At 27.6% G+C, this 110,569-nt stretch overlaps 2 protein-coding genes across 2 annotated transcripts in view; both read left to right on the top strand.

Annotated features, from left to right (window-relative positions):
- LOC100214562 (tetraspanin-5) overlaps positions 1 to 22,635 on the top strand; it is a 26,387-nt gene extending 3,752 nt beyond the window's left edge. Inside the window, exons 3-10 of the mRNA XM_065812954.1 lie at positions 325 to 516; positions 12,125 to 12,199; positions 12,310 to 12,405; positions 17,638 to 17,751; positions 17,854 to 17,895; positions 18,011 to 18,133; positions 18,526 to 18,610; positions 22,294 to 22,635. Coding sequence (XP_065669026.1) covers positions 325 to 516; positions 12,125 to 12,199; positions 12,310 to 12,405; positions 17,638 to 17,751; positions 17,854 to 17,895; positions 18,011 to 18,133; positions 18,526 to 18,610; positions 22,294 to 22,310 — 744 coding nt within the window. The 3' untranslated portion in view covers positions 22,311 to 22,635. The remainder of the gene's footprint in view (positions 1 to 324; positions 517 to 12,124; positions 12,200 to 12,309; positions 12,406 to 17,637; positions 17,752 to 17,853; positions 17,896 to 18,010; positions 18,134 to 18,525; positions 18,611 to 22,293) is intronic.
- Positions 22,636 to 43,375: 20,740 nt separating this feature from the next.
- On the top strand, positions 43,376 to 101,973 carry LOC100213803 (H(+)/Cl(-) exchange transporter 5). The gene is made up of 17 exons (XM_065812955.1): positions 43,376 to 43,671; positions 65,726 to 66,076; positions 66,148 to 66,354; positions 66,791 to 66,871; positions 71,951 to 72,133; positions 72,262 to 72,351; positions 72,760 to 72,884; positions 74,253 to 74,406; positions 74,501 to 74,586; positions 75,077 to 75,201; positions 76,972 to 77,086; positions 77,597 to 77,692; positions 82,605 to 82,663; positions 82,745 to 82,852; positions 88,354 to 88,478; positions 94,338 to 94,432; positions 101,609 to 101,973. Exons 1-17 carry the CDS (start codon positions 43,426 to 43,428, stop codon positions 101,697 to 101,699), a joined length of 2,337 nt encoding a protein of 778 aa, XP_065669027.1. The 5' UTR covers positions 43,376 to 43,425; the 3' UTR covers positions 101,700 to 101,973.
- Positions 101,974 to 110,569: the final 8,596 nt, after the last annotated feature.

Consider the following 110,569-nt stretch of genomic DNA (forward strand, 5'->3'; position numbering starts at 1 on the left):
ATATATATATATATATATATATATATATATATATATATATATATATATATATATACATATACTATCTATAAACGTTCCAGAATGTTTATAGATAGTAGTTTTTGAAATAATATGCAAGATTTTTCTAATAGTTATATCACTTACAAAAAATGTCTAACCTTCATTTCCTTGCATTTTTTAAATTCACTTTCTTTTTAACATACCTCTTGTTAAATGAGCTAACCTACAGTGTTACATATTTTTACAGACTGATTTTTTTTATAGGTTGCATATATGTATGTTTTTTTTTAAATTATTGTTATTAGTTTAAGGCATTTTTTATAGATTGTTGGTGGATTAACATTGGGTGTTGGCATATATGCAAAAACTGAAAAAAATCTTGGAAATCTAGGTAGCAAGTTACCATGGTTCATGGATCCTGCAAATCTTTTTATTATTATGGGATCTGTTGTATTTGTTCTTGCTTTTCTGGGTTGTATTGGTTCTTTGAGAGAAAATATTGCTATTTTAAAAACAGTAGGTTTTGATTTTCTTTTTTTTTTTTGATTATTGTCACTTTTATTAAATTTATATATATATATATATATATATATATATATATATATATATATATATATATATATATATATATATATATATATGTATGTATGTATGTATATACCAGGCTTTTCCAGGAGTAGCATGCGGTTTTTTGTCTCATTTGTCCACGTTTTTTTTTAAATTTAAGCAAATTGATTACAGCTGTTTGCAAGTTTTATCATTTTAGGCGTTTCAGTGCTTTGCAGAAAAAGCTAAGTTTTAAAAACAAAGAAAGCAAAACTATAAAAATAAAAAACAATAAATCTAAATAGAAAAAAAAAATTAATTATTTAAATGATTCAATTCTAATAATTTTCTAATAATTTAAATAATTATTTAAATGATTTTCAATTCTAATAATTTTCTAATAATTTAAATAGTTTGTTTTTATTTTTGTTTTTTTAGGGTGGTTGCTATTAAATTTAGTATTTTAAAAGATTTTTTTTTGCAATACATATACTTGTTACATTAACATTTATCATTTGCTACCAGACTCAAAAACCAGTTATTTTAATGGAACACATATAGCCGTAGGAGCCTCCGCAAGAAGGAGAAAATATCATATTAGAATAAGAGTTTGCCAGTACAATCTGCTTCATGTCCTGCTGCTTTGTAGGATATGCCTTTTTAGGCAAAGGCTAGGAGATGCCAACTCCGATTTAAAACACCCCCTGCCTTGGAGCTCTTGGTTGAGTAAAGGCTAGAGATGGTGTCTCGATAAAAATACTCATCTTGGGCAGATGTTAAATGCACCCAGCTACTGTCTTGTAGAAGGCCTCCTAGGCAAAGACTTAAGGGGTAAACAGATTTTATCTGTTGACCAGCCTCGCACCCTTTCTTCATCTATTAGGCTGGCGCAGATGTATTTTTAATACATTGTTTCCAGTTTAGGATGTTGAATGCTGGATCTTCTTGACTCAAGTCATGGGTTTTGCTTGTGTCTCTGTTTTTATGACTATGCAACTCATTCTATTATCTCCTAATGAAGGTACAGCTCTAAAACTCAGTTTTATGGTTCTGAGGCCGGCTGGTAGTCAGGTTTCCCGAACTCTGTAGTAGCTCTCAGAGAGGCTGATTCCATCAACAGCTGAAAAATATCAAAGTAATAACAGTGCCATTTTGCGCATGAATAGTGTCCGTGTTTTTAATTTTGGTGTGCATTGCGGAGGCCACATTTGTAGCCCTTTGTTACGGCTTAGGGTTTATTAATAGTAATGAGGCAATTGCTTGGGCTATTAAACAGTGTTCTGAGTACTATCTATGCTTTGAGTCAAGTTCTTCAATCTAATTTAAAAATGAATAAAGTACCAAAAACTATAATACACAAAAAACCATCATCATCACCAAGTTCTATAAACCTATCATTCACTAATATTCGTAGTCTTCAAAGTAACTTTTCTTCGGTTGAGTCGTATCTCTTGCAAAGTTCACCAGACCTAATTGCTCTTTGTGAGACTAATTTGAGTTCGGCTGTCTCATCTTGTGATCTTAGTATTGATGGTTATCTTCCTCTAATTCGTGAAGACTGCAATAGTCACATGCTTGGCCTGGGCATTCACATTCAAAAGAATTCACCCGTTTGTCGTGAAACTAGGTTTAAATCCACAGACTATTCTTTCATGTGCTTTTGCTTAGCACCACTTCACTCTGTTGCCTTTCTTTTTGTTCTATATTGCTCTCCTTTATCTCAAGACTGCACTCTTTTTGACATTATTTCTGATCATATTGACCAAGCCCTCTCTCTTTATCCATCAGCTAATATAGTTTTTGTCGGTGACTTTAATGCTCACCACTCTGAATAGCTTGGCTCTAGTGTCAGTGACTCTGCAGGCATTAAAGCCCACAACTTTTGTCTTTCTCAATCCCTAACTCAAATAGTCAACTTTCCATCTCCCTTTCCTGACAACCCGAATCATCTACCTTCTCTACTCAACTTATGTCTTGTTTCTGATCCTAATCAGTGCTCAGTTTCTCCACATTCACCCTTAGGTTCTTCTGATCACAGTTTGATCTCTCTAAAACTAATATCTCATTCTTCTTCATCACCTGAATCCCCCTAATATCGAACCTCTTACAACTACAGTAAGGCTGACTGGGATTCTTTCCGTGATTTTCTTCGTGATGGCCCTTGGGTAGAAATCTTTTGTCTTCCTGTCGACAAATGTGCTTCTTACATAACTTTGTGGATTCAGGCTGGCATGGAATCTTATATTCCCTCTCTACGATTCCAGATCAAGTCTCACTCTCCTCCATGGTTTCCTCACACTGTGCTGCTGCGATTGCCAATCGAAACCGTTACTTCCATATTTATCTGCAAAACAATTCTTCAGAAAACAGACGTCTGTTTATTACTGCTAGAAACAATTGTAAAAAGGTTTTGTCTAACGCTGTAACCCGCTATTCTCAGGTCATAAAATCTCGTATCTCATCTCAAAAATTAGGCTCTTGTGACTTCTGGAGAATCTTTAATAATATCAATAATAAGGGCAAATCTATAATTCCACCTCTCTTGTGTGGTTTAGACTTTGTCACCTCACCTAAAGACAAAGCCGAATTGTTTGCTAAAAACTTTTCATCAATATCATCTCTTGATTCCACTAGTTGCGTTCTACCTGATATTGCCAACAAACAGGTTGATCCATTGCTTGACATTCATATCACTCCAGCATCTGTATCTAAAGCGATTTCCTGCCTATGCTCTTCTACAGCTTGTGGCCCGGACAACATACCTGTTATTGTCTTGCAGAAGTGTTCTCCGGAGCTGTCATCTATTCTCTCAAAACTATTCAACAAGTGCTTATCAGAGTCTTGTTTTCCAGCCTGCTGGAAAGCGGCATCTGTTATCCCTATCTTCAAAAGTTCTGGAGAGCGATCTGATTCGTCTAACTACCGTCCCATAAGTCTTCTTCCTATCATAAGCAAGGTTTTTGAATCTTTAATTAACAAACACTTAATTTCTCATCTTGAATCTAATAACTTACTTTCTGACCATCAATATGGATTTCAATCTTCTTGTTCTACAGCTGATTTGCTAACAGTAATAACTGATAGATTTTATCGTGTATTAGATGAAGGTGGAGAGGTTAAGGCCATCGCTCTTGACATTTCAAAAGCTTTTGATAAAGTTTGGCATGCTGGTCTTCTCCATAAGCTTTCTTCTTATGGTGTATCCGGCAACATCTTTAAGATCATTGAATCTTTCTTTTCCAATTGTAGCATAAAAGTTGTCCTCGATGGACAACACTCTTCTTCTTATTCTGTAACTTCAGGGGTTCCTCAAGGATCTATCCTTGGCCTTATACTCTTTTTAATTTACATTAACGATCTTCCAGATATTCTCACATCTAAGGTGGCATTGTTTGCTGATGATACTACCATTTATTCTTGTCGTGATAAGAAACCAACACCCTCTGATTGCCTGGAGGGGGCATTTGAGCTTGAAAAGGATTTCACTTCTGCTACAGCATGGGGCTCACAGTGGCTGGTGGACTTTAATTCAGATAAAACGCAATTTTTTTCAGCCAATCGTTATCGCAATAATTTAGATCTTCCTATATTTATGAACGGTGATGTACTCGATGAGTCACCTACTCTTCATCTTCTAGGACTAACTCTTACTTCCAATCTTTCTTGGAAACCATATATCAAATCGGTTGCAAAATTAGCATCTGCTAAGGTTGCATCTCTTTATCAAGCTCGTCACTTTCTTACTTCGGATTCTATTCTCTATCTCTATAAATCTCAAATCCGGCCTTGTATGGAATACTGTTGCCATATCTGGGGCGGATCTTCTAATGATGTCCTTTCTCTTTTAGACAAGGTGCAAAAACGCATTGTAAACATAGTTGGACCTGTTCTTGCAACCTTCAACCATTATCACATTGTTGTAATGTTGCTTCTCTTTCTCTTTTCTACAAATACTATAATGGGCACTGCTCGAAAGAGCTAGCGTCTCTTGTGCCATCTACTAAAGTTTATTCTCGTGTTACTCGTCATTCAATTAAGTGTCATCCTTTTTCTGTGACTGTTCCTAAGTGCTCCAAAAATGCTTATTTGTCTAGTTTTTTTCTTCGAACATCAGTTCTTTGGAATTCCCTTCCTTCATCTTGCTTTCCTGATTCATATAATTTACAATCTTTTAAGTTGTTTGTCAATCGTTATCTTGCTCTACAATCTTTATCTTTTCTCTTTCAGTAACTTGCAACTTTAATTAGTGCCTGCTTGCAGCCTTGTTGAAAGCGAAGATGTTTAAAAAAAAAAAAAAAAAGAGTTTGCTAAATATTTATTAAAAAGTATTAGAAAGATGTCCAGTATAAAATCACAGAATCAAAGCAAAGATTTATTATTAATATTTGTTTATGTATATTTCACCAATAATATGGTAGACTGAAAGAAAGGGGATGGGTAGAACTAAGCATACTGAGCCGAATGTTAAATAGCAACAGGTATCCAAAATTACAAAGCGCTAAAAGATTGGGGATAAAAAAGTACAGAAATAGAAAGGTAGTATGAAACAATTAAGGCTATGTGAAAAAAGTGTAGATCACATGGCGTAATTGAAACTTAAAAACTATTTATACATGTATATGTGCCTGTATATATATGTAAATTGTACAAGAAATCTGAAGGTAAAATAAATTTGTATTATTCAATAAAAGTTTTATATACAAAAAAGAAAAGATAAATGGTTACAAAGCAAATATATGAGCAGTGGGATTTAAAAGAAAAACAATAAAAAATTGGATAGTGGTGGGATTCGAACTACAGGCAAAGGTGTGTGTATCTTGGAGGCATGTCAATTGTGTTGCCATGTTGAGTGATGAATTCAAACTGTAATTTTAGTTGCGTGTATTGGCCGTTAAAGGCTCATAATAAGTTGTTTTACCACTGCTTAACACATTTGTTGTTGCAATAAAAATAAAAGTTTTTTTCTGGTACCAAAAAGTAACTTTTTTAGGGTGTATTCTTTTTTTTCTACAACTGTAAGTATAAACTTTATTTTAAAACTGATTATCTAAATTTGTAAAGCATGTTTTAAGCTACATTTATGCATGTTTGAAAGTGATTAACTCCTAACCTATAAATATATGGTAGTAATTTTGTAAAAACTATGGTAGCGGTGTACCTTGGAGTTAGCTAATGTTGTGTACCTTGGTGGTACCACCAAGGTATACACTTGCATGATTTTGTAAATACTATTAAGAATAGTATTTGTTATGAAAGTATTTTCTTAATGTAATATGTTGTTATAGTTTATTATGATTTTTTTTTTTTAAGATTCTCTTTAGTATAATATGATGTGTGTATTTCTTTGTTAAAATGTAATTATTTTTATCAAATTGTTATCTTCTCTTTGATAATTTTCTCAATTTATTAAAGAGAAGATAAAACTGTGTATCAGTTGGACAAATCAGACATAGTCTTTCAGTTGCTACATCCCTCTATTACAGAAGGTTCAGCACTACAACTGGAAAAACTATAAATTGGCATTAACTTTTATTACTTGAACGTAGAGTACATATATGCTAAATCAAAGTGAAAGACTAAATATTACTAAACTTTAAAACATATTAGTTATTACTCTTTTCTTAATCAACTTTATTTCTTTTGTAAGTTTTTAACACTTCTAAGTTTTCAGAAAAAATTAATTTATTGTAAATTTACTAAAGCCATGTGGACTTTCAATGTTATTGTAAAGGGGCTCTATGAAAAGATTGTGATGACACCAGTCATCCGTATCTTCTTTGAACCCCTGTCTGTTTTATATATAGTTTATATAAATCTGACTAGTTAGATTAATATTATCTCAGACAAGGCTGATTTACATCAGCCTCATTTGAGATAGTAGTCCAATTATCCTATAAGTAAACATTATGGCTGATTTACATCAGCCTCATTTGAGATAGTAGTCCAATTATCCTATAAGTAAACATTATATCAAATTTCTACCATGTTAAGTACTTGAAACAAATAATACCTCCTAGGTTAAAACAATAATACCTCCAAGGTACAATATACATACCTCCAAGGTACACCACCAGTGGTGTACCTTGGCTGTAGTGTAAGCTATTTTTTACAATTAAATAAAGGGATGAAAAAAATTTGTCTGGATCTTTAATAAAAAATCTTAGAGTAACTAATATCATAAAGTTAAAGAAAATATATTGTTACAGAACATATTGAAAGTATTTTTTTTTATACTTGTAAAAGTTTGAAAATACCTCCGAGGTACACCACTCTCACCTATATAATAGTATCTCTTTAAAAGAGGCATTTCTTTGAATATATTATTTAGCAGTGGACATACTTTTATCATGCTTTTATCATAGCAAGACAAAAGTATGTCCACTGCTTTTATTTAATATTTTAAAAAAATTTTAAGTTGCAAAGGCTAGACTATTTATAAATGTTTATTGAAAAATGTTTAAAGTATTTTAAACATTAAAAAATTATATTTTAGTAATTTAAATTTTAGTAGTTATTAAATGTTTAAAACACTTTAAACAATTTTTAATTTGTAGTTGCAAATAATAATTAATCTTTTCTTCCATTCACTTTCTGCTAGGCCAATATATACTTTTTCTGGGGTGTTAGGGGGGGATACTATACATTTATAAATAACATTTTCCTATTACAGGGCAGTTTTCTTTCTTTATGCAATTGCAGGGTGGGTATTCTTTTGGTTTTTCTTAACTATTTTTCTTGTTGTGGCTTTTTATTATACTTTCGATATTTTTGGTGCAGCTATAACTCAATTTGATGGTGTTTCGGTGAATGGTATAACTCAATTTGATATAACTCAATTTGATAGTATTTAGGTGAATGGAAGAAAAGATGGACTAACCACAAACACTTATTCACAAATAAAAAGATGAAAAATTCAACCACCCTTTCAAAGTATATATGGCAGATAAAAGAAAACTTGAAAATCACACCAAAATTAACTTGGTCAACAATTAAACCCCGCCTAAAAAGTAAATAAGTCCCACCTACAGCAACGTAACAAAAAAAATGCTTGCTTTGTCTTCATAAAAAACTTTACATAATATCATACAAAGGTACGCAAAAATTATTAAATAAAAAAACAGAAATTATATCTAAGTGCCGTCACGAAAACAAGTTCTTGCTTGACTACCACGAGCCCAAAGATTAAAAAACCAAACCACACTCGCAAATAGTTTTAGTTTTATAATTGTTTTTTAACGCCACGATGTTTATTGAGTGTATTTTTTAACAAAAAAAACAATGTTTTTTTTTTTCTTGGCTGGGTTCATACTAGTCTCAAAAAAGTCACATTTGCAAGCATAACACAGAAACCAAGATCGAAATATTAAATTTAAAATGCTGCTGGAATTCGGTGACTGACTCGAAATTAATCACTTTATCCTAATCATGATGTAATTTGAAAAATGCATATGCTATAGTTCCTAAAAAATAATTTCAATTTTAAAAAAGTGTTTAAAATAGTTTTATTGTTTACAAAATATTACTTAATTATAATTTACTTTGTTGACTATAATTTACTTTGTTGGCAAATATATGATGTGAACTATATCTTTTTTTTTATTTCGCTTTACTTATTTAGATTAATTTAATTTTACTGGTGGTTAAAAACCACTTTTTCAAAAAAATTGAGTTTTTTATTGTATTATTATTTTAATAAAAATATTTAATATATTATTTTTATAATAAAATAAAAACATATAATAATTGCTGTATTTAACTAAGAACATTTTTTTCTATTATGACAAATAATTATCGGTTATCGGAGATATTTTTGTGTACCCATACATTTTTTATCCCAATAAGTATACTTTTTTAGTAAAAATTGATCCCCGTAAATAACTTTTAGAAAAAGTGAAAAGTAAACTGTAAAATGTCAACTATCTTATAACCTGCTGTCGGTAAGAGCGCTGCTACATTGACAGAGTCTACAGAGTCTAGGTCAGAATTAGGGTTAAGGCTGGTTTAAATTACTGTAATTAATTGTTTTTGTATATAGATGAATAAAAAATAAAATATAATATACAGTTAACTCTCATTATCTTGAACTTTTGTGTATCTCAAACTTTATTCCCAGTCACTTTAAGCCAAATTCCTCTCAATATCTTGAACTCTCGATATCTCAAACTTTTGATATCTTGAACTTTTTTCCTGGTCCCATAAGTGTTCCAGATACCAAAAGTCAACTGTATAAAAATTAAATAAAAATAACAAAAATAGTTATAAAAAATATATTTTTATAACAAATTATTAAATTTAAATATGTATGTATGAATAAAAATAGACATCAAACAACTGTGGTTAAAAATACTTAACAACTGTGATAATGATCTTTTTATAAATTATTCATTAGTAACTAGTAAGGTTTTATTGTATAATGCCCTCTCTTAACTTTTAAACATGATACTTGGTGAAAAAGACTATTGTACTCTTGTTCACCAAAGAAAAAATTATTGAGCACAGTACTTTTAAGGACAAAATGGGTTTAATCTCATTATGCCTCTTGCAAAGCAAGGTACAACATCACTACTGCATATTAAATAATTAAAAAATTACTATCAGTAACTAATATCTTATTGTCATTTCAAAATGCGTTAACAATTAAGTAAAACTTCAAACAGTTATAACTAACCTAATTGTTTTAATCTTATTTGAACCAATTTTAAAAAATGTTACTGAAGTAAAACTTTAGTAGCATTTTTTATAATTGGTTCAACTAATTGTTGTAACAACAATTAGTTATAGCAAAATGACTATCGGTAAAAAATATTTGTGACATTTCTTGTAGAATTCTATTACTAATCATGGATTACATCAATAAACAGTAAAAGTCAAATGGCTACCTTAGTGATCATGTGATAATACTGTTCCTGCAACTTCTTTACTAATTTGTGTTATTTTTCTTTCAACATTTTTTTCAATTTTTCTTCAGGAGTATTTATAACAGCTAAAACATCAAAGCTGTTGTACTGAAACTATTACTATTTGATATCTTGAGTTTTCATCAGGGCTGTCATCAATTGTTAGCACTAAGAATTTCTAATACCATTATGTTTTATTACGATTCCAAGATACAGTTCCGAGTTTGATCCTTACTGCGTCCCTGGTAGTACCACGCTCAACTTGTTTCTCCAAACATCAATCTTGTTTGTCAAGTTTTGTGTTTTAGAATTATAGAGTTGAGAGAGGGCTGTAACCACAACTACAGTAGCCTTCTCAACTGTAGCGGTCTTTTTGGCCTTGGGAAAGTGAATAAGTATTTTTTTTTTTAAAAACCATTAATAGAATTAATTTATGTTCTGCAGCCACCATTCAATCATGGATAGATTAGCTGACTCTATACTTGATGTGCATCAATAATTTTTCTTAAAGTTAATCTGATCAGAACACAAGCTTTTTTATCTTGACTCAAAAAATACTTCATTTCTTTCTATTATGGAAGTCAACTTTAAAAGTGTTAATTTAAAATTGGATGTATTATGTTTATTAGTGGATGCTGGTTTATAAGCAGATAATATTTAATAATGTTTAATAATATGTTGCTGTATACATCTAAAATAAAAATGTTGAAAACATCTATAATGACTGTATTAAAAACATCTATAATGATAGCATTGACAGTGTCTATAGCAGTTTATATTGTTTGTAATTTAATTGAATATTGTTATGTTATAATTATTTTATTTTATTCACTGTTACCTTATAATCTATAAAGTAGGGGTGTACCAGATTGGAAATTTTGAATTCCGGCCAGAACTGAATTTGCCAGAACTGTTATCAAAATTCCGGCTGGAACAAGCACTACACTTATGCAATTTTTTACCTTCAACAATTGAAAGTGAAAGCCTGCACCTTAGCATCGTGGCTACATAATTTATATTTATAACCTATAATATATATATATATATATATATATATATATATATATATATATATATATATATATATATATATATATATATATATATATATATATATATATATAACCCAATGATATATTATATAAACTAAATGCGGTAGTGGTGTAGTGGTAAGAGCGCTTGCTTCATAAGCGAGAGGTTTGGAGTTCGACTCCCACCACGTCCCTGGAAGTACCGCGCTCAACTTGGTTTCTCTGCACAGCGGCCTTGCTCGGAAAGGTTCGTGTTTCGGAGTTAAAGAGTTGAGAGAGGGTTGTACCACAAATAACAACTAAAAAAAATAAAAAATAAAAATAAAAAAACACACAAAAAAAAAAAAAAAAAAATGAGTAGCCTCCTCGACTGTAGTGGCCCCCTCGGGCCTTGGGGAGGTGAATAATCTAAAAAAAAAAAAAAAGATGTCTAACTTCCGGGATTTTATTGGACAAAAAATGAAGCTGCTTTTTTTTTGTTTATAAATATAGTCCGCCATTTGTAAAAAGAGCAAAAGCTGAAGCTAATATATCAAATAAAAGTTATAAATGGAAGTCAAAAGTTCCCAATAAATTAAAAATAATTCAAAAACATGTTAATAATTATAAAATAAAAGTTTTTTTATGAGCCTATTTTTATTAAGAAGTTTTTTAATTCATAAAATGCTTCGAAAGCTGTCATTTCACTTTTCTACTCAAAACTTTAATCCTTTTCTAATCGTAAATAAATTTGGAAATCATAAATTATTATTTTACAAGTATTCTAATTTGCTCTTAAGACTATTACATAAATAGTATTTATATTTAAAATATATTTACTTCATATAAAAAAAGGAAAAGTTTAATAATATTTGTCTACAAATTTAATCTGTCATTTGTAAAAAAGGCAGAAGCAGCTTCACTTTTTGGATCGAAGTTAGATATCTAGTTTATCTAATATATCATTGATATAACCTATTTCATTAACTTGATTCTTTTTTCATTTAAATCTATTATGTTGTTTTTATTTGTTTCTTATAATTTTATTTGTTGAAAGATTTAATCTGCATAATATTTATATTTAAAATTATTTCTTTGTTTTCTGTTTTTCCTTTTTAGGTTAAAATTGAAATATTTACTATATTAGGCATCCTATACTTTTGAATTGTTTAAAATTTAAGTAACATTTAAAATGAGACTACTCTCAGAGGTAGTTAGCATTTTTGATGAAAAAAGAGCTAGTTTGTTACCCAAATCTGGATAGCAACTCTTTTTGCACCACAGTATTAGTAAACTTCTACAAATCCTTACATAATTGATTACTGCAAATAAAATTTCATTGTGTTTTTTAAGAATTTAGTATTTTTTACCTAGGTTTTTTACCAGGTTTTTACCTGCATTCCTGCCTGATGTATTGTAATACTGGTGGTAATTAGAATGACCTAAAAGTTACAAATTCCGGCCGGAATTTTGCTCAGAAAGGAATTCTGGTACATCCCTACTATAAAGTAATTTTGTTTAGAAATAATAATGTGAATAGAATGTTAAAATACTTCTAGTATTTCAACGTTACTTCTAGCGCTAGAAGTATTTTAAAAAGTAAAAGTATTTTGAAAACATAATTAGCATTTGTTTTATTTTATTTTATGTTTTTTAATTTTATCTTTGCAGTTTGAGTATACAATCGATATACTGTTATTATTGGAAGTGATAGCAGTTATTTATGTTTATGCTGATCGCAACAGGGTATAAGTATAATATGTTTATAATAAAATGCTTTTTTTTTTTCGTTTAAAAAACATTTTATGTTTATTTAAAGTGAAAAAAATATTTTTAAGAAATGTTTTAACTTTAAGGTAAAAAGAAATATTGAAAGCATGCTTAAAAATACAGTTATAAATTATCGTGATGATGTTGACCTTCAATCAATAATTGACTGGACTCAAGAAAATGTGGGTATTTTACATTAACTATATATATATATATATTTATATATATATTTATATATAATATATATATATATATATATATATATATATATATATATATATATATATATATATATATATATATATATATATATATATTATATATATATATATATAAATATATATATATATATATATATTTATATATATATATATATATATATATATATATATATATATATATATATATATATATATATATATATATATCAGATGCATCTATTTAAAAAAAAAATTTTAAACAATTGTTTGTAATAATAGAAATAAAAAAAATAAAGCAATTAAATCATTTTATTGCAGCTGAAGATTTAATTTAACTTATTCATAATTTATAGTAACTTAAAAATTATCTTTCAAAAGATTTTTAGAAAGATATGGAAAAATAACGGGTGATGCAGAAGTTATCGGACAAATCCTAATTTCATTATTTGAGCATAATAGTTAGTTTTTGTGGTTTTATGCGTAAGCATAAACGTTCTATAAAATATAAACTTTATTATTTAAAACACAATTATTTGAAATGAGGTTAAATGCAGCTGAACGAGAATCTTTTCGAAAGCAACTAAAAATGTTTTTTGTAAATAAACCTAATATTAAAAAAAAAAAAAAATCGTAAATCATTTTGAAAAGGAAGGATTTGCTCGAAGTACAATATATGATAACCTAAAATAACTTGAAACTGTTCAATTGTTTTCTGATAGAAAGCACCCTGGTCGTTCGACATCCTGGACTAAAGAAAAGAAAGCCGAATTAACGAGACTTGTCAACAATCGAAAAGGGGTTAGTCAGAGAAAAATAGGTATTTAATTCGGTGTAAATCAATCGACAATTGGTCGTCAGTTAAAAAAAATGAATATTAAATATAGAAAACGTGAAACATGAAAGGCGTCAGAGCAAAATTGAGATCAATTGCAGATGGTGGTATTTTTTCATATAAAAAATAATATATTTTTATTAAAAGATAAATGCTTTATTTAAAAAAATATAATAGTAGTTTGTTTTTTTATTTATAAATAAGTTATTGACGTTTTTATTTTGTCCGATAACTTCCGCATCACCCGTTAGATATAAGCATTTAAATTTATCATAAAAAAATATATGCCACATAAAAAAAATTTAAATATAACATTTGTTAATTTACACAAATCCATTTATTTTAATCAATCATTATAATTAATTTTTTATTTTATTTAAAGCCTTTGCGTAAAATAAAAACTCAAGAAAAGATCAACAATTAAAAGTTATTTATAATGTAACAAAAGGTCAAAAATCTCCCCTTTTCTTTGCATATCAAAAGGACAAAAAATTGTCTATTTATTTGTATCATTAACAGTCTGTGATTATATTGAAATCTTGCTCAGGTGAATAGTGCGTTCTAAATTAAGTGTTCTAGTCTTGTTTCAATATTGCATCTTTTTTCATATGGTTTATATTATTAGTATTTTGCTTTCATATTTTTGTTGATGAGACATTACAGGGCGCCATACAAAAAAATTTTTATCATATTATACTAAATTTTGTATTAAAATTTTTGTAGATATCTGAAACTGGACGTTGGCTCTAAGATTCAGACTTTAAGGGTATAAACTGAATGTTAAATATGTTAGTCTATTCTATAGTTATTGTATTCTATAAAAAGGGTGATTAAATTTGTTAGTGTATTCTAGGATAAGTGATAATGTTCTTAAAGAACAGAGTAGTGATAAATTAGTAAAAAAAATTTTTGGGATAATTCTGAAAAAGCAGGTTGCTGGCTGCAACCAACTTTTTCAGATTAATAAAAATTAGTTGCATATGCATGTATTTATTACCACAACTACTTCTTACACTGGAACTAAAAAGGTTGGTATGTGTTTATACTTATATATTAGGTATAATTTAGTTTTAAATTGGGCACAGGTTTTTAAAAGACTCTTTCTATATCTTTGAATGCTTATAAAAAGAGGGGTCCAAAATTAACTTTTTTTTACATTTTTTGTAGTTTAACTACTTTTTCTTAAATAATTTTATATGATGATTTTGAATTATTTTTTTCCATTAAAAATATTTAGCCTTAGCATTATAAAATAATCAGTTGTTAAATTTAATGAAATCATTATTATTATGTGTATGTAGAATCCATTGTAAATGGTATTTTTCTTTTACAAATAAAATATGTTAAAATATGTAATCATTATTAATAACACAAAAAATAGATTATACATGAAATTAGTCCATATAAAGAACAATTTGTTCTGATTACTAGTAAAAATGAGAAATAACTTTATAGCATTCATGGCACACGTTAAATTTCTGTCTTGGAACCAAGAGATTAAATGCTAGCTTAATGCTTTTCCGCATGTGGAAGTTATTGTTTTGAGGACTTTGCAAGTAAAATTTTTAAATTATTAGAGTGTTCTTCTGTAGGTGTAAGACTTTCTTTTTTTTTTTTGAATTTTAATCAACAATTATAATTTTAAAGAGAGTTGATTTTTAAAGAAATGACCTGCTTGTATCCTTAAAATAAATAATCTCATTCTTCAATTGTTTTTTGCATTTAACAGATCTTTCAATATACTCATTGACATCTGATTTACAAGTAAATGGGCTTTTGTTTAACATCTCTTCACTCAATCACCTCTCTTTTTGTTCTTTATTATTCTCTTTCTTCTCAGGACTGCGCTCTTCTAGATGTAATTTTGGACCAAATTACAAAGCTGTCTCATTATATTTCAACCAATATTGTTGTTATTGGTGACTTTATTGCTCACAATGAATGACTTGGCTCTAACACCTCTGGCGCTGCTGGCACTAAAGCTTTTAACTTCTAACTTTTAACTTCTTCTTAACCTTTAACTTTTCATTTCTCTATTTCTTTCTCAGATACTTTGTGACTCATTTTTCAGACAACCTTAATTACTTACCTTTTCTCCTTTGTGTTCAAGTCAAGTCAAGCCTTATTCTACTCCATGGTTTTTACCTTCTTTTGAAACTGTATTTCTATTTCTAATTGTTTTTGTTTTTCTTCATCTTTTTCACAAGAATAACTTGCCTGAGAACTCTCCTGAGAAAATATCTTTTTTTATTATTGCAAGAAGTTAATGTAAAAAGATGCTGTCTGATGCTAAAATCTAATATTCTCGGTTTACTAAATCTTGTATCTTATTTCAGACTTTTGAAAAAACTTCAACAGTGTATTTCAAACAAATGTAAGCTTTTCACTCCATCTGTAATTCATGGGTTTAATCTTATTACCTCTCTAAAGGATAAGGCAGAATTACTTGCAATTAGCTTTTGTCCCTCAAATTAAATGCCTGGTTTAAAATAACATCTGTGGTTCCAATTTTTGAAAATCTGGGATACACTCTGACCTCTCCAACTATTGTTTGATCTGTATTTTTTTTATTATTGGCTAGGTCTTTGTGTCTCTAAGCAACAAATTTTTAAAATTTTATCTTAAGTTTCATAGCTGGCTTGTTAAATTTAAATAAACTTCTAGGCTGACTCAAAGAGCAACACTCTTCTTTATTTCCAATAACTACTGGGGTACTGTAAGGTTCCATCCTTAGTGCATTATTTTTTTATTATCTACTTTAATGATCTTTAACACAACAAGTATTGTTTACAGTAAATAACATCACAGTGTTGTTAATGAATGGCAACCTACTTACTAAGTCTTTTACTTTATGTTTATTTGGACTATTTCCCTGACCTCTCATGGAAACCATGTACACAGTTAATTGTAAACGTAGTACCTGCCAAAGTTGCTTGTCTTTATCATGCTCATCATTTTCTTACTTCTGATTCCTTTCTCACCCCCTACAAATATTTTCCCCCTGTTTCCTTATTTTCAGTAAATTCCTGAGACACTCCTTATTTATGCTCCTATTAATGTACTAATCTAATGTGCATTTAGTGTTGCAGCATGGTTTTAAAAAGTTTGATTCGTTTTTAAAAAAAAAAAAAATTTTTAAATGTCAACATGGTACTCAAATAAAGTGAAATTTTATAAAAGTTTTAAAAATGAAAATATTTTATGAAAACGTGTTTTAAAAATTCTTAAAAAAAAAAAAGTTGAAGAGAATTTTTTTTTTTTTTCAAATATCAAAAAACAACAATTTTTTTGCAATTGCATCTAGAAGAAATTTTCTTTATAAAATGATGATTATTTTTAAAATTTTAAAATAGAGAGATAAAACATGAAATACTTTTAAAAAACTTTTATTTTTATTTTTATGGACCAATCAAATCAAGGCCATGTGGCACCACTAAATAATGAAATATTCCAAAGATTTTTTGCAAACTACATTAGTACATCAATTTTATTTGCACCTTTCACTTTTAGACAAAATCCAAAAGTGCATTGTAAATTTAGTTAGACCTGTTCTTTCTGTGAAACTTTACTGTCCCATTATCTAGGCTGCATCTTTTACTTTTTTTCTACACGTCATAAATCATAATCGCTGCTTAAATGATCTATTATCTCTAGTGTTATCAACTAAAATTCTTTCTCACTTGATTTTTTCTTGAACATCAATTTAAAAAAAAAAATGATTATTTTTGTTTAATTTTTTTTGTTTACCTTTTTTATGTATCTATAACACAACCTAAAAAACAATGTTTAACTATTTTTTTTACTTTATATATTGTGAAGGCTTTTTTTTGCTAGCTCATTGTGAAGGTTTTTTTTTTTAACTTAAATCAAGCATGGGCAAAGGGCAATTATATATATTTGATTGTTTTAAGTACTGATGCATATAATGGGGCGGGGGTTATAAAAAAAGGGGGTAAAATAATAATGAAAACAATCCAATTGTTAATTTTTTTGCTGCTTTTAAATCAATTTTTTCAAAATATCTCAAAAATTAACACCATTAACAATCTCAAAGATCAGCCATTTTAAAATGTCTGTAATGATTCCAATAACTTTTCCTAAATTTTGTTATTGTTTTATAATGTTCAGAAAATTTTTTTTGAATGTTTAGCATGCTTTTATTGTCTAGTGTAGCAAATTATTAAAATTATTATCTAGTGTATTATTAAATTTATTATGTTAATGTATATTTCCGTATAAATTTATTGTCTAGTGTAGCAAATTATTAAAACTCATGGGAAACTGGGTATTTCTTTGGCTATATGACACCCTGGTATTTGTTTGCTGTGCAAATAGAAAATTATGTAAAAGTATCTTGAAGTAAAATTTATATTTTTTAAAAGGTTAAATGTTGTGGTATTCAAGGTCCAGAAGATTGGGAACTAAATATTTACTTTAATCATTCAACAAAAGCATCACCTGAAGCTGGAGGCGTACCATTCTCGTGTTGTAAAAATGTAACCTCGATATTTCTCTTTTTCTCCTTTGTTTTATTTACTTTATCTAAATTTTTTAAACCAATTTAAAAAAACTCCTTTTTTTTAATTGTTTACCAATAGAATATGAATACACAATGTGGATACAAAGTGAGAAGTCTCTCTGTAAGAGTTTTTTTTATGAATTTTTACTTTATTGATATGTTGTATAATTGCTTAACATTATTTTTTATTTGAATGCAATGAAAGTAATTTAAAGTTATTTTTATTTACTTTTTAGACTTCAGAGAGACAAGCTGTAATTTATACTGATGGCTGTGTTGACTCAGTAATTAATTACTTTTTGAATGAAGACAATCTTGTGCTTCTTATATGTGTTGCTGGAGCTATGGTACTGCTACAGGTAAGCATACATCCAAAATTTAAACTTAAAATCAAAATTACTTAAAGCTGTGATGAATAGTTATTCTGTTGCTTAGATATAAAAGTTTATATAGACATTGCAATAATGCAGAAGTAAATTTGAAGATGATAAATTTTTTTTTCATGTTGGAATATATATTTATCATTCTTTATGCAGTAACTGCTTTGCACTAAAAGAACATGTTTATTTCAGGCCTATTATAAATTTAATCTACAAAAGGATGATACATCCTAACATGAACATATGTGTTACAAAATTAAATGTTAGATTTTTAAAATTTAAATATGTTTTTGTATTTTATATTTTCTTTGATTAATGATCATATTCTTTGAAAATTTTAAATTAATTTATTTATAAAAAATTCGATTTAGTTGATAACAACAGGCCTTGCTCATAATTTGGTTAATGGAATACAGAGACAAAAAGCGCAATGGAATAGATATCAATCAGCTCTTGGTAAATTATTTGTATTATTCAAAATTATCAATTCATATTTTTAAATACTTCATTACATTTTTTTACAAAATCATTTTTTTAAATCAATACAACAGACCATTTATAATTACTTAATTTGGTAGGAAAGTTACAATAAAACTAGAAATAATATAATATTTATATATCACCTCAAACTTAATTATAAAGATAAATGATAGAGTAAAGGCATAGAAGGAAAATTTAGCCCTTTTCAGAAACAGCCCATGAAAACATCATATATCTTTTTCAAATCTCCATTATACTTTTTTATATTTTGAGACCCTTTACACTTGGGTGACTGTTAAATGTTTTACGGTTTATTATTTTCTAACTCACTACTGCCATGGTGGCTCGAATTTAGATAGCTTTAAAATTGAACCAGTACCAGTAATCATAGATAAAGATGCAAATACTATCAATTCAATTTCTTAATGAATTCTTCCAAGCTCAAGACTCAACTGTTGTCATTAATGACTTGAAAATCCAATAAAAAAGTTTAAAAGATAATTTGTAATTTTTTCTTGCCCGAATAAAAAATTACAAAGTCAAGCAACCAATCATATAACTTAAAATAAAGTGAAAAATAATTTTTTTCTTTTTCAGTGAAATTTTTTGATATTCACAATGATCTTGTGAATTTCAAAAGTTGTGAATATTGTGAATATTGCATAAAGGCTCCATAGAGATAATAATTTAACAAGTATGAGAAGAAATGTAAGAAAACTATTGGAACCTAAACTTTTTTTATTTGGTAGATTTTTTATAAGATTTGTTACCTTGTTTACATTTACTGGATCTATAAAAGAGTTATTATTTTAGTTAATTATATAGTCTGTAAAAATACATTTAAGAGAATTTTTGTTAAAAGTGTTAGTTGAATATTTACAAAATAATTATTAAATATGTTTGATACAGCTTTGCTGTCTGAAATCATATTTAGTTTGAGGTTAAAAGATTTACTGTAAACGAAAAAAGGTTTGATATTGATAATTTATTTTATACTTTTCTTTGTATTTTTTACATTGATTAGGTTATTGTTATATTGCTATAAACTGTATGTACTGTAATTTTTTGTAGAGTTTCATATGGTTGCTAATTTTGTTTCTATAACATTTAAATTTATTGAAAATTTGAGTTTTAATGTTTTGTTTATTTGCTTTTATATACTTTTTATATAGTCAGTTTTTAGTAGATACTGATTTAAGAATTCCACTGGTGACCCAAGGTTTTGTTGAATTTGTTGAGCAGTTAATTTTTAAATGTTGTTTATCAAGAGTTTTGTCGAAAGTTTTTAAGAAAAAGTTCAAGGATTCCTTGAGTTATTAATTTTTATTTCCTAGTCTGCATTAGAAATATCCAGAATGAATTTTTGTTTATCAAAATTTTGGAATTTTCTTTCATAGTTACTACCTTGATTATTTTTGGAGGAGTACAAGGAATGCAGATTAATTGTGTCAAATGATTAGAAATTGATGTTGTAAGATTGTCTAAAATCAGATCAAAAGTCTGGAAATTTAAAATTATGTTATTAATGAGTCTCTTGGATGTTGCATTTATACATTTAGGTTGAATTATAGAAAGAAAAAAAGAATAAGAACATGTATCAAGATAACTGAAAATAACTTTTGAATCATTATAATTTATCAAGCCCATATTGAAATAACCCATTAGGACAACTTGTTTATTTTCAGAACTAGGCCTTTCAAATAAGGGATTAAGATGATTAGTAATGAATTCATTAGGGTTTATTGATGGATGCCAATATATAGAGCCAACAATAATATTTCTTTTCAGGGAATTGACAATTTCAACAACAAGAATTTTTATATGCAGGCATCAAGAAATTGTAGCCCATGCAGAAAGTTATGTCAAGATGAGTTTTAACTTGTTATGATGAAATTAGATTTTGGATAATTAAACAATGACCTGGTTAATCAATTTAATTATTTTTTTAGTATCTTTTCAAATATACTTAAAACGTGGACTAGAAGTACGTCACAATACTTGGAGTTATTTGTTTACAGAAGAAAAAAGGGTTTACAAAAACTTGATTGTTTTAAGGATAACCACTATCTGTTAGCAATATTTGACTGCTATGAAATTTTTATTAAACATAAAAAGGTTTGGAGCTGCAAAGTACAATAATGGTCTGATTAAAAGCACCACAATATGGTGTATCCCTTGTAACAGTTGCATGTAGTTCTTTCATAAATTTTATTTTAGGGGCATACGCTGAAAGAATATCTGATATGGGATTGCGGCTACTTTAATAAATTCCCTATTTATTCATCAATTATAGCAGGTAGAGGTTATAATATTGAAAATACATGCACTGATAAAAAATTTCTCAAGCAACACAAGGAGTATTAAAGCAACACCAGAAGAAGTAATAAAATGACATCTGAAGAAATGATAAAATGACTTCTGAAGAAATGATAAAATGACTTCTGAAGAAATGATAAAATGACTTCTGAAGAAATAGTAAAATCACACTTGAAGAAGTAGTAAAATGACTCCTAAAGAAATATTAAAATGACACCTGAGGAAATAACAAAATGACACATGAAGAAGTAGTCAAACGACACCTGAAAAAGTAAAAAACAAATAACATTGCTTATTCAGAATTCGAATTGATCAGATAATTGAAAGAAAATTTTGAATGATTGTAGATTTCCTGTATCACGTCTTAAATACTAATGACATCATCGTGATATAAGCAGCTCGTTCAAACTAAATTTTTATTATGAAATAATGCTGTTTACAGAGTTAATGATTATTTTCGAATATTTAATCATGTTTATTTTGTGAGATATTATTTTTGCTTTATAAAAAATTAGTAATTGTTTTTTATGATTATATACTACAATAATCACACTGTCCTTATTATTATCACAGTATTTATTCACTTTTTAGTTAATAAAACTTTTTTTCACTGCCAGCTACTCTTTAAATCTTTAATAAATATGCGAAATAAGACAATCTATTTCCCACTCAAGACATTGTAATTCTACCTTCTCTCCCGCTTATTAGAGGTTCGAAAGTAAAAAAACTTCGCAAATTATTATGGCATCATATTTCATTTCATGTGGGGAGGGGAATAATTGTTGAAAAGTTAAAGAGTGTTTTTTTTTTAATTTTTTTTTTTTTTAATTTTTTTCATATTCTTTCATTTTTATTACGTTAATAACAAAAAAAGGTTCTCGTTGCCCTTTTTTTTATGGGGTCTTTGAGCATTCTAATTGGGTCCCTGACCATCTTAACGCAAAATAGTTTTAAACTTCTTACCAGCCAGAAGATTTTCATAATGGCTAGAAAAGTTTTAATGTGATGACTAATTTTTTTGCACCATCTTCTCCATGTCCTATCAGAACTTGTAACCTTTACCAAATACTTTTGATACATTTTTACAAGCCTCTGTATCATTTCTATTTTGTTGAAATTCATATAAAATACAGTGGCGTAAATGAACTATATCGGTAGCCATGGGTTATTATTACTTCACACTTAAGAATAATGCAAATCAACTTTATTATAGTGAATTTGCAATGTCAGTATGTATACATTAATCAAGTGTGTATGTGTGTGTGTTCGTATGTAATAAATAATAAACAGTTTGTTAAATTTTTTAATGCGAGAGTTTCTATCATCTTTAATTTTTTTTTTAGATACTGGTATGCAATAGATGGATTTAAGTTGGAAAGTTTTGCTTCGATTTGTATAATTTATTAAAGTTTATATTATTTTATATACGACCTTGCTCGGATAATTTATTCATTATATTGTTATATTTCTTTGTGAATAGTTCAAATCAGCATTAGTTTAGTTTATTGGGGTTTGTAATTTCAATGTGATGTCTTTTAAATTTTTTTATAAATTTTTTTTTATTTTTACCAATAATAATTGATAATAATCATTTTATAATGAATTTGTCGGATAAACAGTTTTTATATCTTGTAAAAGAGATTAAAAATAAAAATTATTTGCGTAAAATATTATATTTATTCGAAGTTTTTTTTTTTAACTTAATGACATTTAACTACTTGTATTCATTTTATATAAATAGTGTGGGTGGCTACAAAGGGGCGGCTTGAGGTTCTCTAAAGGTTTTTACGACTCATTCCTTATTTCTTTTACGCCTGCTACTTTATTCCCTAATTAATAACGATAATAAAATTAAATTTCTAGTTTAAATATCTTATTAAAACTTTCACTAAATCGAACTCATGTTCAAAAACCTTGATAAAATAAAAAGTATGTGGCTCGGAGTCACGTGAGTATAAGACTCGCGACATCCTTTTTTACTTTATCTTATTACTTAAAGCCGCCCATTAATGAGCATAATAACATTGGTTGGAATTTTACGTAATTGTTTTCTAATATATATTACACGACTTATTATGAACATTTTGTCTAATATATGTATCAAAAAAATATACATTTTTTTATGGGTACTCCTATGGTTGGTCCCAGCAGTCCGAAATTTCAAAAAATTTCTAGTTTTTGTACATATGGAGGGGGCAGAGTCATTTTCAAATATTTCAAAAATACTATAAAGGTTATTTTTGTAGCCTGATATATCTGATTATAGGTTATGTTTTTTTTTTTTTTTTTGCAAAAAATTATGGAAATGGTCTGTCCTATCCATTTAATACATGTTGTGTTGTGAATGTTTGGGAGGTGGAAAATTCATGTCAACAAGCAATTGTTGAAAGAAAAAAAAATCAAATCGTTAAGTTTTCCTTGTTGGAAAAAAAAGGTTTTAAATACAGGAACCGTTGAAGTGAAAATTTAGTTTTTAAAAAAGAAACTTTTTCGAGAGTTTTCGAGGTGGTATTTGATGTAAGTCAAAAAATAGACAAGAAGATGTAGATTTTTTTAACGATCAAAAAAGTAACACTTGTTCAAAAATGTTAGCCAAAGATAAAATTTCACAAAAAATTGAGAAACAAAACAAAAAGAGAATAAAAATTTTTTTTCAAAGAACGAAAATGAAAGAGTTCATGAGATAACAGAAAGTGTTGGTTACTGAGAAATTTGAAGACACAACAAAATGTTTAGATACTTTCGATAATAACAAAGATAAACAGTTTTACCAGCCTATTAGAAAACTTAAAAAATCTATTTTTGTTCCAAAAAATATTGAAAAAGAATTAGCTCCAGTAGCATCACGGTATGTAAAAAATTTAACTGCACTGAGTGCAGCTCTTGCTTCACTTATAAATAATAGTTTTGGAAGGACAGATGATAATTCTATTTTAAAAAAACGTTTAAAACAGAAATAGTTAAGTATAAATAAAACTGCATGTAATATTGAAGACAACTTTATAGTATTGGCTGTCTTACTGCGTATTTCGACTCAAAAATTATGGTAGAAATGAGTGTTATTTTGTTTGTTATTTAATTCGATACGAATTGTACTGTTTGCCTAACAATTTGTTTTTATTTAGTAATAATATAAAAATTGGTGACATTTACTGCAAAATAAACTAGTTCCTAATTATATACCATTCTTTTCATCGAAATTAACTCTTCTATTTTCTGCAGATATCAAAACTAGACGGTTCTGAGTGGAGAACTTTATAAAAGCATTATGTAAAAATTTGATAAAAACAATGATAATACTCATTTTGAGAGAAGTAATGAAAATTGGCTAGCTCAAAATTTTCAATACACCTACGGTACATTAAATGCTACATCATTAGTGAATGAAGTTGGGAAACCATGTTGCTTTTTTGAAAACACTTGTAACAGAACAAAAAGAATAAGCTTAACAACGTTAATAATATTTTATTTAGTCCCAAATTACTTCATGCAACAAAATTGAAACTAAGAAGTGAGTTTAAATACGAAACTGGCAAAAAAATTGCTGAATTTGAAATAAAAACCCCATTAAACCTACTTAAATATATTAACCTGATGAAGCTTTAGAATTAATTATTAATGGTGATATATTAAAATCAACATACCAACTTCTAAGAAATAATGCTGAAAAAAACGTATATCTTTTATATAATGATATAAGATCTTTAAAAGCTAAATGCTATCCTAAGAACATTCATATAGATAGCTATTCAGTTTAAATACCGCTGAAAGATCTTCTAAAATACACTCTTTAAAAGTTGTGTGATATACAAACGACTGTGCTAATCACAATGCTTAGATATTAACTAAACTGACGTTTAGATGCAAAGCTAGATTTGATGATGCTACAGGATATAGTGTTACAAACAGGAAAGTTAAAATGAAAACAGTGATGAATAAAGAGTGCCTGTTGATCATTTGCATAATACCTTGAGAACTTAGTAGACTTTATAATAATAAAAACGTTGTAATATTGTTCATACAGAATGTGCAGCCAATAGGTTGAAATAAAAAAAGTATATTATTATATATAGAGATAATAAGTAATCTATAAACTTATTCAAAACGTCGTGGACATATGATAATTCAATAATAGAGTTTCAAATCTAGCGATAAATTTTCATTTTTTCTGAAGTGCGCATTTTTATTTTTAAAGTTTGTTGCATCAAATTTTTTTTAAGTTTATTCCACCAGAAGAGTTTGTTATTTAGTTCCACAATTTTAAGAAGTTAAAGAATTTGAAATTAAACAATTATAAATCCGCGTTTTTAAAGTTTTATAAAGTTTGTTAAATAATTTTTAGTATTAGCAACTACTTAACAAAAATTTATAATAAAAGTAAATATATCTTAATACAAAGTGGTTCTTTGGACATTTAAAGGGATTTAGTAAAAAAAAAGATCTAAAAGTTTTGTCCGCCATATATCTAATATCCGGCCCACTGTGCAGTGGAGAGCAAAAGCTTTGATTTGGATGGCTTGTTCTCGTCATGTCTATAAAAAAGCTAAATATGAACAAAGTATCATAAGATATTTCTACATCTATTTTCATATTTAGTTAAGAATATTTCTCAATGAGTTAAATGATTGCCCTTGTTAAAATTAAATAAGTGGCTTAAAATAAATATCTTTTAGCACTTTTCAAGTGCTCTTACTGATGATAATACAAGTGGATCATAGACTGAGTTATTTGAAAGGCTGAAGGATAATAAGAAATCAGTTTGAAAAGAAGATTAACTATGGTAAGACGGGGCAAAATGAGACAACGGGGCAAAATGAGACAGACCGCATTTATAATGATCCTAACATCGCAATTTATTGTTTTAATGGTTTTTAAAAGTTTAGTTGAGTTCTTAAATTGTTTATTGTTACTAAAAATATCTTGAGTCACTTTGAAATGAAGAAGATGAAGAGAACGACAACCATTTCATCTCTTGGCTATATGACAATTACGAATTTCGAAGCGTTGTTGTTTCAATTTTTCTCAGTGTTTTTTTATCTTACGGAGCGGAAAAAAATTTTATATTCAAAGTTAGTGTTTTATTATCACCTTTAGGCAGTGCTTTTTCATTTCCATATATTGATATTTCATTTCTTTGACAAAATTGTCAGGAAATTACACAAATTCGATACCAACATGTTGCGGGGCAAAACGAGACATTTTGTTTTTTTTGTTTTGCCGATATCAACTGTTTTTTTTTTGTTTTGTTTTGCCGATATCAACTTTTTGTTTTGCCGATATCAACTTATTTAGAAAATTAAATATGGTAAGAAACTTTATGGGAAAAACTAAATATGGTAATTTTTCTGAGCAGAGCATGTTATGTTAAAATTAAAAGAAATCTCATTGAAAATAGTAGCTTTGACATTTATCGTAAACAAAGATGCTTTACACTGAAGGATTTAAAAAAAATTAAAGAGTTTAGACTATTATTATGCATAAAAAATCACTTGGTTCAATTAAGTATTGCCAGATGATACTGAAAGTCAATTAGTTAACTACAAAAAAGAAATGGATTGTCTATAAGTGACATTCAACGAGTTGCCAGTATGTTGCAAAGTACAAAATAGTTTATCCATTAAATAGGTATAATGGTGTTGCAGGAAGAGATTTTTAAAGATAGTAAGTGGGTTTTTAAAAAGACATCCAGACCTTTCAATTAGAAAGCCTTAAGGTTTGTCTTTAAGTTGTGTTTATGGTTTAAACAGAAGGTTTTGTGAATATTTATTTCAATGAATAGAAGTTGTTATGAAAAATTAAAAGTTGTTAAAGTTATAACAATAAAAGGAAAACATTGTGTTTTTTCTGTAACTAGTAATGAACGAGGTTTAATGACAACTGCTGTTTTAAACCGCTTAAAACTTTTTAAAATATATATTGTGGATCATGGTTACATGAGCATCCTGGACAAATATAACAAATTATCAATTTAGAGGTTATTCTCTAAAGCATATCATAAAGCTGCCTCAGTAGAAGTTGCCTACTCTGGCTTTTGTACATCTGGAATTATTCTTTTGTGTCGGGATATAATTCCAGACATTAAGTTTAAAAATGACAAAAGCTCTAATGCCAACTTATATAAACCTGATAAAATTAATTTACAAGTTAATTCAAACACCTTATTACCTTTGTCGTCAGGATGTTCAGAAAATATTGATTATAATTTAGTAATACCATGCTTTTCTAATACTTTAGCTATTTCACTTTATTACCAAGAAAAGGAAAAGAATTACAGATAATAACGACATCACATTATAGAAAATCACTATTTGAATCCTCTGAAAAATTAAAAAAGTTAAAAGAACAAAAAATAGAAAATAAATGGGCATTAGGAAAGGGTAGTGAAAGAGTTAAAACTTTAAGTGTTTAAAACTGTGAATGTTTTTGTAAAGGATTATGGAGTATGGCTGCAAAAGTATTGAAGCAGAGTCAATTAGAGCTTAAGTGTTTCATTTTGCCCCTCATTACCCTATGATAACCTGAGGAGATTTGTCTCAGAAAAAAAGAGGTAACTTTTTGGAAAAGCAGATTGGTTTTAATTTTCAAATTAGATTAATGTGTTTGACTATAAGTTTTAATAATAAAGCTTTTTTTTTAATTTAGGCTTCTCAATCATTAAGATTCCGTAAAAATTGTCTCAATAATGATGTTTACAAGAAAGAAATCACTGCAAGTATTTTATAGAATTAGAAATTCTTTGGTAAAGTGGCATACAGAATTTTGGTGTTTTTTGCCTTACCCTAATATATATATATATATATATATATATATATATATATATATATATATATATATATATATATATATATATATATATATATATATATATATATATATATATATATATATATATTAGGGTATACATCTTCTTAGTTAGCTAGTTCTTCCAAAAAACACTGGAACAAAAAATGTTAATGAAATCTAAATTAAACAGCATGTCTTTATATTAAAATCATATTCAAATTTATTATTACAAAAATTTTAAAAACAAACCATTAAAAGAAAAGAAAACAAAAGTTGTTAAAAAATTTTGTTATAAATTAATCGAAAACGATTATATTATAGTAAAAATTATTTCAGCTATGAATAAGATGAAGCTTATAAGATATCAAAATTGATTAAAAAGAGTTTGTAAAGTTTTTATTAAAAATAACATGCCAAACTTTATCATTTCAAAGAATCAAGGATATCCTACACATTCTTTTCAATACTTGCTCTATTTCTATGAAACATATGATTCACTATGTTTTCTCACCACAAGAACAGTAAAATGTACAATAAAACAAATTCTTGTATATTGACAATATTTGAAAAACTTTTCACCGACCGTTATTAGGTATTCTGCTTAAAAAATTCAGTTGAGCATACCATTCTTCAACTTACACCAGCATCTCTTGATCTTTTAAACTCTTATTTTACAGTAAGCAACCACTAATAAGATGGGAGTTACTAGGAAAAAAAGTAGAGTAATAGAGCAAGGAGAAAAGTTGACAGAAGACTTGAAAAGCTAAAGGCCGTATGAGTCAGGAAAACATGAAGATGAGAGGGAGTTCCAAAGCGTGCGGGGAAAAAAACTTGACAAATAAAATTTTTTAGAGTATGCAGGGGCAGATACAGTAAAAGGTTGAGACTTTGATAAAAGACGAGTCAAGCGAGGTTGAGTTTTAGTTGTTGTACTAGAGATGATAGCTCCTTTGAGCAGCGACAGTGATAGTATTTGTAGAAAAGAGAAAGAGATGCAACTTTACGACGATAGGAAAGAGGCTCAAGCTTAGCAGATTGAGCGAGTCCAACTAAGTTTACAACGCGTTTTTAGACCATGTTTAGAAGAGAAAGAGCACCATTAGAAGAACCAGTCCAAATATAACAACAGCACTCCATTCAGAGAAGAATAGGAGATTTGTAGAAGTAGAGAATGGAATCAGGAGAGATCAATGACGAGTACGATAAAGAGAAGCAACCTTAGCAGATGCTATTTTAGCAATCAGTTGTATATATGGCTTCCATGAAAGGTAAGTAGTAGACGATAATTCAAAAATACGTAAAAAAGAGGACTCAGTAAGAGGGTTGCCATTCATTATTATAGGAATGACGACTATACTGAGATACTTGTTTTTTGTTGGGCTGTACCGGATTTTGGCTCCGGCTCCTGCAATGTCTGCATGAGATATACCAAAACAAGTCCGGCTGGATAATTTTTCTTCATCATCATCATTATTCTGGCAATGTATTGATGAAATTATTACGTCTACGTCCCCTGGTGGCACAGCAATTATCAACAGCCATTGACACTCAGTTAAGCCAATATCTGGCAGAATTGACACGCTGATCCACTCCAGTGGCGGAGTGACAATATCCAGGAAAAAAAGTTCTATAGAATTTCTATAAACTTTTAAAACATATGACCGATAGAAATTCTATAGAGAGTTGATTAATTTCCATAGAAATTGCTACAAAATTTTTTTTTGTTTCTATAGAAAAAAAAGTTGTATAGGAATTTCTAAAAAAATCAGGAGAAAATCAATAGAACTTCTATAGAATTCAATAGAACTTCTATTGGCCATATTTTTCAAAAGTTTATAAAAAATTCTATGGAACTTTTTTTCCTGAGCATGAAACGATTGCCAGCTCTGGCGACAGTAGCTTGCTATCATTTATTTGGATGCGTCATCGACAAGTTTACCATTAGAACGTTTGTTCAGTTTTGCTGGGGAGGTCCTCAATGATCATCGTAGTTCACTCTTGCCATATAATGCAGCTTGCTTAATATTTCTAAAGTACAATTCAAAACTGATCAAAGACATTATAGAAAAATAACAGAAACTAAAGTTATTTTACTTCACTTTCACATTGAAAGTTTCAATCGTTTATCAATTATTTAGTTATCTTATGTTACATTATGTGAAATTGTGTCCTTTTATTTTAATAGCAACAATGAAGTTTGAAAACAGTTGTCACTTGGTATTGAAAGTGGTCAGCATTGTTGACTATTCTCATAACCAAGAAGAGATGTACAGGATTTCGGTTCCTGTAATTTTGCTTCGAGATCCGGATCCAACTCCGGTACGACCGGATTTCTCAGTAGAAATCCGGCAAATCCGAATCCGGCCGGATTTGGAAAAATTAAATCTGGTACAGCCCTAGTTTGCAGTAAATAACTGAGTTTTGTTAGTTTAAAATTCACAAGCCACTGTGAGCCCCAATCTGTTACAGAAGTGAGATCAGATTCAAGCTCGGCTGCCTGTTCTAAGTGATCGAAAAAGGAAGACTTATTGTCAAGGCAGAAGTATAAAGTTGAGTCATCAACGAAAAGAGCTACTTTAGATGTCAGGTTGAATAGAAGGTCATTAATCTAGATAAGAAACAAAACAGGACCAAGGATAGAACTTTGAAGTACCACAGAAATTACTGAAAATAAAGACGAGTGTATGGCTTCAAAGATGACTTTAATATAGCGGTTAGAAAAAAACAATTTGATAACCTCAAAAACTTTCATGGATATACCGTATGAAACAACCTTATGGAGAAGGCCAGCATGCCAATCTTTGTCAAAAGCCTTAAGTATGTCAAGAGCAATAGCCCTAGCCTCTCAGCCTCCAAAGATGAAAAAAATGATTACGATTATATATAGCAACGATACAAGAGGGTGAAAACCAAGGAGTTGAATGAGGCTTGACTAGGAACCAACAAGAAGAATTAAAAGCTTCCGTTCCTATCTAAATCCAGGAGGTTAAGTAGGAGGCGCATTTTTCAGCTGAAAAGGAAAGGACGTCAGCCCGAGGACCATTACGAAGAAAATCATGAAAAGAATCCCAGTCAGCTTTAGGGTAGCAGTTAGTAGTCCGATGATAGGGAGAGTTTGAAATGGAAGTACGAAATGAAAGATTTAAACAGATCATTGCATTGTCAGAACCACCAAAGGGAGAAAAAGGAGAAATTGAACACAAGCTAGGATCAGAGACCAGACATAAATCAAGGAGTGAAGGTAAATGATTAAGGTTGTCAGGAAAACGAGTCACAAAGTTAACTATCTGAGTAAGAGATTGAGAAATGCAGAAGTTATAGACTTTAGTGCCAACAGAGTAAGTGGCGTTAGAGCCAAGTCATTAAGTGTAATGAGCATTAAAGTCACTAAAACAATATTGGCAGAGAAGAGAAAGAACATGATCAATTTGATCAGAATTAATATCTAAAAGAGTGTAGTCTTGGGAAGAAGGAGAACAATAAATTCCAAAGAGAAAGGTGATAGAGTGAAGAGGTGCTAAGCGGAAGCACATAAAAGAATGGCCAAAGGATTCAAACCTGGTTTCACAACAAATAGGTGAATTGATGCTATGTATATCCCAAGCCAAGCATGTGACTAATGGAGTCTTTGCGAATTAAAGAATAGTGGGTAATTCCATGTAAAAGTGAGACAAAAAATTGAAATATTTCAGTCACCCTCTCAGATTTTTTTCAAATTTGAACCAGTGATACCTAACAATATAACAAAAAAAATAAAGTTTAAGCTCCCAAATCCAAGCAATTTAAAAGTTATGACGTTTTGAAATTCAGCCTAAAACGCCCTATTTTTTTCCACTTCTGCCATTATGAACTTTGTAGTAGTACTTTTAATTGAATAATATAAGATCTAGTGTGAAGAATTTGGCTAAAGATTGGTACCTGAACATTTTTAAAGGTGTTGAATACAAAGATAAAGAGAAATTAACCCAATTCCTAATATTTTAAAAAAATTTTTGAATTTTAAAATAGTATAATATTACTTAACCATAAAACAGGGTAACATTTTCACAAATTGCCTGACTCTCATGGGTTCAATTGTGGTGTGTAAAAACAGTTCATTAAGGTTAAATTTGATTAATAAATAAAGTTTTGTAAAGTGAATTATCATGAAAAATATAGTTTTGCAACGCCTGCTGTGACGTGTAAATATAGTTTTGGGACGTCAGTTATGTCGTCTAAATTTAGTTTTGAAACAACAGTTAAGAATAACAAATTTCAATAAAAAATATTATTTTAATTTTAGATTAAATAATTATTAAATCTTGTTTGGTAATTCAGTTACTTAGTCATGGCAAACAGCCAACAGTGCTCCATTGGAATCAACCTAGAAAGTGAATGTCATCTCAAAACATATACATCGTTGCTGGGAATTGAACCTTTTAAAGATATTCCTAAATATGAAAGAGAAATATTAATGTGGAGGACTGGGCTCTTAATAATAAATGTCAAACCAACAACTTGTCTCCATCGTAAACGTGTTTATTTGAAGCGTTATACAATTAAATTAACACGGTGCTGCAATCCATTCATAACAAAGTTATAAAAGGTATTTATAGTAATCATAACTTTTAATTTTGTGAAAATGTTGTGAGTTACAATAATGAATTTAGTGGCAGCCAAATTTTATTTCAGCTATATTTAACCATTTAGCTGACTTCTGAAAGTGTACTATTAAATGCCTTACAACTTTAAACTTTTTAAGGTTTTATTAAAATTTTTATACATATTAAAAGAGTTCTTCTTTTTTTTAGGTAGTCTTCGTGAAATCAACTTGGATACAGCAAAGTACCTATGCTGTAAAGGTGAAAAACTTTGTCCAAAATGCAGAAATAAATTAGCATCAAGTGAAGAATCAGAAGAGAACGAGTTGGAGATAAAATTAACTGACGATAATATGGAAAAAGAAATTATACTGGAATCAACAAGATCATTGCTCAACAGTACTTTTTTGGCGAACTTGAGGTGTCTCCTCTAAAATTTTATTTACCCAAAACCTCTAAAAAGCCTTGATTGAGACTTCCTATAGGATGCATAAAAGAAAAACTTAAGGTTTCTAACAGAAGGCAGCAACTTCAAATTTTGACATTAACCCCAAATCTTGGTCTACCAGATAAGCAGCAAAAGTTTCAGTTTCCAAACACAAAATTTATAATGCAAAGTTTTTACGCGACCAAAAAGGCATCATAGCATTCCCTAATGTGGTTAAATAGCATCGAATCAGTAAAGATGTTATAAAACTAGTAAAGCTTTTTTACTGTGACGATGAGTATTCAAGGCAAATGCCAGGTAAAAAAGACTGCGTAAGTGTTGGGGAAAAAAAATACATGTCAAAAAAATTGATTTTGTGTAACTTAAAGGAGCTCTATGTGGCATATAAGACAAAGTACCCAGGCCATAAAATTAGATTTTCTAAATTTTGCAGTCTTCGGCCTAAATGTTGCATCCTTGCTGCTCCAAAAGGTAAACATTCTGTTTGTGTGTGTACAATACACCAAAATGTTAAATTAATGTTGAGTGCTATAGGCCTTGAAACATCTTACCATTAAATCATTGAAAAGATTGTCTGCAGTTGAAAATCTAAAATTTGCATGATTCACCGATGCAATAGTTGTCCTGGCATACAAGCTGCCCAAAATTATTTCCAGTAGTATCTCACACAAAATGATGATCCAAAAGAGCAATATGACAGTGATGAAAATGAACAGTCAGTGGATTTCAAACAGTGGACAATAACAGATAGAACTGAACTATTAACAATAAAACTTACATTAAAAGAATTCATAGAGCTCCTGTGTGAAAAACTTGATAATATTACTTCTCATTCATTTATAGCAAAATCACAATCTAACTATCTAAAGCATCTCAAAGAAACAATTAGTATTGATGAGGCTATTGTACTGGCAGATTTTGCAAAAATTACACTTTTATAGTACAAGACGAGATGCAGAGTTACCATTGGAGCAAGAGTCAATGTTCCCTTTATCCGGTTGTCATCTACTACAAGAAAGTGAAATTGGAAATATCTTCTTTTTGTGTAATTTCAGATGATTTGAATCATAATGTTGAATTTATCAATGAAGTTATGCATAAAACCATTAATCGTATAAAAACTCTTTTTTGTCCCACAATTACAAAAATTTATTATTTTTCTGATGGCTGTGCAGGGCAGTATAAAAACTGCAAACATTTTTACAATTTATGTCACCATTCTCAAGATTTTTCTGTTCGTTGCATCTGGAATTTCTTTGCAACAAACCAAGTCAAACCTCCATGCAATGGAATAGGTGGCACTGTTAAAAGGCTTGTTGCAACAGTGAGCTTGCAGAGTCCAACCTCAGGTCATATACTATCTTCTAAAGCAATGCTTGAATACTGTCAAAAGTTAATCAGTAGGATTATGTTTGTGTACGTCACTGCTAAAGAAATGAAGCTAGTAATAAACAAACTTACTGATAGACTTTTAAAGGGCAACCACTATTCCTGGGACAAGAAGTTTCCATCAATTTATACCATCTTATATATAAAAATGAAAAGGGCATCCGATGGTGATTCAATTATAAAAATGAAAAGGGTATCCGATGATGATGATTTTGCTCTAACATTTGATTTCCTCTACAAAAAAAAAAAAAATTATTCAAATTGACAATGTTATGATGTCACAATACCTATTTTGCAAATACGAATTTTTACTGGCTTGGTATGGTTTCTAAAGTTGATAAAGAGAATGATGACTTTATGGTAAAGTTTATGCATCCAATTTATCCAAGTCGGTCGTACTACTGGCCAAAGTGGGATGATAATTGCTGGATGCCAAGAATCAATGTCATTTCTCTTGTTAAAACACCTTCAATATCTTCTGGGCTTTAATACCGAATCTCAAAAGAAGATGAAACTCTATTTGAAAAAGTTTTATCTTTTCAGTGAAAGTTGATTAATATTTTACTTTCATTATTTAAATGATATAAACTTCAACTTTAGTAATATTCAATAAAACAGGTTTTTAATATTTTTCAAAAAAATTTGCATTTTAGTTTCTTATTTTTTAACACAACATTTGAGGATGTAACCTAAAATTTTAGCATGCAACCAATATTTTGAAATAATACCTAATTATTAGAATAATAAAAAATGAAATTATTTTTTCAAAGTTTGTATAGTAAATTATATATCCATGTATCCTTTTGAAAATATTGATCATAAATATGCAAGTTATGCAAAGCAATATAATTTTTTTTTTTCTTTCAGAGACCTAAACTTTTTCAAAACATCTTATTTCACAATGAAAGTAAAGCAACTCCAGAAATAAGTGAAATGGAAATTATGGTTACAAAAAAAAAAAGGACTGTCGACATTTTAAAATTTAAAAATTATTCTAAAAAATTTGGAATTGTATTAATTTCTCTTCATCTTTGTATTCAACATATCTAAAAATGGTCAGGTACCAATTTTCAGTCATATTTCTCTACTAGAACTTAAATTATTCACACACAAAATATCGCTATAAAATCTATAATAGAGAATAGAGACCAAAAAAGAAATTTTTTGTCTAAAATTCAAAATGACATATCTTTATTATGCTTTAAGAAACCAAAACCATCTATTTTATAAAGATAGCCTAGGATCACCTAAGTTATTAGAAAAATCGAATCCATGAGACTTGGGCAACTTCGGGAATTAATGAAAGCGCAACTCGTGGTAACAGAGAAAAAAATTTGACTGGCCATTTTAAAATAAAAAATAAGTATCAAAAAATTTAAATTTCACTATTTTATCTACATTTTTAAATTCAGCACCCTAAAGAATGGTTAGGTACCAATTTTTAGTCAAATTCTTCCACTAGATCTTAAATTATTCAGTTAAAAATACAACTACAAAATCCATAATGGCGGACTTCGTAAAAAAAGGAACGTTTTAGGCTGAATTTCAAAACGTCATAACTTTAGAACCGTTTGAATTTTGAAGCTCAAATTTTGCATTTTTTCATATTTCATTAATAGATACCACTGGTTAAAATTTAAAGAAAATACAAGGGGTGACTGAAATGACTGTCCCACTTTTACATGTAATTATCCTAGTACCATCAGCACCTAGATTAGAAAAAGTAATAGCAGAGTTTAATTTAGTCTCACTAACAGCAAGCAAGTCTGGTGATTTTTTCAAAAAGTAAGATTCAACTGATGGAAGGTTGCTTTGCAGATCACGAATGTTAGTAAAAGATATATTAAAACAGTTAGGTGATGGGAATGGTTTTTATGTTTAATATTTTGGCTTACTTTTGACATGTTTTAAGTTTAAAGAGAACTTGAACTACTCAATTTGAATTGAACTCCTTAGTTGGCCTTAACAATGCGCACCAAAAGCATTAACAAGATCACCATTCATGCGCAACATGACACTGTTAATGCTATGATATTTTGCAGCTGCTGATGGAATCAGCCTCTCTGAGAACTACTATAGAGAACCTTACCACCATCTGGCCTCAGAACCATTAAACTGAGTTTTAGAGCTGTACGCTTATTAGGAGATAACAGAAAGAGCTGTATAGCCACTATCAAGGAGGCACAAGCAAAAACCTATGAGAAGAGTTAAGAAGATCCAGCTTTCATCATCCTAGGCAGGAAACAATGTAACACAGGTTTACATTTACGCCAATTTAACAGATGAAGAAGGGGTTTGCAGCTGGTTGGAAGAATTATTCTGATTACCCCTAAAGTCTTTGCCTAGAAGGCCTCCTACATGACAGTAATAGAATGCAGTTAACATCTGCCCAAATGAGTATTTTTATCGAGACATCATTTCTAGCCTTAACTCAAAAAAGAGCCCCAAGGCACAAGATTTTTAAGTGGAGTTCATTTCTCCTAGTCTTTGCTTAAAAAAGTACTTAAAGGCAGCAGGGTATGAGGCAGGTAATAATGAGTTACATAATACCAGTAGCAGGGTGATTGTGATGATCCTGAACCTCAATTGACCTGGATTAATTAAAAGAACTACTACCTGAAAACAGTACCTTAAAATATTGGGCATGATATTTTGAAAATAGACTAGGAAGTATTACATCTAACAAAATACTAGAGAATAGGGAGAGAATAGGTTTTATAGCTGAAGTGTCTAGTTAGTTAATGAGCTCACACTGCATCAAAACGGATTTAAACAGAACATTTAAACATTTAAACAGAACACATACTTACATAAAGTAACTTACAAGTGAGTAAACACCGCACTAGAGGTTCATACAAAACACAAACATACATATATAAAGTAACTTACGGGTGAACCAACACCGCAAGAGGTTCAGACAGAACACAAACATATAAACATAAACCGACAGAACACAAACATACAGACAGCAATTACGGGTGAGTTAACACCGCACCAAAGGTTTAGACAGAACACAAACATACGTATAAAGTAGATTACAAGTGAGCTAAAACAGTAACTAAGGCATCTCCAGCTATATAATAGACACACACACACAAAAATAAATTTTTTTAATTTATACATATGTACATATTACTATAGGCATGACCGACTTTAAATAGTTTTGATGACAGGAGGCACACTCCTTTGCTTAGAAAACGAATCCCAAAAGGCAGCAGGACATCGGACAGGTTGCACTGAATTACATGTTACCAGTAGCAAGGTGATCATGAAGACCATACACCTGACCTGACACACTTACTCAAAGCGCTTGCCACGATCATCTATGATCTCATTTAAAAAACTTGTTTCTAATGGTATAAAAGATAAAATATTAAATTTGTTCAATAGTTATTTACCTAATTGCAAACAATAATTTTTAAATGAAAACTCCGCATGGATCCATACTTGGATCACTTCTCTTAATATATTTAACATAACATTGATCTTAATAATATTTCAAACTAAGCAACCATAATCTTTTCGGATAATACAAACTTAGTTTTATTGAATGAAAATATAAATATGCTTTTCAATAACGTAATAAACTAGCTTAAAAAAGTTTTTGATTGGTTTAAAAAAAAAATGTTATCTCAAAACACTGATAAAACTAAATGAACACTCTTAAATCTATGCTAAAAATAAAACGTAGATTTGCCACCTCTGTTTCCTTATCTTTTTATCCACATGAGGTTAAATTTGATTTTTTTTATCGACATCATTAAAAGAAAAAAAATTATAAAATTCTATTTAAATATAAATCTATCTTGGAGAAACCTCAAAGCCGCCGTGGGACATTGGTTAGAGTGGTTCCTGAGCCCGTAATTATTAATGACGCATGTACAGCCATATGGAGTACCTAAATAACTATAAAAAAAAGATTGATAAAAAAACATTGATAAAATACATTGATAAAATACATTGATTGTCATTAATGTTCTCATCAAAAGTTATCAAACCCATTGGTATTATATGCAAACAACATAACACAACTATATTATTCATTTATTCATTGCCGTATCAACTTCGCAAATACCGTATGGGGTAGCACTCATAAAAAAAACCCTCAAAAAACATAAATCTCTTTATCATTATATGAAACACGCAGCTCGCTTAAAAAATTTTAAAAACCATTTTACACTCTAAGCCATTGTTTAAAGAAGTAAATCTTTAAATATTTACTAATTAAACTTCTATATAATTTTATGCTGCATGCCTTATGTTTAAATGTAAAAAAAATAAATAATCTACTTGTGTATTCCAAAATCTTTGTATTGTAAACCCTAAAAATATGATTTACGTGCTGATATTACTGTATTGTTTAAAAATAGCAAAATACATATTTATTACTACACAAAACATAGATACAGGTATCCGTATGTTCGCGTTTAGGTCATGGATCCAAAAATGATCTAGTGCAAAAATCTGGTTAAATTGTTTTAATATTTCAATAAAGAGAGCTACTTTATATTAGCCTTATATGACTATTTGTAGCTGTTTCTTTGTTAAGCTGAAACATCTATATATATATATATATATATATATATATATATATATATATATATATATATATATATATATATATATATATATATATACATATACATACATTATTAAATGTGGCGTAACAAGGGTTATTACCGCCTGGGGCCTAAATAGCAGAAAGACGCATTTTAAAAGTAAATACTTTTTTTAGAAAATCGGCTTTCTACAATAAAAATAAGCTTTTTGTATTTGTTTCTTTTTTTTCTCTGATGCCCCTTCAATGTTTGAGCTAGGGGCAAAAGCTGCGTTGACCCCCGTCTGGCTACACTACTGATTATTAAAACTAATTTTTTACATAAAATCATATTATTGAACTTAATCGAGGAATTTCAAATTTGCATTCATGATTTTGAAATGATTGCGATTTGAGAAATACGCAAATTAATACTTTTACATTTGTCAAAAAATGATCACGCAAATTTTCGAAATTATAGAATAATATTATTTTTCCCTTTAGTTTTCACAGGGCTGAGCTTCATGCGGATTCCATCATGGTTTCAATCAGATTTGGGAAGCGCTATACTTGTTAATAAAATTTCTTAAGTTACGCAATTCTGTAAGCTTTGAACCCTGTAAGCTTGACAATTGTATGATTGGATAACATGTGGAATTCACATGAAGAGTTTCAGCCATATAGTTATTATAATTTTGGTTATTATACAATGTTACAAATAATATAATTTTTTTATAATTTAATGTTAATATATGATATAAATTGTTTTGAGTTAGGTTGGAGGTGTTTTCCGTCATCCTCACAGGTGATATTGATCGCCCATCGCTATACTGATCAAAACTTTATAAGCCCTGTTAACGAACTGTATCAAGTTAGTTTAAACAACTTATAAATTATATACTTAGCGCAAATAATTTACTTTACATTGATTGAATATATCGAACAAAAAATAACTATTTTTATGCACTAACCTTTTTAAAATGATTTTTAAAAATGCATATAAATAATGGGTTTTTTTGATTCTGTTCAGCAATAATGGTAATGTATAATAGGTAATTAATTTGTTATTTACTCAAAGTACATTTATTGAACATATGCATTATAAGTTTCTAAGATAAGCAGTTCTAAGATTTTCTTAAAAAAGTTGCTAACTTTTTAAAATACATTCTGTTTCTTTAATCTTTATTGTATATTACTGAAAATGTAGTTTTCCGAAAATAACAACAAATTGATCTGCAAAATACTGTTTTTTCTTCTTGCCATTGTAATTATTATTAATTAAAAGAGTCAATACTCTCCCTGAATAAAAATTCAACTAGAAAAAGGTGAAAAAAGAAGTTTTTCGACTCATTATTGAGAAACGATTTTTTTTCTTCATATTTATAATTTCCCTGGTTTTGTTTTTATTTTTGTTTTTAATTTTGTTGTACTGGAGCTATAATAAATTAATATTAAAGTTTTGTAGTTATGGTATAAAAGTTTCTTAGTCAAGCTATAATAATAAAGTTTCTTAGCTATAATATTAAAGTTTCCTAATCAAGCTATGATAATAAAGTTTCTTATATATAATATTAAAGTTTTTTGGTCAAGCTATGATATCAAAGTTTTGTAATTATGATGTTAAAGTTTCTTAGTCAAGCTATGATAATAAAGTTTCTTAACTATGATATTAACATTTTTTAGTCAAGTTATAGTTTAAATTTTTATAGCGAAGATGTTATCTGCATTTGAAAAGGTAAGTACGGCAGACTTTTTTTCATATAAAAAAAATGTTTGTTGTACATACATTTTCAAATGCAGATTATGTCTATGCTAAATTATAAATTTGTTTAATTAAAAAGTATTGCTATGCACATTCTTTAACAATGTGGTGCTGATAAACAACAGTGTTTTATCTTTCAATTTATTCTATGATTCATTTGAAGTTGGGTTGATAAAGAAAAAACTGATGAAAAAATATCATTGAATTTATGACACTCAACTTGTTGCTAAGAAATGGATTTTGTCAAAATTTTGCTAAGAAATGGATTTTGTCAAATATTGTAGGGATAAGAATATTTATTACTATGTTGATAAATTATAAAAAAGTATCTGGAAGGAGAAAAATATGGAAAATAAGAAGGTTGCTTTTTAAGATAAATTTATTGCAGCAACAAAAATTTCATTGACTTTTTATTATCTGATCAAACTGTTGATGATATTGAAAAACATAGGATTTTATGTTGTTTACTTAAGGCTTTTGTTAAACATGGAATACATGCATTAAAATAAAACATAATATAGTTTTACTTTAAAAGTGTTACCTTTTGGAAAAAAATACATTATGAATTGTTTTCTTTTAATGTAAGTAATTCCCAAATAACAATCTATTATTAGAAGCATTTTCCTTTCTTGAACTAATAAATATATATGAATTTTAGCAAGATGGAATTATTTCATTAATGGAGACGTTGCACATATCATTTAACAAAGTCCCGCACAGGTGCTTGTTACACAAACTGCAAGCTTATGGCATTAGTGACACCCTGCTAAAATGGATTTAACAATGGTTAACTGGTCAGCTACAGAGTATTATTAGATGGATTAACTTATATGGATTAATCTTAGTGGGTCACAGTGATTAGCTGTGTGTCACAGGGCTCGGTTCTCTGTCCACTACTTTTTATCTTATTAATGATTTGCCAGACACCATTGTACACCATATAAAATACTCTGATAATATTACCAATGATGGTAAAATTATCAGAGTCATCAAATTGGTTGAAGATACCACCCTTCTTTAAGCTCACATAGATGAAATAGTTGACTGGTCGCACAAGTGGCTAATGCCTTTTAACACCAACAAATGCTGAGTTATGCATGTTGGACACATTAACAAGTCAACACACTCATACAAAATGACATAGCCAGATGGAACTCGTTGTACATTGAAAGAAACGTTAGTTGAAGGAGACCTTGAAATTATTGTTTCCAATGATTTTCAAAAAGCTCAAAACTCAAGTCGAAACAGCAGTCTCAATTGAGAAATAAATTACAATCTCTGTGCACACTACTTTAAACAATTTGTATCATAACTTTCTTGACCAGCTGCTTTGCTGGCTAACCTGGGTCAATATAAAGGGGCCTGATGTAGCTCTCCTTCATTGGTTTAGATTACATTTACACTAAAAGATGTACATAAAATTGCTTTTGCATTATTTAATATAAGCATGGTAGGACATGGATTATGTACACTTGTATTTATATAGACTTTATACTAATTTTGAAATATATATATATATATATATATATATATATATATATATATATATATATGTATATATATATAAAGAGAGAGAGGGTCTGTTCTAGGAAAAGAATTTAGGTGACAGTACCCCTCATGCAGTGCCCACATTTCTAATATATATACATATGTATATATACCTATCTATATTTATTATTATTGGAAATTTAGCCCCTGATGTGTATATATATATATATATATATATATATATATATATATATATATATATATATATATATATATATATATATATATATATACATATAATTGTATATATAATTGTATATATAATTATATGTATATTTTATATCTACATAACATATATATATATCTATATAATTATATGTTATATTTCAATTATATAACATTAATAATATATATGTTATATATATATATATATAAATATATATATATATATATATAAATAGATATATAAAATATATATATATATATAAATATATATATATATATATATATATATATAAATATATATATATATATAATATATATATATAAAAAATATATATATATAAATATATATATATATAAAAATATATATTTATATATAAAATATATATATATATATAAAATATATATATACATATATATTAGGGTGTCCCAAATAACAACATTTTTGAAAAATATATGCAGAGACCCCCTTAATGTGTTCTATCTAATACTAAAACACTAGATTTAAAATTTTTTTGAATAAAAAATACTTTAAGGGAATCCTCAAGACCCTCGAATATTTAAAGGGTCCCTAATATTTTCAAAAAAAAAGTTTTTCAAAAGTATGTCAGCCTGGTACCCAAATAAAGCGAAATTATATAAAAATTTCAAAAATAGTGTAGATTTCAAGTAAAGAATTGTTATTTTTGGTTTTATTACATGAAAAATTATGTTTTTTAACAAAAAAACAAAAAAAATGCATTTTTTATGTATTTTTATGACAATTTTGATAAATAAGTTTAGATTTTTTCAAATTAAATATTATTTTCGAAATTTTTATATAATTTCGCTTCATTTGAGTACCAGGTTGACATATTTTGAAAAAAAAAATTTTTGAAAATATTAGGGACCCATTAAATATTCGAGGGTCTTGAAGGACCCTTTAAAATATTTTTTATTCAAAAAAATTTTAAATCTAGTGTTTTTGTATTAGATAGAACACATTAAATGGGTCTCTGCATATATTTTTCAAAAATGTTGTTTTTTGGGACACCCTAATATATATTATATATATATATATATATATATATATATATATATATATATATATATATATATATATATATATATATATATATATATATATATATAATTGTATATTATGTAATTAAAAAGATTTGTATATTAATCTTTTTTTTAATAATTTATTTTTAATAAAGTTTTTTATTAAATTGCACATTTTTAATAGTTTTTACTCACTTTGAGATAGTTTAAAAAGCTTTTTACATGGAAGAAGAAATACCTATACACATTACACGTCACCATGCTGGGACAAATGATGAAGATATGATACTTCAGAGTAAAAGTAATCCATATGATGATTTGTGGCAATATAAATCAGAGGCAGATGATTTAAATAAATATGATGACTTTCACACTATTGACTGGTCCAGAGATCGCATGAGAGATAGAATGAGATATCGAAAGGTTGAAAAAATGAAACACGAAGGAACTCGAACTGAAAAAATTAAAGTTAGATTAAAATTTATTTTTACATTTATGTTGTAAAATGCATTTATATTTTGTCTTTCTCATGCAGTATACATTTTAATTTTGATACAAATAAAAAGTTTTGTTAAAAGCAAAATGACCTAGTTTATATATTTTTTTAAATTCATGAGGTAAAAGTTCTTATTGCAAAAAAGACACCCGTCTAATAGTAATGCAATAGTGGTGCATTGGTATATCTCTTACTTTGTAAATAAAAATTTCTGAGTTCCCTACCCACCACCTACCTGGTAATACCGTTATTAACTTGTTTCTCCACGCAGCAGATTTGTTTGTCAGAGTTCAAGCAATTCCAGGAGACACATGCGGTTTTCTGTTTCATTAGTGCACAAAAATTTTTTTTATAAGTCAACTTGGTCATGATCGTTTGCAAGTTTTATATATTAGGTGTTCAAAAAGTTTCAAAAATAAAGAAAGCAAAACTAACAAAATAGTAAATTAGAATAAATTTATTTAAAAACAAAAATTAAAAAAAATTTGTTAATTTAAATAATTTGTGCACTGTTTTTATTTTCGTTTCTTCAGGTTGGTTGTTATTTTCAGCAATTAAATTGGATATAACAAATCAAAAAAAAAAAACAGTTTTGTTTTTGTTGTTGACATTAAAAAGACTGATTTACCTATATTTTATTTGTTTTCTTAAAGAGGATAGCTAAAATAAAAATTGCTATCTTTTTTTTAAATCAAATGCAGGTGACTTTAAATTAAAAGAAATAGTTTTTCATTTTATTTTCTGTAATTAATTTTATTAGTAAATGTTTCAAAATATTTTCATGATTTTTAATCGAATTTCAAAACCTAACAATTTAATTTATTTTTGTATTGCATTTGCTCATTTATAATTTCTTCACACTCAAACTTGCTGAGAACTGCTCCTTCCTTTAAATTGTAGTATTTTTGTTGTTTGTATCCATCAAAACACTATTAATATATAGGAAAACTAATTTTTTTTTTTGCACTTGTTTGTCAAGCAATTTCTCAAAAGTGAATGAATAAATCAAAAAATCGATCATGTTTTCTCTGCTGTGGCTGACAAACAAAACATTTCAACAATATATTTTGCAACTTCAAAGACTGCTAGATCTTTCTGGTGACCAACAATGTTCCAATAATTCTTTGTTTTGGAATATCTGCGCATACAAAGCGAAAACGCGCAACGCATTCCTAAGTAACTCAACTCATCAAATATATTTTGCATTGTTAGAAGGTATATTGCGTCACTCGCGTCTTTTCAAGTACCGCATTATAATTAAAGTTATTTTATTAACGCATTAAAAATCATACAAACAGTTTGTTTTTTTCTCACTATAACAAAAGTTACAGTTAATAGAATCTAAGTTCTTATTTAAAAAATCATTTTTATTATTTTTTTCAAATATGAACTAAATTTTATTTTGAAAAAAATATTTTTTTCATGAAACGTAAAATAATGTTTGTTTATTTTCTTATGATTTTACAGTTGGTTTTTGGTTATTTTATTAACTGTTATTAAACTTTTTCTTATTTAATATGTGAACTCATTTTAATGTTTTTAAACAAGAAAGAGTTTTTTTTTTGTTGTTTATCAGTTACCGATAACATATTCGTGATCATAATTTATTTTCATAAATTAAACGAACGTCATTAAAACTTTACGTTATTGAATTAACAATAAACAAAATATCTTATTAATAAAATATTTACATCAAAATAAATCGTACATTTTTTAAACTATTATGACTAAAAATAAATTTTATATTTAAAAGAAACTTATATATTTTATTCCTTAAGATAAAACTTAAAACACTTAATTTTTTTTAACTAATTTTTAACAACAAAAAAAAAATTATTTAACAAACTGTTTCTTTAACAAAAAATCTATTAGTTCACAATTGCGGTTAAATGCTTTTACTTACGACTTTATTTCTTCTGAATAAACCTCAAGTTAACGACAATCAAAAGACAATTTAAATATTCTAAAAGATATAAGTTTTTGCGTAGCGCAAAACTGCTGAACGCGTAGGCAAATCGCCTTTTCGCAAGCAAAATGCGAGCTGCGTAACGCTTCTTAACAAGGCCTGATATATATATATATATATATATATATATATATATATATATATATACACATTACTTTTCATAATTACTAGCAGAAAGCAACCCGTAATATGGGTTATGGTCGGTCTGTTACATAATTCATTTATAGTGGCTTTTTTCCACAACTTAAAGTTGCGAAACCTTAACAAATACCCTTTTAGAAAAATGCCTTCAAATTGATAAAATTAATCCATCTGTAAAATTGACATAAAAAGTATGAGGAGGTAAAATAATTTACCAATTATTATTTAACATTATTTTAGTAATTTACAACTGACATAGGTCATACCAATGTAAGGCAGAACCATTTTCCTCAACATTCCTAAGTTCAACACAATACGTTTTAGTTATTAACACAAAATAATAACACTTCATCATCTTTAAATTAATGAAAATATCAACTAAATTCTTGTAATACTTTTTATAACATGAACTTTAAATAATTATTAAGATTAATATGAAGTTAACTTATTATACAGGAGTTATTAATTTTTTGGTATCCCCTTGATTTTTCTTTAAAAAAAAAATTGTTATCTTAAAAACGTTAAATGCACACAACTAAATAAATTTAATAAAAGTAACTTAGTTTGTTATAAATAACTAAGCAACTGAGTACAAATACGTTTCAAACAAAAAAAAATTTAATATACGATCAAACATGTGTATAACAAATTTAAAAAAATATGTTAACTTTGATCTTTTATATTGCATTAATGTGTCATATGACAAACCTAAAATAAAAATTGTAACAGATAAGTAGATAAAAAGAAAAGAAAAGAAAATAACTGGAAAACAATTTACCTGTTTTCGGTAACCTGTTGTCATACTTCAGTTGCTTTTATGATGCAGCTTGTCAGTGTTGTTTAATAACGCTATCTTATGTTGGCTTTTAGTAAACTTTAGTTTAATTTAAAAGACATCACAATAGATTTAAAATATTTTAATTAAAAAGCAAAATAAAAAATGCTTCAAGGAGCCAAATTATAAACATTAAAGGTAAAAAAATCAAGTTGAGATATAACGGGGCTTGTGATGAAGAAAATCGTCAAGCGTGTTATATTGCGCTCGTAAAATTAGAATATGTTTTCATAGAGCATGATTATGTGCGCTCAAGATAACGTCGGCGAGCGCGATTATGAAAATTGCTAAAGGCAATGCTCATAAAAAGCTTTTTATTTTTTATATCTTTTTTTATTTGTTACATAATTCTTTCGTCAAAAAATGTTTGAATTAGTATCACACTTATGAAACTGCTTCAACGAAGTAGATTTTTATACTTCTAAGCTTCTTGTATATTGAAAAAAATTATATTAAACAAAAACGCAACTTCTTATTGATTTAGTATTGAAGTATAATTTAGTGACTTAGTTTTGCTTCGTTGTTTTGATATATGTATTTTAAAATGTTATGCTGTAAACTTAATTAACGGTTAATGGTTTTTATATTTCTTGATATTTTTTATTCAAATTAATTATTTAATTTTTTTAGATACCTATGTATCTATATTATAGCTATATTCTATCAACTTTCCATTTAATAAAAATGTTGACATCATTACTTTGTTTCCATTTCGAATGTCCTTGATTGCGAACATTCTAAACAACAGAATCGTTTTAAATTTGAGTTAAAATAAATAATTGTTAATAAAAAACCTATACTATGAACAAAAACTAATTTTAAAAATTACTCTATTATTAATATTTATTTTTATTATAAACGATGTGTGGAATATTACAAACAATAAATCAAGTAAATCTTACTTGATATTTTCTTAAGATTAAAAATACTCAGCAGTTTCAATTTTCTTATAATGGTTTTCTAATTTTCTTTTCTTATTTTATTTGCGCATTTTTGTATTTACATTGTGTTTCCACGTGCACATTCCATTATTGAAATTAGTGACTATTAACAACTTCAAACTGCTCATTCATTATGTTAGTGCAAAAAAGAAAGACGTAGTGCTTTTTATTATTTATATCAGTGCTTTGATAATGGAATATCTTTAATAAAAAATCTTTTAAATCTTTTATGAAAATAAAAAAATAATCCTGAACTATTGGATGAGCGTTATTTATACGCTCGTCATAAGCTGAACAAGCGTTGTTTATCGCGCCTAGAATGTTTAAAAATACCGTTTACGGGCGCGTTTTACGAGCGAAGCGCAATCGCGCTCGCTTCATCACAAGCCCTGATATAAATATATTGCATTTATATAGCTAAATATATTGTCTTGGCTTATAGTAAATTTTAAAAGTAGCGAGAAGACATTTACAACCTTTTGGTTGCTGTTTTTTCTTCGGTGTCTCCCAACACCTCGGTATGAGAAAGGGGGCTCGTCCATACCGCCAATACTACACCACTTATTAAAGGACCTCTCCGAAAGAGGCCCTGGGTGTTAAGAGCGATAATTTCTGTAGTGCTCAAACGTTAATGAATCTATAATTAAAAATAGAAGAATATAATAAAAATTATTAATATTTGCAATTTTATTTAATCAAAATATAAAGCATAACCTCACCATTTTCACAGGATAAAAAGGATGCTAAAAAATTAAAAAAAAAGAGAGTAAATTAAAAAGGGCTTAACATTTGAAAAATTTTATTTTAATAAAAATATGAGTAAAACATGAACAGTTAAAAAATGTTTTTATTATTTTTTTACATATTTATTAAATAATTCTTTCACCTATTGCACATATAATATATACCATACATAATATATACCATACATAATATATACCATACATAATATATATACCATACATAATATATATACCATAACATATATACCATACATAATATATACCATACAAAATATATAAAATATAAACACGGCTTACCAGTTATGCTTTTACCAGACCCTAAAGACAAAAAAATATACCTCAAAATGATCGATAAAATAATATTTACATATAAATAAATATATAATTATAATTTTTTTACCTATTCCCCTCATTTCCTCCATAAAGTTGTCTAAAGTAAGAAAAAAGATAATTGAAGCTAAAACTAACTAAAAATAACTATAAACTAAACCAAAACTATAAACTAAAATAAACTTTAAATCTTTATATCAGTACCTCAGAAACCTTTTTAGTTTTTTCAGTATCTACACAGAGGTATAAAGACTGTTGTCCTATGACAATGTAAAACAAAGTTAGGTCAATATAAAAGGTCTGGTGTCTCCACAATTTTCAAAGGAAAAACGTCTGTTGTCCAGAAACAACTTTTTACTTTTTTCATTTTTTTTTTGTCAAAATTATATTTCATGTGCCTTAAGACAAATTAAATAAAACACAAAAAAAGTTACATAAATTTAGGACTTCCTACATAAGTTGATGGCAAAACACTCCTTGGTCTAACATTATGATCATTTCCAAGGTTGTTTATATATTCATGTAAGGCATCATTCTGCTCGCTTCTCAGTTTGTTTTGATTATTTCTGATGAAAGCAAGGCGCTGGCCTTCAATTTTAGCATACGCATCAACAGCATATTGTTGAAACAGTTTTTTTTGCCATAAAAGAGTGAAGAAAAAAATTGTCTAACCAAAAGTTTATAATTGTAATGCTGAGATAATGTATAGTGATTTCTAACCAATGTAGCACGTTCAGGGTTGTGAACCAATTGATTATGCCAACCAGCATCACCCCTTGGAAGAAATAGAGGATAGACCATAGGATTTAAGTTGGCAGACATACTTGATATAATTTTAAGAGGATGGGGTTTTGGGTAAATAACAACTTCCCTGGAAGCAGGTAGTGCACCATCTTCACCAACAAATACAACTGCAACTTCATTATGTGAAGGGAGATTATAGCGATGTCTATCTTGCCCTGCAAGTAAAGACATTTTTACAACTGACACTGAGCGAACTTCTATAGCTGCTCAATGAATTTCTTCATCTTCCACTTCAGCCATGTTTTTAAATGCAAAAGCAAATGGGTTTTCTTCACTAATAATAGTTTGCAATTGAAACATTAAATCATTTAAGAAAAGATCATTACCATATTGTTGCATTCTAAAATATACTGCTGCAAGTGGATCATAGATGTATAGTTGACAATATGAAAAACTTCACCACATATTCTAAAACATGGCGACCCATGTTTCATGGGTTAAACTATATTAACTTTAAATGAAGCAAAAGAAAGACAGGCATTATAATTTCTAATATATTTTAAAAAATTTAGATTAGCGTTTTCATCTGCATAATTTCCTTCAAATAAATCTTCTAAATCTTGTAGAAATAGTGAAGGTTGCGACAAAACTACCTTTCCATTATAACATTATAAAAAATGTGTTTCATCAGAAAATTTCTTAGCACCACAACAGGGTTCATGGCACTCAGGGAAAACCTGGAAAACCAGGAAAAAGTTTTAAAATTTAGAAAATCAGGGAATACCTGGAAAAGTAAGGAAATTTTTCTTGAAAATCTTTAATATCAGGGAAAACTCAGGGAATATTTTTTATTTTAATATTTAGATTAAAGTTACTTTGCAGTATCCAGTTTTTGAATCTTTTTTAATATTGAAAGTTGCTCACTACAGTGGTTTTATAACATTTATAATATATAGTAGCTATATGTTTAGATAAATGGATTACTGTAGTAACTATATGTTTGGGAACAAGGATTCAGTTGTGAAAGTAATATATCTTTCAAAATAAACAGGGAAAAATATATACTTTCCAATGCACGAATCAGGGAAAAAATACTTAAAAATATAGAAAAATCAGGGAAAACTCAAGGAAAAAAATGGATTTTTAAAACTGCCATGAACCCTGCACAATGCTAACAAATATAATTCATTTCTCCTAAATAATTATTATCTAGAATAGTATTACTTCTTGCTATACAATGCATTCTTTTGTATCTAGCAGCATATTTAGTATTTTGTTGACTATTAATTTCATCTCGCCTAAGCCTATCTCTTTCATTTCTGCAACGATTATTTACAACTCGCCTAACCACGCTCTTCTCGTTTGGGTTTGAATTATTTTCTGCTTGCCGAGCAGCATTTCGTTTTGTCAATTATTAATTTCATCTTACCTAAGCTCTTTTATTTCTGCAACGATTAACTTGCCTATTAACATTTCCATTTTCTAAACTAATATCTGCTTCTAGCCTAATATTAAAACTTTACTTTTAATTAAAAGTAGTAACAAAAAATCTTAAAAGAATCTTGAAGATTTTGATCTCTTCTATATAATTTTTTTCTACTCTAAATAGCACACACAAATAATTTTTTTATATAACTAACTGTCATACAATATATTATGCCATACAAATAAATTATACAATAATCTTAGGACTTCAAAAAAAGTATATATAGTATATATATATCAGCTAGGAGATGTTTAAAAAAAATTAACTGCTAAATTTTTATATTTAAAAAAATTAATCTGATTAAATAATTTTTTTTTTTTTTTTAAACATCTTCGCTTCCAACAAGGCTGCAAGCAGCCACTAATTAAAGTTGAAAGTTACTGAAAGAGAAAAGATAAAGATTGTAGAGCAAGATAACGATTGACGGATGACTTAAAAGATTGCAAATTATATGATTCAGGAAAGCAAGATGAAGGAAGCGAATTCCAAAGAGCTGATGTTCGAGGAAAAAAACTAGACAAATAAGAGTGTTTGTAGCACTTAGGAACAGTCACAGAAAAAGGATGACACTTAATTGAATGACGAGTAACACGAGAATGAATTTTAGTAGATGGCACAAGAGACGCTAGCTCTTTAGAGCAGTGCCCATTATAGTATTTGTAGAAAAGAGAAAGAGAAGCAACATTACGACGATGTGATAATGGTTGGAGGTTGGCTGCAAGAGCAGGTCCAACCATGTTTACAATACGTTTTTGTACCTTGTCTAAAAGAGAAAGGGCATCATTAGAAGATCCGCCCCAGATATGGCAACAATATTCCATACAAGGCCGGATTTGAGATTTATAGAGATAGAGAATAGAATCCGAAGTAAGAAAGTGACGAGCTCGATTAAGAGATGCAACCTTAGCAGATGCTAATTTTGCAACTGATTTGATATATGGTTTCCAAGAAAGATTGGAAGTAAGAGTTAGTCCTAAAAGATAAAGAGTAGGTGACTCATCGAGTACATCACCGTTCATAAATATAGGAAGATCTAAGTTATTGCGATAACGATTAGCTGAAAAAAATTGAGTTTTATCTGAATTAAAGTTCACCAGCCACTGTGGGCCCCATGCTGTAGCAGAAGTGAGATCTTTTTCAAGCTCAAATGCCCCCTCCAAGCAATCAGGGAGTGTTGGTTTTCTTATCACGACAAGAATAAATGGTAGTATCATCAGCAAACAATGCCACCTTAGATGTGAGAATATCTGGAAGATCGTTAATGTAAATTAAAAAGAGTATAGGGCCAAGGATAGAACCTTGAGGAACCCGATACACCATAAGAAGAAAGCTTATGGAGAAGACCAGCATGCCAAACTTTATCAAAAGCTTTTGAAATGTCAAGAGCGATGGCCTTAACCTCTCCACCTTTATCTAATGTACGATAAAACCTGTCAGTTATTACTGTTAGCAAATCAGCTGTAGAACGAGAAGATCGAAATCCATAGTGATGGTCAGAAAGTAAGTTATTAGATTCAAGATGAGAAATTAAGTGTTTGTTAATTAAAGATTCAAAAACCTTGCTTATGATAGGAAGAAGACTTATGGGACGGTAGTTAGATGAATCAGATCGCTCTCCAGAACTTTTGAAGGTAGGGATAACAGATGCCGCTTTCCAGCAGGCTGGAAAGCAAGACTCTGATAAGCACTTGTTGAATAGTTTTGAGAGTATAGACGACAGCTTCAGAGAACACTTCTGCAAGACAATAACAGGTATGTTGTCCGGGCCACAAGCTGTAGAAGAGTCTAGGCAGGAAATCGCTTTAGATACAGATGCTGGAGTGATATGAATGTCAAGCAGTAGATCAACCTGTTTGTTGGCAATATCAGGTAGAACGCAACTAGTGGAATCAAGAGATGATATTGATGAAAAGTTTTTAGCAAACAATTCGGCTTTGTCTTTAGGTGAGGTGACAAAGTCTGAACCATACAAGAGAGGTGGAATTATAGATTTGCCCTTATTATTGATATTATTAAAGATTCTCCAGAAGTCACAAGAGCCTAATTTTTGAGATGAGATACGAGATTTCATGACCTGAGAATAGCGGGTTTTGGCGTTAGACAAAACCTTTTTACAATTGTTTCTAGCAGTAATAAACAGACGTCTGTTTTCTGAAGAATTGTTTTGCTGATAAATATGGAAGTAACGGTTTCGATTGGCAATCGCAGCAGCACAGTGTGAGGAAAATCATGGAGGAGAGTGAGGCTTGACCTGGAATCGTCGAGAGGGAATAAAAGATTCTATGCCAGCCTGGATCCACGAAGTTATATAAGAAGCACATTTGTCGACAGGAAGACGAAAGATTTCTACCCAAGAGCCATCACGAAGAAAATCACGGAAAGAATCCCAGTCAGCTTTACTGTAGTTGAAAGAGGTTCGATATTAGGGGGATTCAGGTGATGAAGAAGAATGAGATATTAGTTTTAGAGAGATCAAACTGTGATCAGAAGCACCTAAGTGTGAATGTGGAGAAACTGAGCACTGACTAGGATCAGAAACAAGACATAAGTCGAGTAGAGAAGGTAAATGATTCAGGTTGTCTGGAAAGCGAGTTGGAAAGTTGTCTATTTGAGTTAGGGATTGAGAAAGGCAAAAGTTGTGGGCTTTAATGCCTGCAGAATCACTGACACTAGAGCCAAGCCATTCAGAGTGGTGAGCATTAAAGTCACTGACAACAACTATATTAGCTGATGGATAAAGAGCGAGGGCTTGGTCAATATGATCAGAAATAATGTCAAAAAGAGTGCAGTCTTGAGATAAAAGAGAGCGATATAGAACAAAAAGAAAGGCAACAGAGTGAAGTGGTGCTAAGCAAAAGCACATGAAAGAATAGTCTGTGGATTTAAACCTAGTTTCACGACAAACGGGTGAATTCTTTTGAATGTGAATGCCCAGGCCAAGCATGTGACTATTGGAGTCTTTACGAATTAGAGGAAGATAACCATCAACACTAAGATCACAAGATGAGACTGCTGAACTCAAATTAGTCTCACAAAGAGCAAGTAGGTCTGGTGAACTTTGCAAGAGATATGACTCAACAGAAGAAAAGTTACTTTGAAGACCACGAATATTAGTGAATGATAGGTTTAGAGAACTTGGTGATGATGATGGTTTTTTGTGTTTTATAGTTTTTGGTACTTTATTCATTTTTAGATTAGATTGAAGATCTTGACTCAAAGCATAGATAGTACTCAGAACACTGCTTAATATCCCAAGCAATTGCCTCATTACTATTAATAAAACCTAAGCCGTAACAAAGGGCTCTAAATGTGGCCTCCGCAATGCACACCAAAAGTACAAACAGGGACACCATCCATGCGCAGCATGGCACTGTTAATACTCTGATGTTTTTCAGCTGTTGATGGTATCAGCCTCTCTGAGAGCTACCACAGAGTTCGGGAAACCTGACTACCAGCCGGCCTCAGAACCATAAAACTGAGTTTTAGAGCTGTACCCTCATTAGGAGATAATAGAATGAGTTGCCTAGTCATAAAAACAGAGACACAAGCAAAACCCATGACTTGAGTCAAGAAGATCCAGCATTCAACATCCTAAACTGGAAACAATGTATTAAAAATACATCTGTGCCAGCCTAATAGATGGAGAAGAGGTGCGAGGCTGGTCAACTGATAGATTCTGTTTACCCCTTAAGTCTTTGCCTAGGAGGCCTTCTACAAGACAGTAGCTGGGTGCATTTAACATCTGCCCAAGATGAGTATTTTTATCGAGACACCATCTCTAGCCTTTACTCAACCAAGAGCCCTAAGGCAGGGGGTGTTTTAAATCGGAGTTGGCATCTCCTAGCCTTTGCCTAAAAAGGCGTATCCTACAAGGCAGCAGGACATGAAGCAGATTGTACTGGGTTACATGTTACCAGTAGCAGGATAACCTGATCTGACAGTAAAGTAAATTAGCTAATAAAAATAAAAAATATTGTTAAAAACCTGCAATTCTAATAATAAACATACTGCTAACACAGAAAAGTTGAAAAAAAACGTTGTAAACCCTTTTTTACAAACTTCAATATTATTTCTTTAAAAAATTATTAGTAAATGTTTTTAAAAAATTCATAAAACTTTACAATATTTTGTTCTTCTATACCATATAAATACATCATCTGATAAATCTAAAATAAAAAATGTATCAAATAAGTAAATAAAAAAGAAAAACATTACATACAAAAAATAAAAATCGATGTACCTTATAGAGAAAAGCTTCATGTTAGCTTTTAGAAAATAATTTACACTGGTACATCATGATTCCAAAATATTTATAGGAAAATCATGTCATGAACAGCGCTAAAGACAAAAATCAAATTGAGATAAAACAAATTGTATATATGACAAAACAATTTGTCTTGGCTTTTAGTTTATAAAATAGTTTGTAACAAAATAATTTGTCTTCGCTTTTAGTGAATGATTAAAAGCAGTGAGATCTAATAATCAAATTACCTATTTATCATTTTTAACAATAGACACCAGCGTGAAGGTAAGCCGAATGTCTATCAACTCAAAAGATTACAAAAAAACAACATCACAACAACAATATGCAACAATAGCACACACTATAAGTTAATATAATATGCATATAACATAACTCAAGTAACATAACATTCATTCTTTTCGTAGAGTAGATATCAATACCCCTGTTTTATTCAGGGAAAGTTCACTATTTGAAGTTCCTTAATCATCTGAAGAGATACTTGCTTTACTGACCTAGGTATAAATGAAAAAAATAATAATATTTTCCATTTGATAAATATTTACTCAACAGTATATATGTACATTCTTTTTGCTTTGTTATCAGGACACCCAACTGTAATCGTCAATAAGTTTCTACCAGAAGACAAAATAAATTGTTCCTCATTGGCAATTTTGTCAGTCTTCATTTTTGCTTTTATTATACTAGATGCAACTTGCTCTGCTTGCAAATTTCTTGTTTGGCCTATTTTTGGCCCTTAGCACCTTATTTTAATTTCAAAAACTCTTTTTTCTACATATAAACTAAAAATACTCTTGAATAAAAACGGTATGATTCAATTGACACGACATAAAACCTGGCGGTCTCTCTGGTCCACTGTGATATATAACTTGAATTGTGCAAACAAAAATTTTAAAAATGGCATGAGAAAATTTAAAAAGATTCGAAGTGAACAAAATATAAATATATATATATACAAACAATACTCTTTACCTTAAGATTTTTTTTCTGTACTTTTTTACTGTAATCCTCATAACAAAATTTAATCTTTACATACAATATTATGTGGCATGTCATCTCAGTGTTAGCACAAAGTTTTAATTTATTTTTCTAAATTTACTAAAAAAGTACAAAAATAGTTCTTAGCATCACAGAAATTTCAAAGTAGTAATAACCAATTTTATGGAAATAGTGTTAGTATAACTTTTTGCATAAAAAACGCATAAAAAATAATAAGGGCTCATCCATTCCCTTATTTTCCTTATAAAAAATAAAACATAAGCTCAATAAAAACAAAACTGCTAAAAAAAAAAAATAAAGTAAAAAGAAAAACTAAAACAAACAAAATGTAAACAATTTAAAAAATTAAAAGGAGTGATCCTTTCTACTTTATATCTAATTAAAATGTAATATATAAATTGTTAAACTATTTTCTATACTTACTTCAATTATAATATGATCTTAACGATAATAATTTGTTTTAATATGATTCTTCATGTAATATTTCTAAACTAATAAATAATAATTAAATTCCAAAAGATAAAAAGTTTTAACTCGCTTGGGAGATCTTTTTCCAATGACTGCGTGCATTTTGAGAACGCACTCTTTCAAATTCAGAAATGCCTAGTAACTAATTAAAACTAGTTTAAAAGCGAAAGCAAAACGACATTAAATGTTAAACGTTAACTCTAGCAATTATATTAAGGTTAGAATGGCATTAACTTTTTTTAATAGTTTTATTTATTTAGATGTTTTGATTAAAATGCTTTAATAAAAATCATAAGAATAATAAAAGTGCTAAACTGGGCAAAACTACATAAAAAATGGACCATCAATGACTGTGAACGTGGACCGACATGTTGAAGTTTTGAATCTTTGGTTTTAAGATCAGATTGTTTGTTTAGAAAAAAAAGTTGTTGAATGTATGATAAAGTTGTGTGTATTATTGACTGTAAAACATGGTGGATGTAGTGTTAGAGTATGATTCTATTTTGGTTGAAATGCCACAGGTGACTCTGTAAAAATAGAGGAAGCAATGACAAAGTAGTTCACTTGTAGATTTAAAAAATCATGCTACATCTTCCCAATCATGGGTTAATGGGAAGCCATTTAATTTTTCAGAAGAAAATAACTTGAAGCTTAAATCCAAAACATACATTTCAAAATATTTTATTAGTTATTTGACTGAGTTCGAGAAAGATCTAATGTTGAATAAAATGGTTTAGCCTCCCCAATCACAAGATCTTTCTCCTATCGGATTTTTATTGGAGGAATTAAAAGTAATATCTAAAACTAATGCCTAATGATGCATTACGCAATAAACACAAACTGGATATTGATAATTTTAAATTTAATTAAAAATAATTCATTGCAAATTGTGGGAAAAGCTGGGAGAAAAATAATAGAAAAGATCAAATGAAAAAAAAAAGTACATTAAAATTATGTTTCTAATTACATATAATAATCTTGAATAACAATGAAATGAATCTCTGGTTAAAAAAGGAAAACTTTTGCACATTTTATATCACTTGCTCATTAAAATCATTACAAATACCGCTAATGTTATTTAGTTAATAATAATGTTACTAACTCTTGTTTGTAGATACTATTTAAACTGAATATTTAATACTTTAAATTGTTTTAAACATTCGTCTTCTTAGTATTAAACAATTTGTTTAATGAAACACTATAAAAATTATTAAATTTACATAAAATAAGATTTTTAATAAATATATCTATTTTTGATAATGCTGTTATAAAAAAAAAAAGCCCAAGCACTCAATTAGTAATTTTTAATTTATCTATAAACCATTCATTTATTTGCGGTTTTCAGAAAAACTTACGAGAAAATAAATAAAATGATTTAGAGAAAAATAAAACAAACTGACTAAGTGCAGATGAAAGAAAAACTGTTCATAGTTAAATACATAATTTATTATATATTATTATAATATTAATAAAATAATATATAAAATTTTTATATTAAAGTTGTAATAAAATAAGAACATTAATCATTTAAGAAAAAAGGATTTTCAACATCCATAAAATGAATAAATGAAGCAAAAAAGTTGATGATTATAGTTTACATCGTTATGTTATGTACGTTACGTGCAATACATTTGCCAACAAAGCAAATTAATGAGTTCAGGGTTGTTAAAGCAGAAAAATTACTGGTTTCTATTAATATGCAATAATTATACAGGTCAACAAAAAAAAAATTTTCTGGTTCCGAGCAAACAATTTGTTTTTTGTATAGCATTTCTCATTTTGATTTCAAATATGCAACTCTTTTTTTACCATCACGTCAAGTTGTAAAGATATTTTGGTTCAAATCTTAAGTATTTAGGGTAAAGTCCCTAATATTGTCGAAAAAAAGTTATTCAAAAGTATGTCAACCTGAGTTTCAAAAGAAGCCCATTTTCATAGAGATTTTAAAGGTTAAAATAACATTTTTAGTCATAACAGGTGGTCTCCATGCTATAGATATCAAAATCGCAAGAATAGAGTTGAGGCATGTAGGGAAAATTTAGCCTTTTTCAGAAATGGACCATGGAGACTATGTGATATTATTAAAGCGGATGAGTCTTGGTTTTATTTGATACAAATTGGACACAAGTCGGCTAACGCTAGTTGGGTTGATGAAGGTGAAAGTCCAAGAACTATAGTAAGATCCGACATATTTCAGCTGAAAAACATGTTCTATACCTTTTTCAAAACATGCAAAATAAATAAGCAAAGTCCTTAAACAGGCACTTAAAATTTCAAATTTCTCCATGATAATGCTTAACCCCATTTGACTCAAACCGTCACATTCTCTAAACCAAGCTGGAATTACAATAATTCGCCACCCACCATACTCACCAGACTTAGCTCTATCCGATTATTGGCTATTCGACTTGATAAAATAAAATCTCGATGACAATACTGACGTCGAAAGTCAAAAAACTTGCATAACGAAGCTACTTCAAAGTATACCCAAGGAATAGAATTAAAAAATGTTTGACAAATGGCTTGAAAAGATGCAACTTTGTATAAATAATAATGGACGTTATTTTGAACATTTAATAAAATAAAATTAAAAATTTTTTTATTTAGGCTACCCTTTGTTTTGATGTGGTTTGTGGTCAGGAAAATTAGTTCAAAATTGTAAACTTAAATAATGTGTTTTAGGGACAGCTCAATTAACTTTACTTTTTAACAGGTCCCTATTAATCTGAAAAAAGAAGTTTTTTCAAAAGTATGTCATGTTGGGTCTTAAAAGTAGCGAAATTATATAAAAATTTCAAAAAAATATTAATTTCATACTACAATTATTATTTTAAATTTAATTGCACAAAAACTATGGTTTTATAACTAGAAATAAAAAAAGTACATTTTTACAAGTTTTTAATAAAAATAAAAATTTTTTAATTTATTTTTTATAAAACAATTATTATTTTTGAAACTTATATATTATTTTGCTTTTTTTGAGTACCAGGTTGACCTACTTTTAAGGAACTTTTTTTTTAATTTTAGGACCCCATTGAAAAGTAAACTTAATTGAGCTGTTACTAAATATTGGAATAATGCTTTGAAACTTTAATGATTTACTTTTTTTATCAATTAACAACATTTAAACATCTAGCCACTTAATTTTTAAAAAAGATTTTTTTTTTTAACTGGTCTAATTTATATATATATATATATATATATATATATATATATATATATATATATATATATATATATATATATATATATATTGGGCCCTGTTAGGAGATTTCGCTGCGTAACAAAAACGCGTAATGCATTTCAAAGTAACTCAACTCAGCAAATATATTTTTGTATTAGAAGTTATATTGTGTCACAAGCGTATTTTCAAGTACCGCGTTATTTTATTATTTTATAAGTTATTTTATTACCGCGTTAAAAATCATACAGAAAGTTTTTTTTTTCACGCTATAACAAAAATTACAAATAAAATCTTAGTTCTTATTTGAAAAATCATTTTTATCATTTTTTTCAAATATGAACTAAATTTTATTTTGAAAAAAATATTTTTTTCATAAAACGTAACACAATATTTGTTTATTTTCTTATAATTTTACAGTTGGTTTTTAATTATTTTATTAACTGTTAATAAATTTTTCTTATTTATTTTGTGAACTCTTTTTAATAGTGTTTTTAAACAATAAAGAGTTTTATCAGTTACCGATAACATATTTCTGATCATATTTTCGTTATTAACTTTATGTTATTGAATTGACAATAAACTTAAAATAAAATATCTTATTAATAAAATATTTACATCAAAATAAATTGTGCATTTTTTAAACTATTATGACAAAAAATAATTTATATATTTAAAAGGAATATATATATGTTTAATTCTTTAAGATAAAATTTAAAATACTTTATTTTCTTTAACTAATTTTTAACAACAACAACAAAATTAATAAACAAAATGTTTCTTTAACAAAAAATCTATTAGTTTAAAATTGTGGCAAAATGCTTTTACTTACGACTTCATTTCTTCTGAATAAACGTCACATAAACGATATCAAAAGATAATTTAAATATTCTAAAAGATAAGTTTTTGTGTAATGCAAAACTGCTGAACGCGTAGGCAAAGCGCCTTTTCACAAGCAAAATGTGAGCTGCGTAGTGCTTCTTAACAAGGCCTGATATATATATATATATATATATATATATATATATATATATATATATATATATATATATATATATAATTTGCCTCATTAGTTTTACTTTCTACATCACTTTTTTAACTATATAATCAGGAATTATCTTTTTCCGGATATATTGGGAAATCCAGATATTTTTTTCAACTTATAGTTTTTCCAAATTTCCAAAAAACCTTCTATAGATGCAAGTTATATAAATATTTTTGCAATACATGTTTTTAAACTTTTTAAGTCATCACCCATAAAAAAAAGCTTATTAGCTCCTCGTGATTTTGACGTTATAAAATTATCTTTATTTTTTATTTTAAGGACATTAACTTTTTTAACTACAGTAATAAAGTAAACTAGCTGTCATGACCCGTAAAATACGGGTTTTAGTAAATCTATTCCACGCCGACCTTTTATATACTTATTTCTTACTTCAATATATTTTAGTAAGAGGTAGAAACATAATTAAATACCTATATATAAAAACTTTATGTTTAATTTTTAAAGCTATAAAATAAATTTTCTATTATATTTAACTTTAAAAAACTTTCAACATTTCGGTAGACATTGCGTAAATCGCTATTTATCAACGAATTTGATCAGTACCAGTCTAAATAATATTTAGAATACCCGCTTGAAATGTGTTATATACCATTGGTATAAAAAGTTTCAAAAAATATGAGATGACTTATTTATTGAGATGACTTACCATGACCCGTATAATTATTACTGAATATAAATATGATACTGGTCATGGTAAGTTTATTCCACACCTACCATTTTAATAATTTCGCTTTATTTTAATAATTTTTAAAAAAGAGCAAAACATAAAAATTTTTGTTATTAGTTAATTTTCAATACTTTACAACTTCTTAACTTGTTAACTTTCAATACTTTACAACTTCTGTAAATTTTTATATTAAAAAAAAAAAAAAATGGGGGCGGGCCTTATAATTTTTTTCTTTAAAAAGTTTCTATTAATTTTTTCAGGCCATCAGCAGCTTATTCCATAAATCATTCTGGTTATTTTTAAAAAATCTGGAAAATTGTTTTAAGGCCTGTCTGCTTAGTAAGTACTGCTAGCTTTGAACCGTGAAATGTAATCCTCCATCATAAAATCCCTTTCATTACTTTGAAATGTACTTAATGTAAGATTTGCAATAAATAAATAAATACAAAAAATAATAATAGAAAATCTCTAAAAAATATCATTTGCTTGAAGTGAAGAAATTTGGAAATATTGAAACTTCTTGAACTATTTTAATTTTTTATATATATTTAATTTTCTAAAGAAAAAAGGTAAATACTACAATGCAGAAAAATGAGTGTATGTATGTATGTATGTATGTATGTATGTATGTATGTATGTATGTATGTATGTATGTATGTATGTATGTATGTATGTATTTAGGAATGTATGTATGTATGTATGTATGTATGTATGTATGTATGTATGTATGTATGTATGTATGTATGTATGAATGTATGTATGTATGTATGAACGTATGTATGTATGTATGAATGTATGTATGTATGTATGTATGTATGTATGTATGTATGTATGTATGTATGTATGTATGTATGTATGTATGTATTTATGTATGTATATATGTATGTATGTATATTAATATATATAAAACATTAAAATATTATTATGGAGAAAACATTCTCTATACAAAAAATCCTAAAAATTTAATGAAAGGTACTAAAATTTATGTTATAACACATTTGTATATTTACCTTTTATTAAAAAAAAACAATAAATTTAAGTTAAGCATATTTAATGATGGAAATAGAAACTCTTAAATTTTTAAATGGGGAGGAGCTATTAATAAATAAGAATTTATTTATTAATAGCCTGTTTTTTAACAAAATTTATTTATCATCAAAAGCATAAATTGTTAACAAAATAGAACAAAGTATATATCTTTTCAACAAAATTTACTTAAAAAGCAATATTGTCATGATGAAACACATAATTTATGTGTTTCATCATGACAATATTGCTTTTTAAGTAAATCTTGTTGAAAAGATATATACTTTGTTCTATTTTGTTAACAACTTATGCTTTTAATGATAAATAAATTTTGACATGACAGTACACTTATACACTTATAAAATATAAACCCATATAACCTTAACACATATAAACACATAATAAATAACACATAAGTATAACTAAATATATAAATTAAGAAAAATATATAAATAAGAAACATTTAAAAAATACAACCTTATTTGTTTAATGACATACCTCTTAATAAATATTTAACAACTTTAAAAAAACAAACGATCAAACGACTTGGTTTTTTATATTATAAAAGCAAACAGGTTTTCTTTGCTTTCTTTAAAATAAGGTATTAAACGATCTTGTTCTTTAACATGCAGCATAAAGTTGACCATGTGAAATGCAAGGGTTTTGGAGATTAACACTAACTTTATGAAGAGTTTGACCTTTGAAAAGAGCATCGTCTTCTAGAGTCATCATTGTCTTCTAATTTTAAAAAATAAAAATTACAGATTAATATACTTTAAATACAATTGACAAAGGACTTGAATTGCGTTATTATTAAAATGCATGAATTAAATAAATTACTTGGTTTTAAAAGTTACTATACTCATTTAAAAATAACATAAAGTTTATTCTTTACTACAGAAGTCATCAAATTAAAAGGTTTTTGGTCTTATTACTGATTAGGCAGATATTAACAGATTATAAAGATTTAAGAATACATTATCGCGTGGTCAAAAGTATAAAGAGAAATATTAAAAGGCCAAGCATGCTAAATCTTGTTTATAAAACTCAGTGTAATTGTGCACAAATGAGTAACAGCAGCAGCAGGAGCAGCGTTAAGCATTAATTATAAGTGATTACAACAAAACAAGTTTGTTTTACTAATTAAGAAAAACAAATCTAGAAGTGTTATTTTCTAAATGTACATTTTGTGGAATGTCTATTTTGTTTCAATTTTTTCGTTTTTACAACATTTTATTTAACTTGTTGGTTTAGATATTTATTTAATTTTTTTGTGTCCGCGCAAAACAAACACGAGGTCAGTGGTAATAATAAAAGAAATTGTTAAAAAAGAAATTAACGCAAAACAGACTTTAGCGTAAATAAAAGAAATTAAGAGAATTAATTGAAGAAAAAAATAAACAACAAACATTTAGCCTTTTAGTTTAGTGTAAATAAATAGAGTTGCTGTTAAATAATAATAAAAAGTATATAAAATTTTTTTTTTAAGATAACATTTTAAAAATAGACTAAAAAATAAAAAAATAACTACTTCATGGGACCTAAGGACTTTGTGTACGTACACAACTTGAAATATCCATTAAAATCAATGACTGAAAATGTTGGGCACCAATAGGAATGAGTTGTACTTAGTTGCCCAACATTTTCAGTTATTGACTTTAATGAATATTTTAGGTTGTGTAGGTACACTAAGTCCATGGTCCAGGTTTTGTGCATCTTCGTGAATGCTCTTCTTTTCGCAATGTTATCAGGTTGCAATAAAGGCTTCTTCGCAGCAATTCTCCCATTCAAACCAACTTGCTGCAGGCGTTTTCTAACTGTCCTTGCTGCCAGGTGAATTTCATGGTTTTTCCCCATGTAGCTTGGAAGATCTGAAGCCGTGGCAAAATGATTGGAAAAACTCGCCCGAACCAAAAGCCGATCCTGCTTTGCGGTACTTTTATGAGGTCGTCCAACACGCTCTAAGTCTGCCACTGTACCAGTGTCTTTCTCTTTTCTGGCTGTTCTGGTAACAGTTGACAGTTCAATTTTCATTTGCTCAGCAATATCTTTGTAAGAAATGCCTTGTTTAATCATAACAATGATCTTTATCGTTGCTCAGTTGATAGCTTCTAATACATGGCATACACAATGTTCTGCAAAATTATGTGGTCATGACTTTGATAAAATTATGTGGTCATGATATATATATATATATATATATATATATATATATATATATATATATATATATATATATATATATATATATATATATATATATATATATATATACATACATACATACATATATATATATTTATATTTGCAAATAGAAACTATAGTGATAAGATAACATAGATTTCATATTTGGTTAAAAACTACCAATAATCTATAATGTAGCATGTAATACATGGAGTATTTCTTCTAACCATGTAATACATGGAGTATTTCTATCACTAATTTATGCAAAAATACATTCAGGTATGTACTAATATTTGATACCAATGATGCTCAGCGAAATCAATTTCTGAAGAAAGAAAAAAGTCAGAGATAGTCTACATCGTGAATAATTCTTAGTATTAATAGTAATAATATTTAACTTCCTCATCTGCATCCAATGAAAATCCATGACAAATTTATAAGAATCCAGATGAAATTACAGGAGATCTATCAAAAATATTATGAAAAAAAATCAAAGGACAAAAGTTATAATAAAAAAAATAAAATTGAAAAAAGCATAAAGAATTAAGATAGATTAAATGAGTACCAATTTGTAAAAGCAAAGAGTATGGTAGACTAAAATAAACGAGCTCCGATCATTTATTGTAGCCAGAAAAAGCTATAATTATAAGATTTATTTTGATCTCTAGGATTGACATTGAAGTAATTCCCATGAAAAACCATCAGGATTTTTTTAATTTGATGAATGTTACAATTTAATATTTGTCATTACATTAAATATTTGAATATAACAAATTTTTGAATGAAAAATTTAGTTAAAATTTAATTAAGATTACAGATTTAATAATATAAAATTTTTTATTGATATAAAGATTTTGTTTACTCACATATATAGATATCCATCAAGATTTTTATCATAGATATCAAGATTTTTGTAAATGGATATCCTGATATTATAAGTCCTACTGTCTGGCATTTTTTAAGATATTTATTCGATTTTAATTTTTAGGGTTTTTATGATGCTTTTTCTGGATGGCTAATTGTTTTTCTCGTTGGTATAACAACAGGCTTTGTAGGTGGTGTGATAGATATAGGCGCAGATTGGATGAATGATATAAAAGAAGGAGTTTGTAAAAATAACTTTTGGTTCAACAAAGAAACCTGCTGTTGGAGTTCAGTTGATCCATTTGGTGAAGATGGTTGCAAAGATTGGCTAACATGGTCAGAAATATTCGGAGCCAAAAATCCTTATGCCTGCAATTACTTTAGCTATGCTTTTTTTGCACTCTTATATGCATCACTTGCAGTCTTTCTTGTAAAGTTCTTTGCACCCTATGCGAGTGGCTCCGGTATTGCAGAGGTAATTTCAAAATAAGTTTGAATTTATTTTAAAATTCTGACAACACATTTTTATGCAAAACCTTCTTTTAGGTAAAAACAATTTTAGGAGGATTTGTAATTAAAGGATTTCTTGGATGGTGGACCTTGATTATTAAAAGTGTAACATTAATTTTATCCGTTTCTACTGGACTTAAATTAGGACAAGAAGGGCCAATGGTACATGTTGGTGCATGTATTGGAAACGTTATTGTAAGACTCTTTCCAAAGTATTATGGGAATGAAGCAAAGAGAAGAGAAGTAAGTATAAACAGTTTTACAAAGTTTGTTACTAAAGCAGATTTTCATATTATTTAATTTTCAAATACAGTGCTCAAAATAACTATTTAAAAATTAACATTGATTAGCTGAAGTTAAAAAATTAAAAAGTTTACGATCAAGTCATTTTTCAATAACTTAGTAATGATAAAAACTTTTTGACATTATCTAACACTACAAATTGTTGGATTTTGTTATCAGCTGTTTGTTTTAAAACATATTAGCTGTCACTCTGAATATATCTACAAATATTTTCTGTTTAATAAAAAAGCAATTAATAGAAAAGTTTAGTATTTCCTGAGCTTGTAATTTAATTCATTTATTCTATATATTTATTCATTTGTTTTTTTTAACTTTAAAATAATTACATTATGAATATAGATATAAAATAATTTATTAACTTTTCATTACTTATCAGGTTTTATCTGCAGCAGCAGCTGCAGGTGTTTCAGTTGCATTCGGTGCACCTGTGGGTGGAGTGCTTTTTAGCTTAGAAGAGGTATGAATTTTTAACAATACTTTAACAAAGTAAATTTTAAGTTTTTGTTTTTGTAACTTTGTTATACTAAACTATTCTTGCTTAAAACTTTATGAAAATTAAAAATAATAATAGACAATATTTTGAGTTCATTTTCAATCTTGAATCAGAATTATAGGTTTACAATAAGTTAAAAAAAGTTCTTTTAAATTTTCTCAAATATATTTTAATTGTATTTGCACTTATGGTACGAGGTTGTACATGAATACAGATAAAAGTAACAGTAAAGATAAGTACGATTATAAATTTACTACCTGTTTAAGGCATGGAAAGTACATTATTAATAAAAATGTACTACCTGATTAAAGCATTTAAAATGTTTATGAATAAAAAAAGTGCATAATTGTTATATACATATATACAAAGTTTAATCAAAGGATTATCTATATTTAATCATTTCTGTTTCTTTTTCAATTACAAAAGTGGCGGTTGAATATTTTTTCCTGCTGAGCCTAGAATTTGTTTAAGGTTTTATCTGCATCAGCATGGTGTTTCCTTTGCATTTGGTGCAGAGTGCTTTTTAGCTTTAAAGGATTTGTTCTGCTGGTTCTGAATATGCTACTTTTGTTACTGTCACTAAACTTTGGCGGTCTTCTAGAATAAGGCATACATTGCCTGCTCTTTAGTTTTCATTGTTTTTTGCACGCAAAGTTCATAAATATCCACTAGTTTGCTTAATTCAGCATTTGTTTTTTTGATTTGACAAATCCAACAATTTGCCACTTAGTTCTCTCTGATATAGATTTTTGATCCATTTGTACTCAAATTGAATTTTGAAATATTTCATGCTAATATTTGAAAACTTTTAGTGGTTAAAATATTGTTTTGTAAAGTTAAAATTATTTTTTTAGTTAAGCATGAGGAATAATCAATCAAAAGTTATTGTATCAATTGAAACAGTAATTAAAATGTTTAGTTATTAGGTGTCAAAAAGTATAATAAACTATTATTCTTTAATGTTGTCCATAAAAATCTATTTTATTGATATTGCAGGCTTGGTCGGGAAGCAGGAGCGATCCACTCGATTACTGACCACTGAAATAATATTTAGTTGTGAAAAACTGGTCAGGTTTTTTAGTCGTTTTGAGAACATTTTAGTTTATGTATGTTCCCATGTTTGTCTGCAAAACAATTATGAAATTTTACGTGAATTTAAAAAATTTTTGTTATATGGACATACATAAAAACATACATAAACTTGAATTTTCTCAAAACATCTTGGTGCGGAAAAATAAAAAGAATATTTGTGAAAACTAAAAACCCGCCAAATCTACAAATAAACTAATTGGTTCAAAAAATATGCTGAACTATTGGTTCAAAAAATATGCTGACTAAATGAAATAAAGTTCTAGAGTATTCTGTCAAAATGTTTTAAAAATTGTATTATTCGAGATTCGTTAAGTTTTGAGATTTCTAACATAAATTGTTTTAAGAATATATCATCAAACATACTATTATTTTAATACTACCGCTCATTCTCAGAGCCACATCTGCAAACCCGTAAATCTTTTAAACTATTATTTGTTTACAAAATTAAATGTTTTAAATGTATATTTTTTAAATTGTCAAAGTTTTGAAAGTTTACTATATATTATAGATTTTATTGGTATATTCTTATTTTTTATTTTTTTAAAGTATTTTTTATGTAAATGCAATTTTGTGTATCTGTTTTTTTATTCTAATGTAATCTTTTAAAGCAATTTTTATGTTTTATTTTGTCAACAAAAAGACTTTTAACAATAATTGTGTTTTTAATGAAATTATTAATAAGCATATTAATCTTAATTATATTAATCTTCTTATTCTGTAACTTCAGGGGTTCCTCAAGGTCTTATCCTTGGCCCTATACTCTTTTTAATTTACATTAACGATCTTCCAGATATTTTAACCTCTAAGGTGGCATTGTTTGCTGATGGGGCTCACAGTGGCTGGTGAACTTTAATACAGATAAAACTCAATTTTTTTCAGCCAATCGTTATTGCAATAGTTTAGATCTTCCTATATTTATGAACGGTGATGTACTCGATGAGTCACCTACTCTTCATTTTCTAGGACTAACTCTTACTTCCGATCTTTCTTGAAAAACATATATCAAATCAGTTGCAAAATTAGCATCTGCTAAGGTTGTATCTCTTTATTGACCTCGACACTTTCTTACTTCGGATTCTATACTCTATCACTATAAATCTTAAATCCGGCCTTGTATGGAATACTGTTGCCATATCCGCAGTGGATCTTCTAATGATGCTCTTTCTCTTTTAGGCAAGGTGCAAAAATGCATTGTAATTATAGTTGGACCTGCTCTTGCAGCCAACCTCCAACCATTATCACATCGTCATAATATTGCTTCTCTTTCTCTTTTCTACAAATACTATAATGGGCACTGCTCTAAAGAGCTAGCGTCTCTTGTGCCATCTACTAAAATTCATTCTCGTGTTACTCTTCATTCAATTAAGTCTCATCCTTTTTCTCTGACTATTCCTAAGTGCTTCAAAAACTCTTATTTGTCTAGTTTTTTTCCTCGAACGTCAGTTCTTTGGAATTTGCTTCCTTTATCTTGCTTTCCTGATTCATATAATTTGCAATCCTTTAAGTCGTCTGTCAATTGTTGTCTTGCTCTACAATCTTTATCTTTTCTCTTCCAGTAACTTCCAACTTTAATTAGTGGTTGCTTGCAGCCTTGTTGGAAGCGAAGATGTTTAAAAAAATAACCCACCCTTTTGTTCCCATCCTCCCTTGTATGAAGGACCTGAGAGTTACAGACAGTATTGTTTTGTCCTCTGGGACTTTTCAGTAATGTAATGATTTTATGATACTTAAAGTTACTTTTTTCTGTTTAAAATACTAATTAAAATTAAAAAGCCCACTCACTAAACATCATCAGCGGTATTGTGAAGCAGTTCCGCTTCCTCTTCATAAAGTATTTTTAACCTTTTTATGTGATTTCTATCTAGTTAATTAAATTTCTACAGTAACTCAATGATTTAATTATTTCATTTGTTCATTGTTTCATCTTACTAAGAAGAATTGTTTCAAATATGTTAAACTTTTCAAACTACACGAAGCATAAAATAGTTATTAAAAAAATTAACTTTTTTATTTATAAAATAATTTTATAAATAATTTAGCTTAAATATAACTAAAACTAGCGTTAGTTTTATTAGAATCTTGTTGGACTTTTTGGGGCCGGGGCTATTGTTATTTTGGAGACCTTGTTTATGTGCCACAGCATAAAAATGACTAAAAAAAGAGGTCTTCTTGACTATTGCAGGGCCTGGGGCCATAGCCCCCTTTAACCCCACCCCTTCTAAATCCAGCACTGGAAATAAGACACGAATATATAAGTAAAAATTATAGTATACTCTTTGATAAATAAAAGAACGTTTGTTTCATTAAGCAATCGTAAGATGTTACTTTATATACAAATGTTGCTTAACTTTATTAAAAAACTTATAAAAGAGCGATGTTTCTAAAATATTTGTTCTAAATGTAATTTATTTTGCTTTAAGTTTTTTCGCGGCAAAAGTTATTTTCTTTTCCTATTTTCTTTTTTTTTTTGTAATTGTCTCTCATCGGTCCAGTTAATCTTTTTTATGCTTTTTTTTTTTGTTTTTTTAAATGTTCTCAAAACGACTAAAAAATCTGGCCAGTTTTTTGCAACTAAATATTATTTCCGTGGTCAGTAATCGACAGTGATTGCTCCTGCTTCCCAACCAAGCCTGATATTGAGTAGTGTGAATATTTTTTCAGCTATATTACCAATACAAATAATATAAAATAAAATAAAACCAACAAAGATAAAGTCTATTTTTTAATGTGAGAAAAACCAACAGTTTTGTTATGAAAAACTCTTGATAAAGTTTCTGTGCATACTTTTTTATATTTCTGATTTTAATGAATTCTGTTGGGTATAGAATTTTAGTCCCGATTGGTATGGAATTGCTTGTGTAAAAATCTTTTTATATTTATAAAGTGTCACCATGATTAGTGGAAATTTGGATAATTTTAAATTAGACTTAATCAAAAACTTTATAATCAGTCTTAAAAATCTTTCAAAATATGTATAAATTATTTCAAAATATGTATAAATTATTTTTATGTGTGTTTTAGTATTTATCTGATTAGTTATTGCAATATGAAAAGGTAACTTGTACAGAAATCAAGGTAATTAGACAAGCTAAAAATTTGCTAAAATTAGTGACGAAAAAAAAAGTCGTTTTTTAAGAGACTGTAAAACTTGTTATAAAAAAGATTATTCAATTATTTCAGATTATCGATACTATAATCAGTTGAAGTAATATAAAATAGCTGACAAATTTAAGTAAATTTGCTTTGAAATATTTTTTTTCAAGTTTCATGTATTGTCAAGTATTCTAGTGTTTCTGACTATTTGTAGTGGTGTTTTCAAAAACTTTTGCTTTAATAACAAGTTAAGCTTTCTCATCTATACATGGATGAATTTGAATGAGTTCCACTAATTAAAAAGCACTGATATTTTATGTGTGTATTAATAAATAATTGTTACAGTTGTTAAGTTTTTTTTTGGAGAAAATTTATTTTAAAATTGTCCAAAATATTGGTATATATAGATATTTTTTAAATTTATTTATTAACAGAAATATGCAGGTGCAGTAGGCACAGGTAAAAATGTGCCTATAATAATCTGTAAGGTAGTTATAAGTTTCATGTAAAAACACTTGTTTTGTTTGTTTTTTCTTTTTAAATAATTTGTTAGTGATTAGTGATAATTAAGGCAAACAGTTGTCTTCTGCTTTTATATATTGATGGCAAGGGAGTACTTCCATAGCTTGATTTTGAACATTTCAGAAAATTACACATTTATTCTAAAAGCAAAAGAAATGACTTTAAGTGAAAACGGTTTGAACTGACTCTCAAACAGAAAAAAACCTTGCTAATAATATTTTTACATATGTTTATGAAAATGATAATTTTTTGAAACCATAAAGAAAAAAATTTTTAATAACTTTAAATAATATTAAACAAGACTGTATTTAAGACTTTCAATTATTTTTTGTTTAGGTTAGCTATTATTTCCCACTTAAAACACTGTGGAGAACCTTTTTATGTGCAATGATGGCTGCGTTAACTTTAGGTTACATGAATCCATATGGAAATGGTCATCTCGTTGTATTTAACATAAATTATCGTAATCCTTGGCAACTATTTGAATTAATCCCATTCATTTTAATTGGCATCTTTGGTGTATGATTTTTTAATAATTTTGCATTCAAGTTAAAAACGATTATATGCTTTGCAAAAGCATTTTGATTATGTTTATATATTAGCTTTATATTGACATTATGATAAATAATTTTTTTTTAATTTAATAGGGATGTTTTGGTGCTTTCTTTATAAAGTTTAATATAATGTGGTGCAGAATCAGAAAAACCACTAGACTAGGGCGTTATCCCATTATTGAGGTTTTTCTTTTTTTTCTTTTATATTTTTCTATTATTTTGTTTGTGCAATAGGATATGTTCTAAATAATATTTTTCATTCTATTTAATAATGTTATCACATTTTAATTTCTAAGTATATATAAGTTTATTTACTATAATATGTAATTAATTACAACTTTGTTTTGTATATATTCTTTTTAAAAATCTCTAACTCTTTATGAAGTTTAAGTAATTTATCTGTTTATGAAGTTTGTAGATAATTGAATTTATCTCTATGAAGTTTGTAGATAATTGAATTACTGAATAATGAATTACCATATAATAAATATATTAATTGGTTCAGATATTTTTTAAGTTGATGTTTACAAAATTACTTTTTGTTCATCTATTTTTTTATTAAGTTACTTATTTTGTTCATATTTTATTTAGGTCTTTGTTATTACAATTGTTACTTCTTTAATATCTTACCCTAACGAATTTACAAGAATTTCAATGAGTCGTCTTATTTCTGAGCTTTTTCAAAATTGTGGACCTGATGATACAAGTCATCTTTGGTAAATTTTTTTCTTGATTTGAATTTAGATTTTTTATAAGTATTAATAAAAAAACTTATCATGTATGAACGTCATAAAATAGCAGAAATCTTTTATATATATGAGCCCCTGATATGCATAGTGGTATAAGTCACTCATATCTAGTTTTGAGATACATTTAGTAAACATCATATCATAAATCATCAGTTAAATAAATACTGTTTTAGAGGAAGTAAATAAAAATAGCATCATTGTCGATATCATCAGACTTATACCACTCTGCCATGTAATAGAATAAACAAAATGCTAAGCATTGGTGGCAATAACTCAAAATATTGAAAAAAGTGACTCATACCACTATGCATTTCATGGGCTCATATATATATATATATATATATATATATATATATATATATATATATATATATATATATATATATATATATATATATATATATATATATATACATATATATATATATATATATATATATATATGTATGTATATATATATATGTATATATATATATATGTATATATATATATATGTATATATATATATATGTATATATATATATATATATGTATATATATATATATATGTATATATATATATATGTATATATATATATATGTATATATATATATATGCAGCATGGAAAATAAGAAATTGAAGGCAAGCAGTCAAATCAATGTTACTAAAGGAAACAATGTTTTTAATTTATAATATAATAAGACTAAGTAGTTTTAGTTCTAAATGAGTTTGAGATTGCTATTATTATTGCTGTTATAAATTATGATTAATACATGGAATCTAAAGATAACATGAGCATTATTTTTTTTCCTTGTTACAAATTCAAAGGGAGTAAGTTATAGAATCAATGTTTCTAAATTGTAATCATATGTTAAAACTCAAAACAAGGCAAACAATCTAAATTCACTGGGCAACAAAAGTTTTAAAAGATTTTGATGAAAACACATACATTCGATCATAAAGAACAAAGGCTATACAGCTGTCAGACAAACCGTATGATTTTTCAGGCTGTCAGAGTTAAAATAAATAGGCACAAGTTTTACCAAAAGAAACAAAAAATATATATGTGTTTAAAGCAGAGATTATATATTTAGCAAATTTTGGTTTGAGCTTAACATATGAAGGACTTTTGTTATGTCAAAATTTTGTTTTATTTTTTGATTGTTTTTTTGTTTGTTCTTTTTTTCTGAAAAAATTCTCCAAAGTTAAGTTTGCATTTTTAAAATAAAACTAAAAAATATGCAATTTATAGAAAAATAGACTTAAACCCATATAAGTAAGTGCACATATATGTGTGTGTTTACTTGTTGCTTCGAAGTAACTCATGATAATAGTTAATGTTTTTATTATTACAGTGATTATGTGTATATGACAAATGTAACTCAAAATGTAAACAGTGAATACTATCCGCACAGATCATTAGGACCAGGTGTCTATGAATCAATTTGGAAATTAGTTTTAGCTGTTATATTAATATCTGTTATGTCTGTACTCACTTTTGGAATTAAGGTAAGTAATAGATTTTTATTAGCAATAATATTTTCCTTTAATCTAATAATAATATTATTGCTGTAAAAAATTTAATTTTTTTATTTTCAATTAGGTACCTGCAGGATTGTTTGTTCCCAGTCTTGCTGTTGGAGCTTGTGCAGGTCGAGTTTTTGGCATTGGAATGGAAATTCTTGTAAGGTAAGTTAAAATTATTCTAGTTTTTATTAGTATATTTTTTCTTTTTTATTAGTATTTTTTTTTTATAAAATTTTGTTTCAATTTTTAACATCGATTGCTCAAACTGCTTACTAATTTTATTAAAGTTTTTAGTTTTTAAAAATTTAGTAAGTTGGTTTATCAGTATATATATATATATATATTTTTATCTCAAAAGTTTTTTTAAGTATATATAGCCAAAATTCTTTAAGTTATCAGAGCTTAGAGATCAATTTATTTATTTACTGTTTTTTTATAATTATAAATAGCTTTTTAAATATTTTATATAAATATATATTTTAATTGTTTTATTATTATTTTAACTCTAATTTTAAATAATTTTCAAATTTTCTTTTATTATAATTGATAAATTTTATTTATTATTACTGATAAATTTCTTTTTTTTATTATTTTAAAATTTCTTTTTTTATTAATAAATTTATAAATTTATTAATTCTACTTTTAATTCTAGTTCGTATCCAAATTTTTTTCTTTGGTCAAGTGTTTGCTCAAAAACCAAGAATCATTGTATTTTACCTGGTTTGTATGCAATGACTGGTGCTGCTGCAGGGCTTGGTGGGGTTACTAGAATGACTGGTGGGTTTTATAGATTTTTTTGTTTTCTTTTTTTTTAACTTAAACTTTGTTGATAAAAAGATTGTTGGCAAATATTTTTAAAAAGTTTCCATATTACACAAATTACCAACAATTAATAATCCAAAATTTTAATTTTTGATATGCTCTTTTTTAATTTTAATGTTTTAATTCTTTTTTAATGAGTCTGTAAAATGGTACTTTTCCTAAACTTAAAGATGTTTTGAGGAGTATTACTAAATTTAACGAATTGCGCAGTGGTTTTTGTTGGTCAGTTCTCATGTTTTAGTGGTTAAAGAGTTAAGAAGGGTGGTAACAACAATTAAAAATTAAAAGTACCCTACAAAAAATTTGTGACCTCTTTGTCTTGGGGAGTTCTAACAATAAAAGTAAAACAAACAAAAAAAAAGAGAAATCTAGAATTAAAAAAAAAAAGACTTTAAAGATTACCAAAGTATTTATTTAAAAATTATTATAATAATCATTTTTTATAATATTCATCTGCGTTTATTTTGCAAATAGCTGATCTAACATGAGTTGGTAAGTTGTTATTAAATATAACAGAGTGCCAGCCATAAAATAAAACCAAGTAAAAACACAAGTATTATGATATTTAAACAGTTATTAAAAATTTTTAAAAATAGAATTGATGACGAAAAGATCATGGTCATTAAAACCATATTTAGAAAAAATTTGGTTTAATATGAGAAATTGTATTTTTCATAAGTATAAATATAATTATATACTTAAATTTTAAATTAAAAAAAAATATATTCTACTTTCCAAATTGTTTACATAAGCTGCATAGTAATATAATTACATCAAAGCCTTTTAAATCATACTCCAACTTGCAAATAAAATATCTCTTCCACTTTTTTTACTGCAAATAGTTTACTCATATGGTCATTTTTTGCATCCATTTAATGATCAAATGATAAATTAGAAAATATACCCAATGAAGTGTTATTTGTTATGACTTAAAAGCTGTATTATGTTAAGATTCAAAAAAATTATTTCAAATACTTTTTTTTTTTTTTTTTTTTTTTTGTCTTTACCTAAAGTATACTTTTTGCTTTATTTTTCTTGGCCTAAGGAGCGTAATGTAGTGGAAGCCAAAATGTTTTTGCCTCAAACATAAATAATTAAAAGGGCACCAAAAAAAAAATCCTTGCTTTTTTAAAAGAGCTTGTGATATAATTTTAATTAAGCTTTCACACCTCGCATTAAGCACACAATATGAATAAGTAAATTTTAAAATACATGACTGTACAGTATTGGTTGTAGGTTTTTTGTTATTTATCAAAATACAGATATATTTTTATATAATTTACTTAAATATATGTATCAATATTTTATAATCTAACAAGAAAAGTTATGAGTTAATTAACTAAAATTTATTTTAAACAAACATTTGGAAAGCCATATTTGCCTAGAAAAATAATAAGCTTACCCTAATGTACTGTTTTAAAAACTGAAGTAACTGGTTCAAGTTTCTTAATCTTTATTAAAAAAAAATTCAAAAGTTGAAATTTAGTTTCAAAAATTTTTTTAATGTCAAATATTTTAATAATTTTTCATTTGAAACTGTTGAACATTTGTAACCTTATAAAGATTTCTAAAGATAAAGTTCTGAAGATTTGTGCTTTATTACTTACATAGGTTGTCATAAGGGTGTTTTTATGTTATTTTTTTTTATTGATAGTATTTGTTAGGTTTGTTTTTAGTTTTTAAGTTATGTATATGTTTGTAATGGTTTTTATTTTTGCTTTTTAGTCACGTTGGTTGTCATAATGTTTGAAGTCACAGGGGGTTTAACTTATATTATTCCATTTATGGTTGCTATAATGACATGTAAATGGGTCAGTGAGGCTTTTGGGCAAGATTCTGTGTATCTTTTATTGTTGCAATATAGATTAACTTTAAAAAAATTTAAAAATTTAAAAAAAGTATACACATATATATATGTATTTATATCTTACATTATATATATATATATATATATATATATATATATATATATATATATATATATATATATATATATATATATATATATATATATAATAGATTTTTTTAATGAGCTCTATTATTATTTTTATGTTGTTTCCTATTTGTAGTAGCTATGTATGTAATAATATGTAACAACAGTAATTTTTTAAAAGTTTTAATTTTTAGTACTGCATAATCTTCAACTGGTTGTATGCCAAACATTTTTACTAATCAATAATGTAGACTCACTGCATATGTAGATCAGTGTCAAAAAAATATTAATTTTGTTTATTAAATATTAAATAGCTTTTTGGTTTTAATAGATTTTATTTTATTTTTATTTTTGGGAACTTTAATTACCTAATAATAACAACAACTCAAAATAATTATTGATCTTAATATTATAAAGATATATTGAACACATTCGCTTAAAAGGTTATCCTTATTTGGATACTAAAGAAGAATATACAAATCCTAGTCTTGCAGCTGATGTCATGAATCCTAGGTAGATATTTCTATTTCTATGTTGCAAATTGACTTTGCACATTTTGTTTTATTATTTTTAGTTAAATATTTAATTTTAAGTCTTAAAATTTCTGAAATTGATTTCTGATGAAACTAATTAAATTTATTGCTTTTTTAAAAAACTATGAAAACACAAATTAAAAAACTGGAATGTTTTTAAAAACACTCTGAATGTTTTTAAAAACACTCTGAATGTTTTTAAAAACACTCTGAATGTTTTTAAAAACACTCTGAATGTTTTTAAAAACACTCTGAATGTTTTTAAAAACACTCTGAATGTTTTTAAAAACACTCTGAATGTTTTTAAAAACACTCTGAATGTTTTTAAAAACACTCTGAATGTTTTTAAAAACACTCTGAATGTTTTTAAAAACACTCTGAATGTTTTTAAAAACACTCTGAATGTTTTTAAAAACACTCTGAATGTTTTTAAAAACACTCTGAATGTTTTTAAAAACACTCTGAATGTTTTTAAAAACACTCTGAATGTTTTTAAAAACACTCTGAATGTTTTTAAAAACACTCTGAATGTTTTTAAAAACACTCTGAATGTTTTTAAAAACACTCTGAATGTTTTTAAAAACACTCTGAATGTTTTTAAAAACACTCTGAATGTTTTTAAAAACACTCTGAATGTTTTTAAAAACACTCTGAAAGTTTTTAAAAACACTCTGAATGTTTTTAAAAACACTCTGAATGTTTTTAAAAACACTCTGAATGTTTTTAAAAACACTCTGAATGTTTTTAAAAACACTCTGAATGTTTTTAAAAACATTCTGAATGTTTTTAAAAACATTCTAAATGTTTTTAATTTTTAGAAAATAAAAACATTCTGAATGTTTTTACTTTTATTTTTTTACTGTAAAACATAAGCGGAGTGTTGCTTCATCGACTATCTTATATCGAATATCTGCTGCTACTATTAAGCGACCGGGGCTATGACTGGGGCCAGGTTTGATAACACATAGCCGCAACTGGGGATGTGTTATGATCAGTGCTGCATTAATATTGATAGATCCTATAAAATGTTATTTTTAATTAAAATTTATGATATGAGTTATAATTAAAAACAATACTTTTATAGAATCTATCAATATAAATGCAACCCCGGTCATAAACCCGCCCGGGGCTGCATTAAAATCGATGTTCCTACAAAATATTGTTTTTAAATAAAATTCATATCATAAATTTTAATTAAAAATAACATTTTTATAGAATCTATCAATATTAATGCAGCCCTGATCATAAACCTGGCCCTAGCTATGTGTTATCAAACCTAGCCCCGGCTCTGGCCCCGGTCGCTTACTAACTGCTACAAGCAAGGCAGTCTATCAACTTTTTAAAAAGAAAAAAAAATTTATTTAAACTTTTTAAAAAGAAAAAAAACTTTTTAAACTTTTCCGGTCTTTAGAATAATTAAAAACAAATCAAAAAAAACAACCTAAAACAATGGTAAAATTTTAGTATACCAAGCAAGAGTGTGTTCACACACACACACACATGTATATATAAAATACATATATATATATATATATATATATATATATATATAATATATATATATATATATATATATATATATATATATATAAAATACACACATATATATATATATATATATATATATATATATATATATATATATATATATATATAAAATACACATATATATATATATATATATATATATATATATATATATATATATATATACAAAATATTACAGTGTAAAACTTAAAAAACTATTACCAAAATGTAATCAATTTTAATTTATCCATGAACTTTTTTATCTAAATATCAAAAAAGCCCAGAAAAATGCTTATCACCTGTGTCGCCCAACATATCAGTTTATGTGTGTGTGTGTGTATACACACACTTATATATGGGCAATTCTGCGCGAAATAAGAAAGATAAAAAGTTATGAAAACACATACTAAACTCCATAATTTTTTTTTATAACTAATTTAAAATACTAAAGCAAAAAAATTATTAAAAAATCATTTTATCATACCATACCATGGTTTTAAAGTTGTAAGGGTTGTATAAATGTGTTTTGACGCTTTTTTACAGTCTTGTTGTGTAGCGCTAAAAATTGTATTATATATCCATAATAAAGAATTTTAATAATGCTATAGTGCATTTTTTTAACATAACATACATAGCTTTTAATAATCGTTCATGATTTTTTTCTTACATCATTGATTGTGATGTTTTATTTGTTGTTTTTAAACATCGGATTTTTTGTTACTAAAAATCAATTGTTTATAAATTCAAGTTAAAACTATAAAACTCAGCATATAATAACATGAATATGAGCTAAATACACACACTAAATGATTTTTTTTTTTACCATTCTGTTTGCTGCATCAAGTCTGACAAAGTTATTATGTTCAGAATTGGTAAAAAGTAAGTGTTATGGCTGTCACGCAATGTAGAGTTAATTTTTGAAAAAAGTTGAATACTTTAATGCTGTAACTTTTACATACTAAATTATATGATAGTATTTCACATTTCTGGAAAGTTTCAAATCATTTCCATTTTCGGTTTATTTTTAATAGCTTAACGAGTGTCAAGTATTACGACCGTCACTCTTGCGGAATTGCCCATATATATATATATATTTTTAAGGGTAACGACTTCGTATTATTTAATAATAACAATTTAAAATAAAATCAATGCTTTTTTTTAAAAGCGCAAGCAGTTATAACTTTAAATTTATTTCAAAATAATTCATTTCATTGACTTTGCAAATGGTGAGAAAAGCTACTAGAAAATTAATAGAAAAGAATGAAAAAAAAAGGACAGTTAAGATTATGTTCTTAATTACATTATCTCTGGTCATTAAAATCATTTCAAAAACTCTAATGTTAATTAGTTAATAATAATGTTATTAACTCTTGTTTGCAAATACTATTTAAACTGAATATTTAATACTAAGAAGACGATTGTTTTATGAAACACTACTATAAACATTACTAATGTTACATAAACAAGATTTTTACTAAATGTATATATTTTTAATAATCCTGTTTAAAAAAATGTGCAAGCGTGCAATTAGTAATTTTTAGTTTATTAATTCGGCAAAACTAACAAGAAAATAAATGATAAGATTTAAAGAAAAATAAAACAAATTGACTAAGTGCAGATGAAAGAAAAAATGTTCATAGTTAAATACATAATTTATTATATATTATTATAATATTATTAAAATAATATTTAAAATTTTTTATATTTATTTATTTGCAATTTTTGGCAAAACTTACGAGAAAATAAATAATAAGATTTTAGAGTAAAACAAAACAAATTGACTAAGTGCAGATAAAAGAAAAAATGTTCATAGTTAAATGCATAATTTTTTATATATTATAATATTTAAAAATTTTTTTATTAAAATAGTTATAAAATAAGAACTTCAATCATTTATTTATATGCTCCTTGAGATTCAATGCCATGTTGAATCTATTATCAGCCCATGCTAATTACAGTTTTGTAATATTTATAGAGTTTCATAATATCCATGTTTATCAAGCTTGTTTTTTTTCACAAAAAGTGTAAAGATTTTACACTAATCATTTTCGCAAAAAGTGTAAAGATTTTACACTTTTTGCGAAAATGATTTCTTCTGGTAGTTTATTCCACCATTTTGCAACTCTGTCAGAAAATTTTCCCTTGGTTTGTTTCTTTTTATAAGCTCAATATCTACACTTTATGTCCTACACTTTATGCTCAATATCTACACTTTATGTCCCCTAATGTTTGCAGCTAGATCATTTACTGAAATAGAAATTGCTGCTTTTGGTTGTTGATACCAAAACACTTTGTCCAATTTATGGAAAAAATTTTTAAGAAAAAAGGATTTTCATTATCAGTAAAATGAAATTAATTTAAATAAGTGAAGCAAAAAACTACAATACATTCCTCAACGCGTTGAGGAACGTAATGCATTCAACATTGAGAAATGATGAATGAACTCATTAATTCACTTCGTTGCAACAAAGTGAATTAATGAGTTCAGGGTGTTAAACCAGAAAAGTTGCTGGTTTCTATTAATATACAATAATTATTAGATAAAAGTTTTAACAACAATAAGTTTAATTTATACTCGAATATATTTTAAGTAGTAGAATTAATAATATAAAATTATTAATAAATTATTATTTTTTAGTTATTGAAATATTAATATAAATTATTATTTAGTTCTTAATTCTTAATTATTAAATTATATTGATAAAAAATAAATTTATTGGAATGTTTTTAAAACAAAAAAACCAATATTAAAAAATAAAAGGAATAAAGAAAAAATTTTAATTTCTTTTCACTTTTAAACTTTTCGCTTTTTACGACCTGCCGTTATTTTACCTGAATCTTGAAAATCAAGTGAGAAGTTATTGCCACTCCTTGCTAAGTGTATTGTAATAAATTTTATCAGGACTTCAAATTAATTGTGTAAAAAATAAGAATGAGGTATTGCCATGAAGGAGATGGTGTAGTCTAATCAGTAACAATAAAACCTTAAGAGAATCTCTATTTTCAAAATGCTAAACAAAATTTTAATTACTGTGTAAATCTTTTTCTTTTATTTTATTTGTAACTGTTTAAAATACCCATTTATACATAAAATTAAAAAACATTCAATGTATTTAACTTTAAGTTTTTGTAGAGATACAATAAATGTAAAAGTATGAAATACAAAAGTTACTTTAAATGTTTTGTAGAAACAAGCACAAAATAATTAGATAAAGTGTTATGTTGTTTAAATAAAATCAAAATTACAAATCTTTTTGCTTTAGATTTATATAGTTATCAAGTAATATAAAGCAAAAATAATGATAATAATGTTTTGGAAATAAATTTTTTTACTTTTTAGTTTGTTCTTTTTTTTTTCTCTCTAGACGATACACAGAACCTCTCACATGTATAACAAAGAGTGGTTTTACTGTCAAGGATATTGGTATTGTATAATAGTTATATCAAATAAGCATAAAATTTCAAAAGATTTGTTTAAAAAAGTCATTTCTATATTTTTGTATAGAGGATCTACTTGAAGAGAATAAATATAATGGCTTTCCTGTTGTTGTAAGTAAAGAAACACAAATACTATCTGGCTTTGTTACAAGAAGAGATCTAAAGGTTGCATTACGTAAGTCTTCGATGGGTATAAAAGATTTAGCATTAAAACTTTAATGAATATTAGGCAATATTTTATGTGTAGATTCTACTTCCCTAGCCCATTCTTGTACACTTGTCCATATGTATGGATAGATATACATATGTATATATGTGTATATATATACATATAAACATATGCAGGGGTGTACCCTGATGATTGTCCAGTGGCACTGGATGACTAGTTTTCTCCATTGGCGACTTTAATTTTTTAAAAATTGTCAATCAGCCCGGCATGATGACCAGACAGTTTGTTACTTACAAAAGTGTGTTTATTAATAAAACCATATTTTGATCTATGAAGATTTTATTCCTTGCGATTATTTAAAAGAAAACTTTTAAAAGCGTTTAAAGTAGTATAAACTTCTTTTAACAATGAGTCACTACGGTGCATTATATAATTTTGCCAAACTTAATAAAAAGAAGCTGACATGCGATTTAATATTTCGAAGTGCAGCTGTGCTGTTTTTTTAAATGTTGCTGCATTTTGAAGCACGTTTCTTCTCAATTTAAAAAGTTACATTTTCTTTTAATTCTAAATGCTAATGAATAATTTTTTAAATCTTATAGTTGCATTTTGAATCAGGTGAATGGGCAGTTGAATCATTAATAACACTGAATCTCTTGTTTTTCATTAGTAAAATAAATTTTTATTTTAATTTTGTCAAACAAAATTAACGAAATAAAAAACGTTATTAAGATGCACATGAAAAATCATTATTAGATAGAAATTAATAATGCACGTGGAAATTCCTTTTTTCTAAAGAAAAAAAAGTTAGTAAAATGAAAAATGTTTAAAACATTAAAAACATAATGTTTTAAACATTCATCTAAATGAAATTTAATTGAAGATTAAGAGAGAATATAATATTTTTCTATTTATGAAATGTTTCTTTGCAATTTTGGCTTTCAACTATTTTATGAAACCTATTAGTTGACAAAAAGAAACAATATGAAACAGATATAAACTACGACAAAAATAACAGTACATCCTTAATTAATTTAATTGATAAATTAATTTATTTTTAAATATATCGTTTTTTATTAGATGTATTTTAATAGTCAGATGTTAAATTTTTTCTTTTCTTCAGTTTTTCACCCGAGAAAAAAATAAAAAATAAAAACTCTTACACCCAACTACTGATTATCATAGCGGATGACTCAAATTAAAAATAATAACTGTTTCAGTCGCCCACAGAGCGACCGGGAAATAACCGGAGGTAACATGCATATATATATATGTATATATATTTATGTGTATATATAGTTTTATATGTGTGTGTATATATATACATATACATATGCATATACATATTAACAAAGAAAAAACAACTTTTTCTATGCCACTTTAAATTTCATGCCTATTCATATATCCCATATATGCCATATATATACTATATATGCCTATTCATACGAATAATCAACCATTGAATACAAAATCAAAAAAAAAAAACCCAGCTGAAAATTACAAAATACTCTGTATTGGGATCTTTACACTGCTAAAAGACATACTTGATAGCAACCAAAGTTAAAACAAAAGATTATTTAATCACTGGTGTCAAAAAAATATAAGAAAAATGTATTCTTGTGTCTGCATTTTGAAATCAACTCATTTCGTTTGTTTAAATAATATACAGGGTGGGCCAAAAGTCACTGAACCATTTCAATTTTAAATAATTTTTTTATTTTAACAGTTATATGCATGAAATTATAGTATCATAAAGTCAAGGCGATGGAAATTGATTTTCTATCACAAATTTAATTTTATTCTTATCACAAATTTATTTTTAATAACCTTTAGAAACTTTATCGTTAAGTGTGAAAAATAACATCCGGCATATGCCTTCCATTTTCTGCTTCACAAATTGCAGCTCTTTCAATTACCTCTGCCATAACCTTTTCCAAAGTTTCTAGGCTTATTTCTCTTATTTCTCTAGTGATGTTTTCCTTTAGCTCCATTAAAGATTGCGGCTTGTTGGAATAAACCTTTTCTTTCAGATATCCCCACAGGAAAAAGTCTAAGCTAGTGAGATCAAGAGAACGAGATGGCCAATTGACATCACCAAATCGAGAAAAAATTCTTCCATTAAAAACATTGCTGGAGTAATTGCATGCTTTCTCTTGCAGTATGAGCTGTTGCTCCATCCTGCTGGAACCACATTCCAACTCGATTTTCAATTGCTGGCCATAAGAAATTTTGAAGCATCGCTCTGTACCTCTCTCCTGTCACAGTCACAGCATTTCCATCATCATCTTCAAAAAAGTATGGCCTGATAATTTCATTTGAAGTTATTGCGCACCATACAGTGCACTTTACAGGGTGAAGTTCTCTCTGATGCACAGCTCTTTGGTTTTCTGTTGCCCAAAAGCATCAGTTTTGTTTATTGACGAACCCATTTAGGTGGAAGTGGGCTTCATCAGACATGATTAGTTCATCCAAAAAATTTAGTTCATTTTCAGCAAGTTCTCGTAATCGAACAGCATACTGTAGTCTAGGCTGAAAGTCCTGTGACTTCAATTCTTGGATGAGTTGCACTTTGTATGGATAAAAATTTAGACTTTTCATAACCCTTCTTAAAGATGTTCGAGAAATTCCAAGTTCCATTGATTGTCTTCAGGTGGAAGTTGTTGGATTTTCTTTAAGATTTTCACGTATCCTTTCTTTGTTTTCATCCGTACAAACAGCTTTAGGTCTTCCAGAACGTGGTAGATCACTTACAGCTCCTTGATCTTGAAATCTTTTAACCATGCTCTTAATTGCATTCCTACTAGGAGCATCTCTCACATTCAAATGCCTTCAATAAACTCTTTGGGTTTGAATTATTGAGCCTTGATTTTGATAGTAAAATTTTACAATTAGTGTACGTTGGACGGTACTGAATTTCTCCGTAATTAATCTCCAGGATCTGAAAAAATAAAAAATATTAAGAAAATAAAATATATTAAGAAATAAAAAAGATAATAAAAAATAAAAAGGGTCAGTGACTTTTGGTCCACCCTCTATAATATATTTATTTCATTGCTAAGTGTGCATCTTTAAAGGTTGTTTATCTTTATTGTGAAAATCTAAAAACTTTAATTCATCTAGTTTTTTTTCTTGTATTTCAATACTTTGGAATTCTCTTCTATTTATGTTTTCCTGACTCATACAACCTACAACTTTTTAAATCTTCTTTGAATGCTTCCTTTCTTTTTAAAAATATTATTTGTTTTGTAGTTACCCTCAACTTAATTGCTTGCAACTATTATAGCGTTAGTATAAATTCGTATCTTTTGTACATTCTGTAATTTTTATTTTTTTAATTTAGTTTTTCTCTCATATTTAAATATTATCTTATAATTTTCTCTTTAGCGGAGTTTAAAATAGCGTAAGTTACTGTTATAATTTAAAGCTTAAGTTGTAATTTAAAGTTTAAGTTGGAGTTATAGTGTAATGAGCAGGTAACGTATTTAATACTATTAAGATATTTCTTTTAGTAATTGTTTTTACTTAACATGATACATAGAAAAATAAAGGTAAAAAACGCAAACATCACAATATTTAAACCACTTTAACTAGTCATAGAAAACTATTTAATACGTTCATGCTGATGATAAAACACGTGTTATTTTTAAAGAGTATTTAATTGTTATTGTAAAAACTTTTAAAACAACAATATAACAAACTGCAAAGTTGTTTTAAGAATACAGTTATTTTAACAATATAAAGAGCTTGTGTTAATGTAAAACAACTTTGTGACACTGTTTTATTACTGTTTTATACAGTTTATAACATTAATAACATAAAACACATTTAAAATAAAACAAACTGAATAAATAGAATTGTTCTAATTAATAAATTAAAACAGTATCGTCATAAAACTTCATATTTGCGCAAAAAAACATGCCAATAAACCATACAAGTCTATAATCTATAGACGAAACAAGTAAGATCAAAGAAAAAATATATTAGATACCACGTTTTTTATCATTTATTGTTTCTTGATCTTGAAGTTTTTCATTCAAATGGTTTTTAAATTGATGTTCTCATTCAATTTTTTCATTCAAATTGTTTTGCAATAAAAATGAAACAAAAAAATTGGTTTAATAAATTGAATTATATTTCCTTATGTTTAAGAATATGCTTAAATTATTTTTTTTGGAAAAAAATTTCTTTGAACAGAAGTAAAGTAATTTATTAGTTTTAATTTTAATTTTTTATAATTTAATTTTTATTTTAACTGTTGAAATTACTGGTTTAATGTTTGCAATAGAATGTTTCTACTTTTAAAACTATTTTTCAGAAACAAAATATGATTAACTATTCAAAAAATTTACAATTTAAATAAAACTTTCTTCCTCACTTGCACTATGCTTTAAATCTGATATTTTTATTGTAGCTAGATCTACATTTACCTTTAAGCAATGATTCTCGCTATGTTGGGTATTACAGACCAGGTATTACGGATGCTGTTGAATTAAATTTATAATTATTGAGAGTTAAAATTCTTATAAATTTTTCCAATTTTTTTCAAATTTCAATTGCAAAATTATTTGAATAAGATAATTTTAAGACTAAAGTTCTTTTGTTCAAATAGATTTCTTATTAAATAAAATTTCCTGAAAACAACTTGCATATTTGTAGAAAATGTTTGATCTTGATATCGCTTTAAATAAAATAAAGTTTTTTATATTCTATTCAAGATTTTTGTTAAAATAATTTTTAGTTAGAAGCTTATAATATAGGCAGGGTGAAAAAAAACAGCAATTGCTTGTACTCAGCATTTTCGGAGTAATTGCTCAGCTATATGTAAATAAAAACATTAGCAATTTTTTTTATTTACGTAAAGCTAAGCAATTACTCAGCGTCTTTGGAGTAAATTGCTCACCTTTGCATTAATAAAAATTTGAGAATTTCACTCAAAATTTTATTCATGTAAAACTGAACAATTACTCCAAAAATGCTGAGTAAAAGCAATCGCTTTTTTTTATTCACCTGGCCTATAAGGGTATTTATCTTATATGTGTTAACAACATATAAGATATAAATAAATTTATATGGCTAATTTTTGTGAGTTTGTGAGATGTTAAGTAAATTTAATAGTTGAGTAACTGTAAGTTACTTTAGTAACTGTAAGTTACTTTAGTAACTTAACTGGTTGTTTTGAGAGAGTAAAGATTATACTTCTATTCAAAAAATAAGTTTAGCGTGACCTACTTTATGACCCTGAATAAAAAAGTTTAGACAAAAACATTACTTTTTAAGAATGGCCAAAACTAAAATTGCTAAATTAGAAAAGAGAAAAAGTTAACAAAAAACAAAATAAAAAAACAATCAAATCACAAAAATGTTTTTTTTAAAGAAAAAACCAATCGTAAAGGTGTAAAAAGCAATTGTGATTGCAATACGCATAATTCGAGCCCTGATAAATATAATCATACATTCATACATTTGTTAATTAACAACAAAAATAAATTAAAAAATTTTTTTTTCAGAGTATGGTAAGATGCGTTGTGAAAACTTTGACTCAACTACTCAAGTCTATTTTACAAAACACCCACCAGTAGATGGACTCAACGAACATCAAAGTACTTTAAGTTTTAGACATATTTTGGATGCTGTAAGTTAATTTTGTATAAACTTCTAGAATAAAATTATAATTTTTTACTTAATGTAATTACACTTTTTTTTTGGTTGGTTAAGAAGGGGGTTGGTTATTAATACTTTATACATAATATATACTGTTATATATTATATAGTAGTATAAATTACATGTTATGCATATATACTGTATATGTTTTAATATTTAGCTATATTTTAGTTTTAAGTTTGAGGTTTATTAATAGTATCTTTGTGTATCAACATTTTATGTTGAACACGTACTTTTTACAGTTTATATTTAAAAAAATACACAATATAAATGAAAGTTTTTTTGTCATTTTATAAATATTGTTTAACATAGAATATTGCCAACAATTTTATATTTTTTATCAAAATTGAAGTCTACCAACAATTTTTAAAATTTTTTGACAAAGTATTGTGTACATAGCTAGTTTCATATTGTTTGGATTTGATTCTGGGTTTGATTATATTTGAGTAGTATGGGACTTTCCAGTTTATTCAAATTTGTTTTCTTTATTTTAATTAATTGAGGCACATAGTAGGATATTGCATGCCATTTTGGATTGACAGAAACAGAGTAATGTAACTTATTTTAAATCTTACAATCTTCATTTCAAAAGCAACATGTTTTCAAAATATGATGAGATCACGTTTCTGAACAGTTAAAGATTCTCAATAAGTGAAAAAGCTTTTTTTTAATTTGATTATTTTTTATTAATGAATTCACTCCCAACAAAACTGCAAACAACTGTTCAGGTTAAAAGAGTTAAAAGAAAGCTAAGAAGAAAGTTAAAGAAGAAACAGTTAACAGAATTAACAGAATAAAAAACAAAAAAAAAGATGGGAGAGAATTTCAAAACATCAGTTTTCTAGGCAAGAAACTAAATGAATAAAAGTTTTTTGAATGGCAGTTACAGTAAAAAATGTGACTTTGCTTAATGATAAGTCACTTGAGCAGCTACCGTGGTAGTATTATTTAGAAATAAGAGATGCTCCATATGTTGATAAGCTAGAGGCTTGTCACCATATGGCAAGCCTGGCTGCTAGATCAGGTCTAAAACATTTATAATGATTTTGGACCTTGTCTAAAATAGTGGCCTCATAAGAAGTACTGGTAAGATATAATGAAGTACAACCTACCTTATGTCCTGCTTTTTAGGATTCACTTTTTCAAAGAAAAAGCTAGGAGAAGTTAACTCTGACATAAAATGTTTTAGGGCTTTTAGTTAAGTAAAGTCTATTGATGGTGTCTCAATAAAAATACTCATCTTGGGCAAATGTTAACAACCTCCAGCTACTATCTTGGAAAAAACCCTCTTTGGCAGACTTTTGAGGTAAGCAGGAAGTTTCTGTTGACTAGCCGTGCACGCATTCTTCATTTGGTAGGCTGGTGTAGATGTACACCTATTTACAAAAATGTTTTAAGTTGTATTTTTGAATTAAATTAAAGGGATGCCAAACTTGTGTTTATTACTTAAGGCTTTTTGTTTTTTTAATATTGTGATTCTTGTTATGAGCACGGTTATTATCAATCCTAATAATGGCAAATTAGCTGACCCAAGGACTCCACTTATATGAAATTATTAAGAAATGAAAATAGATAGATTTCAGGAACTGTCAAAACTGCTCATCAAAATTTTTATTATCATTGGTCAAGATGTAAGCAAAATAATAATTATACAGAATACAAATATTGATCCATCTTTAACGAATTGCTAATGTAATTTGAGTTATTAAAGATTAGGCAACATAAGGTCATAGCTTACACAGTTTATAATTTCTTAATCCTTAAATGTTATTAGTTTAAAAGTTATGAATTTTGATATTGCATTTTAAAAGAGTATTGTAGAGTATATAAGTTTTTTGTGGAGTAAATCAAAAAATATTATAATATAAAAATATCTTAAATTGTAATCAGCTGCCATTTGGTGGTAAAGCAACATAAAAAATAGGGTTTAAATAGTTATTTTTTCACCTAATTTTGAAAGTAAATTTAAAAAGATTTTAAGAGTATTTTTGGATTGTTTTACTATCTGACTTTTGACCTTTGACCATGTTTTGCACTTTTTTTAAAGCATTTTTTTTTTTTTTTTTTGCATGAAGGCAGTAGTTTATGCCTTAGAAAATTATGATATATTCACACTATTAGGGATAACATTTTCCAGACATTTTCAATCCAGGGATTTTCAATTTGAAAAATTTGTCCCCGGGAAATCCTGTGGTTGAATAGAAAAAATGAAATTGTAGAAAGTGAAGCATAATAAGAACTTTTTAAGTACTCATCAAACCTTTAAAATGATTGACTTAATGATATTATAACTAAAATACTTCATTCATTAATAAACATAAGTGGTTTAAATTATAAAGCAATACTTTGATAAATTAAAAAATAAACAGTATAAATAAAAGTAATAACGAAAAATAATATAAATGTGCATGAATATACGTGAGTTATATTTATTTTTGAAAGTACCACCCTAAAAAAATCAAAGTGTCAATCATTTCATTGCTAAATTGTATTTGATTTTTTTAACATAAAAACCAGTGGCTGAGAATGTTCGGACTCCACACTTTTTGGTCATACAAATAGTATATAATTATATATTTTCTATGCTGTTGTTTGAAAGTGGTATCTTGCGCTACCACTTTTAAATAACAGCATTTCTTTTTGAATTTTAAAAGTTATTCTGCCAATCTACCCTTAAAGGTTGTGTTTGTATTTCTGCCAATCTATGGCAGAAATACAAACACAACCTTATAGTAGTGATATATAGTGTATAATAGCAGCAGCAGACTTAAGTAGTGATAGTTATATTCAGTTGAACAAGGCTTGAAAAAGCCTTGTTCAACTGAATATAACTATCACTACTTAAGTCTGCTGCTGCTATTATATCTGCAGTGTTTAAACACTTTATCAGGTTTATCATAATTTTTTTTTTTTGGGTACTTGTAATTGGTACAAAAACTTTGAGTGAAGTAACTTGGCCATGAAGATATACTAGGCTCCTTAACGGTGTTCTCCTCTTTTTAATTCAGTGACTCAGATTTCAGATTGTTGTTCTTTTATTTTTGTCCACATGAACTCTAATGCAATGTCAGCAGAAATTAAAGTTGCGTTTTGTTGACAAAGTGCTACCACAGTTGCTTTAATCGGATTTAAAAGTACTTCTAAATCGGTTATTATTCTACATTCTTTTTTGTTTTATCTTAATTGAATCATCGATGTTGGAATCCAATTCTATATCTAAAAGTGCTTTTTTAACATAATAACTTTTTTAAATTTAACTTCACAAATCGGTCCAGCATAAGTAACAAGCTGCTCCATAGGTTTTTCAATCTATGATTAAATGAATGACCTTTCCCAATTCAATTTACACTTTTATGGGTTTTGTTATGGTTCCTATAATTTGATGCTAAATTTTAACTTCAGATGTTGCATTAATTAACAACAAATCATTTGAATCTTAAATATACTCTTCCTCTTCAGTTAACAATTTCTTCTTTGAATAAGGATAACTAAAGTTTTTTTTAATAAACCTTTTGATAACTTTATTAAACCAATGTTAAAAAAACTTTTGTAAATCACATTTGTAATTAAATTTAGTGGACATAAAAATTTAATTAAAATCACACACACACATTTGAAATTAAAATGAATTAAAAAATTCAAAATAAAATTAAGGTTTAGAAATTAAGAAAAATTTAATATTTTAAATACCTATTTAAAATATTAAATTTTCTATGGAGTTTTGCTGATGGAAAGATCAAAAAAAATTTATTGAAAATTTTTGATCTTCCCATCAGCAAACACTAAAATTTTATTCACTTTTAATAATATATTAGTTTTAATATTATACTTTATATACATTTTTTATATGTTTAATTGTACATATTTTGCAGATAATCAATAATGTTTTTAGTTTGTTATTCTATGGTGGAAAATAAGAAATTGAAGGCAATCGCTCAATTTGACCAGCTAAACTAAACTCATGAAAGTATCTTAATGCCTAAAAATTGACGAACTTGTAATCTTTTCAAAATAATAATTTTAAATCAATGCATTTTTTTAAATTGAACTCGCAAATAACCGTCCGTTATTTTACACACTGCATTTGATAAAATACAGAAAGAAAGAGAATAAAAAGAAAACATTATAATAAGCTACAAAACTAAACAGCTACTATACCAAAGCCTATATTTACATTTTAGGATGTACAAATTACTTATTTACAAATTAAGCTTAAACTTTTTGTTCCTTTACTTTTATATGATGATTCTGAAATCCCGTGAAATTTCAAAGACTGATCCCAGGATTTCAGGATAATAAATTTGTACGGAATTCTAGGATCTCAAGATTGCCATCCCTACACACTATGCATAAGCCAAGTCAAACCACACTGTAAATAGAAAATCGATATTTTTGTCTATAAAACAAAAAGAGTACATGTACCAATAAAACAATTATAATAAGAATTGTTGATATTATATAGTAGAACACTCATGTAACCATTATTTTGACAATAATGACAAAAAATTACAGTAATCAATTTGAGGTTTAATTAACAAGAAACTAACAAAATTTAAGTAGCAAAAAACTAACTAAAACTGCCATAAATCTTTAACCAATTAACCAATCAGACTAAGATTTTATCCAGAGTTTAGTAAGGTCATAGGCTACATTTGCACCAATTTTTATTAAATCATATAAAGTGATTCTCATTCTATAGATGTTTTTTGTTGGCGCATTTTAAAGTCAAAATTTCACTCAATTTGATTATTCTAATTAAATTTTTTCGAAAGACAAAATTACAAGATTTCAAATTTTTCACTTTAATCTTGCACTTTACAAGCTTTAATCTTGTACTTTTATGTTTTTTTGTCATTGGTGGTTTTGTGATCATTTCCACTGGAATGGTCCTGTATTTTGACAAAATTTGTTGAACACGTCTTCTGGTCACTGGTAATTTCAGTTCAGTCCTTATTTTCCTTGCTGTTGGTACTCCAGGAAAGGCGCCAAACGCAAAATATAGGAATATTGTTTTCTGGTAATTTCTGTCCTTAGTGTGATTTTTTTGTAATTTTCACTTAAATTTATGAAATTATTTACTGCATGATGAAACCTTGTAATTTTTTTTTTTTTACAATTTGTCAATTGGACAAACTATATCTTTGCCAACCAAAACTTCATAGAACAAACCAATTAAAATCAACTCTTATTGACTGGTCAAAACAAACTGATAGAAATTTTGCCATTATATATATAGATTTTAAAAACATTTCAGAAAATTTGGCTTCAATTTTCTGAGCAACATAAAAAATTATCATGAATACATTTGATTACAATAGGTCTAATAAAGATAATTTTCTTGGCCAATTTTATGAATACATTCCGTGTAAAATAGCCATGCAATAACTACATGGAACTATGGAAATTTTGTTGAGTTAATAGCATCACATTTATAACTCGGTTTTAAGTTGATTAAAACATAATTTTTCTATCATTTACATTATTATTTGTATATTATTATGTAATATTTACTGCATGAACGAATTTATCAGACAAGATTTGCTTTGGAAGTTTGCTTAAAAAGATACTTGGTGTTGAAAAAATCATATTGTTTTTCTAATATCTCAAATATTTATTTAAATAGTTTGTTTTTAATAAGTAACTGACTCCTTGGTTGTGTTCATATAATAAATAAGCTTTTTACAAAAGTTTTTTATCATATAAATACATCAGAGCACTTAAAGATCTCTTTAAGGTTCAAATTTCAAAATAATTTTAAAAGGTCATATTCGACTTTTTTTAAGCTTGTTTTAGTTTTTACTTTTTTATTCATTTAATTTTTTTTAATAGAGTCCATTTACAGTAACAGACTCCACACCAATGGAGATAATAATAGATATGTTTCGGAAACTTGGATTGCGTCAAGTTCTTGTTACACATGGAGGGTATTTATTTATTATCTATGCCTTCATTGTAAATCAGTAGCTGTTTTTGAATTTTTTTAATTAAATGTTAATAATGTTTATATAATAATTATTGTATATAAATGTGTGTATGGAGATGTGGGGGTGGGGGTGTATTAGTGTGTGAGTATATAAATGTGTGTGTGTGTATGTATGTGTGTGTGTGTTTATATATATATATATATATTATATATATATATATATATATATATATATATATATATATATATATATATATATATATATATATATATATATATATATATATACACACACATACAGGTGTGTGTCTGTATATATATACATGTGTATATGTACATATATATACATGTGTATATGTACATATATATACATGTGTATATGTACATATACATGCGTATATGTATATATTTGCATGTGTGTATGTATATCAAGGATGCGGAGTCCCAAAAAGGACTCCGGATTTGAAAGTCACAAAAAGATTACTTTATCCTAGTTTTTGGTATCCAGGAGCTCTAAAAATATAAATAAGTTTATGGACTACTAATAGGAAAAAAATTAAGACTTTTAGGTTAGAGGAACAATCGTTTTTTGAGTCCGGAGTCCTTAAGTATAATGGCGGCAAGGACTCCAGGCTTAAAAACAATAAGTTTCAAGTCATTAAATCTCGTGAACTTTTTTCTTATAGCAGATCATAAGTCAACAATCATGTTTAGAGCTTCTGGACACTACAGACTTGGAAAAAGTAGAGATATAAAGCCGGAGTCCTTTTGGGACTCCGCATCCCTAATGTATACATGTGTATATGTGTGTGTGTGTGTGTGTGTGTGTGTGTGTGTGTGTGTGTGTGTGTGTAAATATATATATATATATATATATATATATATATATATATATATATATATATATATATATATATATATATATATATATATATATATATATATATATATATATATATATATATATATATATATATATATAAAAGAGATGTGCTGGAACCAGTTTCTGCCGAGTCCTTGATTTCGGGTACCCAGTAGAAAATACTGGGTCCAAGTTCAGGTACCTGGCACCAGGTCCATATTAAAAAGTTGGAATATAAGCTCGTGAAATCTCTAGCACTGAATTGCTTTTACAAAATATCGCTGGTTAATTTGCACTAATTAAGTTTGCCTAAATATATATTGCGTTTCTTTTTAATAAACAACTATATTTACACTCGAGGTCACAAATTCAAATTACCCAAATTAAAGTGTAAACTCTGTATCTATAAATAATCTTTCCCTAAATGTGAAAAAATTCTCTCACACAATGAAAAGAAGCTATATTCTAATATCCATATAAATCACTTTCATTTTTGCAACATATTCTGATTGTTTTGCAAAAGTTTATTTTAAAAAATGTTTTAATGAGAAACATCTATATTGAGTAAATAGGGCGGTTATTAACTCCATAACACTCATAGACTTATAACAAGAAGTTTATTGGTTGAAGTTTAAACTAAAAGCAATCCTGTAAACAATATTTCTACACAACTTAAAGTACCACTTAAAGCACTTATGGTTAATTTTTATTAAAAAATTTTATTAAAGATACCCAGTGCTGGGTACTGCAACAAAATGCCTGATACTGCAACAAAATACCCGATTTTGGGTACCCGGTAAAACAATCGAATTACCGGGTCTGAACCACTTACTCGGCACATCTCTAATATATATATATACAAAAAAATAAATATCTTAGATTTAACAGTATAAAAAATGAAGTTAATTAACTAAAAGTAGTGAATTTTTATCAGTTTTTTTAGACAATAAATTTTATGAAGTTTTTTTATATTGTAATCATCATTTTTGAAATTTTCATATAGTTTTACTTAGTTAATACACTTAATTCACATTAATAATTTGAGACCAAACAAGACCCAACACTTTTGAAGAACTTGTTTTTTGTTTTTTTTTGATAATATCAAGAACTTGTTAACTACCTCTAATAATAATTTATAAATAATCACAAAAATTCCTTTTTATTAGCATTAAAAATGGCTGAAATAATCAGTTTTATTAATTATCTCAAAACAAGGTTTGTAGGGTTTTTTAAATAATTGATTTAAATATATATATATATATATGTATATATATATATATATATATATATATATATATATATATATATATATATATATATATATATATATATATATATATATATATATATATGTACACACACACTACTACTATATATAAAAGTAGTAGTAGTAGTAGTAGTAGTAGTAGTAGTAGTAGTAGTAGTAGTAGTAGTAGTAGTAGTAGTAGTAGTAATAGAAATCATGTATCAGGTTTTAAAATTATACTTATTATTGTTGACACAACAATAAGTAGAATTCTTTGGAATCGTTTGTTTCTGTTGTTTTTTAAATATATATTTTTAATAAGGATTTTTTTATTTATTAGCTCACTTATTTTTATAGTTTTATTTGCATTTGTTGAACACTCTTAATTGTATTTTAACAATTCACATAAAAATGGAAACTAAAAGCTTCACTTACTTATTAAAAAAACTGTCTTATTCTTGATGAAAAAAGTTATACAAATTTTTTTGATTGAAAAAATTTAAAAGTATTTGTTGTACAGCACATTTTATCTTAAAACCATCAACAAACACAGATGATGTAATTAATAATAATCTTGATTGTAAAAATGAAAACTTTATTTACTTATTGAACTCTTTTCTCTTGTATGTATTATTTATATGCATTTGCTGTAATCAACAAAACTCCCTCAGGCATAATTATGTATAAATATATATACATTTTGCCATAATCAACAAAATTCCCATAATTATGTAAACAAACAGCTCATGACATAATGACACTGTTAAACTTATAATAGATTATTCAAATGAGTTATTCACATAGCTATTTAAATATGTTGGTTTTCTCTTTTCTCTGGTCAACCATCTGATCAATTGTAATAAATTATCAATGGTTTCTATGTTATCATCAGCAACAGTCTCTTAAATTACTTCGTTCCTTGTCATAAAAATACCTAAATTTTTAAATTCACGTTCATCACTGTCATTCTCCTCGCTGATACTAATTTTTCTTGTAGCCTTTGTAGAATTTGATGCAGGAACCCTTCTCACATCTCGAACATTTCTTGATGCAGCATCAATTTCAATATTTGTGGTTCATCTTGTTTCCATATATATTTAACAATCCACTTTATGCCGTCAAAATAAGCATCGTAATCTTTGTCATTCATAGCAACAGGTTTATGGTATGAGTTGAAACAAAACCAAATTTGATTATTCCATTATATATGTGCACTTTTTCACAAAATTTAATAACATCCATTTTATACCCTCGTTAGCAGTTTGTTTCTTTGAAGAACAGGTTCAGGCGGATCCAATGGACATGTTGTCCATTCTTCTTGCATCCTGCAAGTTAATCCCAAATATTTTTACTCTGGCTTGTAGCTGCTTTGAAGTTTCACAGGACAATCCAGTTATAAACGCTGGCTGCAACAATTCTTCGTCTTTAGTTTTGGCCACCCCCATAAGTTGATGTAAACTGTCCATATACACATCTATGAATTTATCTTCATTCCATCTCCGATCCCTGAACAGTTCATAGACTTTGAAACTATCAACTGCAGGCGCTTCCAACAAAGACTTTTCAATATCTGTGACAGTTTTTCTTGCTATTGTTAAATAGCAAAAACAATGGAATTATTAGTCCATCTTTTGCAGCTCTTCAGCCAGTTTGATTTTATTCAGCCACCTAACAACATCGCCAGATCCATCAAGTTTTCCAATCATTTTTGCAATAGATATCATATTTCCAACTTGTAGGAGTGACAACTATAATTACTTGCTGAACTCTGAGTTTTCTTGAACATATTTATACTATTTAATTTAAAATAGCTTAACAATGATAATGGTAATTTTTAGTTTAAATAAAATAGCCCACCATTTATTGTTGATTTGGAAAATTTTGAAAATGACCTATTGCACTTAATAAAAACAAATAAAGTTTCATCATACAAGTGACAAATTCCGAAAAGAATTAAAGTTAAACATTAAAAAAATTTAATCGAACCTTAATATTTTAGTTTTTGCTGATAAAACAAGTAGGGGAAAAATGGGGCAAGATGACTTTTTATGTAACAACTCAACAAAGTTTTTTTTAAATAAATGGAAACAAAACTTTATTTATATCTTGTATTTTAAAACACCAATTGGTTTTTTAAATATTGTTAACGTAATTTTATACGCATAAGTTTATTTTTTAGGCTTAAAAATAATACCTCGGTTTCCGTCTTTAGTTAGAGTAGTTGGTAGTTTTTGAATTTTTACAAAATTAGAGACAGAAAACGCATAATAAGTCATTATGATCCGGTAACGTAAATTGCATCAAAAAAAATTTCTCCGAGTTTTCCGTTCAACTATTTGGTTGTTTTTTTTTTGTTGATATCTTGATAAGTAATGTTTTAAGAATTTATTTCTGCATTGGTGAATGAATTGTCTTTCAAACCTATTGAATTTTACACAATGGATTTAATGATGCATAAAATTGAATGCAAAAAAAATAATCGTACAAGTTCAAAAATAATGTCAAATTCATCAAACTTCGTGGAGATTAGTATCGAATGGGGCCTCCTTTGGCCTTGATGACCTCAGCTAGACGATTTGGCATTGAGTTGACCAAATTTTGGGTCACTTCTGTTGTTATATTACCCCATGCGCTCAATATAGCTACTTTTATATAAAGTCCTCTTTGCGTGTAAATGCTCGATCGCCAATTTTTCTGTCCAAAATATACCACAAATTTTCTATTGGGTTTAAGTCCGGACTTATAGATGGCCATTCCAAAACAATGATGCTATTTGTGTCAAAGTATACCTTTGTTTTCTTAGCGGTATGCTTTGGATCGTTATCCTGCTGGAGTATAAAATCGTTTCCCATTCTCAATTTTTTAGCAGATGGTCGCAAGTTACTTTGAGAATTTCACAATACATTGAAGCATCCATTTTATCATCAATAAATGTCAATTTCCTCACTCTTTTCCAACTCATACTACCCCAAACCATCACATTTCCTCCTCCATGCTTCACACTACCTCGCAAACAACTCAATTTATAAGCTTCTCCTTTTTTTCGCCACACCTTCTGGACTCCATCCGACGAAACAAGGTTGTATTTTGACTCATCTGACCACAAAATATTTTTCCAATATGATATCGGCATTTTTTCGTACTTCTTTGCAAATTCCAATCGATGTTTCATTTGTTTTGCAGTTAAAAAAAATTTTTTTTCGAACTGCTCTACCTCTGTATCCATGTTCTCTAATACGATTTCGGATTGTTTGAGGAGTCACTGTGATGTTGCGATCTTCTTGAACTTTTAAATCCAATTTAACTGCCGAAACAAATCTTTTTTTTTTTTCACATTAATGATGATATTGCGATCAATTGCACCAGTGGTCTTGGGTTTTCGTCCTCTACCAGCCACACTAGCAACGGTTCCAATCAGATCATGCTTCTTAACAATTGAGGACACTGTCGTATAAGGAATTCCTGTTTCTTTTTGTATGTGGCGGTAGGATTTTTCTTGATTTTTCAAATCAACAACGAGGCTCCGTTGATGGAAAGACAAATGTGTTTTTTTTTGACGCCATTTTGCTGAAATACTATTTAAATATATTTTATTTTATTTCTAGGACGAAAGTGTATTTAAAAAATTACTACTTTCAACTTTACTTACTAGTTTGATTGTTCAGTTCGCCTGATTTACTTTAAAATAACGACCTATTTTATTAGTGTACGATTATTTTTTTTGCCGTCAATTTTATGCATTATTAGATCAATTGTGTAAAATTCAATAGGTTTGAAAGACAATTAGTTCACCAATGCAGAAATAAATTCTTAAAACATTACTTAATAAAATATCAAAAAAAAATTCCAAATAATTTAACGGAAAACGGAAAATATATATATATATATATATATATATATATATATATATATATATATATATATATATATATATATATATATATATATATATATATATATATATATATATAATAAATCCTAAAATATCCTATTATTTGAAAAACCCCATTTGACCACCATTTATCGGTATTGAGTCATGAATGGAGTATTGTTCAGTGTAGATTATGGTTATGACGAAAAAATAATTTTTGATCTTTCAGTCCAGAATACTTTTTAAAAACTCAACTTTGAAAATAGAATTAAATCAGCTGTCCCTCCCCAAGTATTTTAAACGCTTAGTTGCTTTAACATTCAAATAAAATAATCAATATTGACGAATTAGGTCTTTGCAATGATGATTTAATAGAAATACGTAAAAAACTGGCCCTCAACTTAAGAAGATGAGAAAATATATGACAGTTGTTTACTTTTGATTTTTAAATTAAAATAATTTTGACTTTTAAATTAAAATAAGCATTAATTTAAAAATTGTGATTTTTTTGATTCACATTTAACCCTTTTGAAAAATCATATGGTTAAAAAATGGAATGATTAACGTATATTATTAACTCAAATCACCGATCCTAAAATTTTCTAATAAAAGTGAATTTAAATCCTCCAAGAGTGACTTTCAAAATTTTAAAAATTAAAATTTGCATATGATAAGAATAATGCAAAAAAGTAAAATAAAACTATAATTCTATCTTCTACAGAAGCATAATTTGGTGTAACTAAATTAAACCCCGTATCTATTATCTTTTTCGTTTTTAAAAAACATTTTGATGATATTTCAAACTCTTTAGAGATTTTATGACAGCAATTTTTAACTATTGTAATACTTGAAAGATTTTTCTTTGTTTTGCTTAAGCAAAACAAAATCTGTTATTTTTGTTACGTTACCGTCTTCCATAAATTACGTCGCGCTCTAGAATGGGGGGGGGGGTAGTGGTTTTGTGACGAGTCATACGGACTTGTTACTAAAGTGTTACGATATTGTGACAAAAGGGGCTTCGGGGGTCGAAAATTGTGTGACTTAATTTTTGGAAGACTTTAAAAAGACTATTTGAAAAATGATTTATTTAATTTAAGTGGTTTTCCGGTAAAAAGGAGTGTTGCATTTTTTTATTTTAACGGATGTCAGTAACTTATCATAAAGTTATAGCTTTTTTACATAGATTTTTTTTGTTTAGGAAACTCCTTGGGATCATTACAAAAAAAGATGTTTTAAGACATATTGCACAAATAAAGAATTTAGACCCAGGACACATTTTGTTCAATTAATAATTTATATTCCTTTTATAATTTTATAGGTTTTTCTAGAAATCGTTAGAATTGAATTACTGCATGATTTTTTTTATTTATTTTGCAATAGAAACTGAAAATCAAAAACAATTGTCACTTATTTTTGTGTCAATTTTTATGTTGATTGTTTTAATGAGTAATAATGTCTTATTTGCAATATATATCTATTTTTTTTAAAATAATAATTATATTGCATTTGGTGTTTTATCTGTAAATTAAATCCATTTTTTTATAATATATGTTTTTAAACAGATTTTAGCTTTTATTGATTCTGTAAAACTAGTCGAGGCCATCTCATTCTCAAGTAAAAGGACCGCTTATGTGGGGTGTGACGTCACATTAATAGTCTATTGGTGTTTGTTTTCTTTTAAAAAGATTTGTTTTTATTAAAAGCTATCGCAAGATAAATTTTTCATATTTCGTTCAATTTAAATTATTTGATTACAAAAAAACCTGAATAAAAAAATAATAACCACGTTTATTTTAAAAGTAACTTTTTAATATTTTTACAAGTTAGTTGTTTTACAAAATTTTTCTCATGAATTAAGATTTAAAAAATATATCAAATGTCTCATTAAGACTAATGAACTTTTATTTTTTTATTATTAAACTGACTTTATCAATATTCTTAAATAATTATTTATGAAATGTTGCCAGCTTCCTTAATGTTTTCGAAATTTTTTTTTTTTTTTTTTTTACATTTTGAAGGTAATCAGCTCTTATGCAATAATTGTTTAGAAAAACAATCGCTAGTGTACGTAAGATAAGTCGTTCAATATAAAGTATTGAAATACTTCAACAGCAGACATCATTAACCATCTCAAGAAACTCTTAATTGATATATAAATTAAGATTTGTTTTTATTTGATCTAGGGAAGAGTGGGGTAACTACAAACGCGGTCAAGGCAGCATAATAGCAAAATATGTTTTACAATTTCTTTTTATCTGCTGAGAGGGAATCCAATGCAAAGTTCCAAGCGAGCAGTGGGGTAATGAAGCTGCGGTTGTTGTTAACGATAATTTTATCCGATTTTTTCTTCTGATAATTTTTATGCAAATTTTTCTTGAGTAACATTCCTGTGAGCTACTATGGATATAAAACCACTCCTATTGTTGTTGTCGTTGCATAGTATACTTTTTGCACTTAAATATTACAAATAGCATTTTATTCGTTATTACACAACAGTGACTGTGATTATCTACGATGTGTTGGCAATTACCCCACGTACGTAGGATTACTCCGAACACCAATAGTTTAGTCTTTGCCCTAACTTTTTATTTTATAATAAGATTTATAAAAATTGCTTTTTAGGGTTTGTGGCTGAATAGTAAGACTGATTGATAAACAATAAATACGATCAATTTCGTATAAATGGTGTCTTTAATTCGCATTCCTGCCTAGCTGTTTGCCAATACCCCACTCTCCCCTAAATAAAATATATACTCATACCCTGGAGCAACATTAAATTCTAATGAATGTTCTGATACACGTTCTTTTATCATGTTACGTTTTATCATTACCTTAAAAGCAACATAGCCTGCTATATATACAAGAGAATTGCATTTAAAAGAAAAAACATGTACATTATCTGATCTTGTAACTAATTCAGAAAATTCATAAATAAAAATATCTACTTCAGAATTGTCTGGCGATTCAATTGCATTCACACAATTACATTCAGAAATAAAGTCTAAGAATGATATACTGTCATGTTTTGTAGAAATAATGTTCAAAGCACTATTGATTTTTTTTTTCTTTTCTGGTTCTCCTATTTCTATGACTAATACATAATTTCCACTTGAAAACAGTCGATAAGAACCAAATCGTGCTTCCAAACTGTCTGTTTGTAATTTTCCTGTCAACACATAGGAAAAATTCAAAATAACTATATTAGTTAGCACGTATTAAATCACTTCAGTAAAAGTTATCACAGTGCGTTTTAAAGCAAAAATAGTTTGTTTAGTTTAGCAGTTACTTTGTTTAGTTTAGCAGTTTAGCACTACGCCGTGGCGTAGTGGTTAGAACGCTTGCTTAATAAGCAGAAGATCCAGGTTCGAAACGAGCTTTGGACATATTTTGCGTCACGGTAAGGAAGGAGGCGTGAACTTCCTGGTTAAATGCACTTCCGCGGTGCTCTGTGACAAGACCGTAAGGTCTTCTTGGGGCACCTAAAAAAAAAAAAAAAAAAGTCATAGACTTTTTCGTTTAAAACTTTTTCATCTTTGAAGCCAAAAGTAAAAATCTTTAAAAAAAAATAAACGGTCATTGTTCAAGTCATTGATAGGATAACAATCATCATCTCGAATACAAATTCCTTTATTAGTAGACTTGACATTTAATATTTTTCAGAGTTTTATAGCTAAAGAAATAAACTCATAAGTTCCTGCTTTATCTTTTCATTGTTCATTTTCAAAATGCATTGAGGCAACTACTGCTATGTCGTCAAAGTTTTTTAAAGTTGATTTAACATTTTTCAATAGTGGTCGGGTAAATCAGCGTATTTGTCAAATTTAGAACCTATATAACAATATTAGCTTTTTCAAAGTTGTGCAACTGCTAAATATGTTCAAAATATGCATTATATATAGAATCGTCTGTAAAACTAGGGTATAGGAATGAATGATCACTGTCAAGTTGTTTTAGCCAGTTATTGCGAATACATTTCAATAGATGTACAGTATCAAATAGGAAAAATATTTTTCTTGTTGAATCATAAGGATGCTGAGTAAATGTCTTTAAATCACCACTGCATAAGGCACTAAATATGCTTCTATTAATCCAACTATTGCCTGAAATTAAATAAAGCTTTGTATCCACATTTTTTCTTTTTCAACCACTTTTATAGTATTGTCTTTTAGATAAACAGCAGCCATATTTTTTACTGGAACTATTGCAGCAACATCATTGTGTGATGATAGTAAAGAGCAAATTAAAAAGATTTGCTGACAAGCTTTCGATAAATTACACTTGCTTTTTAAATAAGCGACATGGCTGTTATTATCTAATGATTCATTATTCATTGAAATAGCAGTAGACAATTTTTAAAGATAAGACACGTTTAGTTACAACAAAGCTTTATCATGCACCATGTAATAAAATGATTGTGACATGCATTTTAGATAAAAGCTAAAAGCCAGAGTATCAGGACTATATTGAGGTTGAAAAATAAATAGTTTTATTGTTCACATAAAAATACTAAACGTTTATAAACATCAGTTGAATACTTATCTCTAACTCATTCATACAGACTAATTAAGTTATATTGATTTGTTAAACATAGTCTGAAATTAACATGATAATTTTACTACCAGGGAAAAATAGTGTTGGATTATTGAGCCCAAAGTTTAATTTTATAGTTAAGTACCTTGGCCACCAAATTGCTGCCTATTCTTAAATTACCACCAAAAACTTCAACAAGTAAGTTATTTTGAATTTTTAAAGAGTAAAGATTGTTGGTACATCTATATCATTAATCATACAAATATAGCTTGATTTATGCGAAACAATTAGATTTAATTTAACAATAAGATTTATTACTCATATAACCATTCATTTTAATGGAAAACTCATCAAAATTGTCAATTTTATTCATTTTCATCCAATTTTAAAATTTTCCTCACTCCGGTTATTAAACTCTGCCAAACGACAACCGGGAATTTTGCGTTTGAAGGGCGGTTTATTTAATGAATAATAAGGAATGTTAAAAAATAAAATGGGTAAGCATCTAATGTTAACTTTGGTCTTTTTTTTTCAACACATATTACAGAACCATCGTCTCGTTTTATTGTATCAACACGAACAATAATGAAAAAAAGATAAAGGAGTGATAATGAAGAAATGAAATGTGTTTAAAAAGTTTATATTTTTCATTTATCTATAGCTATACTATTATTGTAAAATAGCTTGGGCAAGTAATCAGTCGTCTTCATTAAAAAAAAATTTATTGCAAATAAAAGCAAGCGACTCAGTTAATTTTTAATACAAATAGATAAGTATACGTCAAGTCTTTACTAAATGAAATTAATACTTAAAATATATACGAACTAAATATTTATTGAAATTTATTGTTTATGTTTAAACTTCACAATGACATGCTTTCATCATATTTTTAGCCATATTTCTCCTTAATTAATCAAAGATACTTAACAAGAAATTCCATTAACTATTTTTGTATTCCGTCAATAACATATAAAAAATCGGACTACTCTATCACTTGTCGGTGTCCACGTCTGTAGAACTTGATCTTGAATAATGTCATAAAATCTATAACTACAATTAAATTAAGATTTTTTTTAAATCTAACCAATAAAACATTTTTTTTTCATTTTTAACTCGTTTTGTTATGCATTTACCAATCTGTGTGTGTATGTTTAACTTTTAAATATGTAAAGACTAATTTTTTACTAATATATTTTATGAATTTAAACGTGTAAGCAAAGTAAACTACTTTGCTGCCTAAAAAACAAGGTGATAAGATGTATTGTCTTCTGTTTGCTCCTGCCAAAATTTAAAGAATATATTTTATTATTAACAAGTTCATTGCAAAATTATTTCTTCATTGACGAAATGAACAATGATATATACAAATATAAAAAAAAAAGTATATAAAAAAATGTTTTTCCGGCACAACAGTTTTATTTGAAGGAATTTAATTTTTTGGAGGAATTTAACGAATCCACAATTCTATCATCTTTAGATTGTTGGAAATTTAATAACACTAACTTTTTCACAAGAATGATCGGTTGATGCTTAATATTTACCTCAACAACCAGTGACACAGCAGTGCTATTTTAAAACCTTTGAAGTGTTAATAAAATATTTACAAACATTTTTATGTATAAAAGTTAAAAACTATGAATTAATATATAATTAAGTAATACATAAAAAATTAGTGCTGCAACTAATACTAATGTTGCAACTAATAAAGTTGCAACATTAATCAAACAAGTTACTCGAGTCTCAAGTTGAGATAATGCAATTTTTGTAAAAAAAATCTTACCATTGATAAAAACTTCGTTCCTTTAGCAAAAGACTTTATTATAAATCAATAAAAATATACTGAATTAATAACAAACTGCTTTGAAAATATGAAAACTATTTCTTAAATATTTACAATTTGAGGTATTTAGAAACAAATGGTATTTCTATTATTCAATGAATACATTTTGGTAAATATATACTGTTGCATTAGAATGGTTAAGTTTTAACTGACACTTTGGTGAGCTTTTAAATGGAAGATAAATACTGTTACATTAGAATGGTCAAGTTTTAACTGACACTTTGGTGAGCTTTTAAATGGAAGATAAATACTGTTGCATTATAATGGTAAAGTTTTAACTGACACTTTGGTGAGTTTTTAAATAGAAAATGAATAATGTTCGGTTAAATAAAATAACTATTATTTGCAGCTTAAAAATAAACTAGAAAAAGTTCTTGAATCTCTAGGTGATTACAATGCCTTGAAAATAGGTATAACAATATTATTTATGGAGTTTTACCGGCTTGTCTCGTAATTGTAAATCTTGTATTGTAAATAGGCGGAGTATTTATCACGTATTATATATCGCTGTTGATACCAGAAAAATGCGCATCTAATTTTAAGTCTTAAATTGGAGTTCAATACCACGTTTTAATCAAAAATACGCATAATGTCCCTGGTTTTGTTTAAATATAAGCATTTTAAAATTAGAATATAGAGCGCATGCGTATATTAAAATCGCTAGATCAAAATTAAGAAGTTTTAGTGAAAAGTCGCTATTTCATTCATGCAACTTTTAAAATTGTCTAAAATTATTATCTTGTTTTAATAAAAACTTTATATTCTATAACTATATTCTGTCAGGAATATTCAGGTATATACGAGAAGTTACATGAATAGTCTTCATATAGCTTTTGTGATACATGTAAAATGTTTTAGCAGAACGATATCTCTTTAGAAGAGATCAACCCTTCTGATAAACAATTTCACATGTAGCAATATTTTTTTCATTAATATGTTATATAATATAATACATAATTAATATTAATTTATTATGTTATGTATTATCAAGTTCATTAATATAATATTATATTATTTGTTCATTAATATTACAAAAGCTGTTTTCCACCAAACAATGAACAAATCATTAAACCTAAAACTGTTTTTGCCAATTCATTTGGGGAATTTACAGATTTACCAAAAATGTTACCCCCTTGATATGTTTACTGTGGTTTAACATAAATTTCATCAATTAGTAAAATTACCAGTCTTTGAGAAATAGAACATTTATCAAAATAAAACTTGAAAAAATCATCTCCAACACTTCTAACGTCAATTTTTTCATCAGCAATATACTTGGTAGTTCATAATCATCACATAAGCCAGAAAAAAGAGTTCTCGACAATGAAAAGTATTCAAACGCCCCAGCAACCATATCAGGAGAATATTTTTTTTTCCCAATGAATACTAATGAGTTCATACCTAACATTTGTTCTACAATAATACTTTTCTTGTGATCAATTGGTAAAGAATTCAGATAGTTTATAGCAGCACAGAGCCGACTAAAACAGTCAATATTGTTCATATGATTGTAAGAAAAAAATGGTTTTATGGTGCACTTGACACCACAGTGGTAGCTATCAAAAGATAAATCATTTTTTATTTTCAAATTAAACTTTGGAACACCCAAGTTGTCCAAAGTATCAGCAGATTGAAGATGTAAACAGTTTTCATCAATATTTACAGCCTTTAAAAAATCCTCCATTTCATCAGGCACAATATATCTTAAAGATGGCAATGGTTTAGTTGTTGATCTTTGCGGTGCATGTGGAGTCGGAAATTGAGTTGGATTTACACAAGAAAATACAGATGGTGGATGTTTTGGTCTTAACTTTCCATAAACTAATATTTTTTCATAATCTATAGGCCAATGATCTTCGCAAATAAAAGTATTTGGGCTCGAATATTCTCACGAGGTATAGCACTTATCCATCTTTTTCGTTTCTTCATTTTTTTTATTTGGAAGGTGAAAAACTTTTACAGACTTTGTAACATCGTAGTTACCTCTGCATCCAGTGACACAACACTTAAAAACCATATTACAACTATCTAATTATCTAGCTCTAAAAATAAAGCAAATTTAATATACATATAAGTGAAATTTATCACGTAATAAATTAAAAGACCACGTTCTTTCTCTGGATTCCGCCATATTACAAATGTATATTTAAAAAAAATTGCCTTCAGTTTTTTTAAAAGCTGTAGGTTTACTTGCCACTATAGTAGGCCATGGTGCGAGTTGAACTGATGCCCAAAGAGATAAAAGAAAATAATTTATTGTACAAGTGTTGTTAATAACGAGAGCTGTTGAATTAGACTTAATTTTTATTATTTATTTTTTTTAAATATTTTAGGTGCCCCAAAAAGTTTTTTCAGTCTTGTCACAGAGCACCGTGACAATTTGTAAGAAAGAGCATTTGAAAGGAAGTTCACGCCTCTTTTCTTATCTATGTTAAAAAACTTGTCCAGAGGTTGAACAACAGATCTCTAGCTCTAGGTTCTCTAACTCTAGATCTCTAGGTTGAACTACAGATCTTCTGAGGCAAGCTCGCTAACCACTACGCTACGACTGCTCATTATACATTTAGATCTCCATTTACATACTTTTGAGAAGAACCATTCTAGATTTTTATTTTCATTAGGTGATTGAAAAGTTTCGAATTTCTTTGGTGGTCACAGTATCTGTAAAGAATAATCTGGAAAAGTGTTCTCCCTGTCAGTGTTTCGAACTTCATCTACTTCTGACTCACTTGATCAAGCTATTGAGTTCTTATTATAACTTCATTTGTTTTTATTTTAATTTTTTTTTCATCTTCATTCTTATTGCCACTAGTTTCCAATACAGCCAATTTTGGAAAAATATACAACATCGAACCAGCTGGACTTTTGAATTCTTTGACTCTTTTTTCGTCGCATGAAAGAAATAAAATATTACTTGCGATGTGGCTACAGCAACCGACAGCTCTGTTCTAAGCATTATTGTTTTATAGGTACAAGACGCCGGATTGATCATTGATGTTGGGTAAATACCTAATGCATACCGCACATTTAGTCATTTTACTGTGCCTAGACCAGAAATCTAGGTTTATTATTTTAGAATGTTGGGTTGAATTGATTGTTCTATTAAGTCTTAACTCGGTTTTTCCTTTGTTAAGATGCTCCGTTATATAACTCAAACTTTGCTTTGGCTGATAGGAACCTATAGCTTGTATTGTACTTTAATCAAGTACCAGATATATATTGTATTGTACTTTGATCAAATTCCGGATTTTTCGAGTAAGTTCTCTTTGTTTAAGCTCTCTTTAATAATTCTAATGATTTTTACTTTGTTGTCACTATTGAAGAGTAATCTTTGAAGATATTTATTAATCAACGCGGTAGCAACCCGGTAATCATCTAGCGTATGAACGAGGCTTATGTTGCAAACCTTATCCAAGACTCGAAATCATTACTTAAGAAAGCTATTGATAGCCTCGATATCCCATCGAATCTTTGTCACAAAGTGTAATTGATTTGCTTCCAAAGTCGTTTACTGTTTCTGGTCTTTTCTTACGTCGTTTGGTTGAATTAAAGAACTTAAGCTTTGGTCGTTGATTAGAATCTCGATTAATATAGTTGCGTCATTTTTTGTTTGTTTGAAAAGGCCATGAACATCTAAAACATATCTGTTAGTTGAACAAAGCACGAATCGCTTTACCAAGTGTTTCTTTTTTTGAACACTGTATGTTTTATGCTAAAAAAGGTATTGCTACTTTCTTAAAAACAGCATTAAGTTCCATCTGCAATTAATATCAATTGATCATCACTTGT

Source organism: Hydra vulgaris, chromosome 12 (assembly GCF_038396675.1).
Source record: "Hydra vulgaris chromosome 12, alternate assembly HydraT2T_AEP".
NCBI classification, from domain to species: Eukaryota; Metazoa; Cnidaria; class Hydrozoa; order Anthoathecata; family Hydridae; genus Hydra; species Hydra vulgaris.

Coding starts and splice junctions, on each gene's coding strand:
- LOC100213803 (XM_065812955.1), top strand. CDS start 43,426: ATGGAAGAAGAAATACCTATACACATTACACGTCACCATGCTGGGACA. Junction 72,885..74,252: donor GATGATACAAGTCATCTTTG/GTAAATTTTTTT, acceptor TTATTATTACAG/TGATTATGTGTATATGACAA. Junction 75,202..76,971: donor TGGGGTTACTAGAATGACTG/GTGGGTTTTATA, acceptor TTTGCTTTTTAG/TCACGTTGGTTGTCATAATG.